Source organism: Desmodus rotundus, chromosome 1, assembly GCF_022682495.2.
Source record: "Desmodus rotundus isolate HL8 chromosome 1, HLdesRot8A.1, whole genome shotgun sequence".
In the NCBI taxonomy this organism is placed as follows: Eukaryota; Metazoa; Chordata; class Mammalia; order Chiroptera; family Phyllostomidae; genus Desmodus; species Desmodus rotundus.
Genome location: NC_071387.1, coordinates 112,949,413 through 113,081,112, shown reverse-complemented (window position 1 = coordinate 113,081,112; position 131,700 = coordinate 112,949,413). Strand labels below are relative to the sequence as shown.

General features: G+C 48.2%; 2 protein-coding genes across 8 annotated transcripts; both read left to right on the top strand.

Annotated features, from left to right (window-relative positions):
* Positions 1-22,512: 22,512 nt before the first annotated feature.
* SYT17 (synaptotagmin 17) lies at positions 22,513-93,075 on the top strand. Of its 7 annotated transcripts, none has more exons than XM_045204601.3 (8): positions 22,513-22,568; positions 26,761-26,783; positions 27,451-27,599; positions 33,613-33,761; positions 35,207-35,826; positions 61,030-61,150; positions 64,068-64,223; positions 91,700-93,075. In XM_045204601.3, the coding sequence occupies exons 4-8, from the start codon at positions 33,614-33,616 to the stop codon at positions 91,894-91,896; spliced, it is 1,242 nt and encodes a 413-aa protein (XP_045060536.2). In that variant the 5' UTR covers positions 22,513-22,568; positions 26,761-26,783; positions 27,451-27,599; position 33,613; the 3' UTR covers positions 91,897-93,075. The 7 variants fall into 7 exon arrangements, with proteins under 7 accessions (XP_045060536.2, XP_045060535.2, XP_024427281.2 ...); XM_045204600.2 differs by lacking the exon at positions 22,513-22,568 and adding an exon at positions 22,659-23,082; XM_024571513.3 differs by lacking the exon at positions 22,513-22,568 and adding an exon at positions 22,926-23,082 and having other exon boundaries at positions 26,766-26,783.
* Positions 93,076-100,538: 7,463 nt separating this feature from the next.
* CLEC19A (C-type lectin domain containing 19A) lies at positions 100,539-117,698 on the top strand. The gene is made up of 5 exons (XM_024571430.3): positions 100,539-100,693; positions 110,124-110,289; positions 113,027-113,120; positions 116,016-116,148; positions 117,417-117,698. Exons 1-5 carry the CDS (start codon positions 100,606-100,608, stop codon positions 117,494-117,496), a joined length of 561 nt encoding a protein of 186 aa, XP_024427198.2. The 5' UTR covers positions 100,539-100,605; the 3' UTR covers positions 117,497-117,698.
* Positions 117,699-131,700: the final 14,002 nt, after the last annotated feature.

Genomic DNA, 131,700 nt, shown 5'->3' with positions numbered 1-131,700 from the left:
TCATAAAACGACGGCAGCCGGGTACTGGGCTCCCTGCTCACACTCAGGACATGGGCTGTTGCTATCCCCATTCTTTGTAAGTAAGGGAGCCACCCCTCCTCACACTGGCCGGCGGTGGTGCTGACAGGCGGGCAGGGCAGTCCGTTATGTAGAAGGTAATAATCTTGTCCAAGGTCACATAGCCGAGAAGTGCCAGAGCTGGGATCGAAACAGGAAAGTTTAGACACCTTAAATTTCTTTAGCACCTACAAAGTGTCAGGCACGCCTTAGGGCCTTTTGTGTAATTGTGAGGGGATGTGGGTCAAAGTTGAGAGTGGCTGATTTGGGCTCACTTCTGCCCCCTAATAGCCATATGAATCTGGGCCATTTTTTAACTCCTCTGAGCCTCAGTTTCTTCATCTGAAAAATGGGCAAATAGTGCCAACCTCAGGGGGTGTTGTGGAACTTCAGTGAATTGTGTTTTTGTGGGGAGGACCTAGCCCAGGATCTGGCCAGGAGGGTACCCACTGATGTGCTCTCAATATCGAGAAAGCTTGGTGATAAAGAAAATGTGGTGTATACGTAGAATGAAATACTGTTCATCCTTGAAATAGAAGGAAGTCCTGCCATCTGTAACAATGTGAATGGAACTAGAGGACATTAAGCTAAGTGAAATAAGCCAGACACAGAAAGTCGAACACTATATGATCTCACTTGGAATCTGACCCATAGAAGCAGGGAGCAGAATGGTGGCTGCTGCCCGGGGCTGCAGGGAGGGGAAGGGGACACGTTGGTCAGAGCGTGTGGAATTTCAGTTGTTCAAAATAAGTTCTGGAGATTTCCTGTACAACGTAGGGCCTATGACTAATGAAACTGTGTTATAGACTCAAACATTTGCTCTAACAGTGGATCTCCTGTTAAGTGCTCTTACCACACAAGGGAAGAAACACAAAGAGGGTGGGAGGAAACTTTTGGATGTGATGGGTAAGTTTATGGCACTGGTAGGGATGATGGTTTCCCATGTGTAAACTCATCTCCCAACACATCGAGTTGTATACATTAAATATCTGTATAGATACAGACCAAAAATCCTCGAGGAGACAGGAATAGCCAGACCTGTGGCTCAGGTGGGATCGACCTCCCTTCCCCTTTTTATAGGCTTTTCTTCTCCCCAGAGCATTGCTGGGGGAGGGCTGGGGGAGGGGGCAGTGAGAGGAAACAACCAGGACAGTGACTGGAGTTTCATAAATAAGCTTCCTCTGAAATGGCTGGAAGGCCCCAGCTATAACATGTCTACTGTGGTTTTCACTGCAAGCTTCACAGTGATACCTTCCGTTTTTATTTATAATATGTTTCCTGTTTACTAAGCCCTAGTGCTACATGCCCTCGGCTGCCTGCTAATTGCTTCACTTCACTTGTCTGGCATTCTGTGAAGGGACAGGATTCTCGTCTCCATGTTATAAATTAAGCAAAAGAGGCTCAGACAGGTTAAGCAGATACAGAACTCAGCTCTCTGTCTCCAAGTTCAGGGCTTTCCTCTCCCACGTCCTGCTGCAGGCCAGCAGTTAATGAAGCTGTTTCCGGAAATAGTTAAGAGCTAGAGCTGAAAAAACACCCATTTTGAATTGGCCAAGAGAGATTTGAAAAATATCATATGTCAGATCCCCGGCTTTCCTCCTGATGTGGCTACTCGTCCCTTGTCCACTGTTCCTTCAGTCCTCTGGTTCCTCCGACTACCTTCACTGTGCCACCCGGAAACAAAGCAGCAGGCTGGCTTATTCGTTCATTCATTCATTCATGCGTACACTTCCTGTTATGGATTGAATTGTATCCCCTCCCCCCAATTCATATGTTGGCAGTCCCAATCCCTAGTACTCCAGAATGACTGTACAGGGTGGCCAAAAGTAGGTTTACAGCTGTTTGTATAGAAAATAGTGCAATGATTAATAAATAACAATACAAGAATAAACTGTGTTTTGCGTACTCACAACTGTAAACCTACTTTTGCCCAACCCTGTATTTGGAGACAGGGCCTGTAAAGAGATACTTGAGGTCGTTTTGGTCGGCCCTAAACCACTGCGACTGGCGTCCTCACGAGAGGAGAGCAGGACACAGACACGTACGTGGAGAGGCAAGCACGTGAGGGGACAGTGAGAAGTGACCCTCTGCACACCAAGGAGAGAGGCCTCAGGAGAAACCACACCTGCTGACGTCTTGATCTTGGACATCCAGCACTTTGAGAAAGAAATTTTTGTTGATTAAGACGCCCAGTCTGTGGTATTTTGTCGAGGCAGCCCTAGCTCATTTCTTCATTCACGCATTCATACACACCTTACCTGGTGCGGGTGTTTGCCGGCAAGGATTCGGGACCACTCTCTTCAAAATCGCAGCCCCATTTCCTCTGGCCTCATGCCGCTTAGTTCCCTTCTCGGCTTCATTTTTCTCTGTAGCATTTATCACGACCTGGAAATCCATATATTTCCTTATTTATATGTTTATTGATGCACAACAGGGGCAGAATTTTGGTTTATTTTTGTTTTGTTGTTTGTTTTTTTGGGTCTGTTTTGCTCACTGCTGCATTCACAATGCCTAGGTCACACTAGGTGCTCAACAAGTCTATCTTGAGTGAAGGAGATCATGCGCCCACTCAACCCATCAACAGGATCTGAGCTATGAGTTAGCACCAGGCACTGTGCCAGGGGCAAGGATATACCTGCGGACCTACGTGTCTGTTTCCCATGCTGGATGGAGAAATACTAGATGTCAGGGGCCACATTGCATTCATTCCTGCTACTTCTACATCCATTCCACGTTTGGCCTGGAGGCGGTGCTGGGCCACTGATTGCTGAATGACTGCGTGTTGGGAGAAAGGACCTGACATTTCCCGACACCTTGGACTGAGAGTGAACAGCCTCACTGTGAGGCATGATGCGGCAGGTATTGGTACTTACAATGAAGTACCAAAATCTGCAAACAGGAATAGAGGGCGTAGCCTCCTTGTCCATTACTAGATTCAACTGTATCCTCCCGAGTGTGAGAAAAAGGATGGATGATGCCACGCTTTTCAAGGAGAGACCTGCCCAGAATCCCCGGAACTTCCAGGATCCACAATGATTCACACTCCCCTCCCTCCCGGCTTCCGTCCATAGCTTGGGGGACTTTGAGTTGTCATTTTAGAATTTCATGCATTTGCCTTTAATTTTACCCACAGAGATACGTTTACTGAGGGGGAAGACCTGCAGGGTTGAAACAAGCACGAGCACAAGGACACTTGCTGGGGTGACGGTGATGTTCTGTGTCTCGTGGGGGTTTGGGCTGCACAGTTGTGTGCCTTTGTCAAAACCCATGGAAGGAGGTACTTAAGATATGTGCAAATTGCTGCATGTAAATAATTTCTACCTAAAGAGTAGAAACCTGGAAAACATTAACATTGATTTTTTTTAATATTTTTTATTTTGGAATAATTTTATATTTACAGAACAGTTGCAAAAACAGTGCAGAGAGTTCCAGGATGCTCTTCGCCTAGTTCCCCAGCGTTAACATTTTACAAAACCCTACTGCATTTCTCAAGGCTAAGAAGTTCATTGGTGCAGGAAGAAGATTCGCTAAAAACCAGACTTCGTTCGGATTTACCCTACTTCTCCACCGATGTCCTTTTTCTGTTCCAGGGTCCAGCCCAGCACAGCACACTGCATTGAATAACTGCTTTTCTTTTCAAGTGCCATATTTTTGGAAGTGAGGTTGGGTGTGTTCATTCGCCTTGTCTTATAAAAGTGTGACTTTTTGAGATTTTTAAAATGACTATTTTCCATTTTCATAGGCTAGCAAAATACTAGTAGGAGAACCATAGCAAAAGGAACTCAATCTTGAGGCACTGATTACTTCCTAACAAGTTTTGGTTTTGTTACAATCTAGATGTGTTGATGGGAGTGAATTGCGCGTGTGTGAATGTCTTTTGCATCCGAGCTGCAGTTATAGTAGCATTTTTTATTGAGCAATTACTATGTGCCAGACATTGTGATGTTATAGGTATCAGATCAGGAGCCCCATGAGGGCAGAGATCATCTTTTACTCATTTTTGTAACTCCTGCAGAGTCTCTGGCGTACAGTCTGTGCTCTGCAAACACTTACCAAATAAATGAGGTATGTAATTGTTCTCTCCATGTTCATCACCACCAGCTCAACTGGTTTAAAAGTTTAGAGCTTTCCCTGGTCAGATGAGGCTAAGTTATACTGTGGTGGTAAATGAATTCCTGAATCTCCATGGCTTAAGAAAACAAATGTTTATTTCTCATTCCTGCTGCATGTCTAACTTAGGGTAGTGGGGACAGGAGCGGAGCTCCCCTCCACTCAGAGACTCTGGCTGACAAATGTTCCTACACCCAACCTCTGCATTCTAGGTCCCCAAAGCAGGGTAAGAAGGAACTGGAGTGTGCACCCTGCCTGCTTCTTAAAGACAGTCGTCACTTCTGCCACAGCCCTTTGGTTAGAACTAGTTACATGGCCTCAGCTAGCTGCAAAGGGGCTGTGAAATGTAATCTTCTTTGACCCCCCTAAAAAGGAAAAGGAGAGGGAGCTCGGTGAGCACAAGGCATTGTGTGCCGTGTGTTTAGTGACTTCCCCGTAAGTGGAGCACAGCCGTGATGGGCGGCTGAACTCCAAGGGGGGACGCGTCCATTTTTATCCACTCACCTCAACCTCCAGCAGAAGCTGGCACCAAAACGGTGCGTGTCGGGACTCGTGGACTGAATACAACAAATGAGTGATCACCTCACTTTTTGTCTGGCTTTGAGAAGCACACACTCTGAGTCATATTTAATTCCCTCGCTCCCAGGCTGAAGCCTCTAAAAGATCCTAATTAGATTCTTAGAAGAAATAATACCCATCAGACAAACAAATGACAGGAGGTTGCCTGTGGAGCTAAGCTCCAGGCTGGGCAAATGTAATATGAGGGTCAGTTCCCAGGGGACTAGACAGATATGGAGGGGAAAAGGTCATGCCTATTCATAGTGGTTACAACGCCCATCGATTCTGTCCTTCACGGATCGGTGCCCTATTCGCTGTCAGTCTGACGAGGAAGAGAGAGAACACTTTTCTGGGATTGTAAGGACACACTTTGTTTCTGATAAATTAAGCTTCTAGAGATAAATTAAGCAAGGCTCGAAATTGTTGACAAGGGTGTTTTGCAGCCAAAAAAGCTGTATTATGGGGAAAACGGGGAATTCCAGGCCATGTCTACGCTGCCCTTCAGCCAAGCAACAGTGAGACACCAGGGTGCTCTCGCCTGCTTATTATTCTCTTGTGTGGCTACACATGGTTTGTCACAGTATCATAGGGTCTCACGTGGGACCTCAGAATCATTCAAGAACAACCAGCTCGATTTGCAGAGGAGGACACTGGAGGCCCGACAGGTGAAACTCAGCGTGGTGTAACGTCTGCCACTGAGCAGGCTGTACCCTGCACAACTCAGAGGGTGCTAGCAATACAGTTCTGCGCGAAGGACGCCCCCCGGGGAGGGTCCTATTTGCTTCCATTGTGAACACAAAACGATCTCTTGTTGATTTGAATGAAAAATGTGTATAATTTTAAGTATCATTCAACTGAGATGATTTAAAGAAGGTTAGCATAGCTTTGTAAAGTGTGATTCTCAAATTCTTGCAGAATCCCATATTTTTATTTTCTTTTTAAAAGTCAGGATTCCATTGCAGCCCAAAGCTCAGACTCTGGAATCAGGCAGAAATGTGATCTGACTCTTAATTAGCTGTGACCTTAGGCAAATCACTTTACTTCTCTGACATCAGGCTCTTCATTTGTAATATGAACATAATATTATCACTGGGTGGGACAACGTTACCTACAAATCACTCATTCCCCTGGCTGTTGCCCCAGCTTCTTTGCCTGCTCTGGATTTGTTCTAGGTAGGAGTGGGCTCAACGTAGACTATGGATCATGGCTGGTCACAAGCCAATCAATTTTGCAGTCCCAGTCCTGCTTTCCCAGACTCTTTTGCAGCTAGGGGTAGCCATGTGATCTTTCCTGGCCAATGACAATATTGCTTTCATTTCCAAGAGATTCAATTACACTTGAGTCCACTTTATTGTTTTAAAGAATTGGATAGATCTCGAAGGTGGTCTCCTGCTGGGAAGAGACTCCATCTGCGCCAGCGGCCCTATTGTATGATGGGGAGCTAGCCACTTGCCTTTGGGGATCGTGGTTTTCTCACGTAAAGTGAGAACAGGTTGGATGGTGCCTGAGGTTATTTATTTATTTGTTTATAAAGGAAGAGACTACTCTTCTGACCTCATTCCTGGCCACTCACTGCCCATCACCCTTTTAGCTCCTCTCCAAGGGGAAGGTGCTAGTGGCTGCCTCAGAGTCTGGGACACTCATGGGGCCATGTGTCCTAGTGGGAGAGGTCACTGTGTGGCAATGGCTGCAGCTCTGCTCTGTCCACTTCACGAGGCTCGGTAGGGCCCTGACCCGCCTGAGGTCTTGCACATTCCTAATACACATTGACCACTGTGGTGGCTCATATATTAAACTTGGCAAAACCCTAAGATTTATATTCATGGTGAGGGGTGGGAGGCTAGGAATCCTATTTTAATCTAGAGCTTAAACTAAGTGCTCTAATCTAACTTTTTTAGGGAATTCTGCATTGGTGATTATTAGGTCCAGGTTCAACTTTTCATAAAGAGGTATCTTGACCCCAGTCCAGCTACCATCCCCTGCAGGTGGCTCCCTAAGTAGCTCTGGGGTGGGGCGAGTGGGAGGGTATAAGGAGATTGACAGAGGCAAGATTCAGGCATCCCTGGATCTCTGGTCTCAATAGCATCAAAAAGATGAGCAAAATCTCAGCCCAAGCTAATTCCTACTAAACTTTAACAAATATTTCAGAAACACCCATTTTGTGCTACATCAGCCAGCTCTGGTGTTCTAAGATGCTAAAATTCTGTTTGGGGTCAACACTAAACCCTGAATTTCCATCTTCCCCGTGGTTTGTGGTTTCCTTCCCTGAAACTGAATACCAGAGGTGGCTCCAAGGGACAGCCCTGGAAGGCTTTAGCTTTCCCCGGTGCCCCATTTCTACCAGCCCACCCCACTCACTATTAGGGGCCAGTGGTGTTTTCTTAAACTGATGGGGTGTGAAACATCCTCGTTCTCAAGGCATCTTTCCTACTAGAGTCCCAACTCCAAGCTCCTCCTCGTATGAAAATTCTGGGGCTACCTCTGCTGAGCAGTCCCCAAAGGTTTATACTTCCTGAAGTAGCAGAATGGGTTCCATCCAGAAAAGAATACTTTCCTGAGAAGCAGACGTCAGCATGGCACAGCTGGGCCCCAGCCCTGGCTTCCAACAGCTTTTTGGGGTTGGCTCTGCCGCAGGGCAGTTAATCTTAGCCACAGGAACCCCGGGGTGTTGCCGTGCCTTGCACTGTAAATGGAGCAGGGTATTGTTGAGGACACGGCAGATGTTTGTCGATGGGCAGTACACGGTGCAGTCTTGTTCTTTTCCCCAGGCAGGAATTAAAGCAAATTAAAAAAAAAAATGTTAAATAAAGGAAGTAGGCTAGTTTACAGAAACTCCAATGGGTAGGATAAGAAAAACTCAATTCAACAACCACTCCTGGCGGTTTACTGTGCCAGGCTCTCCCGTGGGTGTTCAGGAAACAGAGGTGAAAATGTGCAGTCATTGCCCTTGGGAGGCTGGTGGCCTAGGGGTGAAACAGACACAGAAACAAGTGACACATGGACAGGCCAGCTTTGGCCAGCACCTCCCATAGTTTAATATTCACACGAACCACCTGGGAGCTCCTTAAAATGCAGGTTCTGAGGAGCAGATTTGGGATAGTGCGTGGGACTCTGCATTTCTCACAGGTTCCCAGGTGACGATGCTGCTGCTGGTCTAAGGCCCACACCTTGATTACCAGGGGGTCAGGCATTGGAAGCATGGGCTCTGGAGCCTGACAACCCTGGGTTCAAACCCCAGTTCCCCTACTTACTAGCTGAGTGGGCTCGGGAAGTTCTTTTACCTCTCTGAGCCCCAGTTTCCTTATCTATATAATGGGGGCAATAATTCTTACCTCGTGTGAGCATCAAATGGTACAATTCGGGTTAAGCACTCAGCCCAGTACCTGGCACGTGGTCAGTGTTCAATACATGGTAGCTGGTATTGGGATAGCTTACTAAGAACTGTTTTAGAATTTTGACGTTAGTTCTATGAGTACTGAAGGACGGCTTCACGGAGGTGGTGACTTCTGAGCTGAGTCAGGCAGAATGGGAAGATATATAGGGCCAGGAGACAGAATCAGCAGATGTGTTACACCTGGCAGTGTTCTGGGCATAATTGTTCTGGGTCAAGGCTCAGTGTGACAGGAGTTGGCAGAGGCTCAGCTCTTCCTGCCCCTCTGTTTCTTACTCCTGTTGTCACCACTGCTCTGGCAGGGCCAGGTGTAGGGATCTGCTCGGAGCTGTTCTGTTCACTGTGGTTGCCTCCAGCTGCATGTGGCTGGTCAGCGCCTGCAAAGTGCCTAGAGCCACATGTTGAAATGATAATATTTTGGATATGCTGGGTTAAAGAAAATATGAAATAAAATCAGTAAAAAGATACATTATTTAAATTAATTTAACCACTTCTTTTTACCTGTTAAAAATGTGGCTGGTAGGCAATTTAAAAAGGAAATATATGGCTCACATTGTATTTCTGTTGGCCAGCACCAGTTCTGAGCCTCCATCTGTCCCCAACTGGCTCCCATGCCTGAGGCCGGGGCAGGCTCCCTGGGAAGGCCTGGCCTGGGGCCTGGAGCAGCTAGGTAAGCAGACACAGAACTGAACTGAGGACTGAGTCTGAGGAAATAAAGAGATCAGTCACCGTCCCACCACAAGTTCACGCATGTAGTGGTATCAGGCAGCTACTGTTGCATAACAAGTAACCCAGCACTTAGATAATAAAACAACTACCTTTTATTATTGCTTATCTGTCTGTGGGTCCTAGACTTGCCTGGGTCTCTTCATGGGCCTTCGATATAGTTAGTCTGTGATGGGGCTTGACAATCAGTAATTTTTAAAAGCTTCCCTGGTAACCCCAATGCAGCCAGGATGGGGAACCATTGACTGAGACCCTGAAGCAGCCATTCTCAAACTTGAGCGCGCAGCAGAGTCCTCTGGAGGGCTTCCTAAAACAGAGATTGTGGGTCCCACTCCCAGCGTTTCTGATTCAGAAGGTTTGGGCTAGGCCCTCAGATTGTGCATGTTTTACAAGTTCCGGGGTGATGTGGATGCTGCTGGTCTGGAACTACTGAGCAGGAAAAAAAGAGTAATGAGGTAATAGTGATGAAAGAGGATTCACACCAGACATAATGGGGAAGTAGAATGTCTACCTGGGTTGGGAAGAGGCGGGGAGAGAGAGAGGAAGTGAAGCAGGACATAAGACTTAAGAGTCTTCACTCCTGACTTCCTGGAGGAAGTAGCAAAGGCCAGTGATTTGTACGCATCTCCAGAAGGGTTTTGAGGGATCTGAGCAAATCAGAGGTCGTATCTAGTTTCCCATGGTACAGCCTGGAGGGACTGCAGGACTCTTAGAGAAGCCTTCTCCGCAAGGCATCACACTGAAGGCGGCATGGGGATAGTAGATGAGCAAAGACCAGGTGAGAGCAGACTTGAAAGCAGCCTCCCAGAGACCTGACAGCTGTAGAAACTGTCCCCAGGGGCACAAAGGTTACTGTGGGCCTTCACAAACCTGGGTCCCAGAGGAAGTAATTACAGGGAAATGGGGATGGAAGTAGGCATGGAACCCACCGTCATTAGTAATGGATTCCAGCATGAAATCCAGCAATCGGCACAGCACAGACCAGCAGAGACCGGCTGCTCCTCAGCGGAAGGCAGCCAGAACAGAAGCTGAGGTGCGATGCAGGGCCAGGACTGGGGTCAGGAAGGTGAGGCACCTAGGACACAAAAGTAAGGGTAGTTCAAGTGCAGTGTCAGCCCTCATTCGAGCCCAGGCCCTGCACAAACACAAGTGGCCTGAGACCTCCCCACCCACCCTAAACTGAGGTCTGACAGACTCAGTAGTCTCTGAAAATGCCACTGGGATTCTTACAGGTTCCCTGCATCCATCTTGCGAGGGGGTCGGAGTAGGGGACACCTCTTGAGCTAAGGGAAAGAGTTCTATTCACTGTTTCTTGGAGAAAAACTTTTGAGCCGGAGGAGAGTGGGTTATCTTGAAAGGGTGCATTTCTTGAATCAGAAAGGGAGTTTCAGACCCAGGTGAGAAGAATGATGAGAAACAAAGAAACTTGCTCATTTTGCCAACTGAATATGTGTCAAGCCTGCTGTGGGGTATTTCATGGTTGATGTAAGGCACAGCAAAAGGTTTTGGTGAATGGAGACTTGTCTGAGTCAAGAAAGGATTTGAGACTTACAAGATTTGCAGGGGGTTTGGCAGAAGACTCCGATGTGCCCAATGCAGATCTGAGTAAGACTTAATGAGGTGTAGGGGTGGGTGGCCCTCTCTCTGGAAAGTGGCCGAACCCATAGTGTGAGAGCGTGTCTGGAATCAAGCAGACCAGCCCCACTCGATAATTATTACATGGTTACTGCCTCAGCAGCATTTTCTCTGGGGAGGGAGGGGACTCAAGGGGCAGGGACAATCTCTGGGTCATGCCACACCCAGGGAAATACTTAGTTATCCACTCAACTTCCCCCATACAAGGGATACAAGCTTGGTGTCAGATGCCATCCACTCTGAGACTGCGGTGGAACGCCTGATCGGGGAGGTCTGTGGCTCTGATGGTCATGGAAGCAAAATGTGGTTCCCCAGACAGTGAAGTCAGCCCAGCCACAAAGAGGAGCCGCTCTTAATCCCGAGTGTGACAGTCAGGAGATACTTCCCCTTCCTGACGCCAGACCTCATTCTTCTAATTCAGCTCTCCCCCTACGATCCCTCCCCTTCGCCAGCTTTCCATGCACTGTGTGCATTCTCTCTGCAAGACAGGGTAAAGTCGGGTCAGGGAAGGCCTTGAGTGCCAGGCCAAGGGGTTGGGATGTATCCTGCGGGAATGGGAGCCACGGGATGCCTGGCACACCCCAGACCCCACACCCTGGACAGTGCCTGGCTCACAGAAATTTGTGTTCAGTACACTTGGTGGAATAAATAGTCCCAGCAGTGTTTAAGGAGGGGTTGGGGAAGCTTGTTTGGCACAGCCTCTTCTCCAGGACTCAAAGCAACCTTCGGCCCATCTTTTCTCTGCAGGACGGTCTGCAATTACTCATTTCCACTGATCACCCATTTGGTTTATTCAGGAAAATAAGCGTCTCGAGCTTCGTAGATCTTAACTTTGAGCTCACTAATATTGAGAACAATGGGTGGTCAAGTCGGATTTGACGGTCGTCCTCAATGAAAGCACTTTAATTGGTGTATCTTTGATTTTTTTTCCATGATAATCTTCAAGTTGATAAATTTTAATAAAATTTGAGCACTGCAAAAGCCATCAGAATGCGCTTTAAGGTCATAATGCCTTCATGCACACTGTGTCCGGTATCCAAGACTGTGGGGTTAAACACGGAATGACCAAACCTTGCTTGGTGTGGCAGAAAGAGCAGGAACTCTGATCACTGTCACACCTGGGTTCACATCCCAGCGGCTGCCGCTTACGAGCTGTCTGACCCTGGACAATATCTTCTAGCCTCAGTGTTTTCTTGAAAAGTGGGTATTGTCTCTATGCCTGGCTTCCAGACTTGTTGTGAGGATGGAATGAAATACAGGTATCACAGGGTATAGGGCAGTGCTTGGGCACATAGTAAGTGCTCAGTAAGTGGAAATAGTTATTATTAAACACCATCAAGTGGTGGCAGCCCCGGTGATTGGGGCTCCGTTCAGAGAGCCACTCGTCATCTTCAACCCAAGGTCCACAAAAACTGCGGGACCTGTTTCTGGGCAAAGATGAAGGTAAACATTACAAGATGTATTTTAAAGGTATAACTCTTAAATTGTGAATCTCTTCCTCACCCCAGAGTCTCTAGCCTCAGAGATATTTTCATTTCAGCTTGCAGGGGGAGGTGGTTTTTCTATTTTTTGTTTTGTTTTTGTTTGCTAATACTGGGTAAGAGTGGGGCTGGGGGTGAAGGAAGAGGGTGCAGGAGTGACTCAGAGATGGAGAGGAGGTCCTGGAGACCCCCAGGTGGGACAAGGAAAAAGAAATTTAAGTCATGAAGACAAGGCAGTTGTGGTAGCAGTGAGTGACACAGACCCCTTCTCAGAAAAATCCCATGCTCAGTTCCATGTTCTGCTGTCATCCTGAAATTATTAAAAGTTTTAATGAAGGGCCCTACATTTTCATTTTGCACTGAGTTCTAAAAATTGGGTGCAGCCCATCCTGCGTGAGTGTAAGGGTGAAGGGTGGAAGGGAGTCAGCACCTTGAGCTTCCTGCCCCTGTGGATCATCCAGCGACCATCACCTTTGAACCATGTGCTACCCCAGGATCAACGCTTTAAAATCCCCTTGAGTGGACAGAGGGCTTGGATGTGTGTGGGGTGGCTTTAAGAATGGAAAATCTTGCTGCCCTTGATCAAAGTGGAGCTGAATATAACCAGGAAGACACTTCCTGATGGCTGCTAGGCGGTCACCTGTGGCAGCTTTGTGCTGTCTGAAGTCTGTGCTGGCTGTCCACGGACGTCTTGCCTTATTATGATTTTTCTGCACATGGGAATAATATAATGGCTATCTGCTGTTTCTACCTTCTCAGCATCCTTGCTTTCTTTGAGGGAAATGCCCTTCTCTTTTTCATGTGTTTCCAATGGGGCTGCCAATCATGGTGCACTGCCCTCAGCCCATGGTGGACATGTGACCCAGGCCGGGCCAATCAGAGTTCTACATCCCTCCTCACATCTGCGATTGATCCAGGGTGGCAATTTAGGGGCTCCTGAAGTTGAAACTACTACCTCCATCCTCTGATTGCATTGAGATGGAAATTGCAGGTCACTGAAAGACAGACTAATCAGAGTATTTTACTCTTCCTTAATTCCCTGTGATCACAAAGCCACTGTTCTGCTGCCTGCATAAATGGGGGATCATCAATTGCTCTGATGGGCACAGGTTTCTGGAGCTGGTGCAGCTCCCTCAGTGAGGGTCAGACAACAGCGGACCTGCAAACGTGACCAGAAAACGACTCCAACAGGCTCGAAATCACCCCTTGTTGCCTTAGGGAAGAACTAAGGCCTATTTGTTTGCTTGTTTTTTTGTTGGTGTTCATTTAATTAGTTACAACCTTCATTTACACTACTTGGGACACCAGTGTGTGCTTTTCTTTGCTCTTCCATAGAAACAGGTATCGAAAAAGTGAGCAAGTGTGATTCTCAAAGAATTTAAGAGGAGATCCTTTAGACATAGAACCAAAGTTCTAGCAAGGGCTTTTCATTTTATTTTCTTTTAAAAAACAGCTTTGTTGGTGCATAAATGGCATACCTAAAATTCACTCTTTTTTAAGTGTGCCATTCAACGATGTCTAGTAATTTACAGAGTCATACGACCATCACCACAACGGCATTTGGAACATCTCCTCTCCCGCCCTCAGATCTCTTGTGCCTGTTTGCATGCATCCCCCGTGCCCACTCCTGCCCCTGGCAACCACTCGTGTACTTTCTATCTCTACAGATTTGCCTTTTCTGGATATCTTTTATAAATGGAGTCTTTTTTTTTTTTTTGGTCTGGCTTCTTCCATTTAGTAAAATGTTTCCAAGGTTCATCTATGTTGTAGCTGTGTGAGTAAGCTTAGAGTTTGTTTGTTTGTTGCTGGGAAGCACCCCACTGTGTGCCTACACCACATTTTGTTCTCCCACTCACCCACCGTGAACGTTTGGGTAGTTCCCACTTCGGGGCCATTATGAACAATGCAACTCTGGACGTTCACACACAAGTCCTCCTGGAGAGCGATGGCTCTTTAGACGATGCTGGATTCTTCTTGCCCACCACAGAGAGGCAAGCTCTTCCTTGAAAGAACCTTTGTGAACCTTGCTTGAGAATAATGGATAGGGTGATAAAATTCATTTGCTACTCTTAAGAAACCAAAACTGTTACAGAGGGTGTCAGAAGGTCTCAGTCCTACATGAGGGATATTCCCATATTTCCCTTAACAAGGCAGGACAAGACCCAAATGGGGCCAGTTTGGCCTTCCCTGGAATGGTATATATAGATGTCCGGAAAACTCTCTTTTCTCTTTGGGGTTGCTGTGCGGAGAAAATGTAAAGTTGGCACTCACTAGTACCATTTGTTCACTATGGCAGGGAGACTGTCAGCAGAATTGATTCAGTAATAGTATTGAGTGCCTTAGGTGCTAGGCACTGTTCTAGGTATTAGAAATACAGCTGTGGAAGAAACGGACCAAAAAAAAAAAAAAAACCCCACTAGAGCTAATTCCTAACTGGGGAGACAGACGATGACAAATATAAGATGTGTCACATGGTGATATGCATCATAGAGAAAAATTAAGCAGGGAAGGGAGGTAGGGAGTTCCTGGGAGATTGTAGAGGTTGCTATTTTAAGGAGGGGAAAGTAGGCGAAGATCAGATTGAGAAGGTGATGTTTCAGCAAAACCTTAATGAAACTGATTGCCTAATGCTATCCAACAAATGACCACAGACTTAGCTGCTTAAAACAACACGCATTTACTCTCTCACAGCTACGTGGGTCAGGAGTCTGGACGTGGCTTAGCGGGATGCTCTGCTTTATGGTCTCTCACAAGTCTTTAACCAAGGTGTGGCCTGGGTGGGCGTCTTAGCCAAAGGCTCAACTGGGAAAGGATCTGCTCACATGGTTATGAGAATTTTAGTTCCTTGAGGGCTGTTGGATTGAGGGTCTCAATTCCTAGCTGGGCAACCTCATTTTTTTTTTTTTTTTTTTTTTGCCCCGTGGGTCTCTCCAACATGGCAACTTTTGTCACTGAAGCCAGAGAGGGAACGAGTCTGCTACCAACACAGAAATTATTGCCTTCTGTGACTTAATCACAAAAGTGACATCCCATCAGCTGGGATAGGTCCTGTCCATATTCAGTGAGAGGAGACTTTTTCAAGGGTGTCAATACCAGCAGGCAGGATCATTATGGGCCATATTAGAAGCTGCCTGTTATAGAGGGAAAGGGGTGAGCTATGGGGGCACTCAGGGGGAGGATTGTAAGAGGCAGAAGGAACAAGGGCAGAGGCCCTGGGGTGGGGACTTGGCTGGGTGTTCAAGGAATAGTGAGGAGGCGAGTGTGGCTGGGGTGGTCCGAGCAAGAGGTAAGGGAATGGAGATGGGGACAGAGGGGTAGGTAATGGGGGCCAGGTTATGTGACCTTTTTGACTTTTACTTTAAATGAGACGGGAATCACTGGAGGGTTTTGAGCTGAGGAATGACGTGAGCTGACATTATTCTACATCCCAGATACTCACATTGTGGCCTGTGGACCAGCAGCGTTGCCACTGAGTAAAGCTTGTTAGAAATGCAGCCTCTCAGGCCCCGCCCCAGACCTACTAAATCAGAATCTGCATTTAACAAGATTCCCCAGGTAAGTGGAATGCACAGTAAAATTGGAACTTAGTGGCATCAGAATCACCTGGAGGTTTGTTGAAACATAGCTTTCTGGTCTCCCCATGCTCACCCCACCCCGAGTTTCTTGTTCAGTAGGTGCATTTCTAGCAAGGTCCCAGGCGAGCCTGCTGCTGCTGGTCCAGGGGCCTCGCTTTGAGAACCACTGGTCCACAGTGTGCCCGGTGCAGGGGTTCAGGGCTGAGCAAGACAAAACCCCTGTCCTGAAGTTACTCACAGTATCAAGCCTTTTTCCTAGCCTCTGGGGAAAGACAACATATCAGAGCCAAAGCTTGTTCCTTGTCCTAAAGCCTAGGAAGGCGGATTTCACGTGCTGCTCCTGGAAACCACATCAGTGCCCTCCCACTCATGCCTACCCTGGTGCTCTCTTCTCTTTCTGCAGTTAAATCCCTTCTCTGTTTCTCCTAGCCATGCAGAGAAGCGGGAACAGGTGGTCACCAGCTCCCTGCTGATAACTCTTCATATGTTTGCAGCCCATTATTAAATCGCCCTCAGACTTTTCCTTCTTGAAGACTAAATAATTAGCTACCCTTTTCTGAACCATGGGATGGAGAGGGTTTGGCTGACTGTAGCTACCAGCCTCTGACAGGATCATACGTGGTGGAAATTCTTGAACCAGTGTGGGGGCTGGAAGATATGGTGTGGGCTTCAAAGGTTAGACTCCTTCATCTAACCAAGATCCTTAGGAGTGTTGCAGAAGGACAGTATGCGTAATAAGGAGGTGTCCAGGGGGATGCAGGAATCAGCTGGTGGTCAAACATCACAGGTGAGTCAAACACCTTCAGGGACTGTGGGCACCATCAGGCCCACTCCCACCTTGGGAAGTCTCCCACCCTGACCCACTCTAATCGATGGCATGGCACTCATGGGGCAAGCTGGCTGGCGGTGATCAGTGTCCTAGGTAGGAAGCATCACAAAGATGATGTCCTAATATGCCAAGGTCAAGGTCAGATTTTGAATTACCAGTATCGGCATCTCCTGGGAGGCTAGTTAGGAAGCAGACCCTGAGACTCCATTCCTAAACCTACTGCATCATAATCTCGGGGTGAGGAATCTGAGAACAGGGAGTTTGACAAGACAGACCCCACCCCCACCTCCCCTGCCCCTGCATATATGCACAGTCAAGTTTGAGAACTGTCCTAGGGTGCAACATGGCTCTTTCTCTTCTCCATATTGGCCACCGATAACGGGGGAAACTGTTCAGGGTGAATAAAGCACCTAGTACAGCTGTTAGCTGCCTGTGTGGTAATAGCAGCCTGTGTGGTGTGTGTATATTTTGAAAATAAAAACTAGTGCCCTGGCCAGTGTGGCTCACTCAGTTGGAGCATCGTCCTGTTCACCGAAAGGTTGCAGGTCGGCTGATCCCCGGTCCAGGTGCGTACGGAAAGCAAGCAATCAATGTTTCTCTCTCTCTCTCTCTCTCAAAGTAATGAAAAAAATGTCCTCAAATGAGGATAAACATTTTTTTAAAACTAGTTACCAGTGACCATTTCTTGAGTACTTCCTTGGTGGCAGGTACTGCGCTGAGGGATGAATGCAGATTGGCTCCTGGACTTCTCACCTCCACGGCAAAGTGACTGTTACTTTCCCACTCGCTGAGGTGGGAGCTGAGATGCACAAAGACATGTCTGACGTCACACAGGGTGAGTGGCAGGCGACACCACTTAGACCCAAGCCTGGCTGACCCTGGAGGCCAGGATTTTAACCTCTGCATTATCCCTTCCTCCTCCCTGACACATTTCTCTTCCAACTATGAAATAGGATAAGAGGCACTGTGGCCACAGATTAAATATATGCAGAGGGGGTGGGGAGAAACCACTAATTTTAAACTATGCACTAGTACTTCACATGCATCTTTCACATTTGCCTCATCTTACACTGGCCTTGGGAAGACCATGAAACGTATTCTGCAGGTGAAGAAAACTGAGGCTCCTAAGGGATTAAGTGGGTTGCCAGAGGCCAAACAGCTATTAGTAGGCAAGGCTGGACTAGAAGCCGGATCTCTTGCTATTGAATCACACGGGCCCTGCTGAGGATGGAGATGAAAGGGGTCTGACACTGCACTATTTATGTCAGCCCTGAGGATTATACTTAACAGGTGGCCACCCTTCCTATTTCCAGACCAGCTGTGTAATTAGCCCAGAGACTTCTTACTTCCCAGGTGTTTGGAAACACTGCCCAGGGTTTTGGGCACAGCTAAAACAGGACCTACATGGCGTGTTCGGGAAGCTGTATACCTAAAACTGACTTGGGAGACTAGTGCTGTCAGCCTGTGTGGCAGAAATAGAAAGTCACCCAGCCAGATGTGTGTTGCCTATACGGATGTCAGTGACTGCTTTTTGCCGGTCTGGCGCTTTTTAATTATAATAGATATCCTGAGGTCTGTGGTTTGCGTTGCCACCTTAAGTGACCTGCAGAGAAAACCATTATTATGTGTCTGCGTCTGCCATCCAGAGCTGGGGCTTGGAGGGGAGACGGTGAGAGGCCAGGTTTCGTGTAGACATTGTAGACTGAGATAAGCCCGGAAATGCCACCAGAATGTGACTGAAGCTTCACCTCCTGGTCATCAACTCTGCCGTTCTGTGTTTAGGAGGGGCTGAACTCCAGAACCCTCTCATGTGCCCATTAAACATTTCCTCCGGGATGTCCCACAGCCATATCATTGTGGGTGCAGTTTTTGTCTCCCAGAACCTCTTTTTTTAGAGAACCCACACCTCCCCATCTCTCCGTGGTCCTTGTAGGTCATGGCTCATGATGCCCGCGCCTCTCCGGTCACCTGGTCCAGGCAGACTCAAGCAGAGTGCTGAGTCCTCAGCGCTAGGTTCAGAGGTGGGCACACATGACACAAACAGGACAGATTAGAGTTTTTCCTTAAGGTTTCATAAAAAGACTCTCTTCCTATTTGGAGTATAAGCTGTTAAAATACAAGCTCAAGGCCACTAGTGGCCGTTTTTCTGCCACGTGAAGCACACTTACTCTAGGGGGCAAATCCAGTGTTCAGAGAGAAGCGTGGGAAGGTGAGATGCAGAGTGAGAGGGAGTGAGCATGGGTCCTCAGGACACCAACAGCATCCCTAAGTCCGGCCGCAGCTGTAGGATTTGCCCCTGGACTCTCAGTTAATGAGCCCGTGAGTTCTCCTTTGCTCAAGCTGGATTGAATGGGGTTTCTTTCAGGAACCCTAGATAATACGCATCTGAGATTCAACATATCCAAACACAAAACCGCGACTCTTCTTCTAGCAAACTGCTTTCCTCTAGCTCCCCTTGCCTTCCACAGCTTCATTACTGCTTATTCCGTTGCAGCCATTATTCAGCGCCATGACCTTAGTTCAGACGCACCTCACTTCTTACCTGGGTTGTGGCAACGGCTCCGTCTCCAGGCTTGCCTATTCCGTGCACGCAAACAGATCCCCCTGCCTACATCTTTCTTTCTGAACCTGATCCTTCTTGCTCTTGTATGGGGGAATGTATGAGGCTGCCCGGCATCCGGCCCCTCCTACCTGTTAGACCTCACCTGGCACCGCCCTTTCTGGGCTTCAGCAGGAGAACTGCTTGCAGTTCTCACACTCACCTCTAAGCTAACACACATGCTACTTTTAAGGGTTCTTAATCCTTTCTGTGCCAAGGACCCCTTGCTAGCCTGTGGAAGCCTATAGACCCTATCTTAAAATAATGTTTTTTAAATTATAGAGTAGAATATGCAAGCTTATAATGAAATAGTTATATTGATATCTACTTATCAAAATATTGAAATTAATTTATATGGTAATATGTGTGCTTCTCCATGGATGCATTACATAGAAAGAGCCAGTGGTGGGTCTAATAATGGTTATAATTTTCAAGCAGTAAAGAGTATAAAAGAAATTTCAAGTTATTTGCAACAGCTGTAATGTGATATGAATATACAAATTTCTACTGGCGACAAAGTCCCAGGTAAGTACTAATATTGCTCCCTGCCTCCATAATGAAAGGAGACAATGAATCTTAGGTAGAGGTTAGTGACAATAGAGATGCAACTTTTTTCCTTTCTAAGTTCATGGACTCTCCAGAATTCTATCAGTGGACTCCGCCTACTCCCCGCCATCCTGCCTGGCCAAGTCCAGCACCATCGGATTCTAGAATCATCTCCCCATTTTTTGTTCTTTGGGATCTGGCTTAATGTTGCCCCTTCTAGAAAACCTCCTATGACATTAAGACACTAAATACACTAAGTTGGGTCCCCTCTTCTGTACCCCCACAGATTGCTGGCCCCACTCGCAATCCCACACCTTTGTCAGTCTCCCAGACTGTGGGCATCTCCTCCGAGACCTGTGAACTTGCCCGATGCCTTGTCCACCTCACACCTCAAAGCCAGACTGCAGGACCCTGAAAAGGGCTGGGAGAGGCTCACGGAGCTGGGGACCCCAAACTCCAGTCTTGGAGTGCCAACTGACACTCCCCTGATGAATGGCTTAGGACCGACTCCTCATTCATTCTTACGTCTGAGGCAGATGGCACAGCTGCGAAGAGCTGGGCTTTTAGAGCTGAACAGAACTGCACTTTCACCCTGTCCCTGTCACTTTTCCTTGTTTACCTTGGGTGACTCACTTCCTCTCAGAGCTTCCGCTTCTCCACCTGTGAAATGGACCAGACGATAACAGCATCCTCCGTGTAGGGCTCTGGAGAGGATTTAACAAGAATGCACGTACTGTGCTCAGCCCTCAGTCCTAATAACTCTAGTTAGACGCATTCTTACCGTGCATTCATTCTTTCAGCGAGACCTTATTAAGCACCTACTGCATGCCAGGTGCTTTATATACATGAAAGCATTTGATACCCCCAGAGGCAGGTTCTATCATCCCCATTTATAATAATGTCCTCCTTTGGAGGAGGGGTGCTTGGTATTCTCAGACAATTGTAAGTCTTCAGTGACTAAGGTCCCAAACTAACCCTAAAGATTTCATGCACACCATTCCTCCCCAAGATTCTGCACTGTGAGGTAGCCAGGTGCAGGGGCTAGGGGAAGGTTCCAGCTTAATCTGCCTCTGAACCCCAGCTCCTTGATGCTGCATACCCCTGGGCAAGGTATTTCACCTCTTTATACCTTATTTTCTTCTCATCTAAGGAGTGGGCTGGTAATAGTATCCACTTCATGATTATCAGAGAATTAAAAGATTGAGTTTGTGTAAAAGCCTTAAACAGTCTTTCACATACAGTCTCAAAAAATGTTAGCTATTTTTCATGGGAACTCCTGGCAAATTCTTCCATCTCTGGCAAGTCCCCTCAAGGAGCACCCATCCTAGCAGGCACCCTCCTCTGTGAAGCCCACTTCCCACTGAGTGTTTCTCCCATCAGTGCGGAAGAAACACTGGATAAATACCATAAACTTGTTAGGAGCTTGGACGGTGTGGGTTCAAACTCTAGTGCACCAGCTGCCAGCTGCCATGCCTTGGTTTCCCTCTCTGTACATCAGTTTCATCATCTGTAAATTGAGGATAATTGCAGCACTTCCTTCATAAAGTTAAGAGTCAAGTCAACAGCAGCAACAAAAACATTGAATGAGTGCCTCCTCTGTTCAGGTGTCACAGGTGGGCACAGGTAACCAGGTTCTTGGTGATCGCAGACAAAGCACTGAATGCACAGAGAGTTTATAGCAGAAAGAGAGAGAACAGATTTATTAAGCGATAGTACACTCCACAGAACATGGGAGTGGGCCAACTCCAAGCAGAGACTGACCTCCAGGGCTGGAGGGATTCTCTTCTTATAGGGGGGATATTTCCTCATTAGTTTTGGTGGGCTTTTATTGTGCATGTAGTTTTATTACTTTAAAGCTACTGCACATGTGGTCTCCCATGATTTTCTTTGATTGGCCACCGGGGACGGGGATCCCACAATGTTAATTTATTATAATGCTATTATAATGAAGCAGGGGTCATGTAGCATCTTCTGCGCAGGTGCATTTATGATTCACCATGATTCAGCACTTTTCCAGAAAGCCGGAACAACAGGTCTTAGAATGGGGTCTCTGTCCAGTATCGACTTCCTTTTTCTTAGCCCTGGGGCATCTCGTTTCCTCCTTCCGGACGATCTCCTGCCTCACAGGCACTATGCTAGATGCATAGGAGTGAGCAAGAAGGATGACACGAAATATGCTTGTGGGTGTTGTGCACAGTGCCTGCCGAATTATAAGAGCTCAGCATGTGTTACCTGCCATGTGCTCCAAATGAGATATATCACACTCACAATGTATATGTACGCCAGATTTTTACACAAAATATATAAACACGTGTAGCATATCTTTTATTACTTCCACATTCATTTCCTCATTTATTCCCACAAAATGGCCCTGAAGGATAGGCAGGGCAGAGATTTTATGCTATTTTTTACCCATGAAAAGACAGAGGCGCTGGGAGGTTAAAAGATTGATAAACTCGTGACAGGCAACTGCAGATGGCTGGGCATTTAAAAAGAGAGCCGGCGGAGGGCGATGTTCCACCTCGGATCCCTCAGTGGAGGGCCAGCCCCCAGCTCTACGGCCTTGGAGTGGGAGGGCCATCTTCGGGGAGGCTTCCGGGCCCAGGGCGTACCAGCCTGGTCGGGAAGCTGCCAGGTGGACACGCCCTGGGGGGCGCGCTAGGTGGCGCGGAGCTTCGAGCAAGCAGAGGCGCTCACGACTCTGGGCACGACGCTGGGTGGCGCTGCCCAGCCGCCCCGCGCCAAACCTGTTGCGCCAAGGGTGCAACTCGACCAGGTTAGGGTAAAGGGGAGCTTCGCTCTTTCCGCGAGCCCCCTGCGTCCCAGGCCGTATCTTCCTTGGGGTGCTCTGTGCCCCACCTTAACCCGGGGCTCTCATTCATTTGGCCTCTGCGTTCCGCACTGCAACAGTTCTAGGCGCGTCGGATGGGGCGGGAATAAAGTTTTTCCAAGCTGGTTTGAGAGAGGGCTGGATTGGGGAGGACCTTCCCAGCTCCAGACTCTGTGGCGGGCTGTATCGCACCCCCTCGGTTTCACGGCCACCCAGGAGGCTCTGCTCTCGGTAGGTGCCAGTCCTGGCGCCGACCGGATGGGCTGACCCGTGCACCGCCCTCTCCCACCCGCTTCTCCATCCCCCTCCCCTCCCCCGCCCCTCGCGCGCACCGGCCCCAGCGTCTCCAGCCCCGCCTGCGCCGGGGTCGTTGCAGTCCCCGCGGCTGCCCCCAGCTCCCTCCTCAGGCGCCCTGGCTTCATTCCAGCCTGGGGAACGACTCCGGGGGGAGCGCGGGACAGCGAGGGAGGCCGAGGCAGGGGACCTGGGCACCTCAGCTCCCCCAGCCTGGAGGTGGCCCCGACTCCCGGAGCCGAAACGCAGGGAAAGGCAAGGACGGGGCGGCCGGCGGAGGGGCGGGCGCCGCTCATCAGCCACGCCAGTCACGTCTGGGGCCACCGGCCGCCTTTTCTTCCTTTCCCCCTTTGCTTTCTCCCCCCTCTCCCTTTGGCGAGGGCAAAGTGGCCGTGGCGGCGCCATGCCCGGGCCGGAGTGAGTCGCACGGGCGAAAATGGCGTACATCCAGGTAGGGCTAAGGCTGGGGGGCCAGGTCGGCGGTGTGGGTGGAGGGGCCGTGCCCCCTTCAACCGTGAGCGCGCGTATGGGAGGGCACGCAGCGGGGCTCCCACAAACTTGCCTCGGAAAAAGGGTGCCCGAGCTCACCAACCTGTGTACCCCAGAAGAGGCTGGGGAAGCCCCCCACACCCCTGGAATGAAGGGTTCCCTGCGGACTCTGCACTCACGCCTTCGTCTCCTGGGGAGGGAATGGGGGATTAGGCGGACTTTTCTCCCCAGTCCCCCACCCCCTCCCTCTCTCTTTGCACCCCACCCCAGGGGAGGGGCCGCGGCGAGGGCTGTTCGGGGCAGGCCAGCGGCGCGGCCAGCCAGCTGTGGTTGCCTTGGTGACGGCTGGGGCTGATTGGCCGGCGGGGGGAGCCTGAGGCAGCTGTTCTGGCCAGGAGGGACCAGGTCGTCGTCTCTCCCGGGCACAGGGTGCTGAGGGGTGGGGGAAACAACAGAGACGTGCTGGTGGTGGTGCTGGCAGTGGTGGTAGGGTAGTCGATTACTTTAGGCCATTGCATTGTGGTTGGGAGTTGTGGACCCCCATCATTTTGGGGAAACTCCCCCAATAGTCATCGGGCTGAAATAATTTCCAAGCATGATTTTCTTTTTGTGGGCAGGGAATCTGCTTGACTAAGAGACCTTTCCTTAATACAAGGCTGGAAGTGGTGACAGGTCACCGCCAAGGTCATGCAGTCAGACCCTTTGAGCTGCTTGCTTCTGGGACTGGCTCCTTTGAGCCTGGCAGAGAAGCCTACAGGCTCCTACATTCAAGGTGCATCTGGGCTCAGTTCTCATCTCCTCGGCCACAGTTGGGGGGCTGCTGGTCCCCTAGTTTCCCTCTGGCTCACAATTCCCTCATTGGGTCCTCAGACTTTTCAGTTGGCCAGAAACTCAGCGCTCTGTCACCTGGCTAGCATCCTCATCCCTCTCCTGACTTAGATTAGCTCCACTGGCTTCCTTTTCATGAAATCCCTAGGTCATCTCTTCAAGTTCATTGAAGGTCACATTTACAGCCACTGTGTCCTGGATATTGTTAGGGGGACTATTCAGTAGTCAGTCACTCAACAAACAGCTGGGTAGGCACTTACAATATGTGGGCTCTGGGAGCACAGTTATGAAAACAGCGCAGGCCGTGCCCCTCAGAGTGCACGACCTAGTGAGACATGAAGGACATTTGAACAGGCTTTCACAGTTCTTAATGACCACCTTCAGCACAGGGAAATCAAATGATTTGTGCAAGGCCACACAGCTGCTTCAGGGGTCGAGGTGAGATCTAAAAGGGGGGATTGTGGGGATCAGTGGGGTATTTGTTAAGCATCGAGTATGTGGAAGACCTGGTGATGTTGGCTTAACTTCTAGAACAAGTTGTTAAACTTTTTCTGTAAAGGGCCAGAGTAAATATTTTTTTCTTTGCGCATTGCAAGGTCTGTGTCTCAACTCTTCTACTCTATGGTGCTGAACAGCCATAGATGATAGTAAATGAATGGGCGTGGTTGTGTTCCAATAAAACTTTATTTGTGGATGCTGAAATTTGAATTTCATATACTTTGCATGAATCAAGAAGTATTCATCTTTTGACTTTTTTTCAAACATTTAAAGGTGTACAAACCATTCTCAGCTGAGTGCTGCACAAAAACAGGCCGCAGGCTGGATTCGTCAACCTTGTTGCCGAATGCCGGGGCTTGCTTTCATCCTGTTTCTTTCTGGCTGAGTCAGGTCTCCATTGGGTCAAATATATGAACCCAGTGGAACCAGTGTGAGGAAAGGCTCGCCAAGCATGCCTGGTAGCATCAGAGCATCTTCTCTTGCCTCTTTCTTCATCTTCCTTGGTTTCTCTTTGCTCCCTGACACACTTATCTTGCACCTGGGTCTGGAGGAGGCTGGATGGTTGTTCCTTTGCAGAGACCCTGAGGTGGCTTTATCTCTGCTCCTCATGGTTTTATAAATGATTCTCTTTTGATCACCACATATGGAGAAAACGCTTCCCTAAATGAAGATAATGGGCAAGAATTGTGAAAAAGCATCACTTTATCCTTGCACTTTATCGGAAGCATTTTAAAGCACTGGCTCGTGTAAGCGCCACGAGGACATAGGTTTTCGCTGCTTTGCTCGCTGCTGTGGTGACCAGGACAGTCCCTGGTGCCTGGTACGTTCCGACTGGTCTCGACAAACCACCTGTTCTCATACGCCACCGAAAGGGGGCAGGGATTTTGCAGCTGGGCAGCACACAAGCATCTTCATAGTCAGTGCCCTAGCTTACTTAGTGTTTCCATGAAAGAAAAGAGGTAACTGAGGCTCGGAGTGGCCCCACGACTTGCCCAAGTCATGTGATCGGCTAGTGGTGAGGCCGGGACTGGCACTTCTCTACTCAGCTCTCTGTATGCCCTCCCCACCCCCACCCCACCCACAAGCAGGTATTGTTCTGGTTTGAGTTTCGCTTTGGAAGAGTTTGTGGCTAATGCCCAAGACCTGTTCCCCAAGGTGCAGCTACATCCTTACCACTTCAAGGACTGTGAATTTTTCATGAGCTATGTACCATCTGTACGGTTTTTTACTTAATTTTTCTATAAATGAACTCTCCCCCTTTTTTACTTTAAAAACTCATATGAAAGGCAAACTTTATGTCAATACCATATTAGAAAACCAAGATCCCTTGATATAAACAGAAGGCAACTGAAAAAAGAAACACAATGAGAGTAATGCTACGTTCTTAGCTTCTAGCTGTAAAGGGCTCTCTGCCTGGCTCTGAGCTGGGAGTCTTCTGTCTGGGGGGGGCGGGGAGGGGGGGAGATTTGCACGTATGAGAAAGATATTAACATAGAATGGTACCAAATTGAGTCTTTCTCTTCCTTGCAAGAGAATTGAAAAAGACAACTAACTTCCTCCCTCAGAGTTCTGAGTTCAAGTCCCACCTGAGTTCATCTCTGGGATATGTCCCAGGCTAGGATACAGGACTTCTCCTAACCTACCTGGTTTACCTGGCCCATTTGGAAAGCCATCAAGACTCTTCCTTGGGAAAGGGGAAGGATCCTGTGTCTTGGGAACCTGTGAGAAAATGAGATGTAGGGTGGGGCCAAAGAAAGGAGGCAGCCTGTCCCTCCTCCAAGGACCAGATTATGGTTTCCTTTTTGGCTCCCTCTGTTTGTGGGTGGTCATATGAAGCTCCCCACCATCTCCATTGGAGCAGACTTGGAAGGTAGTGCCTCCAGGAGGGCGGGGGAGCCAAGTCACATCCACTCTGTGCCCGCCTGCATGTTAGCTAATCATGTCCTTTTGGGTTGGCTTCAGGGCTATTTCTGTATAGGAAGGTTTGCTCTTCTAAAGTGTGGCTGCATTGGATAGCATGACTATCTATCCACCCGCTCTGATTCATAACAGCATACGGTGCAACTCAAACCGAAATGCTAAAGTTTCCCTTTATTTGGTATTGGTTAGCCAGGAGGCTACCAGCAGCTCTGGGGATAGCAACACCTTGTTAGGAAGTCAGCTCCCTTCCCAGGATGGTAAGTGGAAAGATCCAGGGCTTTTTTTTTTTTTTTTTCTTTTTTGAGTTGCTGGAATATTGCTAAACTGGTTTTGTCTCTCTCTTTTTGTCACCCCCCCCCCTCCACCCCGTGGCTTCATCTTGGATCTCTAAAAGGGCAGTTGGAACCTTTAAACGAGGTGGGTTAATTCAGTGATTCATTTGGTCTGGCTTCTAATAAAAAAACGCTTGCTTTTCTTTTGGAGTCTTTTGTGAGGCTCTGGGGAATATTGAATATTAAACAGTAACCGGATGTTGATAAGGGCACGGTTTCGATGAATTTCTATGGCAGGGCGATCCCAGGGAAAAGATACTACTAGTCCACAAGGTAGGTTTCCCTCCCCACCCCCTACTTATTTCATTTGATTATCTCTGTTTCCTTTCTCATCACTGCGATTATCTTTTTTTTTTAAAAAAAAAAAACTATTTTTGCTTTGCTTTCAAGAAGACAGACTAATATTCATTGTGTTTCGGGAACATGTTGTATAGCCCTCGCCGTGTTGGGTATACCGCCCACATGTCAGGAAAGACGTTTCCATAAACTACAAAAGAAACTACCTGCAAACGCTTTGCTCGCTATTAATGGCTCCGGAGAGTTGGTGTTTGCCATCTTTGTGCCTGCAGTTGGTAAATAGAAATGGAAAACATTTTGTTCCAAGTGTTGACAGCAGAGACAGACCTCCTGAATGTCATTTCTCACCAGGGATGGGCTGCTTGTAATTCGGGTGTTTTTCCTTTTCCTCCTCTCCACCCTCCCCGTGTGACCCTCTAACCCCCTCCCCCACCCACCTCCCCCAATGGCCTCAGGGTTTTCTTTCTAGAATCTCCGATCTGCTGCTGTGCAGATGGACTTGCCGGCACTGCTGTCAGAAGTGCTATGAGTCCAGCTGTTGCCAGTCGAGTGAGGATGAAGTTGAAATTCTGGGACCTTTTCCTGCCCAGACTCCTCCCTGGCTGTAAGTAACACTGCTCTGAACTGCCTGGAGAGCAATCTCAAGGCCAGTTTCTGAGAGGGGGTTGGGCCAAGGGAAGGAGGATTCAGCGTATGAAGGCGGGAAAGGCAGAGTGCCCGTGGACTTCTTTGCTGTTGATGGGGACATGCTCTCTGCCTCTCATTTCATTTGGCAAGCTGGTGAGACCAGCTGGTGGTGGGACTTTTGTTCAGCTAGTTTCACATTTTCTGAGATGTGAACTGTGTGATGCTAAACATGTGGGCACTTGTAATCACATTGAGTGTCCTTCCAAGAGGAAAAAGAGATCTGCGGGCATCTACAGTCTTCAAGGGATATCCAGCTTCCAAAGGTGTCCCTCCGACTCAGCGTGACAGCTTGGCCTAGCACCCGGCCCGGTGCTTGGCGCAGAGTGAACGCTGAGTAAGTGTTGCATGGCTGGGTAGAGGGAATGAACAAACAAGTGCATCTTAGCTGGTCTGACCACGAGCTTCAGAAATAGAGAAGCCGAAAAGCACCTCCAGGCTCCATCCTGTCCTCCAACGCTGTTTATGTTCTTTTTGGCATCTTTCATTTTATTTCCAATTCGTTCTCCTCCCGCGCCTGCATACAACATCTCCATCTGCCAGTCACTCAGATATTTTGGGAACACAGTTTTGAAGCTTTTCAGCCATGTGTCTGGTCCACCTCTCTGTGGCTGGGAGAGGAATATGGACAGAGAGTCTGGGTTGAGCCTCGAGGGTCTGGGAATAATCGAGAGCAACTTCTCATGATGCAGAGGGGGAGGCCCAGCGAGGAGAGAGGCAGTGCCAGGGCCTGCGACTGGACCCACAGGGGGGACCCAGTGCTGAATTCGCTAAATCCTTGGGCCGAGATTCCAGAGGACTGTGGTGCCCAACCTTTCCCTCCACATCGGGAGTCATGCCTCAGTCCTTCCTCTTGTTTCTCTTCTTTAGAAGCAAGTGTCAAATGTTTCTGTAACAAAATGGTTCTGTGTCAGGCTCTGTGAGTTGATATCCTGTTTCTTCTACTTTTTCCTAGTTCTGTGATCTTGAGCAAGTTGCCTGAGCTCTCAGTGCCTTGACTTTCCCATGTGTGAAATGGTAATGTTGAAAATAACAGTATTTATCTCATAGGGTTGTTGTGGTGATGGCAGGAACTAGTATATGGAGAGGGACTCAGGAATGCTTGACATCTGGTTGGCAATCCTAAATGAGAGTCTTTTTACCCTGTTTTTGCCTCGGTTTCCTCATCTGTAAAGTGGGAAGAGTCACAGGACTTACTTTGTAGGGCTGTTATTAAGAGTAAGGAGGCATGCACATACCCTGCTTATCGCAGTAGTAAGGACTCATTTCTACCCTTATTAGGTATTGATAGGGATCCTTTAGACCGATTAAAGGCGATAGTACGGTACTCTTCCGTTATTCCCAGGTTGTAGCCTGAATCCTGCAGGTGTGAGCAGAGTTGAAATGTTGGGTGAAATCAACTCACTCATCAAGAGCTCAGTCCCATTGTCCGGTGCGGAGAATGGGGTGGAGGCTGGCTCAGCCCACCTGGTGTCCTTTCGTGAAAGCCACGCTCTGAAGAACGCTGGCTCTGTGAGGGCAGGGTCTTCATCTGTCTTACTCCAAAATGTAATTGCTGACTAACCTACAGGCAGACAGTGAATCCTGAAAGTGCCAGTCATCCAATCGAAAAGTCAGTCGTAGTTTCTTTGGTAGTTATTTCTTGAGTGCGTCCTGCAGGCACTGTGGGACACACAGGCTTGACGGAGTCCTGTTTCTATGCTCAGGGGACTTAAAATCTAGCACAGGAGGCAAGGCGGGTACACAAGTCCAGTCGCCCCCTAAGGCTGTGCATTCACTCCCTGCACACCCATATGACAGTCCTGCATAGTTTTTTAATGGAAAAAAATCCAGGCGAAATAGCTTCAGGTATAGCTTGGTCCAGGGGCTTACATGCAATCGTGGGTGTGTGTGCGTGCATTGCTCTCGTTTTCTTTCTGTTTCTCTGCTATTGGCCTGACTCGTAAGCTTCTTTCTTCTCTGCTTCATTCTTAGTGGCAGCAAAAACACCAGGAAAGGCTCTCACTGCCCTGGCTTGGTATAAATGTGCCAGGCACGTGACCCAGTCACTTTTGCTTGGAGGAAATGGTGCTAGGACCTTGTGGGTTGGTTGACCATCCTGAAACCGGGAAAAGGGTCATTCCCACTTGAAACACATGAACTAGGCTGGCAGAGCAGAGGTTGTCACACTTCACCTGTGAAGGGGCAGATAGTAAATATTTCAGCCTTGTGGGCGTTGCCTCTGTTGCAACTAGTCAGTTCTGTCATTCCAGTGCAGAAGTAATAGGCGGTAAGGACATTAATGAGTGGGCCTGGCTGTGTTCCATAACACTTCATTTACAAATCAGGCAGTGGATTTGGCCCTGTAGTTTGCTGACCTTTATAATAGACAATTTGTGTGCTATAACTGGACTCAGGGCAGAACACACCCCACACTATGTCTTGGAATTGTTGCAGGGATTGTAGAAAATGATTCTATAAGCTCAGATTGTGTAGGGTCTTGAATGCCAGATTAAGGAATTTGGATTTTCTTTTGAACCGGTGGACACTGAAAACCACAGTTGGGTAGGAGTTTGCCCCCAGACACCCAGATGGAGTGTTACAGATGCACAGCCGCCGGGTTGAATGACAGTTGTGTTTGACAGGCTGCTGACCTTTTGGGCAAGCAGAGGACTCTTTTCAGGGGCCAAGGGTGGGACAGTTCTTTTGATTTTGCCACTAGCAGAGAAGTGGGTTGGAAACTTCCTCGCAGGGCCGACACACCACACGACTTCAGGAGGCGCCCTTCACTGTGTGCTTACTGGGAACGGCACCACCTGGAGTTGTGCAGCCTGCACGGCTGTACGTGACCTTCGTGCTGCCCAGCATGAACCAGGTCTTCCGTGCATCCTGGGTCTCACTTAGTTGAGAGCACTGTTGGCTCTCAACATAGTACAAAATGTCAAGAGAAATCTGTAAAGGGGGAGCGGGTTAAGTCTTCAGAAAGTGAATTCACAACTCGTGCTCTCCCCAGATTTATTTGCCAAGTGGGCAGTTGCGTGTTATCAAACAGGCAGGACGTAGAAATGTCAAGTGTGCAGGCTGTCAAGTGTGCAGTGCTATTCCTGCTGTGACACTCGAGCCCAGAGCCACAGGGGTGGCCCTTTGGGTGGGGGATGCACCATTATTGTCATGTGCTTCTGTCTTGTGGGTCCCAAGCTTTCCTGGGCTGGGCTGGGCTGGCCTGGTGAGGGGCAGAAAAACCGTACGATCCAGCTGGCTCCTTTTGGGACAGTGCCAGAAAGACCCTCTTTGAAGAGTGAATTAAAGTCAAGTTACGTGTCTGTCCAACAGGCATGTGTGGAGTGCCCACTGCCCAGCTCCAAAGTGTGGACCGGTGACCCACAGTCTGTTACTACTTGACTCAGTCGGGGTTCTACCATTGACAGTGGTGCCGATTAATTATCTACCCTTCCCCCTCCCCTCTCCCCAGGGATCCCATTTCCCCACCTATAAAAGGGGCAGGGTTATTAACAACAACTTGATGGGTGAAATGAGATGGTTCATACAGAGCAGTTAGCCCAGTGTCTGGCACATAGCAGGCACCCAGCACCTGGTGCCTTTGATCATAACAAGTGCGTATCTCACCATTAAGAAGTCTGCCCAGGTATATGAGGGGTGACAAGACATGCACTCAGATCATTGTGACACAAGAGAAATGGGATAAGAACCACAGGAAGGGTGTGCTCATGCATTCACTGAGAAAATAAATGTGGAACACCCCAGATGTGCCAGGCACTAGGGCAAGGTTGGCAGCGGTGACTGAGACAGATACTGTCGCTACCCCTGTGGAGCTACCGCTTGGTGTCAGATGCAGAAGAAAAGCAGGCAAGCCACAACTGAAGATGAGTTGTGTACAGTGTCAAAGAGGGAGGAAAGCAGGTGCGCAGATAAGGCTGAAGGGGGTGGGAGGAGTGACGGGGACAGGGTGGGGCCTCCCTGAGGAGACGCTATTAAAGCTGAGACCTGAGTGATGACAAGGAACCAAACAGGTGATGGGGACTGGAAGAGCAGTCCAGGCGGAGGGAACGGTGTGGCTCGGTGTGTTGGAGGAAGGGTAGGGAGGCCTGGTGGTTGCCAGGTGGTGGAGGAGATGGGGTGGCTCAGGCATACACTGGTACTGTGTCTGAGAGGACTCAACCACGGCTTCAGGGGCCGATGGTGTGTAAGCTGATGCTTGAAGGCTGGACGGGACTTCCAGGTGGAAGTGACTGCCACTGAGGTGTGACAGCGGGGAAGCAGGCCATGCAGGTGGAGATGCCTCAGTGGCCATAATGTTTGGTGCTGTCTTCCTTGGAAGATGCAACAGCTTTCGTTTAAGGGAGAGCAAGAAGAACGATCGGTACAATGTCATCCCATTTCTGTGCCCTCCCTACTTTCCGTGCCCCACATTTCATCTGCCTTGTTCACCTTCCGGAGACCAGGAGCAGGAGGCAGACTGTGTGCTTCCTGCTCTTGTAACACACCCGGTCTTGCCCTCGCTGTGACCCTTATTACCACTTCGGAAGAACATCAGATCCGTCTCATTTCATGCACAGGATGTACTGGAAAACCTCAGAGAATTCGGAACTTGCATTTTTCAGGACTAGTTTCCCTGCAGGCTTAAATGTCAACCTGGGGGGATGCCGTCAGAACGCATCAGTCCGCAGCTGTAATGGCTTGGGGCCTGTTGTTAGCAGCAGCCATCGCACGGCCACTTGCCAGCTTTTGTGCCCTCCTTCCCGCCTCCCCCTGCAGCATCCTAACCTAGTAGCATTATGAATATTGGGGGAATCTTAAAGCCACCCCTGTTAATGATACTAGCTGAAATGTATTTGGCACCTACCTGTGAAATACCAAGCACCGTTATAAACATTTCGTATGTGTGAACTCATTCAGTATTCATAGCAACCATGCAAGGTGGGCACTATTATTATTCCCATTTTACAGGTGGGGAGATGGAGGCACAGATAGAGGAAGGGATGTGCCCAAGGTCACCCAGCCAGCGTTCAAACCGAGAGGTCGTGCTCCTTAATTACTACTTTGTATTTACCTCCCCTCCGACCCAGGGCTTTCCATGTTTCCATTGGGAGCACGTTGGTTCGTGCCTGCTGTTAATTCGTAGCTGCTTCTTTACATCAAACCATTGTTCTTCCATCACTGATTATCAGGGCTATTTTGTAGCTATAGCCCTGCCAGGAAAGAACCCTTGAGTGACATTGTTCTAGGATATTTCTAAAAGATGTTAAATTATAGACACAGTGACTGTTGAAATAGCAGGGCATGTCTCACTAAGAGCCACTTGCAAAAGTCGAGATGCACATAAACAGCTGCGTGGTTCCTTCCAGACTGAAGATTGACAGGCTTCTCTTGACTCAGTCAAAGTGGCGCGCCCCCCATCCCCACCACCACCATGGCCATTTCCTAGATAGGCCTCCGTGTCCTGCCCTGGCTGGTGTGTGTGGCTCAGTGGATTGTGTGCCAGCCTACAACCAAAGGGTCCCTGATTCAATACACAGTCAGGGCACATGCCTGGGTTGTGGGCCAGGTCCCCAGTGCGGGGTGTACAAGAGGCAACCACACATTGATGTTTCTCTTCCTCCCTTCCTTCCTCCCTTCTCCTCTCTCTAAAAATAAATAAAATCTTTTTAAAAAAGGGTTTTCTTAAAAAAAAGTTTCCATGTCTCTCCCCCCAGGCCCAGCTTTGACTGATTGTTCTAAATTGGGAAATATGTATTCATATCACTTCATAGTTTGTGCAAAAAGCAAGACACTGTGGAGAGTTTAGAGCTACTACACTGTTTCAAATTTGCATTATTCTAAGTTGTATTACCCGGGCCCGAGAGCTACTTCCTCACGGGTCTCTCCTCCAAAGCACAGAGATGCCAGTCCCTGGGGATTCTTTGACAACCATTGAGACCTCTTCCCTCCCATAGGATGGCCAGCAGGAGCAGTGACAAGGACAGGGATTCTGTCCACACAGCCAGTGACGTCCCGCTGACCCCACGTACCAGCTCCCCAGATCGAAGATGCTCGTCCTCAGACATGTCTAAGTCCACGTACAGCCTGACCCGGCGGATTTCAAGTAAGCCTCTCTGCGGGGGCGGGGCGGAGGGCCCGTCCCTAGCAGTCCCGTGCTGCTCAGCCTGCCCTCAGAGTCCACGGGTCAAAATCCTGTTAGCTGGGTTCCGAGCACAGGAGAGGAGAGCTGACTTTCCCAGTCACTCAGCAGCACCCCCAAGGAAGCACGTGAAGGACAAGGGGAGGGGCAGAGTGGGATGACAGTCCAGGAGACAGGATGACAGAGATGTGACAATGGGACAGAAGTGCATTGCACCTGACTTCTGCCAAGTTCAGTCAGAGCGATCATTTTGACTGATTTTTGGTTTTACTTATCACTTTTCATTGAATTGGCTCTCTTGATTGACATTGTCAGCCTATATTGTTTCAGACCCCAAAAGGCGAGTGTTACCATGTTACACAGCAGGGCTTGCGAATCCTAGTGACTCCAGGGTCCAGGTGGGTTGCGTCAGTAACTGAGTGCAGAGGGTGGGGCAGGGATGGGTATCACCCTAAGGCAGTGTCGAATGGGAACCAACCTGGAGAGGCACTGGGAGGGTGCGCACAGCTGGGAAGAGCGTGCCCTGCTGAAAGGGAAGCAGGTTCTCAGCTGCAGCCGTGTGGGATTGTGAGCCCCGTATTGCCTGATTTTTCTAAAAAGAAACTGGCAATCTGGGTTTTCATATGAAACTCTCTCCCGTTTAAATATGAACAAAATGTACCTATGGGTTGAATTTGACCCACAGGCCATCCCCTCTATGTATTTGACTAAATGGCATGATTTGGGTGGAGAGGAGGAAGGAAGGTAAAACCCAAGAACTCCCTGAATAGGATCCTTGAAGAAGTACAATTGGTACTTTGAGGTAGGTGGTGCCATTATCAGCTCCATTTCACAGATGGGGAAACTGAGTCCCAGAGAGTTTTAAAAATGTGCCCCTAGTCACATGGTTTACTGGTAAGTGGCTGAGTTGGAATTTGACCAAGCACTCTGGCTGGCCCCAGAGTCCCATTCTGAACGTAGAGGCAGTACCCGGTAAAGGTTAGAGTCAAGGGTCTGGGGCCACACAGGCCAGGCTTGACCCTTAGTTTCTCCTCTTACTACCTGTGTGACCTTGGGCGAGTTAATTCGTGCTTCTGTTTCCTCACCTGTAAAATGGCTGTGGGGGGATGGGCTGCGGAGTAGTCGTTAGCTAGTAACCTTGTGAAGACTGGATGACTTGATGCGTGCGATGCATTTAACCATGCCTGGCGCTTAGCTGCCGCGATCATGGTGATGGAGCTGATGCGCCGCCATGCTGCCTGCTAGAGAATAAATGAGAGGCTTTCAAGGTGCGGAGAGCAGGTAGTCAAGAGCGTTATGAAGCGGGGTGGGTGATGTGAGAATCTGGGAGACGTTGCCCATCTCCCGAAGTGGCCCAGGCCCCGTCCCCTGCATGGCGATGTTAATTGTTATTTCTGGCGGCTATTTAGGTCTGGAGTCCAGACGACCCAGCTCCCCGCTCATCGATATTAAACCCATCGAGTTCGGCGTCCTGGGCGCCAAGAAGGAGCCCATCCAGCCCTCGGTGCTCAGACGGACCTATACCCCAGATGACTATTTCAGAAAGTTCGAGCCCCGGCTGTACTCCCTCGACTCCAACAACGACGATGTGGACTTCCTGACGGACGAAGAGATCTTGTCCAAGTACCAGCTGGGCATGCTGCACTTCAGCACCCAGTACGACCTGCTGCACAACCACCTGACGGTGCGGGTGATCGAGGCCCGGGACCTGCCACCCCCCATCTCCCACGACGGCTCGCGCCAGGACATGGCCCACTCCAACCCCTACGTCAAGATCTGCCTCCTGCCGGACCAGAAGAACTCTAAGCAGACGGGCGTCAAACGCAAGACCCAGAAGCCCGTGTTCGAGGAGCGCTACACCTTCGAGATCCCCTTCCTAGAAGCGCAGAGGAGGACCCTGCTCCTCACCGTGGTGGATTTCGATAAGTTCTCACGCCACTGTGTCATTGGGAAGGTGTCTGTACCTCTGTGCGAGGTCGACCTGGTGAAAGGCGGGCACTGGTGGAAGGCGCTGATTCCCAGTTCCCAGGTAAGGGGTGGCTCTGTGGTGTCTTCTTCTGAGAGCTCTTTTTACTTTTTTAAATGAGGGGTTTTATTTTATATTTTAAAAATTTTTGCATTTTTAAAACTTCTTACTTTGAAATAGTTTTCTGCTTACAAGAAGTTGCACACACAGAACAGAGAGTCGCCATGCACCCTTCATCTAGCAGCCCCATGACAAATCTTACACAGCCGGAGTAAGATCTTACATCAGCAGCACTGGGAAACTGACGTTGCCAGCTAAGATGCAGACCTCATTCGCTTTTCACCAGTTTCCGCGTGCGCCGCTCTGTGTGCGTGCGTGCGCGCTTCTACGGCATCGTATCACATATATAGATTCGTGCAACCACCACCACTCTGGGAGCTCTTGGGTCATCCACGCTGGGTTATTTAATAAGGAGGGTGATTGTCCTGGGTATGAAGCTATCAGTCATTTTGACTTGCAGAAATTGATTTGGAAAAAATAAAACGAGGACTGAAGAACAGGAAGATAGGTAAATGTTTTTCAGGTAAATTGTGAGATGCCAGCTCAGGGACATGCAGAGCTGCTTGAGACACCAGCCGTGGACTCGGCTCCGGCCCCAGTGGCTGTTAGAGTCCCTTCCTTGGGCATTCTGTGGGCTGAAGGACAGCAGTGCATCCACTCTGGGTGCAGAATGTGGTGGGGGCCCAAGGGAAGGAAAAGACCCAGCCAGTGGAGGCCGGTCTAGCCCATCTACGCCGCAGACAACAACCCTGTATGATGTAGGTGGGGTTATTTTGCATCAAACACACCCAGGTGCCTCTTAAAGTTGAACTCTGCTGGCCAGTGATTTAATGATCCAGGACCACATTTGGGGTACAGATTTTAAACATGAGGACCAGAGGGCCTGCCCACGCCGCCCCCATCAGAGTGTATGTGTCTGTACACAGCTTTAAAGATGGGAGATTTGTCCATCTCTTAGTCTGGATTCCCCAAGAAAAAGACCCTGAAGCAAGGGAAGTAATTTACTAGGGCTGTGACACTGGAGGAAACACCAGAAGGAAGTGGGAAGGGCACATGAAGGAGGTATTTTGGGGCCGGTACCACCATGGGTTACTGGAGTTGAAACCTGCAGGGAAAACTGGGGGGCAGGTCAGACATATGCCTTAGAGTCTTTCCACTGGAGGGGCAAGGGAGCTGGGGTTTTTATACACCAACTACTCTCAGCCACTGAATGAGGGCTGTTGGGGGACAGGGAGGCCTATTCTGGGCATTTCTGGCCTCTTACACTGTCCGATAGAGACCTTTGACATCCGCAAATGGGAAAAAGTGCACCTGCTGGCAGTGAGACACAGGCCCGGGTGTCCTGAAGTGGTCGTGGCCGGGAGACAGTGGGCAAGGTGTTGACAGTGTCTGCTCCGATCCCAAATCCTCCCTCCCATCACATGGGCAGGATGTCCTGGGAGCTTTCCATGGATCCTCCTCAATATTTGGCATCACTGGATTTTCAACTGTCAAGAGATTACAGTTGAAAGAGGGAGACCCACTTAATAAAATAATTTCTTTATGGCCAGGCTTCATTCTTCACATCAGGGGAAGGTCCTGGAGATGCAGAGAATCTGGACACCCCCACATCTTGCCTTCTTTAGGTCTTGGTTGAAATACCCCTTTTCAGCAAAGCCTTCCTGGCACATCTGCCGTAGTTTGGTTCTTCTGAGTGCTGCGGCCAAGGCAAGGACCAGGTTTATTTGGGAGGTGATCCCAGGAAGTAGGAGCGAGGGCTGAAAAGGACACAGGAAGGAGGGAGCGTTGGTGGTCAGGGTTGTTCTTAAAGTCTCCATTCTGGAGCAGGGTGGGGGCGAACTTTCAGTCTGCTGGAGCGTGGACTCTGCCCTTGCACACTGGCCAAGTGGGCTCCCCAAACCTCACGGAAGGGCTGTGGCAGCAAAGAGAGAGAGGCCAGGGCCAGGTGTGCTGCTCTCTGCCTGATCTGAGACCACATCGGGCAGGACTACGGGAGCACCTGTAGCTGACAGCAGAGGCTGTGTCCCCTGCACCACCCTGTTTAGGTGGCTGCCTCCGCCTTGGATACTCCACATGCCTTTCCTTTGCTTTACTTTTCTCCACAGCACTTGTCCTCATCCCCTGGACCATACACTTTAGGGTCTGCCCTCCATGCTCGTAGGTAAACCCCATGAGGGCAGAAATATTGTCTACTTTGTTCACCTCTCTATCCCCTGCACCTAGAGGGGTGCCTGGCATGTGGTAGTGCTCCGAGCTATTTGTTGGATGAATGCAGGATGGAAGGAAGAAAGGATTCCCCAAAGTGAATTCCTTTTTTTCCCCTTTTCCTTCCTTCCCTCTCTCACCCCTTTGCCTCCCTCTGTCACTTCCTTTCTCCCCTTTTCCCTTCCTTCCTCCCTCCCTCTTCCTTTCCTCCCTTCTCACACAAAGAAAGGCTCACAGGAACTGAGGCAGGAAGGGACTCCTTTCTCCCGCCTCAGGCTTGCTCTGCTCTTCATGCTCTTTGAGTGGAAAGGCCAGGTGTCCGTGCCTGGGTTTCCTTGAAGCAGAGCTTGGGATAGGAATTTGAATGTGGATTCCTTTCCTAGGGATGCTGTGGCAAAGCACCACAGATTGGGTGGCTTAAAATTCAGAAATTTATTGTCTCGCAGTCTGGGAGCTAGAAGTCTAAGCTCAAGGTGTTGGCAGGGCCGTGTTCCCTCTGAAACCTAAAGGGAGTCCTTCCTGCCTCTCTCTGGTTTCTTGTGTTGGTTCTTCCTGTTCCTTGTCATGGAGCTGACCGCTCTGATCTCTGCCTCTGCCGTCACATGGTGTTCTCTCTCTCTGTGTGTGTCTGTGTCTCTTCTCGCAGTTTAGGTAAAGGGTGACAGCCAGGTGAGGGCATGATGTCAAGTGAGGCCTAGCCTTGGCCTGGTCTGGGCTGGGGCAGTGACTCTGGACCAGGGTGCACTGCAGTATGGTTCGTCCTTCAGGCAAGGGAGTCAGTCATTGGCCGTGAACCAGACTAGGAGATCTGATTTTCAGCCAGGCAACCATGGGCCTACCTGAAGCTCCTACACTCTAAACAGTGGTTCTGAACCAGGGGCTCTTTTGCCCTCAGAATATTTGGCAGTGCTGGGAGACATTTTGGGTCTGGTGGAGGGAGGTGCTACTGGCATCTTGCGGGTGGAGACCCGGGATGCCACTCCACTTCCTGCAGTGCACATAACAGGCCCCACAACAGAGAGTGACCCAACCAAAAATGTTAATGGTTCTGAGATAGTGTGAGGAATCCTGCTGTGGAAGAAGGGGAGAATGGAAGTTGGGGGACAGCAGCAGGATCTGCCGAGATGGGCAAGATGGTCCATGAAGGGTGTGGGTGGTTTTTCAGGGAGAGACCGTTGTTGGGGGCAGAGCCAAGGATGGAGGGTGTGAGGAGCAGATATCCAGATAACTGCTTAGCTTCATTCCTTGTGTGGAAAAGGTGATACTGTTCTGAACAAAAATCCACCTCAAGCAAACTGGCCTGCATGGGAGATGGAAAACAGAATCCTCACACAGTGCGCTGAGGCCATCAGAATGGATGTCATTGCTGGTTGTCGTAGGAGACCAGGGTCCACCTTCACCGACACACGTGGTTGGTCAGCTGAATGGGGGGGAAGAGGCCGTTGTGTGGTGGGCAGAAGCCAGCATTGTGGTTTCTTGCATTCATCCGACTTCCTGGTGTCTGTGGTCAGAGTAACTTAACTGTGGGGACCTAGTTCTAATTCTCTGCCTTGGAGAACCCGTGGTTGGGTGGCTGGTAGGGCCCGCATGCAGGCATCCTCTGGCTCACGGTAGAATGTCCCTGACGTCGTGTGCCTTTGAACAGTGTGTCTTTGATCTTGGCATTCAAGAAATTAGTAGCTAATGGAGCTACTGCACATTTTTTGGTCTCCTTGATAAGGTTTGCTTAAAAGGTCATGGAAATAAAGACACAGAAGTGTGAAGTGTGCGGGGTGATCGACATAGCTGCACTGGTCTCTGAGAGCAAGTCTGCTCAGCCGCGCAGACTGACGTGAATTGAAGCTGTGGCCATTGGACGTGAAATCCATGTAGATGCAACTCGGGTTTTTTTTTAATTGTTAGTAATTGTGGTACAATACACACAAAATTCACCGTCGCACCAATTTGAAGTGTGTGTGGTTCAGTGGTGTGAAGTACCTTGACACTGTTGGGCAGCCCTCCCCGCCCGCCGTCTCCAGAACCCGGTCATCTCGCAAAAGCAAAACTCTGTCCCCACGAACACCAACTCCCCACTCCCCCGGCCCCTGGCAGACGCCGTTCTGCTTTGTGTCTCTGTGAATTTGTCTCCTCTAGGTACCTCACGTGAGTGAAATCATACAATATTTGTCCTTTGTTACTGGTTTATTCACTTAGTGTGATGTCCTCAGGGTTCATCTATGTTGCAGCATGTGGCAGGTCTGTACAGACCACGTTTCGTCTGTCCGTCCATCCACTGACGCACACTTTGGGTTGTTACCAGTAATGCTGCTACGAACATGGGTGTCCAGATAGTTCTTCAGTCAACTGTTTTGAGCCAGAAAAATATCCAGGATACAGGCAGCTAATCTGCTGTTGGGATCGTAGCTTTGGGAAGAAGGGCAAGGGAGGGAGTGACATTAGATGCCCGTGGACATGCGGGAACCTCGCAGAGCATTAGGAAGGACGAGAGTGCCTGTTTCGGCCCTTCCACCAGTTCAGTCGTGACTGCAGTCACGTAACCTGCTGGGCCTTGGTTCGCTCGTGTCAGGTGGAGACATGGCTACCTGCTGCCCTCCCTCCTTGCAGTGCATCCGTAGGGATATAAGACCTTCTCCAGAGAAAGTAGCTTTTGGAAATGAGAGTACCTCAAGTTGAGGACAATAATGAATATATTGTACATAATAAATATGCCATAAAATATTGTACATATAAAATATTTATGTAGTCAATGAATATTTGTTAGGTGCTTGTCCTTAGTGACCCAAAGGCTGGGGCCACTGATAGAGCTATGTGTTAGTGTCTTCTATGAGCCAAACGGTGTTCTAAATGACATACACATGCTAACTCATTCATCCTCGCCAGGACCCTTTAAAAGGGGGCAACTGGACAGAGAGAAGTTAAGTAACTTGTTCATGCTACTAAGAGCATCAGAACTGAGGCTCTTTGGCTCAAAAAATGATGTCTCATAACCAAGACATTAGCCTGGTTCTCTGCAGCAAACAGAGCCCTCTGCCCTCATGGAGCTTACACTCTAGTAGAACATGATGCACGGCAACACGTGCGTTAATACACAATGCCATCTTGGCATTGTCTATGTCAAGAGGAAAAATAAAGCAGGATAAGGGGCTGGAGAGGGATGGAGGGGTGGTGAGAATGGGGAAGCTCTTTAGATGGGTGAAGAGATGACGTCTAAATAGAGAACTGGATGGAACGAGGGATAAGCCTGGGGGATATCTAGGAGAAGAGCATTCCACACAGTGAGTATAGCAGGTGCAAAGGCCCTGAGGCAGGAGCTGGGGTGGCATGTCGACTGTTAAGTAGAGTGAGTGAGGGGGAAAGCAGTAGGAGATGAGATTGAACTGGTATAAAAGGTTGCTTCTCATCGATCTTGTCGGCTGAGGTAAAGACTTGGATTTTATTCCTGAGTGTAACGAGAAGCCTTAGAAAGTTTTGAGGAGGGGTGCCCTGGAGAGAAATCATTGAGGACACACTCAGAGACGAGGCACTTATATCTAAAATATAGAAAGAACTCCAACAACTCAAAAATAAAAGACACACCCAGTTTAAAAATGGGCAGCGGTTTTGAACTGACGCTTCACAAGTGAAGACACATACAGATTGTCTATAAGCTCATGGAAAGGTGCTCAGCATCGTTAGCCACTAGGGAGATGCCGATTAAAACCAGAGTGGGATGCCTCTGTATACCCAATGTCCAGAATGTCTAAAATTACAAAGACCGACAACACCAAATGTTGGTGAGGGTGTGGAGCAACTGGAACTCACAGTGCCGTGGGGATATAGAGTGGCATTAGCACTTAGGAAGAAGTTCTGGTAGTTTCTTGTAAAAATAATATCTACCCCATGATCTAACAATGCCAGTCCAAGGTGTTAATCTAAGAGAAATGAAAATGTTACATCTTCACAAAAACTTGTACATGAATATTCACAGCAACTTTACACATAACAGCCCCGAACTAGAAATTGCCAGGTGCCCGTCAATAGGATAAAGGGTAACAAATTACGGGCTATTCATATAGTGAAACGGTATTCAGCAATAAGGAGGAACAAAGTGCCAACGTAGACGGCGGCATGGATAAATGTCGCAGACGTTACGCCAAGTAGAAGCCAGGCCCAAGAGAGCACGTACGTATGACTGCATTTATATGAAGTTTGAGAATTGATGACACTGATCTACAGTGAAGAAAATCTTAACAGTGGTTGTGATGGGGGAGTGGGGCAGGGGACTGGCTGGAAGGGGGTGAGGGGGCGTTTCTGGACTAACGGGGCTGTCCCATATCCTGGTAGAGCTTTGGGACACACAGGTGTACGCGCTTGTCAGGCTCATCTAGTACACTTCAGGTCTGTGTGTTTCACTGTATGAAAATTTTATCTGAAAAAAAAAAGCCATAAACAAATATTAAACTCTGGTTAGTGATACACCCGCGGAAGGGTTTAGGGAGAAGTGTACTATTAAAGTGTACTATTGCAAGTTACTTTAAAATGCATTCAAAATTCAAAAAAGATCATTAGATATGCAATAAAGCAAATACAGCATATTTTAAAAATATTTTAGGATTATTAATATTAATTGGTCTTGTAGCATCTTGGTGATGTATGTAAAGGGGGTCCCTGTGCAGTTCTCTCAGCTTTCCCGTATTTGACAGTGTTGAAAATAAAAATGTTGGGAGCAGAAGAGAAAGAAGCAGAGGCACCAGTTAGGAGCCATTCGCTGCCATCTTCCAGGGGAAGGCGGTGATGTTACAGAACAGACCCACGGTGGGGGGAGTGAATGATATACGATTACCAAAAGGACCCCCCTTTTCCTCCAGGGGATCCCCCCCACCTACCAGGTTCGCCTTGCCCGCTGCCAGAGGAAGGACGTCTCTCAATGCCAGAGATTGGTGAAAAGGAAAGGAATTATTTATTTAAAGTTATACAGACTTAGAGTAATGACTTAATGTCTTCATTAAAATACTAAAGTTCTTTAGAATACCCAGAAATGCACATAGGCCTTCCTTCTCCCCTTTGCCCAGTCTGGGGCACCGTATCTCAGGGGAAGAAGTAGAAGTCTGTTTTCAGGCAGCCCCTCCATTCTGGTACCATCCACTGTGCCGCCGCTGTGATCTCCAGTTAATCCAGAGCCTTGTGGCACCTTCTCATGGCCCACCACCAAAAGTCCTTTATTCCCTTTTCTTCCAGGTAAAGTCTCTCCTGCTGCCTAACCCACGTGGCAAAAGGGAGCACCCCAAAGCCGCTTGGTCCTCCTCTGCCATGGCTGTCGCGCCTGGGTTTAAATCCCAGTGCCAATCTTCCTCTGCAGCCCCATTTCTGACTCCTCCCACAATCAGTTACACCTGCCAGCATTCCCTATTCTTCCAGCTTTACTGGGCTCCGTAGTATGGGGTGGAGCCAGTCTTCTCCAAGCTTTCTCGCAGGCGCTGTAACCAGGGGGAGTTGCTTTCCAGTTAGATCCTGGGTTGAAGTCACTCCCATCTCCCTGGCTCAAAGCATGGCCACAGCATTTAACATATCCATGAACCCAGTTAAAGGTTATAGAGATGTTGAATGACCATGCCAGAGGTTAGTTGCACCGCTGTCGCTGTACAAAACAGCTCTCAATGGCCCTGCTCCATGTGTCCCGTCCCTCAGCTCAGACTGGTGGGGGTGAGGGCATCATATATATATTTTTCTCTAATATTTCCTGAACACCCTGAGTTCTGGACCCCATTACAAATCCCTATTTGGGGTCCCCCCCACTTGGCTGCACCCTGTTACAGTAGTGGCCTGGACCTGGTATAGGTGGCCGGCTTGGGACACGGTGTGAAGGCAGAGCCCCATTGGGTTCAATGTCTTAGGACCAGTCGTAAGACATCAAACTCAGCTTCAGGGGCATTGTAACACAGGCTGTCGGACAGACTGGGGCGTCTGTCATTCTGTTCTCTTACTTCCCCAAGCATCGGGTCTCCCAGGAGCTGTGACCATGGAGCTTCCCAGGCCCCACCCTCACAGATTCCGATTTCCTAAGTCTTGGGTGAACCTGCACTTTAGTGAATGTGCTGGGAGATTCTAATGCAGGGGAACTGTGGACCTCATTCTGAGAAACACCAGGTGGCTGGTGAAGGCAGAAAGGGTTTGGCTGTTGCAGCAGGACAGCTGGGTGTGAAACGTGACTCTTCCATTCACCGTGGGCTGTCGTGATGGTTGAATGAGCCACTGTGGCTGCCCGAGTGCCCAGTACAGGGTGCCGTTAGGATTATGTATGATGGAGCCATTCGGGGAAGGAGCAGGCTCAGGTTAAGGGCTCTTAGAAGTTCTTTGGGGATACTTCCGAGTCGTGTGGGGTGTAATATCTTTTATCACCAAGCCAGATTTTTCACAGAGGGGGAATGTTTGGTTTCAGCCCAGAAGAAGAAAATGTGTTTAATCAAAAGTGATATTTGCACAATGGATGCTGGATATTCATGTTTTGAAAAATTGCTTTAACCTGAGATTTGTTCACTCCAAAGGAACGCCTTTCAGACCTTGGATGCTTAGAATTCGGGGCTTTGTGTTTTAGGAATTGGAGCCTGTGCACACTGCCTTCGCCAGGATTCAGAGATGGTAGCAACAGATGTGTTCTGGAACTCACCACGTTCCAGAACACATTACTTGGGTGCAGTACTCACATTACCCTACCAGATGGATAGTTATGGCACCTGCATTCTATAAATTGGGACCCCAAGGCTCAGAGAGGGTAAGGAACTTACCCAGGGCAGCACAGCTGGAATGGGTACTTGAACCTGAGACTGACTCCAAAACCATACTTATAACTGCTATGAAATAATCTATTTAGGCCCTGGCCTGTGTGGCTCAGTTGGTTGGAGCGTCATCCCGTAGAGCAGAGGGTCATGAGTTCAATTCCCAGTCACAGCATATACCCAGGTTGTGGGTTCGATTCCCAGTCAGGTGCATACAAGAAGGCAGCCAGTCAATGTTTCTCTCTCACATAAATGTTTATCTCTCTGTCTGCCTCTCTCTCCCCCTTCCTCTCTCTCTAAAAGCAGTGAAAAAAATGGCCTCAGGTGAGGAGGATGATGGTGATAATTAATAATAATAATAATAATAATAATAATAATAATAAATCATTGCTTAGGGCCCTGGCAGCTGTGTCTCTGTTAGAGCGTCGACCTGTAACTGAAAGGTTGCAGGTTTGATTCTCAGGTTGTGGGTTCGATCCCCTGCCCAGGTGTCTATGGGAGGCAATCAGTCAATGTTTCTCTCTCACACTGATGTTCCTCTCCTTTCCTCTCTCCTTTCCTCTCTCTCTAAAAGCAATGAAAAAATGTCCTTGGGTGAGGGTTTTCAAAAAGGAAGGAAGGAAGGAAGGAAAGGGGAGGGGAGGGGAGTGGATGGGAAGAGAGAGGAGGGGAGAGGAGGGGAGGGGAGGGGAGGGGTGGGGGAAGGGAGGAAAAGAAATAAAATAATCTGTTTAGGGCAAGTCCTGCCCGAGGACTTTGTAAGTTGATCTGCCCCATGTAACTTGAGCGTGATAAGGCAGTATTGTTCATAACTATATTCACATTTTTTATTAATATGCACATTTTCCCCTTCCACCGGTTTTGGTGTTGTCCCCTTAGGGAGAATTCCGCCTTGGCTCGGAGCCTGTCTTTTAGGAAAGACAGCCTTCAGAGTCTGAGGGGTGTTCTCGCCGCTTTCCTCGGGAGCACCACATTGATTGGGCTTTTAGGAATGGCCAAAGGACATCTGATTTGGTAACTAGGACAGTTGTCAGTGTGGGAACAGCTGTTTTCACTGAGGAATGGAAAATTGAGTGGGATGATTATGCCCTGACAGGTGTGGCTCAGTGGGCTGGGCACGTCCTGCAAAGCAAAAGGTCACTGGTCCGGTTCCCAGTCAGGGCACAGGCCTGGGTTACAGGCAGGGTCCCTGGCTGGGGCGCGTGCAAGAGACAACCAATAGATGCTCCTCTTGCACATCGATGTTTCTCTCCCTCTCTTTTTCCCTCCGTCCCCTCTCTCTAAAAATAAAAATTAAAATCATCTTTAAAAAAAGCTTCAACTATCAAAGGGTAGTGATGCCTTTAAAAAAAGAATTGTATGATTCTGAAGTAAAGAGATTTACTTTCTTGGGTGGCCCCCCAAATATCTATTTTTTTAATTTTAATTTTTAAATTACAGTTTACATTCAGTATTATTCTGTATTAATTTCTAGTGTACAGCTTAGTGGTTAGACGACCATGTATACTTTACAAAGTGTCCCCCTGATGTTCTGGTAACCAGCTGGTGTCATACACAGTAACAGCAATATTAATTGATTATTCTCTGTGCTGTACTTTATATCCCCTACAGAATGTCTATTTTTGTGAGCAGTCTTGGTTAAAACTGGCAGAACCCCTCTCCAACTCGCTGTGGCCAAAGAGGAAGAAGGTGTGTGGTAGTGTGGGCTCCAGGCACCGCTGGGTCTGGGGTTCCGGTTGTGTCCTGGGAGTCCTCAGCTGCAATGTTTCTCAGCTCTGCCTTCCTCCATTGCCTTTCTTCTCAGGAAGGCACTTCTCAAGGGGAAGCAAAAGTGGCCACCAGTTGTCCCAGGCTTCCCTCCTACCAGCCCGGCCACACAGGTGGGAAAGAGATCCTCTCTTCCGAAAGTCCCAGAGTCCAGGGAGGATTCTCATGGACCTACTCTCCTTCCAGTTCCCCCCGCATCCACACGGTGGAAGGTGGCTCTGCCCCACATCCACCGTCCAGCTGGTCATCACCAGTGGGGGCCTTGACGTTGGAGGGAGTGTGGTTTAAGGGGGAAAAGGGTCAGTGTCTCCTAATTTAGCCGCCCCGCTGCAGTTCTCTTTGTTATTGTTGCCGCTCTGGCAAATGTCCCCACGGAAGAACCTTGGCAGACAGGGGTTTGTGAGCTGGCAAATGTCAACTATTTGGAAGGTCCTGGCAGTGGGTGGGGTTTTCCCTGGTGCTGGGCGTGTGCCCCATGGCCGCTTACTGTTAGGGTCCCATCAGGAGGGGAGCTGCCGTCGAGGATGGGCCCTGGTCAGATGGCCCAAACCCAGCAACCTTCTCTGGGACTCACTGACCCATGGGAGAGTCATCGATTGTCCTAAGTTGGGCTCCCCTAGAAACGGACCCTGAGGCCAAGCTTTGAGTGCGAGTTTTTTATTTGGGAGTAGGGGGTGATGCCAAGAAAAACCAGAAGGGAAGGGGTGGGGAATGAGACCTGTAGTAAAAGCCGTGTTAGCAGGCAGTTTAGCACTGTGAGCAGCTGGGTGGTGATCCATCCTCCTGGGTACTCCGTGTGGCCTGCCTGACGGGTGAGCACACTGGGGTGTTTATTCACCAGCTCTCAGCAGGCACAGGAGCCTTTAATCCCCCAGGCTCCCCCGGCCTGTCTCATGGACACCAGAGGAAAGGACTCCAGTGGCCGGAGAGACTCCTCAGGGCGAGAGATGCAGGGCTGGCAGGGCTGGCAGTAGGGAGCTCAGCAGTCTCAGCAGTGATGTGGTGAGGGCTGGGGCTTGGGTGGCACCTTCAGCATCGCGACACTTACTCTTGCCACCTCCGAGGCTCCAAGTGCAGGGTCTTCCATGCTCCCCCTTCTCTCTGCTGGCCATCTGTTCATTTTCCTTTCCTCTGGTTGGGAAGGTGCTGAGCAATGAGCAAGGCCGCTGGCTAAGCAGATGCCCACAGAGAAATAGCACCGGTCTCCCCTTCCTGTAGAAGCATCTGCTCTTCGTGAGAGACCCAGCAGCCACTGTCAGCTTCTGCTGGGTGGGCCAGGACAATCCCCAGTTCTCCCCACTCAGCCAGTGCCTCTCCCTCTTCTTATAGAGGCGGGGAGCAAGGATGGTGTGAATACCACAGGACCCAGTCTCTGCCCCTTAAAGAATTCCAGAGGGCCACCTTTGTGGTTGCTCGTTCCTGGGCACCTCTCCCTTGTCCCCAGCTTTGGGCCCAGGCAGCCAGGTTTGGGGTCAGCTGGAAAAACCCCTCCACATCCTGTCAACACACAGCTGAAGGCTTGGCCAGAGCCTCCATAACATCAGCTTTTTTGTCATTTGTTCTCAGTATTTTTGGCAAAGAACTTGGTAGATGGCTTTTGTATTGAATAAATTTCATTATGTAAAAAGTGCTAGCTTTTGAGTGACACTGACCTGGTTAAGGCCCGGCTTCACCATCTACCAGCTGCATGAACTCAGGTCCAACCCCTCACCTGTAAATTAGGGATAAGAATGTGCACCGCACGGGGAGGTGGGGAGATGTGAAGATGACAATGCCGATAGCTGAGTCTTGCACGACGCTCACTGTGTGCCAGGCACGATGGTTGGGACGATGATGTTCTATGAGCTATTATCTTCCCATTTTATAGATTTTTTTAAAAATCCTTACCCGAGGATATGTTTATTGATTTTTAGAGAGAGAAGGAGGGAGGGAAGGGAGGCAGGAGGGAGAGAGGGAGAGAGAAACATTGATTGGTTTTCTCCCGGAAGCAGCCTGACCAGGATTGAACCTGCAGCCCTTTGGTATACGGAATGACACTCCAGCCAGCCGAGCACCTGGCCAGGGCATCATCATCTCCTTTAAATCATCCTATTTTAATCATCATCCAATTTTGATCATCGTCCCATTTTATACAAGGGGAAACTGAGGCATGCATTAAGTAACATGAGCAAGGCCGCAACTGGGATTTGAATCCAGCCTGTCCAGCTCCAGAGGCCGGGCCCTTACCCACTCTGCACCACTGTGTCACCTCTTGATAAGCCAAGATCAGGCAGGCAAAGCCCCGGGTGTGTACTAATGCAGAGTGGTGACTGGGAGCTGAGGCTACTGGAGGTTGGGGAGGGATCTGAGGAGGGAGGACATCAAAAAGAGGAAGGCGAGGTTGGGAGCCATTGAGATTGAGGAATTGACCTTAGAATCCTCCTTGCCTTTCAATACAGGCTACTTTTGGTCTTAACTATGCCCCAGACAGATGAAGACAGAAGGAATTTAGGACACTTTTTTCAAAGGAAAAATTATAGGTGATTCTAAGAGTCCAGAGTTATGTGCTGATTGGACCCAGTACCTGGAAACTGTCTGGAGTGACTCATGCCTGTGGCCTTTCCTGGCTGCATTTTGCATTTTGAGGTTATTTACCACCTGATACCATAACAGGCAAGGCCCTTGACAAGACAGACATCAGTTTTTGTAAATGAGAATCTCTCTTGCACTTGCCCTGAGCTGCTGTCAGCCGTGACCCTCTTGGCAGAGTCCTGGCCTCGGTGTGTGCTGAAAGGTTTGCTGCCCAGGTTTTGGTGAACAGCAGAGTCTGGCCCACACTCTGCAGTCAGGGCTGGGCCAGGCCAGAACCATAAAAGGCAGCATAAGCTAGAAGGTTTTTTTTTTTTTCATGTGGTCCTTCTTGTTTTTCTTCTCCTGAAATAGAAACAGAGTTTACATTTCAGTCCTCAGCATGAGCTTTAGATTTCTAGTTATAATGCGAACTAGAAGGGGAGCCAGAGGTGATTTGGACCAGCCCTATTTTATAGATGAGAAACCGGTAGCACAGAGAAGTTCAGTGTCTTGTGCAAGGTCACACAGCTTTTGGTGACAGAAGTGAGACTAGAGTTAGGTTGCCCAACTTCTAGGCCAGAGGTCTTGCCACGTGCCACACGGCTTTACCCACCAAGGGAAGGGATCTATTGTGGCTAAGAGCACAGGCCCTGGAGTCTTACAGACCTGGTTCAAGTCCCAGCTTTGCCACCCTCTACAGGTGTGTGCCCAGGAGAGTTACCTTACCATCCCTAAGGCTCAGTTTCTTCCTCTATAAAATGAGGATTGTGTGTTAAAGCCAGCTCATACTGGCTTACAGAGCCCATTGTTAAATTTTCAGGTATTTTTCACGCTGCTGAGTTCATGTTGCTAGCTTGAAATCAGCCACTGTGTATGAAATTGGCAAATGCTACAAATCAGAGCCTTTCCCCCCCTGGAGAGTTAAACACGTACCAGCACGCCACTCATCATGGTAGTACTTACTTCAGAGGTTTGCCTGGGCCGTCAGAAGGCCAGTTCACGGGAGCCTCAAAGTACAGAACCTGGCACGTGTGTAAAGTGGTGCCTATGGAGGTCAAGAGCACGTCCCTGCAGTCCCGTAATCCTCAAGCCACAGTCAGCCCAATCACTTCCAGAGGTGTGACCTTGGGCAGTTATTCAGTGTAAGTGAGAACCAGAGGGCTCCAGTCTTGGGGGTCGTATTGGAATTTGGCCCCCCACACCCTTCATGGGCGAGGACTCTAATTGGCTGGTTTGATCACATGGCCATTTGTGAGCCAATCACCTGGCCAGGGAGAGGAGGGGGTACTCTGCTGGGGGTGGGGGGTCAAATGCCCAGGGTAAGCCCCACCCAAACCATCCTAAAGAGGTTCCAGAATAAAAGGGCAGGGATTCCGAATGGATGGAAAGTGCAGTTTTACATGAACAAGGAGGGCTTCTAAGGGCAACAGATGTAAGAAAGGTAAGTAGGCACAAGGGATGGCTCGTGCTTTTCTTTCTTTCCCTTTAAATCAGTTAGTTGTTATATTAGACTCTTACCTCAGGCCAGTACCTAGACTAGGTGAGAGAGTGGGCTCTGAGGTCTGATCGACCAGTTCGAATTTCGACCATTTACACCTTCATCCATTCAATATTTACTGAGCACCGAAGCAGGGCAGTAGAATTACCACAGGGGACACGCACTGTGTGACCTTCAGTAAGTTAGCTGACTTCTCCAAGCTTCATTTTCACCGGGAGAAAGTGAGGGTAAAAGCCAAATAGCATAGTTGTCAAGAGTGCACAGACCAGAGTCAGCTTCCTTGGGCTTATACCCCGTAAACTGCTTTTACCCATAACACTTCTGACACCAAATGTGGGGGGGGGTTTCTCCACACCTACGAATTCTCTAGTTCCCAGACACTGCTGGGTGTCCTGCAGTTCAGTTCAATTCTAACACTAACTTCCTGGAGTGAACTCAGAACAACAGGGAAGAGGCCTAGTCCCAGAAGACTGCCCCAGTTCAGATGCCAATCACAAGTCTTAGGTTGTCACCCAAATGGGGTTCTCATGACCTCTTCCTCAGGTTCTATAACTTGCTAGAATGACTCACAGAACTCAGCAAGGCACTTTACTTACTACTATCAGTTTGTTTTATAAGGCATACAACTCAGGAACAGCCAAATGGAAGAGATGCATGGGGCAAGATATTAGGGGAGGTAGGTGTAGAGCTCCCCTTCTCTCTGAGCACATTCCAGTCCCAGCACCTTTATGTTCATCAACTCAGAAGCTCTCTAAACTCTGCTATTTAGGAGTTTTTATGGAATTTCCATTATGCAGGCATGATTAATTAAATCATGTCCATTGACGATTGAACTCAGCCTCCGGCTCCTCTCCTCCCTGGAAGATGGGGGTTGAGGCTAAGAGTTCCAACCTTCTAATCATGCATGCCGTAGTCTTTCTGGTGGCCAGTCACCATCCTGAAGCTATCTAGAAACCTCCAGCTGTAAGTAATCTCATTAGCATACAGAAGGCACTCTTGTCACTCCAGAGAGTCCAAGGATTTTAGGAGCTGTGTGCCAGGAACTAAAGACAAAGAGCAAATATCTGAGGTCTGTCTGGAAAAAGTCCAGTCATTGTTAATATAACAAGAACAGTTTGCATCAACATCAATGTAACCAGGCAGCCAAGGAGAGTGGACTGGAATGCGCATGTGTGAACAATGATGACTTTGCTGTTCTAGTCAGTGGGGGTGGTAGACGCTGTTGAGTGAGCATGTGTGCTGTGTGGCCATTGCATTCAAAATGACTGAGCGAGTAGAGCAATGAATCTGCATTGCATTTTGCATTAAGCTTGAACATTCCTCCATGGAAACTATGCAGATGATTCAGAAGGCCGCAGCTACAGGCAACTGGTGACTGGCAGCTTCATCATGACAGTGTGCCCGCTTATGCATCACATCTTTGCAGAGTTTTTTTGGAAAACATCAAATCGCCCAGGTGATGTAGCTCTGCAACAGCCCAGATTTGGCGCCCTGTGACTTCTGTCTTTTCCCAAAACTAAAATGACCTTTGAAAGGGCAGAGATTTCAGACCATGGATGAGATTCAGGAAGATATGATGGGAGAGCTGATGGCTATTGGAAGAACTGTGTGAGGCCCCAAGGTGCCTACTTTGAAGGGGACTGAGGTGTCATTGTCCTATGTATAATGTTTCTTGTATCTTGTATCTTCTTCAGTGAATGTCTTCTTTTCATAATACATGGATGGATACTTTCTGGACATACCTTCTTTCTTTTTTTAAATTTTCTTTCAGAATAATTTTATGTATTTTTTATTGGTGTCCTATTATTATTGTACAATCTCCTGGCTGTGCTATCTGCTCATTGTGTGATGTCAGGCATGAACCTAATATGTACAATGAGGATAATAGTAGCCCCTCTCCCAGAGGGTTAGAGTAAAGATTAAATGGGAAAATGAAGGAAAGCACTCAAAACTCTGTGTTAAGCAGGCAGTGTGCTCTCAGTAATGTTGGTTATCATCAACAGTATCATCATCAACATCGTCATCAACAGATCAGCATCATTACTGTTATCAGTGACATCATCAATACCATCATCATCATCAACACTGTCATCATCAACATCATCAACACATCATCATTAACATCATCATCATCAATACCATCACCAACATCATCATCAAAATCATCAACATCATTGTTAACACCACGATCAACGTCATCATTGACACCATCATCAACATCATCACCAGCAGCAACAGCAGCACCATCGTAATCATCATCACCAACATCATCACAATCATTATCATCATCACCATCGTAATCATTATCGTCAACATCAGCAGCATCATCAACACCATCATTGACATCATCAATATCAAAGGATTCTTGAGAATTGAATGGAATGACACATGCCATATGCTCATCCCCTTGGGTGGTACAGAATTACTCAGTCAATATTTTCTGCTATGGTTATTCATTTATTTAGTGAACATGTTAGGAGGGTTCTCATGTGCCAGCTCTGGCATGGGCTCACAGTTTAGAAAGTAACAGCTAGAACCCAAAGTCCTAAGTCATGCCCTATGCTGACATGTCCCTGGGATGGCGTTCTTGGGGATCTCATTCACTGCTGTACCCCCAGTGCTGTGCAAGTGCCTGCCTCAGAATAGAGCTTCTGTTCGTGGAGTGAGTGACCTGTTGGTAGCATTATCTCTAAGAGGTAAGTCTGAGGCCTGTGGGAGCACAGGGGAGGGGAATTTGGTCCCTCCTTGTGGGTGTGGGACAGGAGAAGGAGGGAAGTTGAGTGGTTTCGTATGTTCCACTTGCCTGCTACATAATTTTTTTTGTTGTTCTTTAGAACTTTTTTTAAAATTTTTATTGTTATTCAATTACAGTTGTATGCCTTTTCTCCCCATCCCTCCACCCCACCCCAGCTGAACCCACCTCCCTCCCCCACCTCCACCCTCCCCCTTGGTTTTGTCCATGTGTCCTTTATAGTAGTTCCTGCAATCCCCTCTTCCCACTGTTCCCGCCCCCCCCCATTGAAGTTAAGAACAATCTAACAATAGCCTGCTACATAATTTGACCATACAAGGAATGTCACAACTTGAGAGTGAGGGGAACTGAGACTGGGGGACAAGAACCTCATAGAGTGTTTGTTTATTGGGGGTGGGGCAGGAACCATTAAAAGATAAAAAGTGGAGAAACATGGTCAGGTTTGCATTTTAGGTTGCTTCTTCCAGGGCAGTGTGTGAGTCGGATTTAGACAAGATGAGTTAGACCCACCCTCAGCACTGGTGACATCGTGGGCCAGATCACTCTCTTCAGGGAGGGGCTGTGCTGAGCATTGTAGGGTGTTCAACAGCACCTCTGGCCTCTACCCATGAAGTGCCCGTAGCGCCCCCTCCCCCAGTGGGGATAACCAACAATGTCTGCAGATGTTGCTGTGTGTCCCTTGGGGATACAATCACCTGGTTGAGAACCACTGGTTTAGAGGTATGTGAGGACAGGTGGCCTTTGAATGTGGTAGGTGAGGTGTCCAGTAGGACTCATGTCGGGGGTGGGCTTGGAGTTGAGGACTTGGAAGTGACAGGAGGGAAGAGGGCGAGAGAGGCTTCCAGGATCTTGCTTAGTTTGCCACATTGATGGGTTTGCTTGTTGGGGGTGCTGGACAGTGAAGTGAGAAGAGCAGGTGAGATTGGGGTGGGGGTCCGTAGCTTGAAACACCTGTGTTATCAGTGTTTCTGGGGCAATTGTGTAAAATACTGTTTCCCAGGCCTTCCACATGGTCTGTGACTCAGTCCTTTTGCCTAATCTCCACTGTATGTCCTGGGCTGCCATAACAAGTCACCACAGACTGGGTGGCTTAAAACATCGGGAGCTCTCTCACAGTTCTGGAGGCAGGAAGTCCAGAATCCTGGTGTCAGCAGGGCTGGTTCCTCCTGGAGGCCTGGAGGGAGATTCTGTTCCATGCTTTTTTCCTAACCGCGGGTGGTGTGGCCCTTCTTGGTGTTCCTTGACTTGTAGCTGTATCACCTCGATCTCTGCCTCTGTCAGCACATGGTGTCCCCACTCCCTCTCTGTGTCCCCCTCTCTGTCTCTCTGACTAAGACACCGGTCATACTAGATTTAGGGCCTGCCATACTCCAGTATGATCTCATCTGAACTTCATTACATCTGCAAAACTCTTATTTCCAAGTAAGGTCACATCCATAGATACCAGGGGTTAGTACTTCAACATGTCTTTTGGGGAGACAGAATTCCACCCGCACCAACCTCTCCACTTTCAGTTACTAGGGCACAAAGGAGCGATGGGTGGGAACATAGAAGATGCAGTCCTTCCCCGCAGAAATTATAGTGCATGAAAAGTAAAACAGCCTCCTGAAAGAGTTTGCTGTGAGAGCTGCAGAGAAGTGAATAATTACAACATGAATGAAAGAATGAAAGACAGTAGAACCATCCAGAGAGGAAAGAGGTGCAGCCTGAGAGATCTTTTAAAAATGCATGTCTAATTCTGTGTCTCTGCCTAAAGCCTTCTGAGGCTCCCCATTCCCCAGGATAAGTCCAGAATCCTTACCTGGCACAAAGGCTTGAGCAGACCTGTCTTTTCCTCAGCCTCAGCTTTGCACCCCTGCCCCCACCCCAGCCCGCCTGCCGTCGCCCCTTCTTTACTTGTCCACATTGGCTTTTGCAGTTGTTCAGGGTGTGTGCCGTGCTCCTGGGCCCTCTGACTCCTGCTCCTGCTTCTACCGGGGAGTCTTAGGAAGGTCAGATCCCACAGCACCCACCACAGTACTGATTAAATCACCTCATTATTAGTTATGCATAATAATTAAATAATGTTTACTCTCAGGAGCTGCATTACGGGGACCTTGCCTGTCTAGTCCTCTACTTTGCCCTTTGTGCCTGGTGCAGTCACCCAGTCAATGGATCATGAATGCACACCTGTTGTGTGCTAGCCCTGTGCCTGACGTGTGGGAGGTACTCTGGAAATACCTTTTGACTGGGTAGTTGGGCTGCATCTGAGGTTGGGTGAGACACAGAGACGCGTAAGGGGCTCTCTGTGCAGAAATGGAATGAGTGGGGGTGAAAGAAGGGTTTGGGGGCTGGCCCCTGCTGGCTTTAGAGCCCTCCCTTAGCTGGCAGAGCTTCCCCCAGCTACTACTTCGTAAATGCCCTGGTCCGTCCTGTCAGCCAGTGCTACTGCTTGAAGGAGCCTCACCCTGACATAATCTGTCCGCTCTTGGTCCTTCATTATGAACACTGGGTAGCTGGAGGCAAGGCTTCGTGCCCGTCGTTTTAGTTTGTGTTGAAACATTGCATGTTCTGGAGCAGTCTCTGATAAACAGCTATCTCTGCCACACTGGGAGCCCACTTTAGGGTGGAATCAATATCTCTTTGGAGAAGCTGGAGTGGATCTGAAGTAGGTTGATCTAATTTGGATGGTCATCGAGTCCTAGACATAAACTCTCAGACATCAAAAGATCAGGCTTCTCTCGTATCTTCCCTGGAAGGTGCAGCTTCTTAGGAAGGATGTGGACAAATGTTTCTCTTGCCCAATGTTCCCCAGGGGTGTGTTCTGTACCGGGGGAGACAGACAGAAGCAATGTAAGATCACTACCCTCAAGGAGCATGCAGCCTCATGGGGCAGAAAGACAGGAGAAATGAAGGTCACTACCTCAAGAATGAAAACAGACCCTTATCTCACACCATCCACCAAAATCAAGTCCAGGCAGTCCAAGGACTTACATTTACAAGGCCAAACTTTAAGTTTTAGAAGGATAAAAAGGAAGGTATCTTTATGACTTCAATGTAGCAAAGCACTTCTACAAAGGCCACAGAGTGTGGACCATAGAGGGAAAGGTCGGATGCATTCTGCAATAAAACTATACATTGCGCTCATCAGAAAATACAGTAAAAAAAAAAGTTAAAAGGCAGCCCACAAACTGGGAGAATACATTTGTACACACATATATTAGTTTGCTAGGGCTATGGTAACAAAGGGCCACAAACTGAGTAGCTTAAACAGAAATTTACTGTCTAGCAGTCCGCGATCCAGGGGTCAGCAGGGCCACGCTCCTCCTGAAGGTTCTTGGAAGGATCTGTTCGAGCCTCTCTCTTTGCTTCTGGTAGTTCCTTGGCTTGTGGCGGCATCACTCCAGTCTTCACATGGCCTTCTCCCTGTGTGCACAGCTGTGTCCAAGTTCCCCCCTTTTCTAAAGACCCCGGTCATCCTGGATTAGAGGCACACCCTCCTCCAGCGTGACTCACCTTAACTACATCTGCAAGGACCTTATTTTCAAATGAGGTCACATTCTGAGATATTGGGGGTTGGGACTTAAACACATGGATTTTGGTGAGACACAATTCAGCCCATAATAATACATAACTGAGTGAATAATTTAGTAGTATTCATAATATTTGAAAGCCCTTTTATAAATTAATAAAAGAAAGACAAATATCCAATAGGAAAAATAGGCAATAGGAAACAAACAGGATTTTTAAAGAAGAGAATAGCAGATAAGCGTGAAAAGATGCTCAACCCCTTCAGCGGTCAGGGAACTGCAAGCTAAGCCACAACAAGGTGGCCAGTGGACAGAAATAACTAGAGCGCCTGCCAGCGGCAGAAGCAACAATCCAGTGCCAAACGTGTCTTGTAGCCACAGCACGTGCCTGTCGGTCGATGAGGGGCGTTGACCTCGCACCGAAAATCAGAAAGTCAACGTTTCCACGCAAAACAGGACGTGTGATTAATCAATACATGACTAGATATCCAAAGAAATGCAAACAAAAATATTTTAACAACCACACCGATCGAGGCCATTTGTCCGAATGTTAATACCCGGTGCTGGCCCTGTCCCGTCCCTCTGTCAGTGGCTGTGAGGTTAGTCCAGCCCTTTGGCCAGGGCTCTGTCAGTCCATACTGAGTGGCAGAAAAGGGCTATTTTTATTATATAATAAAGGTATTTTTAATATATCTTGATATATTCTTTGACCTAGTGATCGCAGGGGTTTTTTAAAATGATATAATCTTAAATATATATACTTATATATACATTTTTATATGTTTATTTATATATATATCAAAGTGCCCAATTTTAGGTCATTAGAAACAACCTAAGTACCTAACAGTAGAAAAGGGTTAAAGTAAATTATAGTTTCAGCCTAATGGAATATTCTATGTGGATATTGAAGTTCTACCCCACACGTCTAGGCAGTACCATGGAAAAGGTATGTCTGTTTAAGCTGAAAGGGGGTGGGGAGATGTCAGAATTCGCCTGTGTTGTCAGTGCGGCTGTTTGCCATTTGGCCAAGGACTGGGAAAACCCTGAATGGGCTGGGTTGGAGGAAAGAGAGCACTTGATGGAAGGTGTGAAGTGCTGAGATCGTGACTGGATCTTGTTTTTAAAAAATGCATTCCCGTTTTAATGCTGTTTGCGCGGTAAGTGAAGAGGCACACTGTCTCTCCCAGCCCTGGGAAGAAAGGCAGGGGAGCTCAGAGCAGCTGTGTCCCGACCTCGTGGAAGTTGTGCGCACACACCTGAAACCCTCTGCTCCGGAGAGCCCTTTAAAAGCACTTCAAAGGACATATGGCGGAAGGAGAGCCGGGCTGCTGTTTTCCCCAGAAAGTGCCTTTTGTCCAAAATGGTTTTCTTTGATTTCCTTTTTATTGATTAGAACTTAGCTGTGTTCAAAGGCTGCAGGGAGGGAACATTTTAGTCTGGGAAGAGAGCAGAGCGTTTGCACAAGCCGGCTGCTAGGAGCTTGCAGGGTGCCTTCTGGATTCATTTGAGTAATTTACAATCTATTTCGGTTCTCCCAAGCTACCCCGCATGGTTCAACCAAATTAAGCTCATCAAGATCTTGAAAAAGGAAACGACGCCTGTTTATTTGTTACATTGCCTCGAGAAGGGAAAAAGGGAGAAGTGGCACCCAGTTCCCTCTCCCACCTCTCCTTCCAGTCTCTGGAGGTTGGAAAGGACAGGTGACAGACACCATGCCCGTGCCTCCTCTGGGACCATGATGTGGCAACAGAGCCACCGAGTTGGGGCTGCACAGCTGGTTCTCACGGCCATCTGCTGACGTTGTCCAGGTGCTGGGGGTGTAGTGGTGGAGAGGTGGACACTGTCTTTGCCTTTACAGAAGATGAAGAAACATCCGGTAAGGACAAGGTGCCACAAAAGAAAGAAATGAGGTGATGTGGTGGAAAGCGATGGAGGCAGGGAACTCTTTTTCCGTCAGGCACTGGTGGAAACCTTACACAAGGGGGTGACATTTCAGGTTCCCAAGCTGAGGGCACAGCACAGGTGCCAGCCCTGAGGCCAGAGTGTTTTGTTTTGGGAAAAGAAGACTGATGTGGCTGCTGGTTGAGGTTTGAGATGTAGGCAGGGCCAAGTTCTGTCCATACTGGTAGCCCCGTGGTTCTCAGCTGGGTGATTTTTCCCTCAGGGGACATTTGGTGATGTGCAAAGACATTTTGAACTGTCACAACTGGGGGGTAGTAGGCTTTTGGCATCTAGCGGGTAGAGACCCGGGCTGCTGTTAAACATCCTACAATGCACAGATGACGGCCCCCAGCACAGAATGATTCAGCCCAAAATGGCACTGTTGCCGGCTAGGCTAAGGATTTTGGATTTCATTCTAAGAGCAATGGAGGTATTAAAAGGGAAGTGAGAGAATGGCCTGGTTCAGTTTTCTTCTTTAAATCTAGAGCTTTGGGCCAAATTATTGCAGGTCTGACAGGACAACCTTATCTGACTAAACCTGGATGGAAGGAAGAGTTCAAAGGGATGGGAGATCCTCTCAGAATGAGCATCTGTTCTCCTTGGGGCAGCTGAGCCTACTTCCTGGGGAAAATTTTGTCCGGTGCCTGAGTGTCTGCTGTCAGCAAAGGAAGCCCTAGGAGGAAGTGGAAGGATGGAATTCGAAGCTTGATCTTTGGCTTGTAGCTGGTGCTCTTGAGTTTTTCTGGTCTGGAGAAAAATTCAGCCCTTGGTTGCTTTTAACACCTGTTCAGGCTAGAATCATGTATGAGTCTCAATCAGCCCGATTCATAGGTTTAACTAAGATTTTTCAGCCTCGGCACTATTGAAGTTTGGGGCCAGACCAATCTGTGTTGGGCGCTGGGGTGCCCTGCACTTTGCAAGGTGCTTAGTAGCATTCCTGGCCTCTACCCACTAAGCGTCAGAAACAACCCTCTTCCCACTTGTGACAACCAAAAATGTCTCCTAACATGCCAAATGTCCCTGGGGGTGGGGGTGGGGGCATAAAATTGCCCCAGGTTGAGGTAAATTTAATATGCCAGTACTTCATAAATGTCCACAAAGATCGCCAGGAATTCCATGGTCCTTCAGGGGAGGAGTCAGGTTGGGGAACAGCTGGTCCTGCTTTCTGTTCCCATATCCTGAGTTTCTGACCAGTTGGCTGCTGGTCAGCATTTAAATGTAGCATCTTCTAGGGAAGAGAGGCTAAGAGGACGCTGGCTTCAGGAACCTTTCGGGAATAGTTTTGCCCCCCGGTTGTTTAGAGCTGCAGTTTTTGATGCCATAAGGTTGCTGTTGTTCATATATGTCACACATTCTGGACCCTCCACTTTCTCCAGGGATGGGTTAAGATATGACCTTGGTGCCCTAAGCCCTGAAGATCATGGAGCTTCTCATCATACGTCGACCAAGATAATAATCGTCAATTGTAAATCATAGCAATGGTCTAACGGTCCCACGATGATTATGTCGGTATTATTTCTGAAATACCAAATATCCCATTCTTGCAAAAAAATAATATTTCTCTTTTTTATTTGAAGTGGGGGGGGTGTGCCCTGCTTCTAGGGGCCCAGAGCACATACCGGTTCTGCCAAAGGGGGAAGCCAGCATTGTCTTTACCACCTAACAAACAAATACACAAAACCAAGAATGCAAGTGAGTGAGGGTGATGTTATTCATAAGGAGAATCCTCACAAATTTTAGAAATCCAAATTATTAACCATAGTGGTCAGAATATCTGGAATTAAGTCTCCCTCTGCCCAATGCCAGCACTGCCGCTTTCTAGCTCTCTGGCCTTGGACAAGTATCTAACCCTTCTGAGCCTGTTTCCTCATCTGTTAAATGGGAATGACACTCATATCCCACAGACTCATTATAGAGGTTGAACCAGTTATTACATGTAGAGCGTCTAGCACAATACTTGATTGGCCTGTGGTGTTTGTATATTATCATGATTGATGCTTTTATCATCACTGTGCTGTTGCTGCTGTTAAATGTTCTAAGAGCAGAAAAACTTTCTGAGAGAAAAAACAATCGGGGTCAGAGGCTAAAAGAAGTCAAGGGAAGAGGTATCCTCTGTCAATTGGTACATCCACAGAAGCCAAGTTGTGAGCTTCTGGGATCAATTTCCTGCACGGTAGGTGCAAAATAAAAGAAGAAAAGCAACTTCTCGGCTATTTCCTTTCTCTGCAGAATGAAGTGGAGCTGGGGGAGCTGCTTCTGTCACTGAATTATCTCCCGAGTGCTGGGAGACTAAATGTTGACGTCATTCGGGCCAAGCAACTTCTTCAGACAGATGTGAGCCAAGGTTCAGGTGCGGTGTGACTCCCGCCCTTCCTCCCTATTTCTTCAACGGGGCGTCTGTCTTTTCTTTTTTCTTTTTCACACAAAGGACCCGATTTTCTTTTTTTCTGCATCCTGGATACTGTTAATAAGATAAGGCCTGCCCTGGCCGGGTGGCTCAGTTGGTTGGAGTGTTGTCCCGTGCTCCAACAGGTTTCGGGTGCTATTCCCTGTCAGGGCACACACCGAGGTCGTGGGTTCAATATCTGGTTGGGGTGTGGATGGGAGGCGACCAGTCAACGTATCTCTCTCACATCGATGTTGCTTTTTCTCTCCCTTCCTCTCTCTCTAACATCAATAAACATATCCTCAGGGAAGGATTAAGAAAAAAAAAAAGATAAGACCCTATGAGGATGGATAGTTTCCAGAACGGTAACCAAGCAAAGTGGGGCCCGTGTATGGGGCACCTCGATACATGGCCCAATAGTTAGTGTTGGAGGAAACAGGTTTTTATTCACAGGGGTGAAACCTCGGGGGGCTGAGAGCTCTCCTGCTCAGAGCCCTGTTCTCCCACGAGTGTTCCCCCAGCACTGCCCTGCTCCCCACCAGGGTATAGGCCAAAACCAAGCCCAGTAGTTCCCCACACCCTTGTCTGTCCTTCAGCTGGCTGTGCAAACAGGTCTCCATCCTCTCTGGAATGTACCTGTGGGCTTCAAAGTCGCCATCCTCTCGCAGCAGCTCTCCCCTTCAGGATCTGGGGTACGCTGTCCTCAGTCTCCATGTAGTAGTCCAGGAAAACATGTGCTGCGTTGCACTGGATCATGGTGGAGTTCGGGTAGGCACATGTCCCAAGAGGGTGGCCTTCCTGTATGTCCCGAGTCCCAAGACTTGAGAGCCCAGGTCTGCGAGGCAGCAGGTCAGCATCTTACAAGGCAGAATCCTTGGTGGCTTCAGAGTCAGCCAGAGCAGGCAGAGTGGCAACATGCTGTTCTCTCCTCCTTCGCTGCTGCTTCCTACACCGGGCCGCGTGGCCGAATCCTCAGAGGAACAGATGTAGCTCCTCCCTCACTCCAGGCAGCCTGGCTGAATCTCTCCCACATGGCTGCGCGCTTCACTACAGACTGGCACAGCTGCTACCTGCTCTCTCAGCTCTCTTGGCGGACCAGCCTTCCTCTCTCTGCCTGCCCTTAGTTTAAATCCTGACCGGGAGCTTCCTACGTGGCCTCCTCTCCGGCTCCTCCCACAATGTGCCACATTTGCCAGTTTCCCATATCTTCTGTCCTCTCTCAGCTGCCATCTTCAGTCAGGGCAAGAGCTCCTGTGGCACGGGGGCTTCCGGGGAGGGCATTCAGCTCCCCTGGCTATGTCACAAGTCCCTGAATGCTCTCAGACTCATAGACACCTTTCGCTGGGGGCGGTAGCACAGCTGTTAGCTTGCCTTTTTGTTACTCGAAGTATCTTAAATGCTGTATCATCTCTTTCCCCCATCCCCCAGCCATGGGCTGTGGGGACTTTGGGGACCCCTTGTTCTGCACTCCATTACAGAACTAGATGTTATTTCAAGAGGAACAATAGTCAGATATCTTTTAAAATGAGGCAGGTAAATGATGCCACCTCAGACATAACCCTATTTGAATTGGGGATTTGACTGAGCCCAGGTGTGATAACTATGGAAATGTAGATCCTCTTTGTACCCGTGCAGCCCAGAGGAAGTGGCTTGCCTCTCCAGTCGCTATGCCTGCAATAGAGACGCTATCCTCCAGGAGGCATTAGTGTGCATTGTCCAGGAATCCTAATCTGTGAGAGTGGCGTGCACCCTAAGGTTTTTTCCCCACTCATTTCAAGTGTACCATAAATCTTTATAAATCCCAGCTCTGAAAAGACTGTTAAATTTAAAGTGTCTATTTTACAGCAAACCAAATTCAAACATGACTTTTAATGAACTGGAACAGATTACATTCCATCTGTACGTAGCTTCTCTCACGATGGCAAGGATGTTATCACGAAAGCAGCCGTGGTCGCTGGGATCTCTTCAGCTCAGTGGTGCAAATACTGTCTTCTCCAAGAGCAATAGCTAAAATAAATTACTTTTGCTGTAAGGTGACAGCTGAATTTAGAAGACAGCTTGCATTCCCAAAAACCACTTTACAAAAAACAGGTGTCAAAGGGGCCAGTGGAAGGAAGGTGTTAAGGCTGGAGAGTTTCAGCTGCACCACAGCAGGAGAGTCAGTATGATAAAATGATTAAGGGTTTCAGAGCCACACTGCCTCAAACCAAATCCCATTCTCTACTGCTTGCAAATAATGCGGCCTTGGGGAAGTTACTTAACCTCTAAAAGCCTCAATTTTTCCATCTGAAAAACTGACATAATAACAGTATTCATCTCATGGGGCTGTTTAAACAATGTTCAGTTAGATAATGTACATGAATCTCTTTGTAAGCTATAAAGTAATCAAAAAATGGTAGTTCTAACTCTGCCACCTCTACTCTGTGTGGGCCGTGGGCTCAATGACATGATGATGGGTGTCCAGGACAGAAAGCCAGGCCAGGCTCTGGGTCTGGCTCTTTCTCCACTGGCCAGATCTCAAGCAAATCATTTCTCCTCTTGAGTCCTCCGTTTCTTTATCTGTAAAATGCCTAACACATGGGAGGAGCTCAATAAATATAGGGTGGCTGGAGGAAGAGAGGAAGGGAAAGAGAGGAGTAAACGTAGATAGATGGGAAAATGGACGGTGAAAGGAGGTGTGGATGGGAAAATGGGTGGATTGAGGAAAAAATAGATGACAGGTTGGGTAGGTAGTTGGGCTGTCAGATAGCTGGGAAGATGGATGGATGGAAAGAAGGAAGGAGAATGAATGAGCGAAAGAATGAATGGATGAGAAGCTGAATGGATGGATGGATGGGTTTCATGATCTGTAACATTCTGTGACATTGTATCCCATTCTCAGACCCCTTTGTGAAAATCCAGCTGGTACATGGACTCAAGCTTGTGAAAACAAAGAAGACATCCTTCTTAAGAGGCACAATTGATCCTTTCTATAATGAATCCTTCAGCTTCAAAGTTCCCCAAGAAGAACTGGAAAATGCCAGCCTAGTATTTACAGGTAGGTAGACCCTGCTGACCTCCCAGGTGAGGTGTGTTCAACTTACTATCCTAGGGGTAGAAGGCACCTGAGAGGGTAATGTTTAAAAACTTCACGTCTGGTGATCAGCTACCTAGGTTTGAATCTACTTAATGTTTGTGAACTTGAGCAAGACTCTTAGAGTCGCATAATTGTTACAAATGTAAACTTTGGAAGCATGTTTCCTGGCATTTTCTCATAATTACTGAAGCTTTGGGCAACCTAACCCCTCTGAGCGTCAGTTTCTTCATCTGTAAGATGTGAGTAATAATAGTATTTACTTTCTAGGTTTGTTGTAACGATTAAGTGACTTACAATTTTGGAATAATAACAAGTACTGGTGGTATAAGCTTTCACGATATTAGTCGAGTAGTTTACAGCCTAATAGGGAAGCATGAGAAAATAGGGGCCTCCCAATCCTCGGAGGAGGATTTTGAAAGGCTTCTGAGAAGATTTAGTATTTAAGCAGAGGCTTCCTGTGCCCTTCCACTTGAATTTAATCTGCTGTTCACAGGGTGTATTAGTTACCCACTGCTGCATAACAAATCCCCCTAAAATTCGGTGACTTGAAACAGTGAACATGCATTATCTCACAGTTCCCTTGAGTCAGGAATCCAGGCATACCTTGCTGGGTGCTTCTGGCCAAAGTTCTCTGACAAGCTGCTGTCAAGGTTTTGGCTGAGGCTCAAATGGGGGAGGGTCTGTTTTCAAGCTCACTCACACGGTTGTTGGCAGAGAATTCAGTTTCTTACAGGCTGTTAGACTGGGGGCCTGAGTGCCTTCCTGGGTATTGGCCCGTGGACCTGCCTTAGTTCTTCACCACACAGGCTTCACCCTAAGGCAACTCACAACATGGCAGGTGACTTCGATCAGAGTGGGCAAGTGAGGGAACAAAACAGGATGAGCAAGAAGGAAGCCAGAGACTTTTTGCAAGCTAATCTCACAAATGACACCCTATCCCTTTTATTCAGTAGAAGCAATTCACTGGGTCCAGCTCACACTCAAGGGGAGGGGATTACACAAAGGCATGAATACTGGGAGATCAGGGCTCATTGGGAATCATTTTAGAAGCTGCCCACAAGAGCACGGCTAGAGTTCATAGACGTAATGGTTATTATCTCCTGTGTCCTGTTCACGGCAGGCACTTCACTGATATCACTCCTAATATTCATTGGAACCTACCCTGTCAAGTCAGCATTATCCTCATCAGTTTAGAGGGCTAGGGACTGAAGCTTAAAACCTAAACAACCTGCTCAATGTCTCAGGCTGGTAGAGAAGGATTATCTCTGGCCTGTTAGCTCCTGAGATGAAAGGCCCTACATTTCTTCAAGCACGGAGGTGGTGCTGGCCTTGGGGGTCTGACGTCACACTTGGAGGAGTCCTGCTCCAGGGTAATTGGAAGCTCTCATCTGTTTAGATCGAGGCTAGAATCTTGGCTTCGGGTCTCCCAAGAAATCAGGCCATGACTGAAGAACCCTTGCATGCACAGCTTCCTCTGCAGGAGCTTGTTGCTTCCCATCATTAGGACTGCAAATGTTCTGTGCTCCGAGACCCCTCCAGGCAGGTTGGTTCTGAGCTTTCTCCGGGCCTATCACCCGAGAGTCTGCAGCCAGTTAGGGGTCGCCTTCCCTAAGCAGATACAACGCTTCTATCTGATGCAGCTTGTATGGCTGCTGTCCAAGGACCCTGCTCTCCCCAAGATTTTCCATCAAGATAGGAAATAGAAGACAGTGATTTCATTGAATCTGTAAATGGTGGAGGGCAGGCAGTGGAAACTACAGTTGAACCTTATTCATTCAGTAAATACTTATTAATTTCAATAAGTATTTATTATTTATACTTTACTCAATTAGTATTTATTGAAAAAAGTTGCATATGAGTGAACCTATGCTGTTCAAACCTCTGTTGTTCAAGGGTCAACTGTATTTTCAGTCCGCAGTTAGGAATCCGCAGATGCGAAGGGCTGACTTGTTACACGGAGATTCTCCACTGTGTGTGGCACCCCAGCCCCCGCTTTGTTCAAGGGTCAACTCTGTGTTGAACCAAAACTGTGATCCAAGCATGGAATATCGATTCCTAAGTCCCTACTGAGAATAAGGACTTAATGTTGCACCTGCAGACTAGGAGGGTTGTGGAGATGGGAGGGGGGGTGAGAGCCCACATGGAAAGCCCTGACACTGTTGCATTTCATGAAAAATGTAGCACTTGTTGTCCCAACGTGTGACACAACCCAAAGATGTGTGCGGACAAGGGGTCAGCATGGCTGCGGGGGGCAGCACCCAGCTCCTGGCTCTGTGGGCTTGCACAAGATCCTGTGTGCTTAGGTTTTCTCATCTGTAAAAGGGGGATCCCTGTCCAAGAGCACTTCAGCCTAAAGCACTGCACTTCACCGAAGGGAATCCACAGTCAGTGCTGAGCACTGTGCCTCGTGCCTAGCTAGCGCTCCATCGCTGTTAACTATTATTTAAATGGGAATTTTACTGTCTCCATCATCCCCCTTCCAGGCCCTTCTCCCTGAAGTCAGCACCTTTAATGTCCCAGCGTGAATCATACTACACAGTTGTCCTTCTTCACATATATAAACGTCATCCACATATAGTGGATTTCAAAGAGGTATTCATTAATTCAAGAAGGGTGTATTAAGCACCTTCTCTGGGCCAGACAGCGGCACATTTCCAAGTAGTGGAATGTCGCAGTGAACAAAACAGACCATCTCTGCCTGACTGGTGGGGCTCAGCTGGTTGGGTGTCGCCGTCCCACAAGGTGAAAGGTTGCTGCTTTGATTCCCAGTCAGGGCACATGCCTGGGTTGCTGGTTCGGTCCTCTGGTAGGGGCGTTCTCTCCCTCATTGATGTTCCCCTTTCTTTCTCCCACCCTTCTCCTATCTCTTAAAAAAACAATTGAAACAGACCATCCCTGCTCTTGCGGGTGTTTCCAGACTATTCATTCTGTGGGCATCACTCTGAAACTTGCTTTTGTGTCATTAATAGTGAATGTATTCGGTCCCTCCAGGTGAATGTAAATACGCATCTCACTCTTCATTTTTAGTAACTGCATTATTAAAATACCATGTGGAATACCGTGATAAAAGCAGAGGTTATTAATCAGTGGGGCGGGGTGAGGGGTGTGTGACAGAGCTTCAGAGGATGCAATATGATTTCTGGAGGATCCTCCTTAGACAAATACACAGGAGAACAGAAAATTTTGCATACAGTTGAGAGGTTTCTTGAAACCCTTGAACCCTATATGTGAACCCAATAGGGCAGAGCCTCAGACAGGAGCCGCACTCCCAAGCCCTCACCCCCACACATTTCTCAGTCCAGCCACTGTACCTGAGGTGGCTGTCATCAGCTGCACCCCTCAGACAGGCCTGTGCTCCCATTCCTGGAAGACATGCTTCTCTCTGTTAAACATTGGGGTTTTGGGCCCCCGGCTCAGGGTTCCCTTTCCTCAAGTTAAAAACCCATTGAAAATGTTTTTTATAGACCCTAACCAGGTGACTCAGTTGGTTAGAGCATTGACCCAATATGCCAACGTTGCAGGTTCAATCCCTGGTCAGGGCACGTACGAGAATCAACCAATGAATGCATAAGTAAGTGAAACAACAAATTGTTGTTTCTGTCTCTCTCCCCACCTCTCTAAGAGTCTATAAGCTAAAAAATGTAGACAAGGAAAGATTGATTGCAGGCCTCCCTGTCCCCTTAAGTAAGGATTCTCAACCCTGCCTGCACTTCAGAATCAGCTGGGAACTTTAAAATGCTACCGATGGCCATGCCCTACCCCAGAGACTGATTCAATTGGACTAAGTTGGGGTCCTGGGCTCTATGTAGATATCTGTATTTTTAAAGTACCCCAGATATTTCTAATGCAGTGTTTGGGTTCAGAACCACAGCTCTGAGTGGAAATCCCAGCCAGGGTAGCATTTTCCATCAAGGGCACTGGCTGAAATAATGAAAGAATGAGAATCGAGCTGATACATATCTAGACAAAGCTACTGTCCTTCTGAATCCAAATCTGTAACATTCTAACTTAATTTACTTAGCGACTAGGGGAGAGAGCTGTTACCTCCAAGCTGAGGATCTGAAACCCAGTCCATTAACTTGTTTCTAAACACGTCATAACAAAAGGAAGGTTGATATGCAATTTAAGCATTTGCCGAGACTCCTGGTGAAAGCCTGTAATTAGATGGTGGGCCGGGCTTTCTGAGCAGCTCCTTTCCTGTGTGGGATGAACGTTCTTCGGTAATTCTCAGTCAGGTGATTTCTGCAGCTGAAGTTTTCTAAGGAAAAGATGGGGGAAATTGCTCTCTCACTCCCGAGAGAGCACTCTGTCCAGGAATAGCAACACTCTGTCCAGGAATGTGGAGTGAGTGGGGTTGGCCACTGCAGTTACTGGGCTGTGATTGGAGGTAGGGGAAGAAAAGAAGAGAAGAAGAAGAAGAAGAAAAAAAAAGAAATGCAGCTTGCTGATGGCTGTTTAAACTTTTAAAAATAGAATTACCATATATGATTCTGCGATTTTACTTCCGGGTGTACACCCAAAAGAACTGAGAGCGGGACTCAGATATCTGCACATCCGTGCTCTAGCAGCATTTGCCACAATAGCTAAGAGGTGGGAGCAACCCGAGTGTCCATCCATGGACGGACAATCAAAATGTGCTCTCTACATGCTGTGGAATGTTATTCAGCCTTAAAAGGAGTGAGATTCTGACACCTGTTCCAACATGGATAGACCTCGAGGGCATTATGCCAAGAGAAATAAGCAGATATGAAAGCAGAAATACGTATGACTCCATTTGTATGAAGTACCAAGTACCAACAGTAGTCAAATGGATAGAAACACACGGTAGAATAGAGGCTATTAGGGGCTGAGGGGAGGCGGGAGAGTCGGGAGTTATGGTTAAATTGGACAGAGTTTTAGTTTGGGAAGAGGAAAAGATTCTGGACATGCGCGGTGGTGATGGTTGCACAACCAGTGTGAGTTGTCCTAATGCCACTGAATTGTTTACCTAAAAAAATGGTTAAAGTTGTCAATATTATGTTATGTGCATCTTACCACAATTTGGAGAAAGAGAGGGAGGAAGGAAGGAAAGAAGGGAGGAAGGGAGGAAGGAAGGAAGGAAGGCTGGTTGGCTGGCTGGTTGGAAAGGGAAAGAAATGCAGCTTGATGGCCACAGAACCCAGAATGCCTCTGAGCAGTTCAGAGTAGTACCTGGCTGCTGAGGCTGGGCCCCTGCAAACTGCTCTCCCCGAGACAAGTCACTGTTCCTTCACTGCCACTCCGACAGGGTAAGTACAGAGGTTAGGGGCCAGACCCCGCAGCCAGATGCCTGGGGTTCACTGTGTGACCTTGGCACTTCCCTTGGCCACTCAGCACCTCAGCTGCCTCATCTGTAAAGTGGGGATAATGGGCCCTGCTTCTGTAGATTGTTGTCAAGTCCAAAATGCCTTAATGTGTGTAAAGGCTTGGGGTGGTGCTAGCTCAGAAGTGCTCCGTAAGGATTAGCTGTGATTATTATTACTCAAAGGACTCCAAATTCATGTAGCCAGAGGTCACCTTCAAGCTTTTCTGAAAGATGATGGGTCATAGACACATAACTAAATAATATATTCTACTCCCTTTGTCAACTCAGAGTCTGAGATTCTGTGGAAAACCCCAAAAGGGAAGGGAACTCTTGCTTTACAGACTTAACTGAGTGGGATGTTGTCTTCCTGTTCCCCTCCTACCCAGCATCAGGCAAAGACCCTCTGTCTGCTTGGAGGTGAGGTTTTGGGGAAATCGCGAGGTTAGAAGGAACTAAATATATGTCATGCTTCTCTAGCCCTGAACCTCTCTTGGTTTCCCTTAAGTACCCTGGGCTCTCTGGCCTTCTGAAGAGCATTCAAAGCTCTTCTTGTCTGGTGACCTTGGTCAAGAGGCATTTTGCTTCAGTGCCTGGAGGAAGCAGGAGCCAGGCGTGCTGCTCACAGGCAGCCTCTGACAGTGGGGGTGGGACGGGTGAGGGCTGGCCCCTGTGGCAAGAGCCAACCAGGTCGTGTCAGTCCCCACAGACTGAATTGTTTTGAGCACCTACTATGTGCCTGATACTGTCTACTAGATCAGTGGTCCCCAACCTTTTTGGCACGAGGGACTGGTTTCATGGAAGACAATTTTTCCACAGACCGGGGTTGGGGGATGGTTTCAGGATGACTAAAGCACTTTACATTCAAGCTCACCTCCTGCTGTGCGGCCCAGTTCTTCACAGGCCCCGACCTGCACCAGTCCAGGGCCCGGAGGTTGGGGACCCCGCACTAGTGCTACATGTTCATCAGGGAACCAGACGTTCATGGCGTGTGTTGTCATCGACCTTAATTCTGGCAGGGGACAGAGAGACATTATCAAATGCCACACCGATAATGACTTAATTGTGAATTGGCCTCAGGGTAATGCAGGAAAGAGACAGGACGTGTTGCTGGGTGCCTGGCCTTGTCTGGGGAGTGGGGAGACCTGTGAGCGGGGAGCTGAAGGTTGCAGGGGGATGAGAAGTGATCAGGCAGGGCTCCAGCCCAGAAGGGAAACTGAGGTTTGGAAGAGAAATCAAGGCCGACTTCATGCTTCAACCTAGAAGCTAACAGGCTGCCAGGGGTTAGGATAGAGGACTCACACCTTGCTGCCCGTCTGTCCACTAAAGTTCTCAAGGCAGCTGCTGCAGGAATTGACCTGGGCAAGGCTCAGAAGGGGGCCCATCAGTGGTAACCAATGCTGGGCAGCTGCAGAGCACCAAGGAGGGCAACCAGGTAATGACTGACACTCCTTTCTGCCAACTCTTGGTGTCTCTAGCCAGGACCAGAGAACATGGCACTTGAAACTTTACCTTGCATAGGCCTCTCCCAGGGGGTGCTAAAATGCAGGTTCTGACTCAGTTGGGGTGGGGCCTGGATTCTGCCAGCACCCAAGTGATGCTGATGCTGCGAGTCGGCAGACCACGCACGGGGACGCAAATACATAGAAGACCCGGGAAGTGCAGCAGGGTGACAGTCATTCCACCTGTTGGAATCAGACTGTCCAGCAGTGAGCCCTCCTCCGTCTGCACATCATTCCACTTCCAAACCCACATAGTATGAATGTCTGTACATTTTCACTGCTATGTGGGGACTTTTAAAAATCCTGATGCCCAGATCCTAGCCCAGAACAACGGAATCAGCCAGGGCATCTGCACTGGGGGGAGGGGCTGTACTTTTCAAAGCTCCCAGGTGGTTCTCTTGTGCAGCCTGGATTGGCAAGCATTTGCCTACACTGTTCTGCCTCCACCCCACCCTGCTGTCTGCTTGGAGGCCTCTCAGGCCTCTCTGAGTGAGTTCCAAGGCACCTGGTCTGTTTTCCGTAATTGCTTGGCTTTCTGCAGCTGTAGCATCAAATTGGTTAATTGAATCTGCTGGGGAGATGAGCTGGCTAGGGAGGTGTGGCGGAGAATGAGATGGGAGGTCTGGGCCCAGTGCTGCCACCCTCCTGCCTGGGTTGACTGCAGGATTGAATGGGCATCAGAGGACATGCTGAAAAGTGTCAGGTCTGGGAAGTGGGACAGTGGAGAAGCTGAGGTTTTCCAGCACAGGCAGCCGCTGTGAGAGGCGTATAGGCATCTGTGAGAGCCAGAAACTCCCTTGAGATCAAGGGATGCTGCAGATTTGTTCTGGGTCACAGATGTTTCCCAGCATCTGGCCTCAGCCCACCCAAGCCACACCTCCTTTCCGAAGCCACCCAGCAGCCTCTGGTTTCTCCCCTCCCAGCCCGACTTACTGGGCAACAGGTGTAGCTCTGCCTCCTATAGAGACCATTGAATAGCCATTCAAAGTGTGGATTGGAGTGAGATACAATTTGGTTCAAATGTCACCTTTACCATTTAGCAAGTGTGTGTGACCCTGGGTAAATGATATCCCTTTTCTGAACCTCAGTTTCCTTGTCTGTTATAACTTTGAATCCTGATACTTCAGATAAAAAGCTTTAGACAGGGCCTTGCACATGCTCAGTGCATGCTCAGTGCAAGTTAATGCTCAGTAAATACCAGATGTGATAATGAAGAAGAAGATGATGATGATATTGACGGACCCTGCTATAGAGGAGCAGACCCTGGAATTACACAGACTTGGGTTTGCATCTTGGGCCACACTGTTAACCAGCTGTGTGACTTCAAACAAATGGCTCCATCTCTCTGAGTCTCCGCTTTCTCTCGTGTAAAATGTAGCAGATCATTCTTAAAATGGGAATTAAAGGCTAATCAGCATGTGGACCCGTCCATCCCGGAAGTAGTCACTTGGAAAATCATATCTGCTGTTTTAATAATTGCAGTGTGTCTGAGAGTTGAAATGCTGGGACTTTTGAGATTAATAGCTCAGCCCAGCTGCCTATGGTTGTCTCCCTAGCATCTTTCTCACCTAATCACCATCACCCCAGAGCTGCCAGCTGGTACCATGTCCGGGAGCCAGGAATTGACACTAAAACTGTGCCAACCAGCCACAGAACCAGACCAATTTGTGCCCCCAGCAGTGCCCTGGGTGGGCAGCATGCAAAAGGAATTGGCAGTAGGCACTTGGCTCCAGGCCCAGATCCAGTCACAGGAAGTGAGAGGCAGAGTGGGGACACAGAAGCCTCTGCTTTCTAGCCAAAGGGGCATGAAAATGGGCCCCTAAGAGCCAGAGTGTGGGCAAGATTGCAGAAAAGAGGCAGCTTAAGAAGGGACCCCATAAACTTATGTATAAACTGCCAGGCTCCTTCCTGAGCTACATGTGAATGGATATGACCTTCAACAGTTCATCAGAGACTTTGAGAACTGAACTACAGGGTAGACCACCACCCAGGTTCCGAGCTGGCCCCTGGGGAACTGTTGAAAACAGCCTGCAAAGACTTTGAAAACCAAGTTGGCGTTGGAATGACAGCACACAGAAGGCAGGTTAGAACTTATGGTCTGAACCTAACCTGGTCAATTGCCAGCTCCAACTAAAAAATGAAATATTAAGTAGGATTTAAATAAGATCTAGGGTCTTGTAACATGATATTAAAAATGTCCAGAATACAATCCAAAATTACTTGATTTATGAGGAACCAGAAGAATCTGGCAAATTCCTAGAGGAACTATAATAAGTAGACACCAACCACAAGATGACCCAAATGTTGGAATTATTGGACAAAGACTTTACAGCATATACAACAACCATGCTCCAAGAAGTAAGGGTGAGCCCTGTTGAAAAGAATAGTAAGTTGGAGAATATCAGCGGGCTGACAGAGAAATAGAAGATATAAAAAAAGAACCAAATGAAAATTTTAAGATGGAAAAGCACAATAAATGAAATAAAATATTCACTGGATGGGCCTAACAGCAGAATGGAGATGACAGGAGGAACAGAAGGAAAAAAAGAGAACTATGGAGTTAATATCAAAAAGGCCAATATTCATGTCGCATGGGTCCCAGAAGTCGAGAAGAGAAGCAGTTGCAAGCATTGGGATGGGGTGGGTGACTCACCCTTCCGAGCACCCCTGAGTTCCTTACCAGGTTGTGGGCCCCCAGCTCAGGAGAGCCACCACTGCCCTTCCCTTCCCAGAAGGCAAGGACATGAGGAGGCGGTATGGCGTTGTGGTCAAATTCAGCCAGACCTGGCTTCAGACTCCGGGTGACGATGGCAAATTGCTTTACTTCTCTGCACCTCAGTGTCCTTGTCGGAACCATGCGGACAGCAGAATTCGTGTGTCCATTATCTCATTTAATCTTTCAACAAACGCATAAGGCATGGTGTATTTTATGCCTACTTTTCAGCTGGGGAAACTGAAGCTCAGAGAAAGGAAGTGCAATGAATTGAGCCAACTGCAAAGCCTGAGAGAACAGTCCCCACAAGACTAGCTTCACATCAGACATCAGCTATAGACTCAGGGCTCCCCAGAACCACCCTGACTTCAGACCAGTTGCCTACATATTTGGGGTCCTTGTGACCTCCCTGGGGTTCAGTAATTCACTAGAACGACTGACAGAACTGAGGTCAGCACGACTTATGACAACAATTTTATGATAGTGAAAGGGTACAAATTAAAACCAGCCCAGTGAAGACATACACGGGGCCAGAAGTCCAGACGCGGAGCTTCCAGTCATCTCCCCGAGGAGGCAGGGGCGGCATTATCTCCTGGTCACTAAGTGGGACATTATGCAAGTATTGCCAGCCAAGGAAGAGTTCCAAGCCTTTGGTGTCCAGAGTTTCTGCTGGGGCTCAGTCACATCCTGTCCAGTGGCTGACCTTCAGTCTCGTGCCTCATACCTTCAGTCATCAGTTTCTCCAGAGGTCCGAACTGACAGTGTGTGGCCCTGAAGCTGCCATCATAAATCACACTGTTGGGCTGTACAGTGGCCAGAGACCCCAGGCAAATAAAGGCACTTTTTCATGACATCCCAGAGTCCTGGAGATCACCTCCCAGGAGGCAGGAGCAAAGGCCAGACCTCTCTTTGGGTCAGGGGAGTTCTTCACTGCACAGGAAGTGACTCATCCCTTGTGCCAACTCATCTAGCAGGTGAGTGGCTGAGCTGAGCTCCAACTCAAGCCATTTGGTTTCAAAGTCTTCTTCACTCTTAACCACTACACCAGATGAGCATATGGATCATCTGGGCATCTTATTAAAATGCAAATTCTGAGTCAGGAAGTCCAGGGGGTGCTGGGCATCCACATTTCTTATAAGCTCCAGGCGACACTGATGATGGTCTGAGGACCACAGTTTGAATAGCAAGAAGACCCTTCCTCTGTTCTCCCACTCTACTCCAGGATGTCCAGAGCAGGGAAGGCAGGATGAGTGTGGAAAAGGAGCTGAGGGCAGATCAAGGAGAGCCTGTAGAATAAGAAGTATGTATTTTTTTTCCTAAGTACGTTGGGAGGCCTTTGGAGGGTTTTGGCCAGGGAAGTGGTCTGTATGGTGTTTTAAAATATCATTTTAGCTGTTGAGTGGAGAATGGGTTGTAGAAGAAGAGCAAGAGAGGCGGCCGGTGACCATCTGGGAGGCCATGGTGCTGGTCCAGGAGAGAGGTAATGGTGGCTTGGACCAGGGAGGGGGCAGAAGGGCTTCAGAGAAGCAACGCAGTGGGACATAATATTGGAGACAGAGTCAACAGAACATGCTGGTGGATTAGTTGTAAAGAACCATTCCCTAACTTGACGAGTGACTTAAGTCCTCTGAACCAGGATTTCCCCATCTGGAGACCGCAGTTGCCACCTCACAGAGCGTGTGGGGACAAAAGGGAATGATGCCTGCGATGTGCTCGCACAGTGCCGGCAGCCACAGAGCCTCAGGGCGCTGCGGCACTGAACCTGGATGTGGGCAGAGGCAGAACTCCAGCCAAGGGATCAGGGGGGTGGAAGCAGGGACCTGTCTCCCTGGAGGGCTCTCCCGGCAGAGCACAGAGCCCACAGTGGCACCCCCACCTCAGCCTCTCTCTCCAGAGAGCTTCCTGAGACCGCCTTAGTCCACCCAGGTGGTAACACGTGGCTGAATCTTAAACATTCGTCTTGGGTTCCAATGACAGACTTTGAAGATTGGACCAGCTGCCAGGACTCCTGGGATTTTTGTCTCATTTTCATGGCTAATGATTCGGGTGCCTTTGGATGGAGCCTCATTCAGGCAAATCCTTGTGGGGCAGAACATCAGGGCACTGGGCATTTACCCAATCACACGTGTCCCCGAAGAGCCTGGGGTAGAAAGCATGGGAAAGGGAGCCGGCTGAGGCCGGGCCCAGCCTTGCCTTGTGCCTTAGTGCTGGCTAAAAGCAACCGTGCCCAGCAGCCAAGACCAGCACCTGGGTGGGCAAGAGATGGAGGCTTGTGCATGGAACATAGTCAGAAACCAATAGTATCCTTCCTGTTCATCACCTCAGCCTGCCTTCCCCAACCCAGAGATGCCCGTGAGCAGGAGAAGGCCTAACTTTCAAAATGCCAGGGCCCTCGGGGCACAGGGGGTAGTGTCACCAGTCTCCACGCGTCTCAAGGAAAGCTTTCGGTGTAGTGAAAACCGCTGTGACTTAGGAATCAGAAAGCCAGATTCCTAGAGCTTGGTTGCTGCATCACCTGGAGCAGGGCCCATTTTCCATCTTTCAAATGCATATAATAAATGAACTACCTCAGGGTTGTTCCTTCAGTTTTTAACAATAACAATAGCAAACACCTGTACAGTGCTTCCTAATTGCCAGGCCCTGCTCCAGGTATCTCACATGAATTCACTCATTTAGTCTGCATAGCAACACTATGTATGATGCAGGAGTTGTCATTTATGAACGAGGAAACGGAGGCAGCAATAGGGTAAGTAGTTTGCCTGAGATCCTGGAGCAGAATTCAAACTCAGGTCGCCTGAATCCAGAATCTGCTCTCAGTCTCTGGGTTACACAGCCTCAAATACTGGTGAAGCCCCTGCTATGTTGAGGTGCTACGCTAGGTGCTGGAGAAACAGCAGAAAGACAAATAATTCATCGATTGTTATGCTGGCCTTCTAGTTGGGGTGAGACAACCAAGAAACAAACGCCTAAATAATAGCAGAGGAAGGCAACAGAGGACCTGGAGCACTGCTTTAGACTGGGTAATAGAAGCTGAGAGAGGGCCAGCTGTGCAAAGACAGGGGAGAGGAGCTCCTGGCAGCAGAATGGCCAGTGCTAAGGCCTGGGGCAAGGATTAGCTAATTTCATTCAAAGAAGAGGAAGAAAGCCAGTGAGTTCAGAGCTGTAAGTAGGGGCCGTGGAAAAGAGCTTAGATGGTAAGTACTCATTGAGCACCGACTATGAAGGCTCTTAGGTACTGGGGAAACAGAGGCTGCCTTCATGAAGGATGGATGAGCCGACCTGTCTGCAAGGACACTCGGCACATAGCACGTGCCCCGGGGGGGTTACTTTAGGTTTTTCCCTGTTTGTAAGTTGAACAGTTGGGTGAAGAATAAGCAGAGTGAGTGAAAGGGCTGGACCTTCCCTCTGTCTTTAGAGGGAGGTGCCCCACGCTGGCCGTGGCAGGGAGGGTCTTGGAGGCCTGGCTATTGGCCACTCCCTTTAGGGTCCTGAGTTGCCGAGCAGGCCCAAGGACAATGTCCACTGGCTTGGTGCCAAAGTTCCCATTATGTGTCTGCTTTCAGATTTTATCTGCCCAATTTTATTGGGGCTGGAGAAGCGAAGGAGAGTTAGGTGGGGTCCCCTTCCATCCTCTTTCAGGGTCTCCTTGGCCTCTCGGTGGTGTCTTTGGTGAGGAGGGACCAGGACACTTCAGCGATGCCTGGACAACCACGTGATAAAATGAGGTTTCTCTGCTTCAGGAGCTATCCTTGCAACCCAGTGTGCCCCTCCGGCATTTGAGGATGGGGCAGATCACTCTCTTCCCAAGTTACTGAGTGTCACTTGGGAAATAAGTGAAAAGGGACTACTGAGAGCAGGAATTCTGTGGTAGCTCTTCTTCCCACAAATAATAAGAGCCAACCTTTGTTCCAGTCACTGTGCCAAGCACTGGCGCAGTGGGTCCTCACGACAACCAAAAACAAAGATGGGGGCTACTGGTATCATCCCCCTTTTACAGAGGAGTTGACTGAAGCTCGGAGCGCTCGAGTGACATGCTGAAAGTCACTGTCTTAGCTGAGGTAAGGCCAGCTGCTGTGGTGGATCAGCCGCCATGGTTTTGTGGTTTGACACACTAGAGGCCTCTTTCTTGCTTGCACAGGGTCCTTGCGGGTCCTTTTATGCATGGACTTCCGTGTGGTGATTCTGTGACCCAGACCCCTTCCATCTTGCGGCTCTGCCATCTCTTCAGGCCTTGGAGGGTTTCACTTCCAGCCAGTGGATGGGAGAAAGAGAGAGAGTTGAGGATTGCTTGGGAAATTTTAATAGGCCACACCTGAAAGTTACTCATCACTTCCACTTCACTCAGGCTCTGTTGGCTACAACTCCCAGCCAGGGAGGCTGGGAAATGTAGTCCAGCTACTTGTACATGAAGAGGAGGTTTTGACAAGTACACAGCCACAGGTGCCACAGGTACTCACAGGGGCAAATCAAAGAGCCAGCCTGAGCCCCGAACTAGTTTGCTCCGCTGCCTCCCTGAGGGCCTGTTGCCTCTGAGCTCACCATCAGTGTCAACATTGGGGATCCCACACACCAAACTCCAGGTTTGGGGAATGCGGCCCAACAAGAGCAGTCCCTGCAGAAAATCCACCAAATACCTTTTGGCTGGCAAGCCTCAGGTACCTGCCAACATAGAAAAGCAGTTATACCAGTGATTGTCAGCCAGAGCAGATCTTGCCTCCCAGCAGACATTTGGCAGTGTCCGGAGGCAGTTTGGTTGTCACAACTCAAAGGATGCCATTGGCATCAAGTGGGTAGAGGCCAGGGATGCTGCCAAACATCCTACAATGCGCAGGACAGCCCCATGACAGGGAACATCGATGGTACTGAGGTTGAGACACACTGAGCGTGAGCCTCCTGGATTTTATTGGGCTGGGGTGGTGACCTCTGCCAGCAGCTGTGAAAGGCGAGTTGGCCTGGGCTCGGAGCCAGTGGCTTTTGTTATGTGCCTATTTGAAGCTTGTTTATTCTCCTTGTGGCATTTTAACCTCTCATCACTCCCAGTGGTTTCTCTTTAGCTGCCTGAGGATGCAGAATTCAGAGGCAGAGCCTGTAGGGTGCATTCCTGCTCATCTGGGCAGAACTTTCAAATGACTTCCCTGTTTCTGCCCATAAAAATTGGGGCAGACAGCCCTGACCAGCGTGAATCAGTTGGTTGAATGTTGTCCCACAAAGCAAAGGGTCACTGGTTCCATTCCCAGTCAGGGCACATGCCTGGGTTGCAGGTCAGGTCCCCACTTGGGGCATGTGAGAGAGGCAACTGATCCATGTTTCACTCACACACCAATGTTTCTCTCCCTTTCTTTCTCCCTCCTTCCCCTCCCCCAAATAAAGAAATAAAACTTTAAAAAAAAAAATTGGGGCAGACAGGAACATCTTGCTCTGCAAACAAGCCCCATTTCCCAGATGGTGTGGCCCGGGCAGGTGGTTTATGGGTGCATGTGGTAATGTAAAGGGGTTACACAGGAAAAAGAGGACTGACGACTTTTAATATTGTTACTATAAAAGATATATGTTGAAACATATATGTATATATGTATATATGTACATATCATATAACCATACAGGAGAGAGTAGAATTCAAAAGTAAAAATCCCTAATGCCCTCTACTTAAAGGTAACTACTCTCAACAATTTATTGTGGCTTTCTTTCCAGGAACATATGAAATCGTGTGTACATATGTGTATGTATGTGTGCACATGTATATAGGTATATATGTGGTGTGTGTGCTTCTGTGTGTATGTATGTATCTCTATCCTCTGTTGTTAGCATCCAAAGTAAGTATACTTTTCTGCAACTTGTCCTTTTCACTTAATATATCTTGCACATTTTCCCATATCAGCGTATGTATATGTTCTACAAATATTTGTCGAGAACCTCTTATGAGCCAGGCACTGTGGACACAGCAGCAAATAGATCAGATGGAAATCCCAGTTCCATCAGGCTAACGCTTGAATGTGGGATGACGGGCAACAAACAAAGCGAATAACTGAATTATGCCACGTAGAGATGAAGTGACATGCTAAGGAGAAAACAAGCAGAGAACCGGGTTAGTGAGGGATGGGGTGGGGGTTACAGTCCTTGAAAAGATGGTCAGGGAAAGCCTCACGGAGAATGTGACATTTGAGCCAAGAGGTGAGAGGTGAGGGATATGCCATGTGGATGCTGTAGCCAAAGGAACGGCAAGTGCAAAGGCCCTTGTGTGGGGGAGCTAGCACGGAGACCGGTGTGGCTGACGTGGAGTGTAGACCCCCCTAATAATTTTTAATGGCGTGTGATAGTCCATTCAGCCCATGAGTTGAGGAGCAGTTTGTTTAACCAGTCCCCGGGTAACTCCTGCTACTTGCAGTTAGAAACATGACTGGCATGTGCTTGGAGAGAGCATCCATGCACATGCCCCTGCTCGGGGGTCCAAGCGGACCATGAGCCAACGCCCGAGCAGCCAGCAGTGGGGCTGCTCCGTCAGCGTGTGTGTTCGCCAGTTTTGATAGCTATTGTCAGCATTTGCAGTTCCCAAACGTGGCACAGTTGCTTACTCTTCTGTATCTTCTAGAAGCATGCAATTGAAACAGATGACTTGGGCAAATGTTTTGGCCCCTTATGACCTGGGGTGGCCCCAATTCCTGGTCCCCTCAAAAATGATTCTTGTAAGGATGAAATAAACAAGCTTTGAAAATTATTAGATGCTGAACCAACTATGAGGTGATTTCTTAATCTTTCTTTTTTACCTTTAAAATATTTTTTAGTTTAATTATGTATTATATAATAATTCAAACATATGGAAATGTACAGGAAACTAATCGGCAACCACAGAACTCCCCCACCACACCTAGATCTGCTTCAGATTTGACTTTAGCTTTTATTTCTTAGTTGGCATAGACAAAGCAGCTCCACATTGACTGCTGGTTTCCAAAGCCTGGGGTGTGAATTTTTTTTTTTTTAATTAAGTGAGTGAAAACGTAATAAAATGAGTGGGAATGCAAGATGCTGTTACCACTTTGGAAAACCGTATGCCATTGCCTTATAAATTTAAATATACCTTTACACTTCAAACCTGCAATTACATTCTGAGGTAAATACCCAGGAGAAATGGAAACATGTTTACAAAACATCATGTACACAAATGTTTCTAGAAGCATTGTTTTGGTAGCCAAAAAGTAGAAACAGTACAAATGTTCATCAACTTGTGAATGGCCGAGCAAATTATAGTACATCTGTACCTTAGACTGCTACCCAGCAATAAAATAAAGGAAATATTAATACACATATACATGGATGAACTTAAAAAACATTATGCAAATGACAATATACCATACGATTCGATTTTTATGGAATTCTAGTAAAGGCAAAAAAGGATAGTGACAGCAAGCAGCAGGCCTGTGGTTGCCTGGGTGGGGGCCTGCTTGGGTGGGGAGGGGTGGAGGAGGAAGGGGCCAGGGGAACTTTTTCAGGGAATGATAACTTGATTGTGATGGTGGTTACACATTTGTATATAATGGTTAGAATTCATCCAGTTTTATACTTAAAGTGGATGAATTTTATTCTATGTAAATAATACCTTAGAAAACAGAATTGAGGGGAAAATTTTTTAAATGAGACAAGTGCTTGTGCTTTTCATTTGCAGCTCTCTGATGACTCGTGGTGTGAGGCACCTTTTTTATGTAGGAGGAGGCAGGGGGCGGCGCTCTGAGCGGGGTCCAGGGTGCTCGTTGGTCCAAAGGGGACGTGAACCTCCGGTTTGGTGTTGCGAGTAGCCCAAACATCAGGGTGCAAGGCCTTTCCGTTTGGGCCAGGACAGTGTTCTGGCTGTGTGTGGTTTCAGTTACTGTGGTCGTTGGGATAACCTAGCAGAACCCACTGGGAGCTCATCACTGCCTCTCTAGAGAGTCCTGTCTTGTTCCCTCCGGTGTCCCCAGTAACTCACCAAGTCCCCTTCCTGCTCTAGGGTCCCACAGCCCTGGGACCAGCCTGTGAACCGAGTAGCCACACAGACCCAGAAACTGATATTTCTGTGGCACAAAGAAGCAAGTAAAGGCTATAAAAGTAGGACAGATGAGCTGTTTGGCTGTTTATGTGTTTGGGTTTTGAGATCCCAACATTTTTAAAAGAAATCTGAAAGAATTTTTCAGTCAACCCCTCTGTTCCCGCCACCTCGATTCTACAATGAAATTTTGCTGTTTTCTCTATCACACGTCTGTCCATCTCTATCTCTCCATTCACTTTTGTTCATGCCTATCAAGGTCAGTTGCAGGTATTATTAGTCCCATTCACTTGTTTTTTAAAGTTGACTTTGTTGTTGAAGTGTAACATACACACCTGGAGAAAACCATTACACAGGCTTGGTTGGTGAAAGCATTGGCCCTCTCCTCTCTCCAGAGGTTGGGGTTGGGCTGAGAGTTTCAACCCCTAATCGTGTCTTGGTGTTTCTGGCAACCAGCCCCCTCCCTGGAAGTATCTGGAGACCCCAACCACCAGTCATCTCATTAGCATACAAAAGATATTCTTTTTTTTTTTAATCCTCACCAGAGGCTATGTTTATTTAGATTTTAGAGAGGCGGGGGAGAAAGAGAAAAATCGTCGTGAGAGAGAAACATCGACTGGTTGCCTCTCATACGTGCTCTGACCAGGGACAAAACCCACAACCTAGATATGTGCCCTGACCGGGAATCGAACCTGCAACCGTTTAGTGTACAGGACAACGTTCCGACCAACTGAGCCACCCAGCCAGGGCCAGAAGGTATTCTTATCATTCCTAAGAATCCAAGGTCCTAGAAGCTCTTGTGTCATGAACCAGGGACTAAGACCAAATGTAACAAAAGATGCTCCTCTTACCCCTGTCACTCAGGAAATTACAAAGGTTTTGGAGCTCTGTGCCAGGAAGTGGGGGCAGAGACCAAATTCTCGTATTTTTGTTTGTCACATGGCTATGCCCACTCACATCTCATCTGTGGCTGTTTTCTGCTACTATGGCAGAATAGTTGTGACCCAGACTATAGCCCATAGTATTTACTATTTGACCCTTTATGGAAAAAGGTTGCCTACACACGCCCTAAAGCAACACCTCTGGGCTCTCTTTTATTATTCCATTTATTCTCTTCTATCCTTTATTCAGTCTTCCCAGGGAGAACTGACTTACCTGAGTGGGAACTAGGTGAGTTTGGATCTACAGGTCCATGGTCCTCTGATGGACAAGATTAAGGTGTCAAAAGTCCCCCCCACTCTGGGAGAACCTGCCCACAATAAGCAGCATTCTCTGTCACTCCTTTAGTGAGCCTGCTGGTCAGGCTTTACCCTGCAGGTCAGAGAAGTTTCATTCGAGGACAGCACATAGTAGGGTCAGGCCCCTTTCTGCAATCCAACTAATATTTTGATTTGCACCTAACACAGTGTATCTACCCTGCGAATGGCAAGGAGGGCATTTGAAAACATCCACGCCCTCACCCCCAAACCAAGCAACAGAATCTCTTGGGGTTATATCCCAGCACTGTTGTTTTTTAAAAGTCTTCCGAGTATCAAGCAAAATATCTAGGCAGTGATAATCGAAGGAAAGGCATTCATTTGGGATCAAAGGAACTGTGATTCTGGGGATAGAGATTCAGGCACAAGCCCAAGTAGTGTCCCTTCCCCCGGGAGTGGGGCCCAGGGTTTTTACGAGAAAAAGGGAAGAAAATGAGGTAAGTTGTTTTAAAGAAGAGTTCATTGGTGAGCGATGAGGTGAGGTTAGGTGTGTTCATTGGCTTGAGATTCAGTCAACTGGCAAAAGGCTAGATTTATACCTCATTGATTGGCTAGTGATTCGGTCATCACAAAGTCCAACGTCGTCAGTCCTTACAAACAGGATGTTTTCCTTCTTACTGGCTTCTCAGAAGGTGGCAGTTTAGTCCAGTGTGGAACGTAAGGTGTGAGGGGCAGTGTCTCTGAACTGGCTACTTCCAGCCTGTTTTCACACGGCTCTGCTCACATCACCTCTCACACAAGTGATCCTCATGCTCATGGTGTTTTTGCTTTATATTCTCAATTACTTTTAAAGAAGGAGGGGGAAGATTTGATTGATTATCCCCATAAAGCTTCAATCAGTGTGCTGCAGTTCGTCCTGGAGACACTTTGTAGTGAACATTTCCCCCAAAGCGATGCCAGAACCTCTAAAACAAATGTACAAGGACGGTCCTCATTCAGATATAGAAATTTTGGTTGTTCCTGTAAAAAACAAGCACATTACTTTATAGTCATACTTTAAATGTTTCCTCCAAGACAGTGTGGTTCACGGACAGATCTGAAAGTGCTGGCTAAACCTATAAACACCGGTTGCACATGGCTGTTTCCACACAGGGGCGTGCAGAAGTGGTCCAGCAGAGGGTCAAAGGAATTTCAAAAGAATTTTCAATCTTGACTTCCATGTCTTGAGGAGGGAGAAAGAGATTTATTTCATAAGCCATGGCAACATATCTCAGAAGCTCCTCTCTCTACTTCCTAGTTTTCTCTCAGCCTGCATTTGTTCTGGAATTTCATCTGTTCCAGCTTAGATGATGATGTGACTTCCCTCCTTCCCTATCCCCAAGTCTCCTGGCTGTTTTTCCTGCTAGATCTGCACAGCCTCTCAGCTCTCAGTGACTTTCCTTTGGTGGTGGTGGTGGAGGAGGAGGAGGAGGACTAGGTATTAATGGAAGGAAACCCTATCATACATGCCTTTCCCTTAAGGTGGGATTTCTCAACCCAGGTGCTTGTTGACATTTTAGGCCAAATTATTTTTTATTTGGGGGCTGGTCTGGTGCGTTGTAGGATGTTTAGTAGCATCCCTGTCCTCTGTCTCCTAGATGCCGATAACACCCCCACCCCCAATTGCGACAACCCAAATGTCTCCTGACTGCCAAATTGGGGGCAAAACTGGCTGTAGTTGGGAACCAGCACGTGAAAGGAATCCAGTTCACTCTGAGCGAGTTGCCCCTAGACCTGGGCGACAGGGGCCTCTGCCCTGGGCCTCGTGCTTTCAATGGGGTGAGGCTCTGAAAACAAGGAGTCCAAGGAGTCAGGCAGACACAGCCACCTGGAGCCCGTGTCTCCTTTCTAGATCACCTCCGAGCCCCGGGATCCTAGAGATTCCCACCTGAATGACCCACGCTGGTTTCTAGGCCTCCTCTAGGCTCTCTCCAGGCCCACCCGCAGGAAGTTTGGCCATGATGTCAGCATGTGTCCTCCAGGCCCAAGGAGATGACAGCACTTACCTAGTAAATAGAGTCTTTGAGTAGATTAAACAAGTGTAAGCACTATCTAAGTGTTAGGTGCTATTATTATTTTGTTCATATCAACAGTCCCTAAACATAAGTCAACTTCCTTGTCTGCTGCTCACTTTAAAAAGCAGCCACCCATTCAAATATTGGAGGCAAACCTGACCATCCTGGACCCGAGAGTGAGGTGTGAAGGGCGCCAACACGGTACTTTGGTGAGGGGTTTTCAGAGGCCACTCTGACTGTTGACCAAGAAGGCCTGACATGCCTTCTTGAGGATCTAACTCCTTTCAAACACACGGGTACGATGTGTTTCTCCTCCTAATCTCCTTCATCACATGTCAGGGTCAGTGAAAGAGGGGGAGAGACTTCTTTCTTAGGTGAGAGAAGGAAAAATGATGCTGAGCTTTGAGTCTCAGTTCCTGCTGTGCCTTGTGTCGGCTGTGTGACCTTGGGCCCTCGGCCTCTTAGCCCTCTGAGCCTCTAACTCCCCATCAACAACGTGGGGGTGTAATAGTACCTTCTCTAGTAGGACTGTGGTTTGGATGAAGTATAAAAATGTTACATAAAGTGCTTTGCCCAGGGACTGGTTTACAGAACTCGGATTCACTATTGCTGATTTTTAATTATTATAATACTGTTATCTAAATTGTCATTTTGCCTGTTGGAAGGAAAAACATGGAGAAAAAAGTTCTCTCTGAGCAGCTGCTCTGACTCACAAAGTGAGCCAAGAGAGCTTGAAAACACTTCACCCTGAAGTCATGGATGAGACTCCTTAGAACCAAAGAAACGTCATGGCTCCAAGGGGCCTTGAAACCTGCAGACATTCCCCCAGTGTATAAACGGGGGAACCGAGGCCCAGGGAAGGGATACAGTCTACCTTATTTTGAAGAAAAACCTGAAGTAGCTTCTAGAGAGAAGAAAAAGAGACGGAGTTCTGCAGTTTGGGGACGTTTTGCAGAAGTTGAAGAAGAATGGGTACCACCTTTGTTGGGCTGGGTCAGAGCTGGCCTGTGGTGGCGGGGGGGGGGGGGGGGGGGGGGACAGGAATGTGTGGACCGCTTTGGGGTTCCTCCAAGGGTTGAGATAACCGATGAACATTCTGAAGAGTGTGGGGATCCCTCAGTGGTGAAACAGCCCAGGATGGGTTTGCCTCTTTTCAGAAATGGGGAGCAGCCCAACCCAACACCTAAGAGGTGGATTACGGGGGACAGCCGTGATCTGGGGGCACCCCTACGCTGTGCTGTCAAGCCCGGAGCGGCATTGGGGGCGTCACCTTGTGAACCAAACATGCAAAATGGAGAGCTGTTGAGTCTGCTCCCATTGGTAAAGGTAAAGATAAAGATTCTTTTTCCTTTTAATCTGCAGTGTTTATCACACCCACATTCTAACTCATCCAGCCTCCAGAATCATCTTGGCAAACTCCATCAGCAAGCAAAAGAGTTTAGCTCTAAGAGGGAAGACCAAAGTCATTTTTACTCAAATATCAACATGTGAAAGACCAAACATGCCCCTGCCTCACTCAGGGCAGCTGCGTCGGGCCTGGAGCAGCGAGCGCGCCCCCTGCACCCCTGCACCTCTCAGGCCCTCGCTCTCCCCCCTGCAAAGTGGGCCAGTGACAGCAACTCCCTTAGAGCAGTGTTTCTCCATGAAGGGCGGCAGGGGTGGATTTTGCCGCCTGGGGGCATTTGGCCATGTCTGGAGGTAACTTTTGGTTGTCACAACTGGGGAGAGGGCTGCTAGTGGCATCTAGTAGGTAGAGGCCGGACGGGCTACTAAACATCCTGCAAGGCTCAGAACAGCCCCTCAGAACCCAGAAGGATCTGGCCCCAAACGGCAGTAGTGCTGAGGATGAGAAACGCCACTCTAGAGGGTCCATGCGAAGATCAAGTTAATCCACGTGCTACGCCTAGCCCTGGGCCATACACATAGTAGGCGCCTAACAAAGCAGTGTCACTCTCCAGGCTTCTTCAAAGCCTGGTCACACAGTGACTGTCCCTGGGCTCTCTGAAGGAGTACAGGGTGTTTGCCCATCACCCCAGGGCCCCATTCTCCTGTACTTTGTAAAGTTGTGTATCTGTCTGGTAGTCACAGTCCACTAAATCAATCTAAATTACTGCATATGGGGAACCAGATGACCAAGTTCACGCGAAGTATGTCTAAATCCATGTATAGGATATAGGGTCTTAGAGAAAAGGTGAGGAGCCCTCTTCCTGGGCTTTGTGTGCAGACAACGTGACATCTGTTCTGACTTGTCAGATGCCTTTTGCCGCTGTCCGGAGTGTACAGGCTGCTGGGGAAGTTGCTTCCAGATGACTGGGGTGCGTCGGAGTACATCTGTTGTCAGTAACATACTAGTGACTGTGGTGAAAAGGGTCCCCTGGCACAGCCAGTGGGGATAGTTGGGTGCCTTATAGTAAAATTTCTTGATTCCTTCTGAAGAAGAGGATTGGAGGGATCTAGTTATGAGGAACTGGCTTCCTTTACAGGTCATTTGCTGCAGACACTGCGAGTTTGATCCCCAGCTAGCTCAGTGACTTGGTTTCCTTAACAAGAAGCGGAGGGGGCAGGGGTCTCTGGCCCGCTGTCTCTGAGCCCCTTTCTGTGTTCTACAAGTACCCCATCTTCATTCCTTGTCCCCTCCAACAACACACTCCCTGGAATTTACAGTGATGGCAAATCTTGTTGTCTCCCAGGCAGCCTTTATAATGGATATCATTAGTTTTATGCAGCTTCAGCTTATTATAATTTGCATCTTAAATGTTTGGTTTTTGAAAGACTGTTAAGATTGCCATAACTTTACCAAGTGATTTGCAAGTACCAGAGCCTGCCAATTAACTCAGATGGCCACAGCAGCGACTGCTTCCCGTCGGAAAGGCTGAGTCACTCAGACGCTCCCACCTTTCAAGGGCCAAGTGATTCACCAAGCCAAGTAACTTTGCAGATTGGGGTAAGGAGCGTAGGCTATGACTTCCTTCAGACTTCTTCCTCTTCTGTTGAGTTCCATGTGGACTCTCTAACAGCAACTTATTTTTTTCCAAAATCATATGTACTTGTAAGAAGTTTAAACTGTATACATAATGACATAAGATAAGAAGCAAAAGGTTCCCTCTGCTTCCCCTCCCTAGAAGGAGCCTCTCTGAACAGTTTGGTGCCCATTCCTGCAGATACTGTTTCTATTCTATAAATTAATTTATTTTTAAAAGAGATTGTGTTTATATAAACTGTTTTGCAACTGGCTTTTGTCTCCTAGCAGTAACAGGTCTTGGAGGGTTCCCTGTCTGTGTATACAGATCTGCCTCATTTTTAACAGTGGCATTCGTTTCCATGCGCTTGTTACGTTAGCACTGATCTAATTAGTCCCCTCCAGTCTAAGTCTTGGGTGCCTCCCAAATCAGATCCTAAGACAAGGACTTTAGTGCTGGCAGGCTGCTGGGAAGGTGATCCCAAGAAGCAACGGTCAGGGAATAGAGAAGGGAGGCGGATCACTCAGGGACGATTGATGAGCAGTAACCGCAGCTCAGGAGGTCCTGAGAGCACCCTCAGGCCGGTGCTGTGAAGGATTCACAGAACTCAGAAAAGTTGTTACACTTGTTGCAGTTTATTACAGTAAAAGGACACAGACTGATACCAGCAGAGGGAAAGGCTGTGCAGGGCAGAGTCAGGGAGAGCCCAGGCACAAGCTTCCAGTCATCTTCTCCCCAGGGAGTCCTGTGGACAGCACGTAACCCTCCCAGTAACAGTGTGTGGCAACACACTCGGAGTGGTGCCAACCGTGGAAGCTCACTCAAGCCTTGGTGCCCAGAATACTCATGGGAGCTCAGTCACAGAGGCATGGCTGACCGTCCAAGTGGCTTACCCTAGTCTCCCACCTCTTTCAAGGTCAAGTTGATACTGAGTAGCCCAATAAATCACACTATAAGGTCCCCACCATAAATCACTCTGAAAGCAGAGACTTGTGTGGCCCAGGCAGAGAACGGTGGATGTTTGTGGTGGGACATTGTCCACAGAAGCCACAGGGAGCCTGCAGGGTGGACTGAGGGGGTGGGGAGGCACCGACAGCCCAGCCAGACTTCCTCGTGGACATTTTTGTTATTTCCATCTCTCAGCCTTATAAACAATGTTCCAGAGCAGGGATCAGCCAACATTTTCGGAAAAGCCCAGGTAGTAAATATTTTCGGCTTTGAGCCACCGGGTTTCTGTTGAAACTGCTCGGCTGCGCTGCTCTCGCGCAAAGGCAGCCGTGCACACGATGTCCCCAGTGGGTTTGACCGGGCGCCAGTAGAACTTAGAAGAAGCAGGTGGCGGCCAGATTCGGGTTGGACGCTCTGGTTTGCTGCAGAAAGTATGTCTATCTTTGTCTGTCTGTGCAGATAATTTTTACGGGGTAAGTCCCTAGAAGTAGAATTGCTGGATCACAAGTTACGATGTTTTTATTTTGAGCAGATACTGTGCAAGTCCCCCAAAGTTGAACCAACTTCCTCTTTATCAACAATGCATGGGAGTATTTTGAGATTTCCTTTCTTAAACCCCCTCCCCCAGGGAAGCAGAACCTGTGTTTACTTAGTAAGATGTTTCTGCATTTTCATTGCAGCCTTGGTGAGGCAGAGGAAGAGAGACTATCTTGCCCCTAGGATAGAAAACCAAAGGGGATCTAAAACGGTCTCATAATAATATCTTGCTAAATAAATAATAGTATCTTGCTTTAGATTCGAGGCCCACAGAGAAGGGAACTCTGGTAACTTATTCTCATTTGGTGAGAACCTTAACTGCCCACCAGGTGTGGTTCAAAACAGTCCTGGGTGTTACCTATTCAAAAAAAAACTTTTTTCAAACGCACCAGAGAGTTCCTTAGCAATTTTCTTTCCTAAGCAAAGATTCCATCCTAATTTTCATGTAAATGAGGTCCACGTGGGCATACTGGACATTTTACCCAATGTACAAAAAATATACATGGTCCAATTTTTGTCCTTGGAGCCGACAGGTACGGACGCCTTTTGTGGAGACACACGGCGTTTCACTTAGCCCAGTTCCCTCTGCCTAGTTCACTCTAAGTCTTTCTGATTTTTAGACAATGGGTAAGGTTTTTGTTCTTGGTTTTCCATCTTCCCCCGCCCCATTTTTATCATTTGGAATTCTGGCCGTGAACCCCAGAGGGGAGAACAGAGGCTCATTAGCATTCAAGCCCTGTTTGGGGATGCATATTTTAGCTGGTTTATTTGATAATGGCTCCCCTCCTGGGAAGCAGCCTGCCTTTGCTGGGCTCATGCTGGGTGAATCTGTGATATTCCCCTGGTCTGTAGCCCTTCATTTGTAGCACAGACACAGCCTGCTTTCCCGGTAATGAGATGGCATGCCTGGACTACCCACACGCAGATAAAGAATTAGGCGGAACTTGGCTGGGAAGATAAATCAAGCTAACTATCTCATTAGGCTTGAAAGACACAAATTAAGCCTGCATTGGAATTAACAGAAAAGCCTTCCAAAGAGACAAACAGCACAAGAGACAGAAGAAATTGCTGTAGCCGTTTCTCTCAGGAAACTCACCTCTGTTGCCTAGAACAGAGGAAATATAAAGTCTCTTTTTTAAAAGGTCAACAGATAGAAATAGAGACTCAAAACAGCAGTACATTAAATGAGTGCTTACTGTGTGCTGAGATTTTTACTCACCGAAACGTCACAACAACTCATGACGTAAAGCACTATTAAGATCGTATTGAACCGCCGGGGCTGGGGAGAGTGTCTGTTGGTTAGAGCGTCACCCCAATATGCCAAGGTTGTGGGTTTGAGCCCTGCTCAGGGCACAGACAAGAATCGACTGATGAATGCATAAATAAGTGGAATAATAAATCCATGTTTCTCTCTTTCTCTCTTGCCCCCTGTCTTCTGAACAAGGAGGAAACTGAGTTTCGAGGGGTTCCTTCGCTTGCCTCAGGGTCCCAGAGCTAGTCAAATGACAGAGCCAGGATTCACGTAGGATGTGTGGCCCCACGGCCACAGCATAAGCTAGTGGGTCTCATCTGGAACGACTTGACCCCCCACCCCAGGGATAGTTGGCCACGTGTGGAGACATTTTAGGTTCTGACAGCTGGGGCGGGGGGGTGCTACTGGCAGCTAGTGGGTAGAGGCCTGAGGTGCAGAACAGGCCCCACAACCAAGGCTGACCAAGCCCCAAATGTCAGCAGCGTTGTGACTATCCTGGTGTAACTACTCATCTGGACTCCAGTGACGGCTGGCTGCTCCACTAGAACTAACCAGTTACCGAGCTCTGTAGGCAGTGGGGCAACTGGACGTAAGTTTCAAGTTGCATATTGCTGGGCCGGGGGTGGGAGGGTAGCTTTCCAGAAGAAAGAACAGCCGATGCAGAGAGAGGCTGGGAGGCAGGACATGCCTGGCATGGTGTGAGGCAGCAGGAAGCCCGGTGCCACCAGAACAGGGGGCCTGTGGGACGACAAGCTGAGGGGATCAGGGAATTCTCACCATTCAAAGAAACACACAGTGTCCTAAAAGCAAGGAGCCGGTGTCTGCCGTAGAGGGATGTGTGGACTAATGGCCTCTGTCTTGTTCCTGCCTCCTGTTCTGTCCTCCTCCTTCCCCTCGCCTCGCCCCCAACCCCCACCCCCGTCCCTGTGGCTCTCCAGTGTTCGGGCACAACATGAAGAGCAGCAACGACTTCATCGGAAGGATCGTCATCGGCCAGTACTCTTCGGGCCCCTCCGAGTCCAACCATTGGCGGCGGATGCTCAATACTCACCGCACGGCTGTGGAGCAGTGGCACAGCCTAAGGTCCCGGGCCGAGTGTGACCGTGTGTCTCCTGCCTCGCTGGAGGTGACCTGAGGGCTGCAGGGAAGGCAGGTGTCATTTGTTTTAAAAAAAAAAAGGATAAAAGAAGGAAGAAAATTTAAGACAAAAAAATGTGTCATCTACCTATTACATCCACACCTGCATACACACTCACACCACACACACACACACACACACACACACACACACACACCTGAAATTCTCCCAGAACTGAGAGGAGGCTGACTGTTGATCACAAATGGCCACCCTCAATGAGTGAGGCCTGAGAACTTTCTGGAAGCCCCATCCATATGCCGCAAGCTGAGCTGGCATTGCTGTGAGACTTACTGGCAGTGCTTGCTGTTGTTGATGTCCCCCCCAACCCCCAATGCACTTTCAACCTTCAAGCCAGAGGATGGGCCTCCCAAAGGGTGCCGGCCTCCATCACGACGAAACTTTCCAAGAGTTTGTCCAATGTGGGGGAGGCCTGACCCCCACGCCCAAAATGCATACCCACTGGGTGACTTTGGAACAGGCTGCTGTTCCCTGGGGTTCTTTGAACCTGATACCTTTCCTCCAAAGTGTCAGTACTCGGTCTTCTCTTTCATGGACATGGTAAATAGATTAGACTATTTGGAGAACCAATCAGCAACAAAGAAATACTGCAGTGTGAGAGACCTCTCCTGGCTTCACTGAATTTTTCCTTGTGTTAGCCTATTCCTGGGCACTCCCTGTGGGTGTGTGTGTGGATGTTCTCGTGCGTGTGCCTGTGTGTCCTTCAGTGAGCCAGGCAGTGGGCCAGGACCCCAGTCCTGAGCATCCTCTTCTCTGCCTCTCCCATCAGTGCAGCTTCACCCAGTGTCCTCCTGTCTGGCAAGACCCCACCTTTAGTAACAGTAGCGCGGATGTGTGTCAAGAAAATAGAATATGATAGAGCAAAAGCAACATTTTTTTGACCAAGTCATGGTGATGTGAGTCACAGAAGACCTACACAGGACAGTGACATGGATTAAAATGGCCAGCTCACCCGCATCCAGGATGATCTCCCTCCTTGTCACACTCTGAGGAGCTTTCTGTATTTCTGTGTGAACCAAAGTCATTTCTCTTGTGCTAAGGAATTAGCCTAGTTAGAATAGCTCTCTCTATTGGATGCTTCTGTATCTTTTCCCACAGCCTGTTGTCTGGTATACTAGGGAGCTGTTTGTTGAAATTAAAGATTATTTATTTGCGCCATGCATTTGAGTTATCTTTTCTCTTCAGGAACACTGGGCATAGAGGGTTGGAAGGGTGTTTCAGTTACTACTGCTGTGGAACCAACCATCCCGATGACTCAAAGCACCTGTATTCATTATGCTCATGGATTTTGTGGGTCAAGAATTGAGACCAGACACACCAGGGATGGCTCGTCTGTGCTCCAGCCTACCTAGGCCCTCAGCTGGAGCCCAAGGGCCACAGGGGGGGGAACCAGACTGCCAGCCAGGCTAGACAATGTCAGTAACATGAGAGCGTGGTCTCAGAAGGGGCAATAGTTGAAAGCATTAAAGTATGTTAATCTGATGACTGATAGGAGAACCCATACAAAGAGAAGACAAGTATTTAACACAAACTAGTTTAAGTGACAAAAGGCCTTCGGCTTTCAGGAGGTCATAGGGTTTTGTTTATCACTTATCTCCTGCACAAGCTCTCCTCAGTCGGTGAACGTGAGGGTTACCAGCAGCTTAAGAGTCCCAGTTCATACTCCTCATCAGGATCCAGCGTAAATTGTAACTTTCTGATGTCCAAGACAGAAGTAATTGCTCCTTGCTGGCCTCCCTACAGCAAGAACCTTGTATTTCTATTTAACTCTTGTAATAACAGCTACCATTTCCTGGGGCTTCCCTGTGCGTGTGCTAAACCCAGCATGTGTATAATCTCATTCAATCTCCACAACTACCCTTTGATGTAGGAGCTCTTATTATCCCTTCCATATGAGGAGACAGACTCTTTTCTGTTATAAAACTGCCCATTTGCTCGGGGCAGGATCCATGGCCATGTCGCTTTTTATTGACCATGCCCGGCTCAGGGCTTGACCCCGATAAATGCCCCTGGGCTGAGAAGTTAGCTGAGATGACTTCACTCCTCCTGGCCACGTTGGGCATTGCAGGGTCCTCGTGGCCCTCTGGTATCTCCCACTCTGGAGTGGAGGTGGCATGCAGGTCAGGGGGAAAGGCAGGGGGCCTGGGATAGGTTATGTCTCTCAGGGTAGAAAAGGAGAAGGCATTTTCCTTTTCTATAAAATGGCTGTCTTACTGAGCAGGGAAGTATGAGAGATCAAACGGAATGAGGGAAGACGGGTACAGACCGGTACATACAGATATCAGGACTGGAGTTGAGGTCATTCAGTCATTGGACCCCTGAGCTTAGGAGCCAAAGAAGTGATGGTTCAAATCCCAGGCCCACCACTCCCTCACTGTGTGCCCTTGCACAAGCCTCTTAACTTCTCTGATCCTTATGTTCTCATTCTCTTAGGGTACCTCAAAAGCAGCCCTTGAGGCAAAGACTTGGGTGCAGACAGTTTATTTGGGAGTTGACCGCAGGAAGCATGAAACAGAAGGCTGATTCAGGGAAAGCTGACAAGTAGGTAGAGCCTGCATTAACTTCGCCTGTGGGCAGTGGAGGCTCAATCACGCTGGGACCCGTGGAGAACACATGAGAATTATTACGGGGAAGCTGGAGTATTTAACTACTGACCCTATCCCTCCGGTCTTGAGGGTTGCCCCTGGGGGCACTGAATGTTTGGCACTTTGGGACTGTCCTGTGTGGACTGAGCAAGCTCCCGCAGCAACGAGAAATCCCCAGGCAGAGGACGAGGTGCACATCCTGAATCAGGTACGTGTGTATGTGCACGGCCAGGTCCCCCACAGCTGCAGGGGGGACTCAGGTGGACTGGGGACTACGAGGTGGGGCATGCCCAGCATCCTCTGCTCTTGACAATGACAAGAGGGCCGGCTAACAGCAGAGGGAGTGCCAAGTGTCTCCTTTAGTCCTCACACAGCAACCCCTGTGGGAGATGGTATTCCTCTTTCAACAAAGGAGGAAGCCAAGGTTTAATGAGATCAAATGGCCAGTAAGTGATGGAGCTAGAATGCCAGCTCAGGCCTGTCTGACTCTAGAGCCTGTTTTGGGTTGCATTGTGTCCCCTCAAAAAAGATATGTTTGCCCTGGCTGTTATGGCTCAGTGGATTGAGCACTGGCCTGTGAACTGAAGGGTCGCCGGATCAATTCCCAGGCAGGGCACATGCCTGGCTTGCAGGCCGGGTCCCCGGTTGGGGGTGTGTGAGAGGCAGCTGGTTGATGTATCTCTTACACATTGATGTTTCTCTCCCTCTTCCCTTCTCTCTAAAAATAAGTAAATAAATAATTTTTTAAAAGGCATGTTTGTGTCCTAACCCCCAGGACTTCAAAATGTGACCTTATTTGGAGACAGGACTTTACAGAGGTCATCAAGTTGAAGTGAGGTTATTAGTGTGAGCCCTAATCCAATGTGACTGGTGTCCTTATAAAAACAGGAAGCTAGGACACAGACACCTACAGACACACACAGAGAAGATGACATGAAGAGACACAGGGAGAAGATGGCCATCTACAAGCCAAGGAGAAAGGCCTGGAACAGCTCCTTCTCTGCCGATGCCCTGATTTCAGACTTCTGACCTCTGGAACTGAGAGAATGAATTTCTGTTTTTTAAGCCACCTAGTCTGTGCTATTTTTGTTGCGGCAGCCCTAGGTCACTAGTCCAGAGCTGGTGTGGATAACCATTCTCACCCCACACTGTTGACCGGTGAGGTGAGGATTAGCCACCATGACGCCTGCCGAGTTTTAAGGCGCAGTACTCGAAGGCTGCTCCCGCTCAGCACACGGTGGACAGTGGTGCTGGTTGACTAATGGGGTGGGTAGAATAGATGTCAGAGCTATCTGCATCTCCAAGCCTAGAGTCTGTCAGGAGACAGGGAAATGTGTTGAAAGGTGAAGGAATGACTTAGTTTCTATAGAAACCTGGGCCCAAGGTGCCCCGTTGTGGGCTACCTACTCATTTTAATTAGCATCCTCCTCCTCAGCTAGGAGATGGGAAAGGAGAGCACAGGCCACCTACACACCATCTTTGGGGCTCCGGGACCCCAGTTCAAAGGAGGAGGTGGGGTAGGAGTGGTGGCGTGAAGTTTTAAAGCCTTGTCTATTTTCCCAGGGCCAATCCTTGGGTCCTCTCATCTCTTGGGACTCTGGAACCCCTCAGGATTCCAGTCCATCCCCGGGGACTTGACGGAAGCTCTGACCTCTGTGCAGCCCTGCTCGGGCGTGATGGCTCCCAGGGCGCCAGGAACAGCTCTTTGGGGCACTGATATTTCACTCCCAGACAGCTGGGCATCACTGCACGTCACAGGGAAAAGATTCCTTTTCTTTCTGGGTGGACTGTCTTCCATGACCAATGGGATACCTGCTCATTTTCATGTTTAAAAATACTACTTAAAGTAACTCAGGAATGGTCACCGCTGTGTAAAAATGAAAAATGTATGCCAAGAAGAAGACTGGAAGGCATTGTGCTAAAGCAAGGGTGTCAAACTCATTTTCACTGGGGGCCATGTCAGCCTCACGGTTGCCTTCAAAGGGCTGAATGTAATTTTAGGACTGTATAAGTGTAACTACTCCTTAACAGTTAAGCAAGAGCTCAGTGCTGCCGCTGTGTAGAAACAAGGTGCCGGGCCAGATAAATCAAGGTGGAGAGCCGGATTCGGTCCGTGGGACTTGTGTTTGCCACCTGTGACCTAAAGGTTGGCAGGGTTTTCCTTTGGGAAGTTTTGCTACTCAGTGCCATGCCTCCCTATGCAGTGTTTTTGAGGGCTGCATACTGGTCTGAGCCTTCCTAATGTGTCAGGGGCTGTTCTAAGTACTTGTGTGATGCGAGTATTGATTTGTTCCCATTTTGCAGATGAGGAAACTGCGGCCTAAAGGGATTAAGTTACCAGTGTGCGGTCACACAGCCACAGGTCTGGAATTTGAGCACAGATCTGCCAGGATTGGAAGCCGTGAATGAACTAGCCACTATTGTCCCTTTTACAATGGTGGTGAAGGCACAGGGGACTCTGTTTTATTGATAAGTAAAAAACATTTTTTAAAAGCTAGGAAATTAAAGGAGATGATAGATAGAGATAGATAGAAAGAAAGAAAGAAAGAAAGAAAGAAAGAAAGAAAGAAAGAAAGAAAGAAAAGAAAGAAAGAAAAACAGATTGTTGCTGAACCCCAAGGCCACCCTCAGCACAGTGCATATATGAGTGAGTGTGTGACTCTGTGTGTGTGTATGTGTGTGTGTGTGTGGAAGGTGGGGAGGGCAGGTGATGCCATCACGTGATATCTACAACTTCAGGAAGCCGGAAAATACATGCTGAAGAAATTGTCTACTTTCTGGCAAGTAAATTTGAGGTCTAAAGCAAGGGTCGGCAAACTATGGCTCATGGGCCAAATCCTGCCCTCTGCTTATTTCTGTAAATCAAGTTTTATTGGAACCCAGCCAGACCCATTCTTATGGTCTCTGGCCAAGCTGAATAGTTGTGACTGAGACCGTAGGCTTGAAGGCCTAAAACATTTACTATCTGGTCGTTTGCAGAAGAAGTTTTGGTTGCAGTGATATATGAGGAAGAAGTTCTAGATAGCTCACGCACGGCAGGTGACTGTGGTTAATAACACTGTACTGAATAGGAGCAGTTTGCTAAGAGAGGATTTCAGGGGCTCTCATCACGAAAGAAAGGTAACCACGTGAGGAGATGACATGCTAATTGGTTTGACTATAGCATCATTTCACTATATATATGTATATCAAATCCTGTCGCACACCTTAAATATATACAGTCTTACTAAAAAATAGAATTTAGCCCTGGCCAGATGGATCAGTCAGTTGGAGCACCATCCTGTACACCAAAAGACTGTGGATTTGATTCCTGGCCAGCACATACCTAGGTTGTGCGTTTGACCCCTGGTCGGGGAGCATACAGAAGGCAACCAATCAATGTTTCTCTCTTACATTGATGTCTGTCTGTCTGTCTCCCCCCACCCCCGTCTTTAAAATTAATAATAAAAAAATATCCTTGGGCCCTGGCTGGTGTGGCTCAGTGGATTGAGCTCCGGCCTGCGAACCAAAGGGTCACCAGTTGGATTCCCAGTCAGGGCACATGCCTGGGTTGTGGGCCAGGTCCCCAGTGGGTGGGTACGTGAGAGGCAACCACACATTGATGTTTCCCCCTCTCTTTCTCCTTCCTTTCCCCACTCTGAAAACAGATAAATAGAATCTTTTTAAAAATATCCTTCAGTGAGGATTAGAAAATAGAATTCATTTTAAAAGCTTGCCTACCCCTGTCCAGAGCAATGCTTCATAAATGTTAATGTACCTGTGCCCCGCCGGGACCTAGTCACAAAGCAGATTCTGATGCAGCAGGTCTGGTTTGGGGCCTGAGGGCCTGCATGTTTAGCCTGCTCTCGGGTGATGCTGACGCTGCTGGTCCGCAGACACCTGGGGCTGAGCATGTAACAAATACTGTGCGTTTCCATCCAGAGAGGGGGCAGGAACCCAGTCACCACGCCTCCAGCCATCACACACCAGCACAGATCATTTAGGGGGTTTATCTGCCAAATCAAAGGATCCTTCACGTTTCAAAAGGATTTACGGTGGCCTGTGTCTGTCTGACTACCCTCCTTCTCCCCTGCAGTTCGTTCCCACTCAGAGAGTGAGTCCCATGATGGCAGGACCCCCAAAGTAGAGCACACCCGCTGATGGGGAGTAAGGAGGAACTGTCCAAACTTTCATCTATATTTACATCATGTACCAACTTTTAAAGAATGTCAGTTTTGGAGAAAGGTGTTTTGTAACAAACGTGATATATTGGTACAGTGGATAACACATGCACATCACTTATAGAATCAATGTTTATCGTTTATAAATAATAAATGTGCCCCAGCACGAAGTTTTGAGGTGACTGGTGACATGAGGCATGCTGCCTGCTGAAACGGGGCCTGGGCCGTGCTGATGGCCCGAGTCAGGCCTTGGCTGGCAGGCAGGCTTCTAGCTGTAACACCAGCAGGACAATGCACCCTGCACAGGCAGCGGTTAAGTTACTTCTTGCAGGCACACCAGCGAGTGTTCCAGGGAGAAAAGGAGTGGCTGGGCTGTGTTCAAGCCCTCCCTGGGAATGCCCGCTGCACCAAGTGTCGAGGTGCCTGGTTGAGCATTTCAGGAAAGGGAGGAGGCAGTGCAGGGTGGGCAGTGCGCGGGGGTGCCAGAAAAAGGCTTGTGCTGGATCAGTGATAATCGTAGCAAAAGCTGCTATCGTTTATTGAACATCTACTACTCATCTGCATCTACACTAAGTATTATAAACAGATTATTTCATTTACTCTGTGAGGTTGGTATGGTTACTATGCTTTATTTTATAAAGGAAGAAACTGAGGCTTAGAGAGCCAAAGCAACTTGCCTGAGGACACACGGACTCAGGGAAAGACTGGTTTTTTTTTTCCTTAATTTAAGGCAGTGCTTTATATAAACCTGACACTAAAATGTGTGTTAAATGATTAATGTGTGTGTGTGTGTGTGTATTCTAGAGAGAAAGGAAGGGAAAAAGAGAGAAAGAGAAACATCGATCAGTTGCCTCTCACAGGCATGCCAACTGGGGACTGAACCCACAACCCAGGCAAACCTAAGAACTTTTTGTGTACAGGAGGATGCTCCAACCCACTGAGCCACGCCGGCCACAGTAGGGGAAACACTGGTTTTTGGCTATTTGCATTCTCCATAAATGCAATGAGATCCTAATGAAACACCAGTGGATTTAAAGACGTGTAAGTCTGAGCAAACACTACACACTAAAACTATTTATTAACGATAACGTTTGCTTCTCTTTGTCGACACTTATTCTGTGCCAAGAACCATCTACCCGAGCCTTCTTTAACCTCCAAGAGACTCAGAAGGGGACCAACCCACCTGCCCTTCCTCTGAGATTCCTCTGCAGCAGGCTCTGCAATGCTTTGGGGCTAGGCCGACAGGGAGGAGTCCAGCTGAGCCAAAGTCCACAGGCCCCGCCTGAAGGGGGCGCCCTTTCCAAGCTCTGCACAACTGTTCCGTGACTCAGTACAAATGAGGGCTAAGTCTTATCAAATCTTCAGATTTTCAACAGAAGGCAGAAATCTGGACTTATCCCTATAATCTCTTGATTTTATACCCTGACAACAATTTTTTAAAAACTTTTAAAACATGGCATGGACCAAACAACTCATATCCATGGGTGAGCTGGCTTTAGCCAAAGAGACCTCCACACTCTATGGTAACTTTTATTTTTACCTTCTGGATTATATTTTCTCTGAGGAGTAGAGATGCTTTATCTCCTGTAGCAGGCTTAGATGTGAGCTCTGTTATTACCGCATCTTACAGAAGAGGAAACGGAATCTCAGAAGCGGGTGCACACCCAGGGCTACAAGGTGGCTCAGAAGCAGGGCTGCTGTTTCTCTTGGCTCTCCTAAGGGGGCTGGCCCAGGACAACTTTCAGAGTGTCATTCTGAGCTGTCTCCAGCGGTGCAGAGAGAAGGGAGGGCAGGAGGAGGAGACTGGGATCTACCCCGTTGCTCCTGAGCTCTTCGAAGTCCCTGCCTGCACGTAGGACAGCAAACTGCACCCAGACCAAAGATCGTGGGGAAGGGTCTCTTTCCTCCACTCAGGCCGAGAGTTGGACTTCTTGCAGCCCAGGATGCAGGGGTGGGAGCTGTGGGCCTTGGCCACTGTGACCCTCCTCTCTGCACAGGCCTTTCCACAAACGGACATCAGTATCAGCCCAGGTGAGCACAGGGGCCAGGGCCCGGAGCAGGTGGACAGGAGGACACCCATAGGTACTTGAGGTTCTATCAGAAAGTCCGGCTGCCTGACCTGAGGAATGTTGAGGGCCGAGCTGAGCCTCCTGACAGCCCTCCAGCTCCCCTCCCTCCAGCTCATGGGCATTGTCCTCAGGCCAGACCCAAAGAGTCCTGATTTTAAATCCCGGCTCTGCATCTTAAAAGCTCAGTGGTGTAAATTTCCTAACCTTGCTGAGCCTCAGCTTACTTTGGAAAACCATGCACAATGACACCCTCCAGGGCTACTGTGCCAGAGAGGTGGTGAGGTGGGGAAAGCAAGCGCACAGTGCTGGCACCTTAGGAAGATCTGAAAATGGTGATTTGTTAGGAATTTGGCATCTGGGCTCCCCACCCCCACCTGGGCTGGGCTGTGACTGCTATTCCCAGGAGCTTTCAGGACTGCCACTGTGCCACCAGGGGTTGGGCGTGGAGGAGGACATATTCTCCCGTGTCCCTTGAGCAGCTCCCTGGAGCCTAGCCCAGCAACGCGCTCTGCAAATTTTACGGAGCACTCCTAAGAACTGGGGCCCACTAGCTTCAGGCATATGGCCCCCCGCGTCCCATTTAGAGGACATGGGGCTTCACATGGGCTTGATTTCTTCCTCTTTGCAGTGGGGGGGCAGGGATGCTGACTTGGGGACCCCCGTCAGGGTAGGAAGAGTCCTGAATTCTCCAATCTCCTCATTCCTGAGGATCTTGCCTGTCCCCTCCACCGGAGCCAAACATTGTTTAAAAAATATATAATAATAATAATATCAATAACAATAATTATGATTTATATAGCCCATATCATGTGCCAGGTACCGTTTTAAACATTTTCCATAAATGGATTTATTTAATCCTTACAATAACTCTGTGGCGGAGAGACTATTTGTATCCCCATTAAATTAAACACCCATAAGGTCACATTATTGGGCTGTTATGGGGTTGGCGTAATTTAAACAATACGATGATAGGGTTGCCAGATAAAATACTGATGCCCAGGTAAATTTGAATTTCAGATAAATAATAAATCATTTTTTCATATAAATATGTCTCAAATATTGCATGGGATCTATTTATGCTAAAAATTATTTGTCGTTTATCTGAAATTCAGATTTAACTAAGCATACTCCCTCCCCCTCAATTTGGCAACCCTAGTGGTGAGGGGTGGGGGATGGTTTCAGTTCATTTGGGCAAGCATCAGGGGCTTTGGTTCTGTCATAAACTCCGAGTGTCCGCGTTAGTCAGGTCCAGCCAGTCATCTAACCCTAAACACCTTTCACAGACCCCACCTCCAAATGCCATTACATTGCGGCAGGGGTAACAATTCCACATATGAATTAGGAGTCATGCAAACATGCAATCCAGCTCATAAGAGTGTCTTCGCATTCTTGCTCTTGTGCCTCAGTTTCCTCCATGTGCAGTGGGCAACTAGGAGAGAAGTTGGACAAAGTATCCTTGAAGGCTGCCTTGTATATTCCGAGGTCTCGCCTTTCTACCCAACACGTGTGGGAAGGGCTGGGGCTGAGTTTGAGAGTGGGAGCAGCTAGGAGTCTTCTCTCTCACTAGCTTGTGCCCATGGGATGTCTCTCTGAGCTTCAAGTGTACCCCCTGGAAAGTGGGAATAATAATGTTTCCTACCAAACATTTTGGGGACCTTCAATGAAATCATGCAAGTAAAGTACTTAACACCTGCTAAGCTCTTGAAAAATGAGTTAGTACTATGACCACTTCTGCCGCTGTGATTGGTGGTGTTGTGATAGCACTGGCCAGACAACAGTTTCCTGTTGTAACATAAAGCCTCCAAGAAAGGAACTTCAGACATCTGTCCCCATGCCTCACTCCCACCCCCTTTCGGGTAGGGGTGAGATTGCTTCTAACCCAGCAACCTTACAGATCTCAGAGCTGCAGTTGGAACAAGTGAGAAGGAAAAACCCTGGAAATCTGTTCAGCCCAAACCTTTTATATTACAACTGTGGAAACTGAGGCCTACAGAGGCCAAATGACCAAAGCAAGGTCATCATCCATCTAAGCGGTAGTTCTACTGCTCCCCAGGCTCTCAGCCCAGCAGCAGAAAGCCCAGCTGGAGCCTGAGCAGATTCTGGGGTGTCCAACCTGCAGCCCAGGATGGCTGTGAATGGGGCCCAACACAAAATCATAAATTTACTTAAAACATCATTATTAGCAATATAAGGAATGATACTGTGCCGTTTCCCCCGTATCATGTGGCTACAAAAGCAGCCCAGAGAAGGGAAAGCAGAGCTCGGGCATGACAGCTATGTGACAGCTGCTGTAGAAATCGGGTCCTTGCAGTGTCGTAAGAAAAGCATTTCCAGGGGCCACAGGGGAGAACGAGGTTTAGTGGTAAGGTTTATTAGGGTCGAAATAAATGGCTGCTCAGGCTCCTGATGTCTCATCTTCAGCCAACCCACTGTGGAAAAAGTCCAGCCTTGTCTTCATAACTCCCAGGAATAGGGCCAGTGTCCAGAAATTCTGTGCCATCAGTTCAGTCCATGTTACAGCCCAGTCCAGTTCAGCGTTTGTCCCCATCCGCTAGCTTAGTCTGTTCCTGGCTGTGCTTCAGGTGGCTGGCCCTGTGCCCAGGCCCACACTTGGAGTCCCCGAGGCCAGGCCACAGCTGCTAGGCCCATATGGCTGCTATGGAGAGAGAACACACAAATTAATGGGGCGAGTGCACTTTACAGAGAAAGAGAGGAGGGGGGCAGAGAGAGAGAGACAGAGAGAGAGAAAATGAGCCCCTTTGTTAGGCTGATTATATTATCTTAGGCGTGGGAAGGACCAGGCACCCTTTCAAACTAACCAATCAACTTCCCAATCTTTCGCGGGCTGGCTTTGGGTCCTCCTTCTCACCACTCAATTTCCTAGATCTTCCAGGATTCTGTGTCCCTTATCCAATCCAATTGATCCTTTTCCCAGGCTTGACTGACAGGCCCTTATGGTTGCCATTTTGATCCCTACAGTGCAGATGGCCAGTAGTGGAGTTTCCCCTGCTGCTTTTACTCCCCCCTCATGCCTGCTTTGGGGTCAGGTCCCAATGCAGCGGTCCCCTGGGAAGCCCATGCATGCTGCAACTTCCTAGTGAAGCAGACTGTGTCCGACTCAGCTCCCCAGTTGATTAAGCTTCCTAATGTTTGATTACCTTTGCTCCCTTCCTTTATTAATACTTAGCTACCTACGCTAACAGGACCACCAGTCTGCTCATCAGAGCCAGGGCTCGCTGGGAAGGAGGATGGGCTGGCAGTGGGACATTTGGACCAGGGAGGCAGCAGGAACCAAAGGGGATGAAAGTGAATGAGCTCTCCTAGTGGCCACCATCCTGGACACCAGGAGACACTTTTTTCTGACCCTCTGGGACATCTGGGGTCCAGTAGTGTGGGGGTGGGGAGACCCACACAAATGTGGCTCCCAGAGCCTCCCCCTCCTCCTCTCCTGGCTGGCTCCCAAGGCTGATCTGGGCAGGAGGCAGCAGGGTAGTGAGTTTGTGGGTGGCTGGATTGGGGCCAGCCCAGCAAGCAGCCAGTTTGAGTGGGAAGGTGACAATTTATTCTTTTAAAGAGAGAAAGACAGAGTGAGAGGGAGAGAGAGAGAAAAAATGAGCCTTGAACTCTACTGGTGTGTTCTTTCCTTAATAAGCTCAGTGGTTCCAAAGGCTTTGACTCCCATCCCAGCCTGGAGAACCTGGGGGCCTTTGGTGCTGTTAACTGAAGTAAAAGACCTTGTAGTTTGGCAGCCTGGTTTCCAGAGCAACAAGCTCCTTTGTACATTCCTTTTCGCTACCCCGTCTTTGTCACCTCCCGGGCCTCTTCTTTTGCCTGCCCCCACCCCTACCCCCCACCCACCTTCCCTCCACACCTTGAAATCTTATTTGCAGTTATTCTCCAAATGCGTTATTCTCTCATATACCTTTGGGCCTTTGCACATACTGCTCTGCTACCTGGAACTCTCATTCTCTGATTCTTCAAGTCCCAGTTGAGACATCCTCTCCTCCAGGAAGCCTCCCTGATCTCCAAATGGGGGTTATGTGTCACTTACAGGTGGTCCTGTGACAACACCCTGTATTTCCTCCATCTGGGAAGGGGACTCTGGTGCCCTGTTATAATCACCTGTGAGCCCCTTGAAGACAGGTGCAGGGCAGCCGCCAGTTCAATGAGGAAGAGAAAAGGGGCAAACAAATAACTAGCTTCCAAAATAACTTGGGGGTTGCTCCCTCAAGTTTTTGCTTGCATGACACACATCCACAAATTGCATATTGGCGACATCTTTACGTCTGTGCTTCTTTTTCTTAATCTCATTGTCCATAGACATGAGGTTAGAAGCCCCCTCTGTGTAGTTCGCCACACAGTATCTCCAGCATGCAGCCCACTGCCTGAGGCCACGTAAGTGCGCACATAGGACTTGGTGAATGAATAAGGGAATGAATGAAGGTCCAGCCAATCAAGACTGAGACATAAGGACTCTCTAAATGAGATCTGGAGCCAGACAGCTTGGCTTCATAACTTAGTTCTGCCACTTAGGAGCTGTGTGATCTTGGGCATGTTACCCAGCCTCTCTGTGCTTGTGGTTTCTCTGTCTGTAAACTAAGGGTGACCTACATCATAGGATGTGTGAATACTAAATGAACTGATAAGTACCAAGCATTTGACAACCCCTAGTTCAGGTGAAAGCCCAGTAGGGCTGGCCCTGGTTATTCTGTTGCTGTTACTACCTGTCAAGCTATAAAACTATAGAAATGCCTTCACAAGGAAGCAGAGATTAGCAAAGGCTACTTTGGGGTTTAGGTTGATGAAAGGTGTTCCTGGGATCCCTCTACTCCCAGTTTCTAAAATCCCAGAGGAAAAGTGGGTTTGGGGGGTGGGGTGTACCAGGCAGTGGGGAACTCATTACCATCCCAGTGCCAGTGCGAGGCTCCCTCTGGCATCCCTGGACCTCCCAATTTAAGGCCTTTGCAGGCCCAGGTGGAGCCGGGAGTAATTGAGCAGTGACCTGTCACAGCCCCATTTTCTGGTATGTTTCACCCCAGGCATCCATAACTATGATTTGCTTAGTGGAGAAAAATCAAAGGGATCAGCGGTGGGGAGGAGGGGGTGTAAATAGCAATGTGGGGCCAAACTTCAGGGAGATTGTTTTCCCCATGGGGGACTTGCTTTTAAAGTAGCGGCCAGGCTTTAGAACCCTGGAGAAGCCTTGGAGCTTTTTCTAGGAGCTAAGATCCTCCCCTTCCTTTCCAGCTCCCCTAATAATGTAAGTAATCATTCGGTCTTCCTGGACAAGCCTGGCTGGGAGAGTGAGTGAATGAATGAGTACATGAGTGTTGATTCTGCAGGTTCCACCCGTTGGTCTGGCACACTGTATGTAGACCAGTGCTCCCAGACTTTCCCACACCCGAATCCTTGGGAGTCTTATTAATATGCAGATTCTTTTTAAAATTTTTTTTTATTGTTCAAGTACAGTTTTCTGCCTTTTCCTCCCACTCCTCCCCACCACCCCAGCCATCCCCACCTCCCTCCCCCATTTCCACCCCCCACTTGTTGTTGTCCATATGTCCTTTATGATTGTTCCTGTGAACCCTTCACCCTTTTCCCCTGTTATCGCCTCCCCTCTCCCTTCTGATCACTGTCAGCCTGTTCTCAATTTCAGTGTCTTTGGCTATACTTTGTTTGCTTGTTCATTTTGTTGATTATGTTCCAGTTAAAGGTGAGATCATATGGTATTTGTTCCTCACCACCTGGCTTATTTCACTTAGCATAATGCTCTCCAGTTCCATCCATGCTGTCCCAAAGGGTAGGAGCTCCTTCTTTCTGTCTGCTGCATAGAATTGCAGATTCTGACTCTGTGGGTTTGGGGCAAGGGTGCTGAGATTTGGCATCGCTAACGAGCTCCCTAGTCATGCTGATGCTGCCCTTCCCAGCTGTTATCACACTAAATAACCTGAAAAACCAGGGTCAGCAAGCAGCCTTCAGTGCTCAGTGAGAACAGTCCAGGCACACCATCCTGGAGTCAGGACGCAGGGGTGATGCACACACCCTTCTCACCACGGTCCCCAAAAGGGGGCAATTGCCCCAAAGAAACTATGTGATTTCCTAGCACGTGTTTAGTCATTCAAAACTAGTTATTGCATACCTAGTATGTGCCAGGCATTGGGGAGAGTGATGGTTACAACAGATGTTAGCCTGAGTAGGGGAGGAACACCAGCCCTGAGCAAGAATTGACACTCACATGTGAAAGGAGCCAGGAATTGAGACTGGGGCCCTCTCATAGAGCAGAACCCACTATGTCTCATCTTATGGGAAAAGGACTCCAGAAGGAAAACAAAACAAAAACAACAACAAAAAAAAGCCCTCCTCCCATTGCCAGAGGGAGATGACAAAGGAGTCCACTTCACCCCAACCTCAGAGAGGAAAAAGCAAGACCTCCCTTCTTCAGCATTCTTTGGTGAGGTCTGTACCATCAAATCTAAGTACAATGTTCTAGCAAGGTCCCCAGGGCTTTTAAGCAGTCGTGGGTTTATAATAGTAATATGCTTAACTCTGAAATCAGAGAACTAACCCAAAGTCTGCTTTTAATCAGTTGTGAGACCTGTGGCTTAATTATTGTTAAAGAAAATACAGATTAGCTGAGAAATGTGGACATCTGCTGTGATGTTTTGTGTTGGGCACTGTGAGGTTATTTTATATTTTGGGGGTTCTGTCTTCCGTCCAAGGCAGGGTTTCTGTTGACATTTGGGGTGGAAACCTCTTTGTGGGGTAGGGGGTTGTCCCATTCCTTGTAGGATGTTTAACAGCATCCCTGGCCTCTTCCAATTGAATACCTATAGCACTCCCCCTATTTTAACAACCAAAAATGTCTCTAGGCATTGTCTAATGTCCCTGGGGGTCAAATGTGCCCCGAAACCACTGCTCCGGGGTGACCAACTGAGGAGGCCTGAGATGTGGGACTTTCAGTTTTAAAACTGGGACCGTCCCGGGGAACCTGGGTTTGACCACACTACTCCCACCTCTAATAGAAATAGTTAGGATGGGTGGGAATGGGGAAAATGGTTTAGCACCAGAAACACCATAGTCTGCCAGTTAGTCTAGCCAACTCCTGGACAAATCAATGAGAGTCCTTGGTTACAAGTCATAGGTTGGAAAGAAGATAAAAATAATTTGCTGGTTCTCATTCGTAGTAAGGGGAAAACTGCTCCAAAGTAGCCAAGTCTCTCTGTGTAGAAGACAGTGCCTGAAAGTCCCCACAAATAGCTCCGTAACACCCAGCGTCCCAAGGGGTCCTTCACCCCTCTTGGCCAACACCGTGTGCAGGCATTGAGGCAACATCCTCCTAGACCAGTGGTCGTAGCTGAGAAAGGAGGAGACCAAGCTCCGAGGGACAGGGACGGGCCGAAGATACTGAGCCCACTGCACTCCTCATGCACAGCTCTCTCCCTTTGCCACGTAGAGGGGAATTAAAGGAGCCAACTGTGAATCTGTATAGAAAATGGTGTTCATTGAAAGACAGTTGGCCAGGACTAACGAGGAGCGGTGGGAAAAACCAGGACTGACCAGCTGCCCAGGTGGGGAAAGGGCTGGTCCTGGTCAAATGGAAAAGCCCAATGGCTCTGACAGGAAGCGTGGCTTGAAGCTGCCTGCATAGTGTGGCTCTACTGATAAACGTAACTGTCCTTTTCTTCAGAAAAACGCACAAAGGCACACACACACACCTTCAACTTTGCATTTAATTTCAGGGGATTCACTGGACTCCTGAAGTACATCAACCCTGATTATGAAGCCCTGAGCTAGTCATTAGTAATCATACTATTACAGAGCAATCCATATATGCCCCTGGGCCAAATCCATTGGGTCAAACGTATTTGGCCCAATTAGTTGGCTGAGCAAACTTAAGAAGTGGGTGCTAAAAGACGATTAACCGTTCTCAGCCCTATTGACGTCTCTGTGATGAAACATCATGTGGACTTTAAGATCAAAGACTTGGGTTCCAATCCCTACTCTGCCACTTACTAGCAGGATAACCTTGGGCAAGTCAACTTGTCTAAGCCAGTTTCCCTAATATGATCATAAATGCTCAAAAAATATTGTCTTCTACCTTTGGACTCATGCTCAGCCAGTTATCATAGTGGTTTCAAAGGCAAAGTTTCCACACCCCTGAGCACCGCAAAAGGTACCCTGAAGATCAACCAGTTTGATGGTTGAGAAGGGAAGGGAGAGGCCCGCATCACACAGCACATCATCAGGTGCAGAGCTGGTGGCTGAGACACAGGCCTCCCGACCTTAGTCTAACAAACGTCACCACTGGCCTCTGCTGATCCTCACAGATTAGCCACTCAACCTAGTCCAAGGACAGTTCTCAGCATGCCTTCCTCCCCTGAGCCAGTCATCGGGAGTTATGGTTTAAAGATATGTGTATATATTACATATATATATACACCATATACATATTTAAACCGTATGTATATAAACCATATATATACCACATACATATACATATGTGTGTGTGTGTATAAAATCTCCTAAGGGGTTTCCAGGGGGACTAAAGCTTGGGAGAAATTATTGTCTCAAACGTGGGTTTTTCATTTATGCCTTTTCAGAATTAAGAACAAACCCAGTAGCTCGATGGCTATAATTTGTCCATAAACACATGGGGAAAATGTCCGCCCTCGCCAGAGAGCCCGGACTTGCAAATGGAACAAGATACCACTTTTTGCTTATACAGTTTGCAAAGATTGCCATTAAAGTGGTAGTACTCGTGCTGGAAGGGCAGGGGGAGACGGCACTCTCAGCATAAATTGCTTTCAGGAGGCAATTTAGCAAATTATATCAAACCTTAAAAAATCTCTCCTCAGAAGATCATGAGAAATGCTGAAAAGGCTTTATGCACAGGGCTGTTCATCTCAGCATAACGTGTAATTGTTTTTTTTAAAAAGGGAAACAATCTAATTACCCACAAACATGGGGATGATTAAATAAATTCTAGAGGGGCCATTCAGTGGACTATTCAAGAGCTATTTAAAACAATGTTTACTAAAACTTCCAATGGCATGGGGGAATGCTTCTACTCTAATTTTTAGAAATCAGAATGCTGACAGGTGTGAATAATACCATATAATCACAACTCTATTTTTAAAAAATTACTGCATTCAAGCATGACATGAAGAAAACTATACCAAAGTAGTGACATTTTCCAAGTGTTCTATAATGAGCGCATATTACTTTATTTTGTAAATTGTTGATATGCATATGTTTTTTGGACCTCAGGGGTAGAATTGCATTAATCATAATGGAACATGTTTTGCTTTCACTCTTGAAAATATGTCATAAGCTGTAGAAACTGTGTGTGCACTGCCAGCCTCCCTCCCAGTCTGTTTCCTCTCTGCCCCCAGCTGTGCCAGAGCTGCCCCAGGCTTCCCAGTGCCCACTGTTCTGGGTGGAGTTCAAAGGCCACTGCTATCGATTTTTCCCTCTCAGTAAGACCTGGGCCGAGGCTGACTTCTACTGTTCTGCGTTCTCCATTGGCTGGAATTCCGCCAAACTGGCCTCCATCCACAGGTGAGTGGGCTCCTCCACCCTCCATAGCCCAACCTAGCAGCCCCTTTGGAAAGGGGAGTAGAGAATGGCGTTTCTCTTTAATAATCGAAACTAACTTTTATCCAGCCCAATTTCTCATTGAAACTGTCCTGGGCAATAGAAGGCAAAGCATGTAGTAAGAGGAACAAAAAGTGTGCTGTAAGATACACCTTTGTAAGTGTTGATTTGTGCGGTGCCCCGCTCTTTATCACAGGGGGTTGGCCCCATATTGCAACTCACATGATATACATACAAAGAATATAATATAAGGAATAATAGCTGATGTTTATTCGCTAAGTGTTTAGATACCTCATCATATTAAACCTCCCTCGAACCAAATTAGGTAGGTATCTCCATTTTGAAGATATGGAATCTGAGGCTCCAAAAAGGCAAGTAACTTGCTCAAAGTTACACAGCTGTAAAGTGATGAGGCTCGGCTGTGAACCCGAGCAGTCGAATTCCACAGCCAACCCACCAGGGCATCCTTCGGGGGCCTCTGTCTCCTAAGCCCCAGCCACACGGACCATCTCAGAGTTCTCTAGTCTGGTCCAGCCCTTTAATACCTCTATACCTTTGCACCTTGTGTTCCCTCTGCTGGGAATTCCCATCCATATCTTCTCCAGGTATTGTAGATACCTCCTCAACCTTCAAGACACAGCACTGACAACATCTCTTCCCCAGAATCTCCCCTGTGTCCATGGCGGCCTAATTGCTCTCATTACCCTCCTCTCCCAGAGCACTTTCTTCATCACAGTTTAATGACCTGTTTCACCTCTGACCTTGCTAATCTGTGGGTTCCTCGAAGCCAGGTGTGATATGTCCCATTGGTACACACACTACAAACTCACAATCTTGCCTCTGTTTTTCAAGAATCTCAGACTGAAGTTAGAAAGACAGTTGATTCTCGATGCTTTAGCTGAGCTTTGTGAAGAACAGGATGGGCCCACTCTCCTAGTTTCCAAAGGAGTCTTCCCATCTATTCATCCAACAGATACATTGAGCACCCACTGTATTCTCAGTGGTGCTGCAGAACATAGTGAGGATACAGGGTCAGACTCGGAAAAGAGGAACCACTACAGATACTTGAAACAGAGAGAACTGAATACATACATAAGTGATGGAATCCGAGAGCTCGAAGAGATGAGAGTGAGGCAATCTAGAGATTTGCAACAACAGGAAAGCCAATTCCGCCTTTGCCGGAGGGCGGGCCAGTCCAGTGGAAGCTGCAGCCACTGAGGTGAGGCAGCACCGGCCAGTGACTCCCTAGGCAGAGAGGGAAACACCCTGACTTCTCTCTCTCTCTCTCTCCCTCCCCTCCTCCGTCAGTGCCCCCCTTACTGGGAGGGCGGCTGACACGACAGGGAAAGGCGGCCTTCAAGGGTCAGATCCCCTGCAATAGAGAGTGCAGACCAGGACTGGCATGTATGGAGGTGGATAAAATAAGTTCTCAAAAATTCCCAGCCTATGGAGGAAAGTGAGATATTATGTAATAAAGAGTAAATTTAAAAGTAACTCCAATTGAAGATTTTCCTTTAGCCAGTCCTAGGGAAGGACAGTTCGGCCTGCCTCGTGGCGTGGGAACTAACCCTTGGTTAACTGAACATCAGCAAGATTTTAGGCAAATTCAGGGGTTTTCCAGCAATATCTGGCCAACTCCTGTTCTTTCTGCCTCAGCTTACCTTCTCTCCTTCCAAACTCCTAATCCCGCTCTCTTCCTCTCTTATACTAATATTCTCCCCCTTTCCTCTCTTTTACAGGTTGTTTTCCATTTGGCATGGAATACTTTCCAGAAAACATGAACAAGAGTTGAATTTGAACAATACTTTGCGATCAGTAAGGTTTCGTTCCCATAAAATTGGACACTATTATAAAAGTCCCAATTATATCTTGTCTTTGAGACACAATTCAATTCTATATTTCTGGTGTTTTCTTCATGCTTTCTCATTTTGTCCTTTCTTTCATAATTAAACATGCAATCAGCTTATGTCCATGGAGCATCTGATTGAAGTTCAAAGTTCTTATACTTGCAGCTTACCTAATAATTTTCATCTTTGTTTCAAGCGACAATTGAATTAAATTAACTTCATTTGATCTCTGCTCCCTATTACTTGCAATAACACCTTTATCTTTTCTAGTTATTTTGACCAGATATGAGGAAAATGCAATAAAATATTGAAATTGTTTCCCAAGCAGGAGCTGTTGAACAAAGATGGTGATAGTGCCAACCCGACCGGGTGGCCACCCCACAGGTGACTGCCCACATGCATGTTCAGCGGTTGCTATAGGAGACCCTGACTTGTGTGTGAGAGGGACATTTGAGGATGCCAGTGCTCGCCCTGCTGGGTAGGACCAAGGTCAAACACCTGTTGGACTGAAGAACAATTTGTCCTCAGAAATCATACCACTTCTTCTTCTTCTTCTTTTTTTTTTTTTTTTGTCTCTAACCCATCTTATTTGCTAGTGTCTTTGAAGTAGATTTAAATCTTTAGGGTGAATAATATTGCTGAGTCCTGCTCTGAGCTGGCGTGGATCAAATCCAGAGGTGTCCATGGAATGACAGCTACATGTGGTGACCTAGTTTAAAAAGAAAAGGAGAATAGAGCAGGATTGCCTCATATCCTCTCTTTACTTTGGTCCAGGAAGGTTAACAAGGATTGCTTTCAGATTTCTGTGAACGGAGGCAACAAGTAACACGTTGCTGCATTTCTTACCTTCTCAGCTGGGAGGAGAACGTCTTTGTGTATGACCTTGTGAACAGCTGTGTTCCTGGGATCCCAAATGACATCTGGACAGGGCTTCATGACCATAGACAGGTGAGGAAGCGATGGCCATCAGGCCCTCTTGGAAGCCCCGGCCAAGATTCCATTTTCATTTAACCAGCCTTTCACGGGGAACTTATGCACCCAGTTGCTGCTCCATGCTCAGCAGACAGAGAGAACTCAGACACCAAGATGCCCAGTTAGAATTCAATAAACATTGTGACAGAGGATATGATGGGAACATATAATATGGTCAGGGAAGGCCTCTGTTTGTCTAGGGTCCTCCAAAACACAGACACAAAAACATGATTAGATTTCCAAGAGATTTTTGAGGGGAAACCTTTATGAAGAAAAAAAGGGGAGGGGCATAAGGAGGCAGGGAATGTCTTCAGACAGTGATGTGGGTCTGAGACCTGTGAAAGGAGAGGGTACAGAAGGACTGGGCAGGAACAGCCTCAGGGCATAGCACAGTTGTGAGAAGGTCTTGGCTAGGCCCAGGGCGAATTCTCAGGCAAAGGATGCCCATGAGAGGAATGAGCCAGTGCTCGTACCTCTGACATGCGGAGTAACTGTCAAGCGACTGGGCACAGCCTGCAGGAAGCATGGTCTCTCTGGGAAGGCAGTGGTGGATCCAAAGAGGCCAGGGAGCTGAGGCTGTCAGTCAGCTCTGCTCCCTGCTGCTGATCCTCCTGAAGGAGCTGAAAGCTGTGCACATCCATGGTTCCACAGCCTCCCTGGGGAAAAGACATTTAGGCTAATGTCTAATACACAAGTAGGAGTCAGCCAGAGGAAGACCATTCTGGGTAGAAGGAACAGCATGGACAAAGGTCCTGAGCTGGGAGGGATCATGGCACTTGCCAGGACATTGAAGACCAGTGTGTCTGGGATGCACGGTGGGGCAGGGGTGGGTGGGAAAATGGTGGGGAATAAAGCTGAAGAGGATGGCTGGGGCCAGGTCTCATGCCTGGCAATATCACAGCAGACTCCACCCAGAGGTTTTGTCCCCAGCCTTTCCCTGGGCAAGCTGCGTACTCTCTACTTTGCATGTGTGTCTCTAGCCCTGCCTCAGAGCGCTGAAGCAACAGGGTTCCAGTTTCTGCTCCTGGTCTGCCACTTACTGGCTGGCAGGGGACTTTTGGGCATTTTTTTTTTTACCTCTCTGAGCTTCAGTTTCCTCAGCTGTAGAATGGGGGTGATAACGATAGCGCCTTATTGTAAAAAGTAAATGAGCTACTGTATGTGAAGGGCTGAGCCCGGCATACTGTAAGAGCTCCTTAAAGCTTACAAAGTAGCAGAAGTAACAGTAGTGGCCAGATTCAGTAGAGATATGTTTTTATAATCAATAGAACTTGTGTGGTAAGAACCCATATAAAAGTTGTAATAAAAACCCAAAATTTCCATTGATAATAGTAACTTTAAAGTTGGATTATGAATACACTTTTTTTGAGTTTAAGGAACTTGAATGACAAGACTTAGTAGTAGTAATAATAATAATAAATAAATAAATACATACATACATAACCCTGGCTGGTGTGACTCAGTGGATTCAGTGCCGGCTTGCGAACTGAAAGGTTGCCAGTTCGATTCCTAGTCAGGGCACATGCCTGGGTTGCAGGCCTGGTCCCCAGTAGGGGGCATGTGAAAGGCAACCACACATTGATGTTTCTCTTTCTCTCTTTCTCCTTCCCTTCCCCTCTCTCTAAAAATAAATAAATAAAATCTTTATAATAATAATAATAATAAATACAGCAAAAGGGCTTGTTTTTAAATTTTTTAAAAAAATTTATTGGTTTGAGAGGGAGAGAGAAATTTCAATTTGTTGTTCCATTTATTTATGCCTTTATTTGTTGATTCTTGTATGTGCCCTGACTGGGGATCGAACCAGCAACCCTGGCGTATCTGGATAGCACTCTAAGCAACTGAGCTATTTGGCTAGGACAGGGCTTGTTTGGGAGGGGGGTTGTTTTTTCTTTTTCAGTGCTAGACACCATGTACCCAGGCAGGCACTAGCTAAGTCCTTTACATGCTTTAATCTTTCACGCTTCACAATAACTCTCTGAGTGAGATATTAACTCCATTTTCTCAGTGTGGAAACTGAGGCTCAGAGAGGTTAAGCATCATGTCTAGATTGCAGAGCCAGGAAATGGGTGGAGCTAAAATCTCAAGCTTTAGTCTCTCTCTGAAGCAGCAAGCCAATTCCCATTGAGTGATGTGTCCTCCATAATCATCAGTGCTTCGGGAGACTTTTCTAAACACTTGAATAAATGAAGAAATGACCTTTGTTCCAGGACATTGCAAAAATGTAGCTCTTTCCACAATTTGCACATTTATTGCAACACCAATCAAATTCCCAACACGACTTTCTGTGCAATCGGACAGAGGAATTTTACATCAGGCAAGAAAAATACGCATTTATTTGGACAAAAAGCGAAGGGATGAAGGGTGACTTCCACCCACTCATAAATTTATTTTAAAGTGTAGTAATTAAAAGAGAAATAGAGGAAGGAAGGAAGGAAGGAAGGAAGGAAGGAAGGAAGGAAGGAAGGAAGGAAGGAAGGGAGGGAGGGAGGGAGGGAGATCTAGTAGTTAGGGTCTTGGGGACTGGAGTCAGATAGACCTGGGCTCAAATCCCGGCAAGAACGCTTTATTAACTGTGTGAATTTGGGTAGACCAGTCTGAGCCCCATTTTCCCATCTGTAAAATGGAGGCGATAATGCCTGCTTTGCAGGGTGGTGGGGGCAAAATGAGTAAAACACCTGGCATGCTATATAATATGCCCTCACAAATGGCAGCTAGTAATGGTGGCAATACTAGCAGCCTATCAGGTTGAACGCGAGGACTTCTGCAGTTAGATGTGCAGTTTAGAATGTTGTCCCTGAATGGGAACTCGCTGAAATGCTCGATCTTTCTCTCCTTGGCTTGCTCCGTGCCTCTGGATGGACCCCCCAGAAAGGGCAGTTTGAATGGACCGATGGCTCATCCTATGACTACAGCTACTGGGCTGGGAGCCAGCCGGATGGCGGCGTCCATGCTGACCCAGGAGAGGAGGGCTGCGTGCAGATGTGGTACCGGCCCACCAGCGGTGGGTGCCCTTGTGACCAGGGCTCTTGCAGCGGTGCTGAGGAGGCGCCAAGGATGGCCAGGAGTCTGGCAAGTTGGGTCTCTGGGACATAAGGGGCGTGGCCCTCCTTCATAGTGGACACATTTTAAACAGTATTTAATGGTGTGTTATTGACATGCAGCCTATGATCTGGATGAAAAGACGTTAGAGGCGGAGGCATGACAGAAGGGTAGTGCTTCTGTGTCAGCTGACCAGCACACCACAGTATGAGCCCCTCCCCAGACTGGCGCTCCTGCTCCTGACCATTAGAACAAAGGTGGGCCTGGGGGGGGGGGGCACTGAGGGGTCGGCAGTGAGAAGAGTACACCCCTGAGTTGAAACCCTAGCCTCGTTGCTTTCTAGCTCTGTGGCCTTACAGGGAATTATTCGTTTTATCTGAGATTCCGTCTCTTCTTTGGTAAAATGGGTTTAATAATTGTGTCTGCCCTCAGGGCTGTTCCGAGCATTAAAGGAGGTACAGCTGATGTAGCACAGTGGCGAGAGTGTGGACTCGGGTCGGATGCCCTGGTCTGAACTCCAGCTCCACCCCTTAACTAATTGTGCAGCCCAAGATACATGCCCTAACCTCTTGGCGCCTTAGAATCTTCACCTGCAAAATGGGGTTAATGATACTTAACTCACAGGGTTGGTGTGAGGAAAAAACAAGAAAATGTACACAAAGAGGCTGCAATGGTTAGCATGCAGTATGAGCAATCACCAAACACCATCATCTTTAAAAATACCATCAATCCTCACATCAATCTTGAGAAGTAATAATGCTTAATACTTCCTTTCTGTGGACGAGGAAACCAAGGCTCAGAGAAATTAAGTGATTTGTTCAAGGTCACAGAGCAAGCAAGCAGCAGAGCTGGGTTCCAGACCTAGATCTACAGAACTCCAGATCCAAGCACTCAACTGCAGTCCCTCCTTGGTCCTTTTTCCTTTCCTGATTAGTAAGGGAGCTATAGAACAGAGACTACCTGTCCTGGGAGCCATCCTGGAGCCTGGTAGCCAGAGTGGGCCAAGCCTCTGGGTGAAGTTCGTCCTGCCCTTCCTTGTGGGTGAGTGATTACTAGCCCTATGAGAGAGTAAGGCTGGACAGACAGCAGCCTCATCAAGCATCAATAAGAAAGGGATGCCAGTGCAGGCATGAGGCCTACTGGAGAGGGCTTTTACTCCAGTGAGGTGGTAGGGTACTTTTAATGTGGTGGATGGGCCTTCACCCAGGTTCTCTGCTTCTTCTCACACAGCTCTGAGGTCATGGAATGATAACACCTGCGGCCGAAAGTTCCTCTTCGTCTGCAAGATTGCATCTCTGACCATTCACTAACCCAGTCTTGTCTCTCGGAGTGAGCCAAACTCTAGCCTCACCTTGTAGCTGTGCCTAGTGTAGAACTGACACTCAATAAATGTAAAACACAAAGGAGATAAATCTCCTAGACAGAGATATTAAACAAGTAAATCTCAACAGAGAGTGGCTACTTGGTCCCAAGTGACAGGAAACCCAATTCAAACTGGCTTAATAAATTTAAAAGATTGGTGGATTTATTGATCGAAGGAACAAAAGACCAGGGCCTGACCTAGACTCAGAGGTGACGCTCACTGGCCTGGCTTGGGGCACGTGCGCATTCCGGAAGCGCTCACTTTGGCCTGTGCTGCTCGGGCAGGTGTCGATGCACACCACTGAGGCAGAGAAGGGGGGCCGGTCATGTTATCAGCCACATGGGTCCAAAGGGGGGGAGGGTGGTTCCCCATGGGAAAGTGAAATAGTGCCAAACTCATACATTGCTGGTGGGAATTGGTGGAAAATGGTGAAGCCATTCTGGAAAACAGTTTAGCACTTTCTCAAAAGTTAATATAGAATTACCAGATGACCCAGCATTTCCAGGTCTGGTATGTATCAGAGAATTGAAAACAGGGAGTATTCAAACATGAATGGTCATAGCTGTGTTATTCATAATCTCCCCAAAAGTGGAAACTTCTTTGTGGGTACCACCCAGATGGCCCCACTTCATTGTCAAGGTCCCAACCAGTACCCTGACTGTAGCATGACAAACTGCCATGGCTGGGGGCTTAAGTGCCTTTGAAGTCTGGTCCCGCTGAGTCCTGGGCTTGGTCTGCCCTCCTGCCACAGGAGATGAGAACTTCTCCGTCTGTGGCCAAAGAGGCTCTTGGCTTTCACTCCTGGAGCAAGTGTCTGCTACTTGTCCTCAGCTGTTTCTTGTGTGTCTGTAGTAGCAATAGCCATCCAATCTAGTCATGCTCATCAACTACCTGATACATCACTCCTCCTAGTGCATTTCCTGCCCAGGGCACCTTCCCAGTTTACTCCATGCAAGTCCGGACAATCGGACACCACCTTGTGCCAGGGGCTGCCAGTGTTCCACATGTCATCACTGATCTCCAGCCTGGAGGAAAGGGGTTGCCCCGAGGCCCCCATCTGGTTGCCTGCTTCCTCAGACGCTCCTGGTATCAGTGATTCCAGATCGGGTTCTCTGGAAGCAGTTGCTGAGACAGAGTTTGGAGTAGCTGTTTATTAGGGATCAACACTTGTGAAGAGAAGGCAGAGGAAGAAGCGGAACTGAGTCATGGCCTGACAAATTATCAGCCAACCTGCTAGGGAGATCGGAGGCAAATATTGGCCAACCGAGTGCACCACATAGGGCTGAAATGGCCAGGCCTTTAGGCCCGGACTCTACTCAGTCACTGATGTGGGCTTCCCTGGAAAGGATGTGGCTTCAATTAAGGCAACTCTCTGTAGCCGAGGAGCTGAGGCTGACCCTGAAGGAGATGGCAGCTGGAGGTCGCACTGTTCCCTTCCTTGAAGGGGCGCCTGGGTGGTTCATCTACATATTATCACATCTGAAATAAAAAAGACATGGGTTCAAATCCCACCACTGCCACTTACTGTGTGACCTCATGGAAGTGGTTTAACCTCTCTGAATTTCAGTTTCATCCTTTGTAAAATGACAACAGTCTCTTCCAGCTCTTACTGTGACTTATCAGGTAGGTTTGGGAAATAAAAAGTCTACATAGGTGACTTCTCCAGAAAACTAAAACTTATTCCTCAAGCATCACAACTATCTCTATTTTACCACTTTGGATGGAAATCTTTCTAAACTGTCTTACACATTTCCCTGCTTTCTTAAACAGAAGCTACCAAGAGGATTTGTCTTTATTTGATGACTCAGTGGGCTGCATCTACTTCAGGTATTTTTGTCTCCTGTCATCAGATCTGGGTGTCATTGTGCCTGTCTCTGACAGCTCACAGAATCCCGCATCTTTTCTAGGCTGTTGCTGCTGAGATGCTGGGAGAGGGAATAACGAGGGGGAGAGAGGGAGAGAGAGAGATCAATGGTCAATGATAGATGGAGAGATGGGTAAATGGATGGATGGACACATGGATTCATAGATGCATGGATGGATGGATGGATGGATGGATGGATGGGTGGATAGGTGGATGGATAGATCGCCTAACAAGAAAGCAGTGAGGATTGAACCCTAAGTTTCAACTCGATAAATGTAAAATGGGGGGAGAGGGTTGAAAACACAGAAGGCTGACCACAGCCTCAGGGCAGTCTTCTCAGGGAAGGGCAGGGCTGCGTCTCTCCCCCATGAAGGGTCCTCAGAGGGAGTTCGTTTCTCCTGTGATCAGTTTGTAAGTAGGAAGCTCTCGGTGGAGCTGTAAAAAAGACTCAGGAGACGTGTCAACTGTCAAAATAAACAGATGGGGCACAGTTAAGTGGTTTTCCCAACTCGAAGAATAATAATGTTTTAAAGAAACAGAGAATTCAGACCTCTTATTCTGAAGCAAATTTCAGAGCCACCAGGCCCTGAAACATCTGTCTTTTTAAAGAGGGTCCGACCAGCTGGGGTGCTCTTTGGGGGAAGCCCTATATTCTCTCTCCTGATGCTCACAAATACGTTAACATGCCAGCATGTTCACAGAAGATTCCGGGGCTTTCTTTTCCAGACCAGCGTGAGCCATACAGCACCTCATCCCAACATCTACCCAGTGTCAGGGACTTTAGCCATGGAAGCTCATTCTTTCTTCCAACAGCCCCATGATGGGAGATCTGCCCACCTTGTGACAGGAATGTGAACATCGTCTGTCATCTGTGACGTGGCGGACGGGGGTAAGCGAGGCTGAGAACCATCGCCCTGAAGTAACTGACGAGTAGATAAACTATGGCACACTGTTCAGTGGAATCCACCAGGTCTTTACTTACAATTCAGAACATGTCTAGGCCACATTGTGGATGGATAAAAGCCAGTGTCAGGAAAATGCGTAAAATACAGTATCACTTACATATCCAAATCTCCTCCACAGAATTTTACTCTGTATTTCCATAGATACATATGTCTGTAAATATGGAATAAAATATCTGGAAGGATTCACACAAAAGTGTAAAATTAAGGACCTCAGATGTGGGAGTAGTGGTCTCAAGGGAGCCCCTTAGCTTACTCCGTCATGTTTTACAACGATCATATATTCATGTATCATTGTGCAGTTAAAAACGTATCACTACTTTCAAAGTAAGTGTCAGTCCATCTGTCTCATAATGCCCAGGGCTAGCTTTGACTTGGCCAAGGACCCAGGACCATCGGTCCCAGGACCAATCACTAGGACCAACACTGACATGTTTAACATATTTATTACCAAAATGCTTTCAAGAAGGTAGTACCAGCTTCCACTCTCATCTATGCCAAGATAACAAGAATAGTAACATTCTTTGCTGGTGCTGGTTTTAATTAATATTACTTTTATGGCCATTGAGGATGAGCATTTTTCATCGTGTTCTTGGTCATCTTGAATTGGAGGAAAGGGTGCCAGTTTTTCCAGTCCCCATCAGCTGGGAAATGCCCACCTCCTAGAGCCCAGCGACTACTTAATTAGCACCTGCCCCTTACAGAAACCAGGCTCCCAGCGAACTCCCCCGCTGCAGGAACCTATACTTTTCCCCACACCCTCTGGAGTCATTGCTATTTGCCTCACAACAGAGAGACTCCAACAGTAACACGGGCTGTCAAAGCCAAGTCTTCCAGGGAGCGCTGGTCTGGGTTAATGATACCATGAATCCGCAGGGGCGAGGCCCCAGCTGCGAGGCAAGCACAGGTGCAGGGGAGGGGTGGGGAGAAGCCCTGCAGGAGCTTTCAGAGTCTCCACAGGCCCTGCTCTCCTCTATGTGGGCCCTGGCAGCTTGACATTCACCGGTACCTCCTTGCCAAGCCCCATAATGCATTTGCACCACCAGTGTCATTAGCTCATTACCTTTCATCCATGCAAGCCAACCAGCCCATTGCCAGCCCCAGCCATTGGCTGTACGGAGAAGAGCATTGTTGCAAAAAGGGCCACATGGTAATAATAGAGTGGCAGGGGTGAAATTGTAGGCATCAGAATTTCAGCGAGGGACAGACCTGTCTCTATTAGGACAACATCTTGGTAAAACACTTGGGGGGGAAGGGAGCCAAAGTAACAAAAGAGATGGCCAAGCTACTCCAGATTCAAAGCGATTTGGAAATATATGGTGATATGTGTCAAAGATTTATTTAATTCATCATTGAAGGAACAAGCAGGATGGGAAAACTGCTTCAAAGGTCAGGAGAAACTAATACACACACACCACCATGTATATGCCCACGAACATTTAGTGGGCACAAAGAATGCCAGAGTAAATGTTCAAGTTGAATATAAAACTAGTTAATGACCGACAGGGCGATAAAACCTATAGGCCAGGGACTGGCAAATTGTGACCTGCGAATTGCATCAGACCTCCCAACTGTTCCGTGTGCCCATGAGCTAAGCATGTTTTCTACCTTTTTAAACAGTTGGAAAAGAAGCCAATATTTCCTAACATGTGAAAATGACGTGAAATTCAAATTTCAATGTCCATAAGTGAATTTTTTTTAATCCTCAACTTAGAACATGCTTAGAGAGGGGAAAGGAGAGAGAGAAACATCAATATGAGAGAGAAACATCGAACAATTGCCTCTTGTATGCGCCCCGACCGGGGACTGAACCCGCAACCTTTAGGTTTACAGGACGAAGCTCCAACCGACCCACGCCGGCCAGCGCCATAAATGAAATTCTACTGGAGCACAGCCATGCGCCCTTGGGGCAGTCTGTGGCTGCTTCCGCAATACGATGGCAGAATCAGATAGTTGCAACAAAGACTGTATGGCCCACGAGGCCTAAAATGTTTGTCATTTGGCCCTTCGCAGAGACAGTGTGCTCACCGCTGCTGTAGGTAACAACATCCCAGTAATCTGGGAGATTATATCCTCTACTGGACAAAAACCAACTCAACTTAATTTTCTACAAGTTAACGTCTAACTTTACAGAATCTGGGCCTAATCAATAACCAAGTCAAACTCGCATCCCCTAGAAAACCGGATAACCTTGAAGCAGGCAGTGCTCCATGTGATTTTGAAAGGTTGTACAGCTATCTTTTTTCTTTACTTCAAACTTTCAGATGATTGCTCTTAACACTTAGCAAAGGAGTGATTAAGTAATGCAGACTCGGGGATCTATTATGATCTACAGTTCAAGGTCTAGAAGGCCACGTTTACCTCCACAGGAATAGGTAAAAAGCCAGAACAGGTCTATGAATTGGGCCAGTGCTTCTCAAATTCTAAGGTGCATATTAATCAGCAGGAGACTTTTTTTCTTTTATCCTCGCCCATAGACATTTCTTCATTGCTTTTAGAGAGAAAGAGAGAGAGAGAGAGAAACATGGATTGCTTGCCTCTATACACACCCTGACTGGGGATCAAACCCACAACCTTTCGGTTTATGGGATGACTCTCCAAACAACTGAGGCACCCGGTCAGGGAGGCAGCAGATCTTGTTACAATGCACATCCCACTCAGCAGGTCTGGAGCAGGGCCTGAGGGTCTAACAAGCTCCCAGGAGATGCAGATGCTGCTGGTCCAGGGACCATACTTTGGGCAGCAAGTAGTCACATATGTTTAAACAGTTTATTGAATTCTTCCTACATATCATGTACCATGCTCAGCCATCCGAATGTGACAGTGAAGCCAATGCTCGAATGCAGAGCTCTGAGACTTTGAACTCCAAGCTCAGAGCGAAGGAAGTAGAAACAGTCGTGCTCAGGCCACAGGGGTGGAAATGACCGTCGCTGGGGCTGGGGCTGTCTCGCCTTTGTGCTAACCAACACAACGCGATGTCTTCCTCTTTCTCCTGTGTTCAGAGAACTGCTGGTCTCTGGAAAATACCCTCCAGAGCGGTTGAGTATCTGCTTTGTTTTGGTAGCAGACCCCTGAAGGACGGGGAAGTGCTTTTTAACTGCAATGTCATTACAGCAGTGTGGCATTTGCTGTGTTAGTATCTGCCCACGCGTCATCTCCATCTGAGGACCTTCGTTCATCAAATTCCCAGACTTTGACTCAGCTCCATTATCTTTGTTACAGAGTCTCAAGTGGTCGCTTCATGCATGAAAACAGTCTCCTGAATACAGAACAGGTGCACGTTTCTGGAATTTTAATCTGTCATCCTGGGGAGGACGGAAGGAAGGAGCAGGTGCCCATGCTCAGGTTATGGGCTTGCTGCCTTCGCCAAGCAGTCCCTTTGTCCTCCCATGGAGCAGTGACGGGACGCTGTGGTTGATCACCCAGGCGTCACTGTAATTTCCGCTGCGGCGTGCCATCGCACTGTTTCTGGCAGTCCAGAGGACAGGTGGCATGTGTTTGGGAGACAGCAGAGCCCTTTCAGAGGTGCCATGGAAGAAACACCAGCCTGGATGTTGAGATATCTGGTGTCTAAGTCCTGAGCCTGCCTTGAATTTTTCGTGTGATTCTTTTCTGTTTGGAACTGACAACACAAACTAGCTTCAGCAAAAAAGCAAGGAACTTAATCCTCCCATGTAAGTGACAAAGTCCAAAACCAAGGTCGGGCTGGATCCAGGGACTGTGTTCACCACGCTTCTAGCTCCTGTCGGCTTGATGCCTTACCATCTGCCCTGCCTGCTTTGGACACACCTGATCTATACAGCCTGAAAATGTACCTGAGTACTGATCACCTTCCTTGGCCCCTGCCTCCTCTGTCACCCTCCCTCCTTGGGAGGAGTCCTCCTCCCGGGAGGTGCTTTGCCAAATACAAACCAACCGATCCTCAGCCCACACCCCTAACCACCTCCCTTATTGGGCTTTCGCACAGGGGCCACTTCACAATTGCCCCAGGGCCAGCCCCTGTTCCCAAGAGTTCACTGCAATTACTCAGACCAGCCAATGGTAGGCCTGTATGCCCCGCCTCACCCTTCCTTCCTGCAGAAGCCACAATGAAGCCTCTTAACCGCAGATCCCCTTCCTCTGTCCTGTGACTGTCGCTGGTGCTTCCCCGGGTGTCCCACCTGGCATGTGACATGTACTTCCAGCTCTTGGGATCTGTGAGTATAACGTACCATCTGTTCAATGGCAGTCAACCCCTATCTGTTGGCCTTGCCATACCTAACTAATAATAAAGTCCGTTTAAAAAGGGACTCGGTGCCATCAGGAAGCAGTCTCTCTGAGCCCTGCTTTCCGTGGTGCTGGCTTCACTCCCAGACCAGGCTGCCCCCTGGGGTGGCAGAGGTCTGCTGACATCCCCCTGAACACAGAGTCTAGTATCCTCCATGGAAGGAGGAACTCTCTTCCTAACAACAGTAGGACACTCGATTTCTATTGGCCTGGCTTGAGTGACATGCCCATCCCCAAACCAGTCACTGTGGTCGGAAAGGCAGGGTACTCTGACTAGATGATATATAGGGGACCTCCGACCCTTGGAGGCCGGGAGTGGGAGCTGTTCCACCCCAAGCCATATGGACTGAGAGTTTGTGATCCCTAGAAGCAGACCCTGAAAGTGAGGATTTGGTGCAAGTAGGTTACTTGGGAGGTGATCCCAGGAGCACTAGCGGGAGATGGAGAAGTAAGGCAGGGAAGGGACTGGAGCGACTACCAGGTGCATCCCTGACAGAGTTGCTGCTTGGTCTATTGGGACCCAATCCCAATAGTCTTCGGGAGACTGTACAGAACTCGTCTAAGAGGTAAGGGACTTGGGGCACCTGTCACTGGTTGAGGCTGCCTCAAGGATGCACATTTTCAACCATTTCCAGCCTGGCCTGAGTGCTCACTGTACAGCTTCTGGGGCCAGAGAAGACCCCAGGCAGGAAATCTCAGGGGCCCAGGGGATATGGCCCAGGGCAGCATCAGCATCTATTACAGTCAGAGACAAGATCTTCCCCCACTCTGCGCCTCTTAAAGAGTCCTCATTTGTGAAGTCAGATCATTAGAACACAGGCCCACTGCCCTCTCCGAGGGACAGCCATGTGCTTCCTCTGGGTTGAGACAATGTAAGAAGGTGGTTGGTGTCTCAGTCAGGGTCTCGACAGAAAATATATGGCGCAGGCTGACCTGTTTATTTAAAGAGAATTTGCTGCCCTGGCTGATGTGGTTGGAGTGTCATCCCACAGACCAAAAGGCTGCGGGTTTGATTCCTGGTCAGGGCACGTGCTTAGGTTTCGGGCTCAATACCCAGTCAGGGTGCGCACAAGAAGGCGCCCAGTTGATGCTTCTCTCGTTCTCTCTCTCTCTCCCTCCCTCCCTCCCTCCCCCTGCTGTCTCTAAAAGTTCTTGGATGCTCTTCATTAAGTCAGCGACTTTTCATCTCATGGCACTCATGAAGTAATTACGAAAATTCTGTGGCAACCCAAAAATATATTCTTTGCCTATCTGACAAAAAAATAGCTATAATTTTGATTTATTCACACCAGATGACTATTGTGTTGGCTGTGTCATTCATTTATTTGACAGTCTAAGCGAAAAGAGGTCAGTGCCCCTGACTAAGTAGTCAGGCGTTATGTGTTTTCAAAAGTCTTGCAACACACCAGTTGAAAGTCGCTGTGATAAGTCAAGATAGATCTTTTCCGATTGTTGTCTCTGGGAAGTGGCTGAGAGGAGCCTGGCTCTCCTGACATTCTGCAGAAAGCTTTCAAGGCTGCAGAGTCCCTTCCACGTTATTGCAGGGACAGCATGGGGCAGGACAGCAAACCAGACTTGGTGGGGGGAGGTCAGACCCTTTCCTTTAGCAATTGCTAAGGGCCAGGCACTGTGCTGAGCACCTACAGTCATTATCTTATTAATCCTTCCTGCAAGGTGTTACTCCAGCTCCCTCTCCCTGTGGAGGCTATATTAACAGCTGAGGATAAGGAAAACTCAGTTTGTGTAGAAGCCTCCTTGGGACCTAACCCTGGGAAAATAAATTCCTGCTCCTCATTCCAACAGTTCCTCATTGCCCTGGATCTAGTCTAAGGAGATGGCACCCCCTTTGTTCTTCTCGATGGGGGGCCAGAGGCTGCCCCCAACTCCACCTGGGAGCCTCCTCCCTCTGGGTGTGAGAACAGCCCTTAGCCCAGCCCACGCCTTGACTTTCCTCATTGATCTCAGCAACCACAGCTGTGTTCATTGAACCGATCAAAAAGTCTATGACGTCATAAGACTCAGAGCCTCGCCACACCACAGACATACCAGGTGTGATCTTACGTCAGTTGTCACGACATAGACTGGGAGGGGAGGAGCCCCACAACTCCAGGTGTGGTCTTCGAGTAACATTATTGCATCTCAGCCGTTTCATTCCTAACATAAGCATAATGACACATACCTCACTGGGAGAGTGGAGTAAATTAAAGTGAAATAATGTAGATGGAAATGTTGGAAAATGGAGATGGGTTAGTTAGGGTTTAGGGCTTTAAGTAACAGAAACAAACAATGTCCACCTTAAACAAAGCAAACATTTATGTAAAACATATAGAATACCTCACAACAAGGAAGGGAAATGGAAGAGCCAGGACTTGAAAGGGACAGGGGCAGGCTCAGCGTGATAGGCAGAGTTTGAAAAATGACCCCCAATGATCCTTGGCCTTCTATAACTCTTGCCCTTGAATTTGGTGGAATCTGTGATTATGATAAGGTATCCCACCCATTTTTATATTATGTTATGTAGCAAAATAGATTTTGCAGATGTAATTAAGTTTACTAATCAGCTGACAAAAAGGGAGATCATCCAGGTGGGCCTAATCTAATCACAGAGCCCTTTAAAAGTAGAACGTTTTCTCTGGCTGGTAGCAGAAGAGGAAATCAGAGAGACTCTAAGTGTGAGAACTATTTGATATCTTCTAAGGAGGAGATGCTAGGAGGTGAGAGTATCCCCCAGCCGAAGGCCAGTAGGAGACCCGGATGTCAGTCCTACAACCACAAGGAACTGAATTGTGCCAACAATTTGAGTGAGCTTGGAAACAGATTCTTCCCCAGGGCCTTCAGAAGAAAAAACCCAGGCCAGCCGGCATCTTGATTTCCTTTTTGGGAGACCTCAAGCAGTGAATCCAGCTAAGCCCACCCACACTTCTCTGACCTTCAGAACTGTGAGATAATAAATGAGTGTTTTGTTTTTGTCCATAGATAATGACTTTTATGCTATCTTTGATACGATTTTAAATTTCATATTATTATTACAGTGTTTATAAGCACAATTTGAAAAACCAGAGTAACTGTTTTCTATGCTGCATGACAAATTACCACAAATATAAGTGGCTTATCCAACACAAATTTATTTTCTCAAAGTTTCTGTGGGTTGGAAGTCCAGGCATGGCTCTGGGTCTCGCCTGTCTGAAATCAAGGTGTCAGCTGGGGCTGAGGCCTCACCTAAGGCTGGGGGCCTCTTCCAAGATCTGTTGGTTGTTGAGAGAGCTCAGTTACTTTAGCCATAGGCCTGCGGCCCTCGGCTCCAGGAGCCGCCCACTGTTCCTTGCCACATGACCCTGCCCACACACGGCTGTTTGCTTCTTCAGGGCCAGCTGGAGAACATCACTGAGTCTTTTAATTTCTTGATTTCCTCTGTGTCTGACCCTGAGACCCAGATTCTAAGGGCTCATGTGATTAAGTCAGGCTCACTCAGAATAATTTCCCTTTTGATTAACTGAAAGTTGAGCAATTAGGGCCCTTAATTACATCTACAGAATTCTTTCACCTTTGCCATATAATGTAACCTGATCAGTGGAGTGATGTCCCATCATATTCACAGCTCCCATGCACACTTGAGGAGGGGAATTGTACAAGGAGTGTCCACCAGGGGGTGCCAGTTTGGGGGCCCACCTTAGAATTCTGCCTGCCACCATTTATTGAGCATTTACTATGTATCACACACTATACTAACTACTTTAATGTACCCATTTAATCCTCACATCAAATCAATGAAGGAGGGGCTATTGCTGTCCCCAGCACACAGATGAGCAAGTTAAGGCTAGTGAGTGGCAGAGCCAGGATTAGGACTCCACTCTGCCTCTCCCTGTTTCTCTCTCCTGTCCTCTCCTCTTCTCCCTCTCCTCCCTACCTCCCCTTTTTTGTGTGCGTGTCTCTCTTCCTCTTTCTGTCTCATACACACGAACACCTCCCCTGATTCTTTTCCTCTCCAACCTTTTGGTGAGTGTTTGCTTTCAGAGTATAGTTTTAAGGGTCTGAGGGAATGGGAATGTTTGGATAAAGAGGGCTTGTAAATCCCAATGTTATTAATTGCTCTTGACTACTGAGCACTTACTGTGTGCTGTGCTGAGCTAAGCACTTTACATCCCTCATCCCATCCTCCTAGCAATCCCAGTTGCTATTATTATACCCATTTGATTGACAAGGAGTTGGGGGCTCAGAGAGGTTAAGCTACTTGCCCAAGGTCACACAGCAACTGACTGATATGGGATGCCCACTCACATTAGCCCAACCAACTGCTAGCTTTCCCCTAAAGCCTAAAGCCTCTCCTCAGAGCCCTGACTTCTCTGCCATCATGGTGAGAAGCTGGGGCAGCCCTAATGCTCAAAACCTCGGCTCACCTAGGACAGGAGCAGAAAATAAACAGAAGGCCCTGACGCTCCCCGCCTCCCAGCTCCACAGCTCTCTCTCTCTGCTTTGCATTCACGACAACATCAATCTTGTTCAAACCCCAGAGCCCATGAGTCCTGCCGGTCTGGCAGCCTCTGAGTCACAGCACACTGGCAGACGGCGCTAAACTAATTTCCCTGCATCTTTGGGAAGGATTTGGTTACTGTCTCCCTGGCCGTGAGCCATGCAGATGGTGGCAGGAGGCTGGCAGGACCCAGGGGCTCCCGTTCTGGTCTGGGAGAACCCAGACTGAGATGTGACAAGATCCTGATTAGCAAAGTGGCTGCGGCCGAACTGGATTAGGAATGGGACAGTAGGTGCCAACCCACAGGGCTGGTGCTAAAACTTCCCTGGAAATGTAACAGATAGAGAACTGTCACTATTTTTGACAATGATTTGCAGGGCTCTTATATATTATGCATACAGATGACTCGATCCTCATCACAACCCTACACGGTCAGAACTATTTATTATTGCCATTACAGATGAGGAAACTGAGGCACAGAGCTCCGGTAACTTGCTCAAAGTCACAAACCTGGTAGGCGATGGAGCCAGACTTTCAACTCTGACCACTGATTCAGCAGAACACTGTTATTTGCCTGTCCCGGTGCCCACACATCTTGGCCCAATCCTGAAGATGGCACCCACAGGGGGAAAACCAGTAAGTCCATTGTCGTTTTTCTCTCTCTGGAATTGGTTTTGAATTGGTCCCCAAGTGGGTGGTGATGTGTGTTTCAAACCAAGCCGAGCCATCTTCCTGGTGCCATCTTCCTGCTTCCCTTATGAGACTGATGCTACTTTCCACTTGCTAATTCCTTCAACAGAGACAGCCTGAGCTAACAGAAGGAGCCAGGGCAAAGGAGCCAAATTCAAATCCTGCTTCTGCCACTGCTGATGGCCTTGGGCACTTACCTCTCTGAACTTTGGTTTCCTCACCTGAAGAAAGGGCAGTGATAATGCCTGCCTTGCCGAGCTGTCAGAATTAGCACATACGTAGGTCTATAACAAGGGCACACAGTCAGCCCTCAGTCAGTGAGCACTTTATGTCCCAGTGGTTTAGCACACAGATTCTAGAGCCCGCCTGGGTTTACAGCTGTGTGGTCCTGCAGACTGTCAGTTAACCTCAGGGTTCTCATCTGTATAGTGGGGGTGCTAATAACACCCACATTTTAATTAGTTAAAATATACAAAGTTTCAGGACACCAGTGCACATTTAACACTAATGATTTTTAACATCGTGATAGCAGAGAGGTAACATGTCCCATTTCCACCTAAACCTTGGTGTTTGGCAGATGGATATGAAGATTCTGCCAAATGGACTTCGTTTAAAAAAGATTCTATTTATTTGTTTTTGGAGAGGGGGAGGGAGGGAGAAAGCGAGGGAGAGAAACATCAATGTGAGAGAAACATCAATCGGTTGCCTCTTGCGCAAGCCCTGAGGTGGAACTGACCCCGAAACCCAGGCGTGTGCCCTGACTGGGAATTGAACCAGCGACCTTTCGCTTTGTGGGATGACACCGCACCAGCAGGGCTGGACTCTTTTAAACTAAATCTTATTACAACAAAGCAATTAGTAATAGAGTGGCTACTGGCGACAATTCAGTAGCATTTAGTATAAAATGGTAAGTTTTACCTCGTGTGTATTTTACCACAATTAAAAAAACAGTATTCTACCCGTTCATTCGGCCATCCTGGAGTGTCACAAAGTCTGGACCATTTCGCACAGATGTTGAGTGATCTGCAGGTTTCATTTTATTATTTTATTCAAAGGACGCTGCTGGCCATACAGGGCTATTTGAATGAGAGGAACTGTGCCCTCTGCTGTGAGGGCAGGTTTCCCAGGCTGCAGTCCCCTGCACATGCGTCACTGACTGACGGTGGACCCGTGAGTAAATGCAGCCAGACGGAGCTCAGCCACAGCCAAACGAAAAGGGTGTGACTGTCACAACCCCCATCCAAGAACCATCGATGCCCTGTGTCAGCAGCCATGGGAGTGGCCCTTTAGAAGCCTCCTGAATCCATTTTTTAAATGATTTCTCCGTGACTCACAATGCACCATAAATTTATCAAGTTTGACTCCTCCAAAATGTCAGGCTGGAAAAGACACGACAAGCTCCAGCATTTTAAAACCCGGTTATCCAAAACGACTAAAATGAAGGCTTTGGAAGACTGCCATTTCTCTCCAGGTTAAGAGCTGCCATATGGCTTTTAGAACTGAAAACCCCAAAGCCTCAGGTGTTTGAAAGGTGGCCACGGAGGGTAAAAGCCAGCGTCCTCTGTTCATCTCATTGGCATCAGTATGTTTTGGCAAGGCCTCGGGGCGACTGCTCAGGGGCACTGGTGGTCCATGTGTCTGGGCATTCAGGTGGTAGCAGGTAGGATGGAACATGCCCACAGGCACCACCTGACATCCCCAAAGCCCTTGGTGGAGCACAGATGGCTTGCAGGTGTTTGGAATATAACGTTGTAAATCCAAAAGTTTCAATGTAAAAGCTGGAGTCTGAGATCCACACAGGAAAATCTTAACATTTATTTAATTTTTTTAAAAATGCTTATAGATAGCAAAGAACTGTGTCTGCGATTGTCCGAAGTTGTGTTTAGTTTTTATTTTCA

Excerpts from the sequence above, each read along its gene's own strand:
- SYT17 (XM_024571513.3), top strand. Across the intron at positions 33,762-35,206 it reads CCTGACCCGGCGGATTTCAA|GTCTGGAGTCCAGACGACCC; the intron begins GTAAGCCTCTCT and ends GCGGCTATTTAG. Across the intron at positions 61,151-64,067 it reads AGATGTGAGCCAAGGTTCAG|ACCCCTTTGTGAAAATCCAG; the intron begins GTGCGGTGTGAC and ends TCCCATTCTCAG.
- CLEC19A (XM_024571430.3), top strand. The coding sequence starts at position 100,606 with ATGCAGGGGTGGGAGCTGTGGGCCTTGGCCACTGTGACCCTCCTCTCT. Across the intron at positions 100,694-110,123 it reads GGACATCAGTATCAGCCCAG|CTGTGCCAGAGCTGCCCCAG; the intron begins GTGAGCACAGGG and ends CTCTGCCCCCAG. Across the intron at positions 110,290-113,026 it reads AAACTGGCCTCCATCCACAG|CTGGGAGGAGAACGTCTTTG; the intron begins GTGAGTGGGCTC and ends TTACCTTCTCAG.